General features: G+C 37.2%; 1 protein-coding gene across 3 annotated transcripts; it reads left to right on the forward strand.

Moving 5' to 3' along the window:
- Positions 1-606: 606 nt before the first annotated feature.
- On the forward strand, positions 607-119,071 carry SMURF2 (SMAD specific E3 ubiquitin protein ligase 2). 3 transcript variants are annotated; one of them, XM_082442043.1, is made up of 19 exons: positions 607-1,177; positions 70,374-70,412; positions 75,971-76,079; positions 82,245-82,378; positions 84,980-85,045; positions 86,561-86,645; positions 89,412-89,495; positions 91,570-91,772; positions 94,078-94,162; positions 97,936-98,094; positions 104,373-104,565; positions 105,625-105,728; positions 108,016-108,130; positions 110,250-110,428; positions 111,099-111,236; positions 114,463-114,583; positions 116,628-116,829; positions 118,089-118,164; positions 118,500-119,071. In XM_082442043.1, the coding sequence occupies exons 1-19, from the start codon at positions 1,126-1,128 to the stop codon at positions 118,597-118,599; spliced, it is 2,244 nt and encodes a 747-aa protein (XP_082298169.1). In that variant the 5' UTR covers positions 607-1,125; the 3' UTR covers positions 118,600-119,071. The 3 variants fall into 3 exon arrangements, with proteins under 3 accessions (XP_082298169.1, XP_082298170.1, XP_082298171.1); XM_082442044.1 differs by lacking the exon at positions 97,936-98,094; XM_082442045.1 differs by lacking the exons at positions 607-1,177; positions 70,374-70,412; positions 75,971-76,079 and adding an exon at positions 81,674-81,778.
- The last annotated feature ends 418 nt before the right edge of the window (positions 119,072-119,489 follow it).

Below are 119,489 nucleotides of genomic sequence, written 5' to 3' on the forward strand. Positions count from 1 at the left end.
TTAATTATCCTTGCAGGCATTATTATCCTCCTATCCTTGAGCTACAGCTGAAAAAAGAGCCCAAGCAGGCCGGTAACCTGATCTCGTTCACCAGGTGAGTCCTGGATGGTGGTGGCAACTACGATACCAGGAGCAAAACACCCCGGGGGATTTGCTGGAACCCTCGGTAAGGGAATAGTGTCTCTTCCCTCACCCCAGCGACGCTCAATCCGGAGCGCAGCGGATTCGGTTATAACTTTGCTCGCCCCAGCCTCTCAACCCTGCACGCTGTGGGCGTCTAATAAAAGCGGTCTGCATCGCACTGACAAAAGCTCTCCCTTAAGCGGGCTGAACACTAGGCCCTCCTGGCACCACAGACCTCGGCGCCGCCACTCTGCTGCTTTGCCCGCTCCTTCCTCAAGTTCCTGCATGGGGCAGCAGGACACACCAGCCCAGACCGCCGCGCCCAGGCCGAACCCGGGCCTGGCGCCCCAGCGCCCGGGGCACCCTGCGCGCGCCTGCCCAGGCCCCGCCCTCCGGCCCCGCCCCGCCCTGCCCTCCGGTCCCGCCCCGCCCTGCCCTCCGGTCCCGCCCCCGTCGGTCCCGCCCCCCCGTCTCCTCCCCGCCCCCGGAGCCGACGAGTGGCGGCGGCGGCGGCCTCAAGACCCGGTTCCCTCAGACAAGAGGGCGGGTGGAGGAGGAAGCGGCCGAGCCCCGAGTCCTGCTCCGGCGCCGCCGAGCACCGCCCGCCTCAACCGACCGGCCCCGTCGGCTCCTGGGCCTTGCCGTGCCGAGAGGAGGGAAAGGCGGAGGCGGCTGCGTGGAGGCAGCGGGGGCGCGGGAGCGGGCGGAGGCGGCGCGGCCGGCCGCGGCTGCCGCTTTGTTGTGCGTCCCGGGCCGAGGAAGGAGAAGTGGGAGGAGGGGGGAGCTCGGCGTCCCGCTCCCTCCGCGGCTCATGGCGACGACGCTCGGCACATCCGGGACCCTCCGGCCGTGGCGGCCGCGGCGCCGGCTGCTCGGGCCCCAGCCCCGGCCGCTGTGGTGACTGCGCCGCGCCTCGCCGTCGCCCCCGCCCCGCCCGCCGCCCGCCGGCCCCGGGCCCCGCGCCGCGGCCGCAGCCCCGCCGCCGCCCCCGCCGCCGGGGACATGTCTAACCCCGGGGGCCGGAGGAACGGGCCCGTCAAGCTGCGCCTGACAGGTGAGGGGGTTGGGCGGGCGGCGGGAGTCGGGCCGGGGCGGCCGCGGGGTGGCCGAGCCGGTGGGGGGGTGCCTGTGGCCTTGAGAAGGGCCAGGGTCGCGATCAATGGTGAGTGGAGAGTCGGGAACGTGGGAAGGCCTAGTTCAGGGAGAGTAATTGCAAACCACTCTGCCTTGTTTGGAAATTCTTACAAAAGCCAAGGGTGACTCGGGGGTCTTTTGTTGGGGGGGGTGGTCCCCCGGTTGGAATTCCTGGCGGATTTGAGGTCGAAAAGCCTGGACCGAGAAGCACGGTTCTCTCCCGGGGTGTCGGGAAGCAGCCCTTGGGCTACTGCCCAGGTGGGGTCGTTGAGGGGATGAGGAGCTCCTGTGGCGGGGATTATTGAATCCGGCTGCTGACTGCGCGCAGTAAACACTCCTTAAAGATGGAGCGCTTAACGGGAGGGGGTGTGTGTGTGTGTGTGTTTGTGTTTGTGTGTTCCCTGGTTGTTAACTTGTTCGCCCACTTGTGCCCGCGTGCAGAACCTTCCCTCTCTGCTGCCAGCCACAGCAGCCGGTGCCACACACCTGAAACGTACGGCTTTGAGAGGGAAGGAGACTGAGGTTGACTTTTCCGGTGTGTCTGCCTGATCCGACGACTCGGGCTCATTGTACCCTCTGTGTTTTGGAAGTGTTTGATTGTAGGGTAGCGTGTTTGGGGTTGTTCCTTGTAGGCCGCAGAACATGTGTCTCACTGCTAACTCTAGACCTGCTTTAAAAACACATTTTTGGGGGTCCATTTCTAAGTATGTACTCAGACAGACTTTAAGCGAAGTTTTCTCTCTCTCCCCACTCTCCTCCCCTTCCCTTTTCTAAATGGAAAAGAATGTCTGGAGGGGTTGCTAGATAGCAGGCTTTTCTTACAAAGTGTTTAAGATTCCAAGTGCATGAAATCTTTAACGTTACAGGTACGTTTTGCTTACAGTGTGCCATTTTTGATATTCTTACATGGTCGTGTTACCTCATTATAAGGAAAAATTATTTGGGGTTTGAAAAGTGTAATGGAAACCAGTGTACTTATCCTAGTTTCAGTATTCATTCTTAATTATCCACGTTGATATTCAGATGTGTGGTGAGAAAGGTGACTTTCCTTAGAGAATCTGTGTGTGTATGCGTGTGTGGGTGCGCGTGTAAGAATAAACTGTAATTATGTTTGCCTCCACTAGACTTTGAGATTTATATGGACTAATTTTGTAATTGAATGCTTGTGTGTCACATCCCAGTCCACTGGCTGAACTTGCGAGATAAAAACTTGCAGTGAATTAGGTATTTGAGAATTTAGCCTGACTGTATGTTGGCTGCAGTTTTTAAAATATATTACTTTAATGACAGTTTTACTTTCCTTAGGGAAGATTGCAAAGACTCATTAACTGAGTGGTTCTTAATGGAAAACCTGGATTGGGAGATGCCTGTCTCCCCTACTTCCCCCCATTCAGTTTCCTTATTTTCTTACCAAGCAATGGAAACCTTTATAAGGGATCTTTGTTGCTTTAGAGTTTATCTACTCTATCTGGTCCTCTCTGGAGTCAGTCCTGTGTCAGTGATGGTGGAAAGAACCTGTGATTCCAGGTGTGCAAAAAGTATCAGAAGTAGGCTGGTGGCCACTTAATTCCTTCTAGGCTGTATACACAATAAGAACATGAGGGAGAAAACAGGGATTTTGATTTTCTGCAGATAAAATGAGTTTGAGGTTTTTAGTGTGACTCAACAGATCTTAAAGTGTTTATCTGTGGTTTCCTTACTGAATATGATACATTATAAAAATTCACGAGTAAAGTTAGGAGAAAAGATTACACTTATTCCCTATCCCTCCAAAAAAATACTGGACTAAATTTGTAGAGTGATTTTGTATTTTTAGATTTTTCTGAGGAATTTTAGATACACTGTGTCCCCTTAATTGTAAAAACAGTTTGAGATACTCTCAATTTCTTAAAACCATTGGGAATTTGTGTCTGTCATATTTTAAGAGAAAACTATTCAAATATTAAAAACATCGCCGTCTCCATTTTGGTTACGTATGGTGGATTCTCTTCTGTTTTGCCAGGAAAGTTAACATGTATTTTTTCATTTTTGTTCATTTACAGATTAGATGGTATAGATTTTAACACATAGATTTCAAGAGCTGGATTCAATTAGCAGCTTTTTAGGACATAAACATTAAAGAGTTAGATGGAAAAGATTGTTTTGACTGACTGGATAAATGACAGGGCTGTGTTTGATGTGCGTCCAGGAATTGGTCTGGAGCTGGTGCCCAACTTTTCAGTCCATCTTGAGAAGCCAAATAAAATATTTAACCTAGGCCTCGTTTTGTTTAAAAAAAAAAAGTTGATTCTTTGTTAAGACCTTAAGAAATGTTTGGCATACCTTTAGACTAAGTGTTTAACAGTTCATTTAGATTCGGGTTCCATAAGAGAGGAAAATTAAAGAAAAAAAAACCAGATCCTGTAGTGATTTTTTATTTGGTTTACAATACACTTGGGCTGTAAGATGATTTAAAGTAATTGTTCTTTGCTTTAAGTTAATACCATACTAGTATTTTAAATTTATAGATGGTCTTTGATTCCCAGGTACCTTATGAATTGTAGTTACTCAATTATATCCTTAATGTAGAGTTGCCCCTTTACTGAAAGACGTAAACAACTCTTGCATGGTGTCTGTCTGTCACACACATACATACACACACACACTCTCATACACACACTCTCACACATACATACAAACTGAAGGAGAAATATTTGAACCATGAGATCTCTGCCCACAACAGATATTAAACTTTTCCACATGTTATTCCTGAGACCACAGTCAGCTAGCAAACTGTTTAGTATTTGTTGATGCAAATAAGGAAGGGCTAATTTAATCCCCAATTTGAGATTCCTCAGGTCATTGGTGGTTAAAATCTGATTTGGTCCGTCAAACTACTTCTATTTTTTATGACACATTAACACTTGATCATTAAAATGGGCTGTATGGTAAAGCTATCAATTTCAACTAGTATTTGTAGAGCAAATTGATTATAAAATGTAAAGTTTGTATACATTATACTTATGAATAGGCTTTTCTTATGATGGTTTGGATAGAAGATATTCTTTGATGGTAAAAAAAATTGGGGGTAATTTTTTATATTACTGTTTTTGAAAACCAAAGACTGGAAAAAGCAGTATAATTTCTAATATTTAAAATTCTTAGATATGGAGAAATAACAGATTACTTCTCCAGAACATTTATTGCAGAACTTTTTGTAATTTAAATGTTTTCGTACAGTGCTTCTCATGTTATTAATTTATAAAACCCTAAGCAGTAATGAGGTTAACCTTGTCTATAGCTAAAGGAAAATTACCTTTAAAAGTCTCACTTTAGATATGCTGGTATCTTAGTATTGTTTTACTGCATATTTTATTGATGCAAGCCTTTAAAAATTACAACTTGATTATACCTCGCAGTTTTCTAAGTGGGAGTGTGCCTGTATACCATAATGACTTGTTCTAGGGGTGTTAGTGATTTGAATGTCCCCAGCTCATTTTTTTTTTCTTGGTTTCTGAGGAGGAAGCCAATGTGGCTTAGCTCCTTCCTTTTCTCTTAAGTTTCTCTCTTCTAGTCTAACCTTCAGGCAGGGGGCTGAACCTGCCTAGGTGCTTCATGTAGTTTGGTTTTCATTGGTGAGTAAAGAGAGAGTGTGTGTGTGTGCTTAATCATGGATTCTACTTTTTTCCTGTTGGTTGAACTGTAACTATCACAACATACTAACATGTCATTTATTTAGCATGTAATTTAGCATATTTAGTATATAACTCAAGGTTTCAAGGTAAATGAAGATCCATGCTTTAGCCATGCAAGGTTTTAATTTTAGCTATTTTTGATGTCTTTTAAAGATTTTGAAGGCTTTTAAAGATGTAATATGCCCTACTCCTTTCAAATAGACCATACTTAACAGAACTTAATGTTTTATTTATGATTCAGTATCATTATGAATATAAGTTATTGTGCTGTTGTAATGTGTAGTACAAGGATATCATCATGGTATGTAGAGAGAACCGTTTGACTCTGGCTGTATGGTGACATGTTTAACCCTGTTCTTACTGCTTTTTCTCTCTTTGCCTTTCTTTTTGTTTACTGTTACTTTCTTTGCTCTAAGAAAGCTGAACCCTTGAAATATACTGTTGTAATCAACATTGTTAGGTGTTTCTGTATGAGGGACATGTACTGAATGCTTATTAAGTGCCAGACACTGTATTAAGTTTACATCTGTTATTACTTTTAATTATCATAATAACTTTAAGAGGTAGGAGAAACTCGGAGAGGTTAGGTACATGTCAGAACTCAAGTTGTCTGTCTAGAAAGCCTGTTACAAACTTACAGGATTTTGTGTGGAAAATAAAATAATTTCACTTATTTGGAATTACCCTTGTCCCCTGAGATACTTGCTTATCTCTTAAGGCTCAGCTCAAGGTACCCTTATCCACAGATCTTTCCTTGACCTGTGTTGACCTTTCCTCTGTGACTAAGAGGCTCTTCCTCTAGCATCAGACCTAACTCAATGAAGGGCATTTGTTGTCTATGCTGTAAGCTCCATGAAGGCAGAATCCTGTTTCAGCATGCATTAAGAGCCTTTTGGAATTTTATTTTGAACGAATGCTGGAGACATAGAAGTAATTCTGTGTAGTTTTATACGTGTTTTTTATGGCTGATGCACTGGGTGTGAGTGGCAAGAGGTGAGGCTTGTAGACAGGGACCAACCCATTTTAGGACCTTGTTATATTTTGTCAAGAAGTTTGATTTTTTTTTTTTTTTTTAAGGTAGTGGGAACCATTGAAGGATTTTAAGCTTCGATATATTTGATGTTTAGAAAGGTTAATCTTTGGGCAATAGGAAGGATGGACTGGAATGGGAACCACGAAGACTGATTTTAGGATAACCAGTTAAGAGAATGCTATACAACAACCATTGTTCATATTTTTTTCTTGTTTTAACTTTTATTTCCAAATTCTGTTATTATAGATAATTTGTAAACACCTTGGTATGGATAATTTTTTCTTTTTTAAGGGATTATTTTCTTAGGAAATTTCCATAGAGAGAGTGCTGTTGCATTAAAGGGTGTGGATCTTTTTAGGTTCTTGATTAATTTTTCGTCAGACTGTTTCCTAAAAGAATTGTGCCTGTTTAGAGCAGCATTGAATAAATGTGTCCCTCTTAATATTCTATTACAAGAATTGGCTCTTGTTTTTTAAAATGTTCGCTAACTTCATGGCATATAGTATTTAACATTTTCTTGTGAAGTTGAATATTTTCCTGTCTGTTTACTAATTATATTTCTCTTTGTTGCCTTGTTTGGTCTTGTCCTAGTTACCACTTAGGCCATTTGTGTTTTTCTTAGTGATCTGCCTGAGAATTTAAAAAGATACTAATCTTTTGTCATATTTGTTACAGACGTTTATCCCAGTCTGTTATTTGACTTTTAATTTTGATCATTTTTGGAAGAAAAATGATTTTGAATAAATTTGTTACTTTAGGAGTCAAATTTGTCCAACTTTTCCTTTGTTTTTCCTATCATTTCTATACTTAGGAAAACCCTTTTCTTCAAGAGGCTTAGTAAATATTTAAGTACATTTTATTTTAGTGTTTTTAAAAATGGTTTAGGAAGATGTTTCCCCCCAAATTGCTACTCAGTCATCACATCATTATTTATTGATCAATTTTTCCTTTCCATAGTGGTGTGATATCTTTTTAGTTATGTTAACAAATTAGTTATAACAATCAGATTATCTCTTGTTCAGTGCCATACTCTTCATTATTGTAGCTTTATAATTTAGTTTAATATTCTCATTGTGTTAGAAATATTTTTTTGCTGTTTTTACTTATTTGCTCTTACATGTGAATATTAAAATTGTTAAATTTAAAAAGAAATTTCATTGGGATTGTAATTAGAATGCATTAATTTGGGAAAAGGAGACATTTAAGCATATTTAGTTTTCCCACCTAGGAACATGTTATGTTTTTACGTTTATTTAAGCTTTTGTTCATATTGTTTAGGATAGTTTAATAGTTTTCTTCCTATGTTTTAATGTAATTCCAGCTAATTTATATTTGTGGCATATCCATTGTATTTTCTAACCTTAGTTATTGGCTTGTATTTAGGATTGCAGTCATATCTATTTTTGCTTGATTAGAGCAACTGTGCTGAACACTAAGCCTACTAATATTTCACTAATGCTAGTTTTCCAGGTATCAGTATTTGGCATTTTTTACAGTTGAATGCTGACATTAAAAATTTTTTTTCTTTTGTATTTTTCCACTAATACATAATTAATTGAACAAAGTGAAGAATTTTATGTTTGTTTTAGAATCGTATCTAAAGGCATTGACTTTTTAAAAACCGCATTTGATATGAATTAAGAAATATCAACATGTGTCTTAAGTTTGGCATTTGGTTTCTTACTAAAAATTGACAGCAGACATAAAACTTAGTTTAAAATAAATCCTGATTTTAGGTAGGAATTCCTACATAGATGATTGCACAAATGGCATTTCTTTCTTTCCCAAAAGTTTCCTCCTGCCTCTTCACAGCCAGTCTCCTCATATCCCCAGTCCTTGACAACCACTGATTTACTTTCTGTTGCAATAGTTTTACCTTTTCTAGAATTTTATGTAAATGGGATCATGCAGTATGTAGTCTTCTGAGTCAGGCTTCTTTTCACTTAGAATAGCGCTTTTGAGGTCCATCCATGTTGTGTATCAGTTGTTTGTTCCTTTTATTCCTGAGGAATATTGCATTGTACACATGTACCCCATTTTGTTTATCCATTCACAAATATCCACAGACATTAGTTTCCAGTTTTTTGCCATTATTTGTAAAGCTGCTATGAACATTTGGGTACACCTCTCTTTGTGAACAAGTTTTTATTTCTTTTGGGTAAATGTTTAGGATTGTTGGATCATATGGCAGATATGTGTTTAACTTAAAAAAAAACAACTGCTAAACTGTTTTTCAAAGTTGTACCATTTTGTATTTCTACCAGTGGTGTCTGAGAGTTCCAGTTGCTCCGAATCCTAGCCAACACTTCAGCACTTGCTGTTGTCAGTCTTTGATTTTAGCCATTCTAATTGGTGTGTAGAGATTACTTCAGTGTAGCTTTAATTTTAATTCCCTTTGACCTACAGTGTTAAGCATCTTTTAATGGACTTATTTATCATCTGTGTCTCTTTGGTGAATATCTGTTCAAATCTTTTGCTCATAGTTTTAAAATTGGGTTGTTTTCTTATTATTGAGCTTTGAGAATTCTTTTTGTATTCTGGATACAAGTCCTTTATCAGATATGTGTTTTGCAAATATTTTCTCCTAATCTGTGGCATTTTCCCCCCCTCAATAGTGTCTCAAAGAGCAGAAGTTTTGAATTTTGATTAAGCCCTGTTTATCAATTTTTTTCTTTATGGTTCATGCTTTTTATGTCCTATATAAGAAATCTTTTCCTAATCCACAGTTCTAAAAATTTTCTATGTTTTCTTCTGCAATATTTATAATATTAGCACTTACATTTTGGTGTAGGATCCTCCTAAATTTAACTTTTTAAAAATTTGCTGTGAGAAATAAGGGTCAGGTTCTTTTTGTTTTCATACGGATATCTGATTTTCCTAGCACCATTTGTTAAAATGCTTTTGTTTCCTCCGTTGAGTTGTCTTGGCACCTTGGCTAAAAATCAGTTGACAACATACATGTTCTATTTCTGGACTCTATTCTGTTCCTTTCATCTATAATTCTTTTCTTTGTAAGTTTATTATTTATAATTCACACTTTCCTATTACTGTAGTTTTAACTTAAGTCTTCTGATTTCAAACATTGATTGAACTTTTCATAAACATTTTGATAGTTTAATAAGCATAATTGAGTCTTTAATTTAGGACCCCATAATACTTTAGGATCTTGTAATGCTTTAGAGCAGCGGTCCCCAACCTTTTTGCCACCAGGGACTGGTTTCGTGGAAGACAGTTTTTCCATGGATGGGCAGGGGATGGTTGAGGCTGTAATGTGAGCGATGGGGAGTGGCAGATGAAGCTTTGCTTGCTAGCCTGCTGCTCACCTCCTGCTGTGCCGCCCAGTTCCTAACAGGCAACAGACCGTTAGCAGTCCGTGGCCTGGGGGTTGGGAACCCCTGCTTTAGAGCCTATTTCATTTGTTTAGTCAACAAATATTTATCAATTTCTTGCCATATGTCAGACATTGATTTTTTTTAATTCTATAGTACCACGAATGGAGATATAAGAAATCAGAATAAACCTAGGTTGGGCTCAATATTTTTCTTTTCAGCATTTTTATTATGAATCTTTAAAAAGTTTATTATTATTTTTGTCTCTTACTGATGAAAGCAGATTACAATAAGCATGACTTAACAAAGTTTGCTGTTTACCAGCTATCAGCCCCCTCAACTCGTTTTTGGAAAAAGATGGGATTAAAAAAAATAAACATATCTAAAATTTGGCAATAGAAAAGAAAGGATATAATTGTTTTGTCAAATGTGGGTTGGATTATGGTTTTTTTATTTTATTTTTTATTTTTTTAATTTAACTTTTTAAAAAATTAATTAATCACTTAATTTGGTTGTGCCGGGTCTTAGTTGCGGCAGGTGGGCTCCTTAGTTGTGGCTCGCTGGCTCCTTAGTTGCAGCATGTGGGCGCCTTAGTTGTGGCATGCATGAACTCTTAGTTGCAGCATACATGTGGGATCTAATTCCCTGACCAGGTATCAGACCCAGGCCCCCTGCATTGGGATGGCAGAGGCTTACCCACTGTGCCACCAGCGAAGTCCCGATGGTTCTCTTAAACTTATATTTTATATTATGAGCATTTTTTCCTGTAAGACAAAAGAAAGGAAGAAACTTAATTTTTAATTGAGGTATAGTTGATTACAATGTTGTGTTAATTTCTGCTGTACAGCAAAGTGATTCAGTTATACATATATATACATTCTTTTTTTAAATATTCTTTTCCTTTATGGTTTGTCATAGGATACAGAATATAGTTCTCTGTGCTGTACAGTAGGACCTTGTTGTTTATTCATTCCATATATAATAGCTTACATCTGCTAACTCCAACCTCCCACTCCACCCCTCCCTCAACCCCCTCCCCCTTGGCAACCACAAGTCTGTTCTCTATGTCCCTGAGTCTGTTTCTGTTTGGTAGATACGTTCATTTGTGTCACATTTAAAAAAAATTAATTAATTTATTTTTGTCTGCGTTGGGTTTTCGTTGCTGTGCGTGGGCTTTCTCTGGTTGCAGCGAGTGAGGCTGCTCTTCGTTGCAGTGCATGGGCTTCTCATAGCGGTGGCTTCTCTTGTTGTGGAGCACGGACTCTAGGCGCACGGGCTTCAGTAGTTCTGGCACTCGGGCTCAGCAGTTGTGGCTTTCGGGCTCTAGAGCGCAGGATCAGTAGTTGTGGCACACGGGCTTAGTTGCTCTGCGGCACGTGGGATCTTCCTGGACCAGGGCTCAAACCCATGTCTCCTGCCTTGGCAGGCGGATTCTTAACCACTGGGCCACCAGGGAAGTCCTGTGTCACATTTTAGATTCTATATATAAGTGACATTATATGGTATTTGTCTTTCTCTTTCTGACTTACTGATAATCTCTAGGTCCATCCATGTTGCTGCAAATGGCATTATTTCATTATTTTTTAATGGCTGAGTAGTATTCCATGGTATATATGTACCACATCTTTGTCCATTCATCTGTTGATGGATATTTAGGTTGTCTCCATGTCTTGGCTATTGTGAATAGTGCTGCTATGAACCCTGGGGTGCATGTATCTTTTTTGGATTAGAGTTTTGTCTGGGTATATGCCCAGGAGTGGAATTGCTAGATCATATGGCAACTCTATTTTTAGTTTTTTGAGGAACCTCCATACTGTTTTCCATAGTGGCTGCACCAATTTACATTTCCACTAACAGCGTAGGAGGGTTCTCTTTTCCTCCACATCCTTTCCAGCATTTGTTATTTGTAGAGTTTTTAACGATGACCATTCTGACTGATGTGAGGTGGTACCTCATTGTAGTTTTGATTTGCATTTCTCTAATAATTAGCGATGTTGAGCATCTTTTCATGTGCCTGTTGGCCATCTGTATGTGGAAAAAGCTTAATTTTATTAAAATCTAAGACGACTTTTTTATTTGACCCCACAGTGCATTCCTGGGAACTGTCACAAAGCAGACATATGTAATATAGACCTATTTACTGTTATTGTTGGAGGCAGTTGGGATGTTGTAGAAAGAGTATAGAACTTGGAGGCAGAAAATTTGGGTTCATATCCTAGTTATGCCACTGATAAGCTTTGTGCCTTTAAGCGAGTCACTTATTTTCTTGGTGCCTATGCTTTCAGTTATAAATGCATGTTTAAAATGACAGTGTTATTTATTTTAGGATCCTGCTAGATAAGAAATAATGTGTGTGAAAAATACTATTCAAGCTGTAAAGTATTATGTTAATGTATTTTGAAATTTTTGATCAAAGATTGTGTTTTATTTTTTAATTAATTTTTATTGGAGTATAGTTGATTTACAATGTTGTGTTAGTTTCTGCTGTACAGCAAAGTGAATCAGTTATACATATATCCATTCTTTTTTAGATTCTTTCCCCATATATAGGTCATTACAGAGTATTGAATAGAGTTCCCTGAGTTATACAGTAGGTTCTTATAAGTTATCTGTTTTATATGTAGTGGTGTACAAAGATTGTGGTTTTTTTTAAAACATCTTTATTGGAGTATAAATGCTTTACAATAGTGTGTTAGTTTCTGCTGTATAACAAAGTGAATCAGCTATACATATACGTATACCCCCATATCCCCTCCCTCTTGCGTCTCCCTCCCACCCTCCCTATCCCACCCCTCTAGGTGGTCACAAAGCACTGAGCTGATCTCCCTGTGCTATGAGGCTGCTTCCCACTAGCTATCTTGCATTTAGTAGTGTATATATGTCAGTGTTACTCTCTCACTTTGTCCCAGCTTACCCTTCCCCCTCCCCGTGTCCTCAAGTCCATTCTCTACGTCTGCGTCTTTATTCCTGTCCTGGCCCTAGGTTCATCAGAACCATTTTTTTTTTTAGATTCCGTATATATGTGTTAGCATATGGTATATATTTTTCTTTTTCTGACTTCACTCTGTATGACAGACTCTAGGTCCATCCACCTCACTACAAATAACTCAGTTTTGTTAAAGATTGTGTTTTAAATAAAGTAGTCATAACCGATTATATGCTGTTTTATAGGAGCAAGTGCAACATTAATAATGATTAATATAGGTATTGATTTAAATGAAATCATGTCTTATAAAATAGGCATAAATGTTTTGTACACCTTGGGGTACCAGTGTGTTGAAGGAATTCATATAGTTAAATTAGCTATTGTTATAATTTTAAAAAAATATTTAATTTATTTGGTTTTGCCGGGTCTTAGTTGCGGCACGCGGGATCTTTAGTTGAGGCATGTGGGCTCTTTAGTTGTGGCACGTAAACTCTTAGTTGTGGTGTGCACGTGAGATCTAGTTCCCTGACCAGGGATTGAGCCCGGGTCCCCTGCATTGGGAACGTGGAGTCTTACTCACTAGACCACCAGAGAAGTCCCTAAATTAGCTATTGTTATAATTTTTATCTTTAAATGATATAGCAAACATTTAGACAGTTAATTGTATTCTCCCTCAACCCCTCTATCCAGTTTTGGTAAGAAGTGGAAGAGCTTTGGAGAGTATTTGAATGGCTCAGGATTTTGGAGATGGGAGAACTGTTTGGATCCAAGTCTTCAATGACTTTTTGCTGGTACTTTCAAAAATAGCCTGTAGTTTCATCTGTTGCCAGTAGATGGAGATATTTCTGCACAGGTAGATGTCAACAGTGAGTAAAGACTTGTAAAACAGAAACCGAGAGTGTAAATAAGAGTTCTTGAAATAGAGTTGGAGAATTAGAAACTATCAAAGGTGATGCTGGCTTCTAATGCACATCCATACTTTAGGATAAACTTTCTTATATAAACTCTATGTTACATGTACAGGAGCAATACAAAAATTATTTTTGTTATATTAGAATTGCAGGGGCTTCCCTGGTGGTGCAGTGGTTGAGAGTCTGCCTGCCAATGCAGGGGACACGGGTTCGAGCCCTGGTCTGGGAAGATCCCACATGCCGCGGAGCAACTAGGCCCGTGAGCCACAATTGCTGAGCCTGTGCGTCTGGAGCCTGTGCTCCGCAACAAGAGAGGCCGCAATAGTGAGAGGCCCGCGCACTGCGATGAGGCGTGGCCCCCGCTTGCCGCAACTAGAGAAAGCCCTTGCACAGAAACTAAGACCCAACACAGCCAAAAATAAATAAGTTTAATTAAAAAAAAAAAAAAAAAAGAGGCGGTTAGGTCATTTAAAAAAAAAAAAAAAGAATTGCAAACATTGGTAGTTTATTCAACTTTTTTTTGTGTGTGATCTTATGTCGTCAGGCTTTAAATACAACTTTCTCTAGTGAAGTAGAACACTTAATTGCTTGGTCAGATTATTCAGAATCATATAAATTTAATACTATAAATAAGGTTGAAAGAGCTTTCTTAAAAAAAATTGAATTTTGTAAAGGAAGAAGAATGAAGAAAAAATATTTTTAAAGATTCTTCTGTCTTTTTAAAGTAAAATAGTATTTGACACATTCAAAATACCATGTCTAACACAGTACTTGGTACATAGTATATCTTCAGTAAATATTTGTGAATTAAAGAATGATTCATGAAATTGAAAAAAGCTTACATGGTTTAAGAGGACCTCATTTGAAACAGATAATAGAATCTCTCTTTGTGACATTATTACTGAATTAACTGATGTTTGTACCTTAGTAATTTTGACAATGTTAAGTTATAAAGATAGAGAACCAAAGTATTCATTAAAGTTAATATTTGACTTGATGGCTAGAACTCTTTTACCATACTCTGCAAAATTTACTTTTCAACAAAGTGAAGATCAGTCTGATAGTCACTGCAAAAAGATCTACTTTTGCACTGTCACCTAAGAAATTCACATATATAACTTGTCTGTCACTGTTAGGAAGAAAATTAATATTTTTTCAGAGCTCTATAGTTTTAACTTGTTCTCATTTGTTATCTAATTTAATTACTGTTGAGATCCTGACTTTACAAGTATTCTAAACCAGTGAAGGCGAAATATAATCTTTTATCTGATGAAATTTTTTTCTTGAATCTTATGAAGAGAATAGCAACTGATTTTTTTGAGGGAACAATTGGTACAATTATTCAAATTCCATAGAAATTAGGCTAGTTGTACCAGAAATCTTTTGTAATAATAAAATATGAATCCTTGTACATTTTAGTTTTCTATTTCCTAGTTGTTTTGAGTTTTTCTTATTTTACATAGGTAGGAAAACTTAGGTAGTAAACCAGTCTTTTTCTTACTTTAAAATAGGGTTGGTGATGATATTTCAAGTTTCTTCTGATTTCCAGTTTGGTTATCTCAAGTCTTTTTTCTCTAACTAGAAAGAGGACTTGGAATGGTGGTGAAATATTTACATATTCAGTGATCATTTGTTGAGAGTCTTAACATGCACCTTAGCCTGAGGTGTAAGTTCTGGGATTTCAAGAAGAGATTTGGATCCCGATCTTGCTTTCAGGGAACCTACAGTGTGAACAAGTAGAGACAAGACTTGATGGATGAAATAACTGAACAGTCAGTGCTAGAGTTAGTGATACATACAATGAGGGTGAAATAAAAGAATGAAAGCCCATGGATATTTTTAAGGGAGCTCAATTTTCAGATTCTAAAGTTGATCAGTTTTTCATATTTTCTTCCTTTCACTTTACAAAAGAAAGGCACATCTCTAGGCCGTCCCAAATAGTACATTGTCCTGGGGTAAGAGGTCTTCCAGGGCACCTAAGAGACAAATTAGAATATTGATGAGGTTATCGAGAAGGCAGTGACTCCAATGACTAACATCTTTTCACAAGTCACGTGGTTTCAACCCTTCAATTTCAACAAAATTAGGGACCCGATCAAGTTGTTAGTTGATCATTAAAAATAATTTTCATAAAAATAAGTTTTCTTAGCACTTACATTTATAAAAATGAGAAATAGGAATAAAATATTTTCAATAAACATTCATTGATAGACACATGAACGAATTGAAAATAAGATAACCTCATCCATGTCATGAAGAGATACATTTCCAATTCTTCTTTTCCTCGTCCTGTTCCCCCTTTTTGAGTTTGGTTTGTTCTAATCAGGATGCAGGAAAGGTCTACACATTGTTTTTTTTTTTTTTTTTTTTTTTTTAAGACCTTGAGCTCTTAGCGGTCTTCTCTCTCCTAGGGGCATTTGCTTTATTTTATTTTATTTTTATTTTATTTATTTATTTATTTATTTTTGGCTGTGTTGGGTCTTCGTTTCTGTGCGAGGGCTTTCTCTAGTTGCGGCGAGCGGGGGCCACTCTTCATCGCGGTGCGCGGGCCTCTCACTGTCGTGGCCTCTCTTGTTGCGGAGCACAGGCTCCAGACACGCAGGCTCAGTAGTTGTGGCTCACGGGCCTAGTTGCTCCGCGGCATGTGGGATCTTCCCAGACCAGGGCTCGAACCCATGTCCCCTGCATTTGCAGGCAGATTCTCAACCACTGCGCCACCAGGGAAGCCCCTACACATTGTATTTTGTTGGTATGTCTGAAGTTTTTTTTAAAGTATAGGCCCATTGCCCCCCCGCCCACCTTTGTTCTTTGAATTTTCTTTGAATTTACTTATTACAGAAACCGGATCTGTTAAATACCTTAATCTAAAAACTCTTTATGATTTGGTTCTAGCATTGTTTCCCATCATGCCTGTGTCCCATCATATGCCTGTTACACCACTCTGAATTCCTCACTCTTTACTATTCTTTTCACATTTTCTTTTATCTCCCAAGTTTTTGATGGTGCTGTTTACTTAGACTCTGTTACAATACTTTCTTCCTTACCTAGCCACCCTGCCCAATCTACTCGGGCTATTAAGACAGCTGAAGCATTTTCTCCTCTGAGAAGTCTTCCCAGACTTCCCCAGGCTGAGTTAAGTGCCCCTGTCTTAACAGTTAGGGTCCTGATAGAAACAGATAACATTCTCACAAAAGGTGAAAGAGAATGTCGTTAGGGGACTACTTAGAATGAATGGGCAGGGTTAAGGGAATCCAATTAGGAATGGTGTAGCACCTAGGGACTAGCAATGTTAGGAAGTTGCATCATCTTTGGGCAAGAAAGGGAAAGGGAGCGAGTAGTCATGGGAACGCAGAGAGACCCTTGCTGTTGCTTCTCATTTACTGAACCCAATTTGAGGCTGGAGGGTAAGGGAGCCCAGTTCCTGTAGTCCATTACGTCAGCCTCCTAGGACACCAAGTGCTGGTTAAAGGATGGAGAATGATCTGAAGGAGCAAATAGAAATATCCAAAACACCCTCATTTATATTCCTGCAATACGTTAGAATACTTCGTTGTATCATTTATTATATTGACTTAAAATTCATTGGTTGTATTGATGTTTTCCCCATAGCACTGTGAACTCCTCTGTAGCTATGAACTAGCTCTTACTCATATTTGCCTACCCACAGTGCTCATTAGATACTTAATTAAATGAATAAAAGTTTAAAAAAGAGATGAATGAGATACATAATTTAAAAGGGCTGTTCTACTTAGTGGTAATGTGTGGTGATTCTTAGTTCAAAAGACTAAATCTAATAATTTTTGCTTTGTTTGGCAGTTTTGATGCTTTTGCAATAATTGACTCACTCTTTTGGTTGAAGAAAGGCCAGGGATTAATTTAGGCCATAATAGATAACTTCTGTATTTAGAAGGATTATAATGCAAGACTGATTTGGCTGAGCTCAGTGGCATGGTAAATATATTTATGCACTTCCTTTTGCTATGGGTGAATCATGATGCAGGGAAAGAATCTGTAGAGGCTATAAGGCCATAAAATTAGATTGATTTCAGGAAGAGTGTGCCTTACTTACTATTATTAGACTTTCTCTGGGTTATTACATAGCTTTTTCAAATCTCTTAAATAAATGAAAGCTGGTCTTGGGACTTCCCTGGTGGTCCAGTGGCTAGAACTCCACACTCCCAATGCAGGGGCTGGGTTCAATCCCTGGTCAGGAAACTAGACCCCACATGTCGCAACTAAGAGTTCGCATGCCACAACTAAAGACCCTGCATGCCACAATGAAGATCCTGTGTGCTGCAAAGACCCAGCGCAGCCAAATAAATAAATACATAAGTAAATACTAAAAAATAAAAAAAATAAATGAAAGCTGGTCTCTATATGGAAAAATGCACCCTTATTGCTAGCCAAATTCTTCCCCTCCCCCCAATAAGTTGAACTAATGATCATATATTTGCTATAAAAGCTTGTTAGAATTGCTGTATAAAAAATTACTCCAAAACTTAAAGGCCTAAAACACAAACAATAATTTTATTATCTCTCGTGATTTCTGTGGGTTAGGAGTTTGGAAAGGGCTCTGCTGGTTTTTTAAAAAAAATTTTTTAAGTTAATTAATTTATTTTTGTCTGCATCGGGTCTTAGTTGCGGCACACGGGATCATCGTTGCGGCACGTGGGTTCTTCATTGTGGTGCACGGGCTTCTCTCTAGTTGTGGCGCCCAGGCTCCAGAGTGTGTGGGCTTTGTAGTTGCAGCACGCGGGCTTAGTAGTTGCGGTGCGTGGGCTTAGTTGCCCCACGACATGTGGGATCTTAGTTCCTGGACCAGGGATCAAACCCGTGTCCCCTGCATTGGAAGGTGGATTCTTAACGACTGGGCCACCAGGAAAGTCCCTGCTGGCTGGTTTTGGCTCAGGGTCTGTCGTGTATTTTATTCAGATGATGGCTGGAGTTGGAATAGCTGGGGGCTGGCCAGGCATTTCTCTCTCTTCAGGTCATCTGCGAGCCTCTCCATGTGATTTCACTGCAGGAGCTAGTTTATGGCAGCCCCAGGGCAGTTACACTGCTAATATGACTGGCTCAGGGTACCAGCAGGAATTGTCAGGAAACAAGGCGAAAGCTGCATCTCCTTTTCTGACTCAGCCTAGAAAGTCCTTGTTGCATTTTATTGGTTACAGGCAAGTTACTTAAAAGTTCTTCTAGATTCAAGGGGAAAGAACATAGATTGCATCTCTTGATGAAAAAAGTGGCAAAGAATTTGCAGCCATTTAAAAAACTGTCATAGGTGACGGTGGCAGCTACCACTGCTACTTCTTTTGTTTTTTTGGTTGGACTCCATGCTCTTTGGTATCCTAATCTAATGCATACTGTTTTCCAGCTTTTGTAATTGAGTTATTTTATGTTCTGCCTTTGAAGTTTCCAGGAATTTTATTACAGAGAACTTAACAAAAGAAATTTTCAACAGTTTCTAGAAGAGTTATGATAATATGTTATTAAAATCCGTAAGTTATTTTGGTAAAGGATAAAAAAGATACTCAATGGAAACAGAAGCAGACTGGTAAAAAGAAAGAAGGCAGATAAATACTATTTGAATAAAATAATTTATGCAAGTATGTGAATTAAATTCTTTAATTCTCTGGAATGAGTTTTATATTGAAAAAATATTATAATTCAGGGCTAATAATCAGCGTTTTAGTGCTCCCCCATCAGGTCTGCATTGTTTTTCTTTAACCCTTTTATAATCTGTTCCCCATGGAGCAGTTTCATAAATTGAAAATGAAAATGTAAATTGGATAATTTTACTCGCCTGCTTCAAACCCTCCAGTGGCTTTCCATTATACTTGAATGAAATAGACATTATTTGTACAAGATCCTGTACAATCTGGCCCTGTCTTTCCTTGGCTCATTTTGCTTTAGTAACTTTAATTGTGTTTTGATTTCTTGAAAAAAGGTCAATCTTTTTCCCACCTGAAGGCCCCCCCCCCTTTTGTTGCCAGGGTCTTCTTTCTCTACTTATTATTTTTTCTGTGTCAGTTTATCATTTCAAAGAGTTCCTAAATACTCTGTCTAAAGTAGCTTCTACTTTCATTATTCTCCATCATAGTGTCTTGTTAACTTCAGAGGACTTATAATTTATTTTTATATTCACTTCTTTACCTGTTTGTCTTTTAAAAAACTTTAAATTTTAGATTTACAGAGAAATTGTGCAGGGCAGAGACTGTGTGTTTCATTTACCTAGAGTAATACTAAACACTTAGGAGGTACTCTGTAAATATTTCTTAGAAAAACAACTACTAGAAAGATGTCTTAGAGTTTATAGTCTAACCTCTTCCGCACTTTATGTGAATAACATGCTGAGGGAGGTCATGTGTGTCTTCTTTAAGTCCATGGCTAGTTGGCAAGACCCAAGTCTCCAGGGTGGTACTAGAAACCACATCTTGTGATAATCCAATTTGTTGTATTTAGAGGTGAGTTTACTGTGAAACTAATGAAGCTTAACTTTCAGGATCCTACCTGAGGGCCTGGGAGGGACCCTGGCAATGAGTTCATGGTCACTTTAAGAGGGGTGGAATAAGGAGGGTGGGAGGGAGATGCAAGAGGGAGGGGGTATGCGGATATATGTATGCATATAGCTGATTCACTTTGTTATACAGCAGAAACTAACATAACACTGTAAAGCAGTTATACTCGAATAAAGATGTTAAAGAATTGTTTTATTAGTATATATTATATTTATATACAGAAAAAGTGCGAAGCTTATAAGTGTGCAGCTTAAGACTTTTCACAAACTTAACACGCCTATATAATAACCAGTGCCCAGATCAAGAAACAATATTTCCTGTACGTTGTCACATAGTTATGAAGGATTTGCAAATGTGCTATATCTTAACCACAATCAGTTAAGATTGCTGTCTCTTTTTACACTGATTTCCCTTCTCTCATACTTCTCATATTGGTGGCATTGGAATAGCTGTAGGCATTTTGGGCATCTGGCTATGGGGAAACTGACTTGGGGATACATTTAGTTGGGTTTTAGCAGGATATGTTGATGTGGTTCACAGTCTCTTCGTGTATAGTCAAGGTATTGCTAGCCGTCTGAGTACGAGGATAGTGTCTAGGAATACTGCACATTGTGTTAACTCATTTGGCGTTGTGACATAAACATGCAGTCCTAGAGATGGTATAGTGATATGAATATATCCCATGGCATCTGGCACCTGAAGTATGTAGTTAGTGGAGCAAAAACCAAGGTTTGATGCCAAAAGGCCAGTTTGTGAAAAATTCTTCCGAATCTTAAAGCTTCATATGAAAGAGACTTGTTAGTAGTTTTCCCAAGTTTGGCCACAATCCTAAAAGTTTACATAACATTACCAATAATGGCCCTGTGCTAAAAGAAACTTTTCTAAGTTTTACAGCAACAACAAAAATATGTTCAACTATGCTAGAGAAAAGACTGAATTATTTTTCTGTTATCTCTATAGAAAATGATATTATAAAACTCATGGGAAAGTATGATACTGGCATAAGGGTTGACATATGGGTCAGTGGAGTAGAATCGCGAGTGCAGAAATAAACTCATACATCTGTGGTCAATTGATTTTTTCCACAAGGGTGCCAAGGCCACTCAATGGGGAAAGGTTAGTCTTTTCAGCAAATGATGTTGGAACAATTGGATATCCACATGCTAAAGAATGAAGTTGTACTGCCACCTCACACCATATACAAAAATTAACTCAAAATGGATTAAAGACCTAAATATAACAGCGAAAACCATAAAAACTTTAGATGGAAACACAAGGCCTTGGAGTGGCAGTGATTTCTTAAATATGACACCAAAGCATAAGCAACCAAAGAAAAAACCAAATTGGACTTCATCACAATTAAAAACCTGTACCCCAAAGGACAGTATCAAGAAAGTAAAAAGAGGGAATTCCCTGGCGGTCCAGTGGTTAAGCCTCTGTGCTCCCAATGCAGGGGGCATGGGTTTGATCCCTGTTTGGAGAACTTAGATACCACATGCTGTGCGGTGCAGCCAAAAAAAAAAAAAAAAGGTAAAAAGATAACTCATAGAATGGGAGAAAATATTTGTAAATCATAATATCTGATAAGGGTCTAGTATCCAGAATATATAAAGAACTCTTACAACTTAATGACAAAAGGACAACCCAATTAAAAAATGGGCAAAGACTATGGAAAACAGTATGGAAGTTCCTCAGAAAACTAAAAATAGAATTACCAAATGATCCAACAATCCCACTGCTGGGCATATACCCGGACAAAACTATAATTCAGAAAGATACATGCACCCCTGTGTTCATAGCATTGTTCACAATAGCCAAAACATGGGAGCAGCCTGAATGTCCATCGACAGATGAATGAATAAAGAAGATGTGGGGGACTTCCCTGGTGGTCCAGTGGCTAAGACTCCATGCTTCCAATACAGGGGGCCCGGGTTCAATCCCTGGTCAGGGAGCTAGATCCCACATGTTGCAACTAAGAGTTCCCATGCCGCAACTAAAGATCCTGCGCATGTGGCAACTAAGACCCAACACGGCCAAATAAATAAGCAAATAAATTAAAAAATAAAATATTAAAAATAATAAAGATGTACATATATACAAAGGAATACTACTCAGCCACGAAAAAGAGCAACATAATGCCATTTGCAGCAACATGGATGGATCTAGAGATTATCATACTAAGTGAATTAAGTCAGAAAGAAAGAAATACCATATGACATTACTTCCATGGAATTTAAAATGTGGCACAAATGAACCTATCTACTAAACAGAAACAGACTCACAGACATAGAGATCAGACTTGTGGTTGCCAAGGGGGAGGCAGGGAGGGAGAGTGATGGACTGGGAGTTTGGGGTTGGTAGATGTAAACTATTACGTTTAGAATGGATGAATGGCAAGGTCCTACTGTGTAGCACAGGGAACTGTATCCAGTCTCCTGGGATAAGCCATAATGGAAAAGAATATTTAAAAAGAATGTATATATGTGTAAAACTGAGTCACTTTGCTGTATGGCAGAGATTGGCACAACAATGTAAATCAACTGTACTTCAGTTAAGAAAAACACACAAAAAAACAAAAAACGGGCAAAGGATTTGAGTAGACTTTTCTCCAAAGAAGATAGACCATTGGCCAGTAAGCATAATGAAGAGATGCTCAGTATCATAAGTCATTAGGGAAATGCACATCACAATGAGATACCATTTCATACCCACTAGGAGGGCTATAATAAAAAATGGGAAAATGACAAGTGTTGGCAAGGATTTTCATACATTGTTGGTGGGAATGTAAAATGGTTCAGCCACTGTGGCAAAAGTTTGGCAGTTCCTCAAAAAGTTAAACATGGGAATTACCATATGACTCAGCAGTTCTCTTCCTAGCTATATAGCTAAGAGAATTGAAAGCATATGTTCACACAAAAACTTGTACACAAATGTTCATAGTAGCATTATTCATAATAGCCAAAATAGTTGGGTGGAAACAACCCAAATGTTCATTAACTGATGAATAGGTAAATAAAATGTGGTATATCTATACAATGGAATATTACTCAGCTATAAAAGGGATCAGGAATCAATATTACTCAGCTATAAAAGAATGAAGTATTAATATTGATACATGCTACAACATGGATGAACCTCAGAAACATTATGCTGAGTGAAAGAAGCTAGACACAAAGGGTCACATATTGTATGATTCTAGTTGGAAAATCTATAAAGACATAAAGTAGATTGATGGTTGCCAGGGGACACGGGAAGGGGAGAGTTGAGAGTGACTTCTCAGGTATGGGGTTTCTTTCTGGATGATGGAAATGTTCTAGAATTAGATAGTGGTGATGGTTGTACAGCATTGGGAACATACTAAAAACCATTGAATTGCACAGTTTAAAATGGTGAGTTTTATGTTATGTGACTTCTATCTCAATAAAACAAATTGCAAAAAACCCATCACAGGGGAAGAGGTACTCAAAGAGTATGCAGCCAAGAAACTAGGAAAAAAGGTTTTATAGGGGGTGTGTCAATTAACGAAAGTATTATTTTCTGGTTTTTATAATGTTTGTGATATTTGTCAGCTTGTTAAAATTTATGATTTCTCATTCTAAATTGAATATTTGCTTTCATACCTAATTTTGTATTATTCTAAAGTGGGGCCCCCAAACTGTATAAACTCCAGGCTCTACAAAATCTGGATGCACCCTGAGATATATATTAGCATCAGATAAAAATGATTCAAGAGCTGTGCCGTCTTTTTAAGCATGAGGGATCGAACAAATGTTTATTTCTGTTCTCTCTCAAACCCCATTCAATGATAGTAAAGGGATAAAAACAGCATACACCTACAAGAGCAAAAAGAACAGAGGAGGAGACAGCAAATAAATGATGTCAGAAAGTTTCAGGAAGATGGAAGGTAGTTGGAGCACATAATTTAGCTGAGAAAGTAGAATATAAAGTATTTGCAGAGGGCGTACCAAATCCTTGCTGTATTCCAGCTAGTTCATATCACAGATCTCTAGAAAAGACTCAGGAATTGGAGGCACCAAGTATCTCTGGGGGTACAGATGAGATGTGAGGCTGAAAATGAGAAATGTTTTAAAGTCTGTGGAAGTTTCTATATGTATATATACATTATCCCAGGCAGCCTGGTGAATGTTCTTCCTCAACCCTCATAGAAAGTTAAAGACATTTTGTGAAGAAAGTTAACCAGATTGGCTCCAGGGGCAGGGATACCTGGCACTGTGGAAGGTAGGGGAGAAATGCTCACCTGAAAATGAGGGGACTGGCAACATTTTAAATAGTGAAACTCCCAGCCCGCCTGTGCTGTTCAGCTGCATGAACACTAGCACCCAATTAAGTCTTTTCTCCTTTATGAAAAAGTCTTCTCTGGAAAATATTGGACAGCTCAGAGAAAGCACTAATAAATACTGATATTTAGAGTGTCCTAATGAAACAGCTAGGTCACCCTGCTAGACACCCTACAGTGAAAGTTATCAGTTGCTAGGTGGGAGAGAGAAGGCCTCACCACTCCTTAAACTTTCACTTGCACATGAAGAATTAGAAATGACACTGACCTCTCTACAGCAGTATCAGAACTGAGAAGACAGTTGAGCAATGCCTTTGGAATTCTGAGGGAACATGACTTCTAGCCTAGAATCTAACCATTTGCTCACCAAGTATGAAGGCAGAATAAAGGCATTTTGGGGCATGCCAGATCTGAAAAAATTATTTCTACTTATCCCTTTTTAGGAAGCTACTGAAGGATATATCCATCACAATTAGGGAACATACTATAAAAAAGTAGTACATGGGTGATTGTATCCTTGTACACAAAGGGAAAGGCAGAGTCAAAGGGAAGTCAGTAAACCTAAAGCCTGGGGAAAAATACTCTCAAAGTCTATGCAACGTCTTGTGTATTTTTTCTTGGGAGAGGGTCTGTGTTGAGATTCTTGTTTATAAACGAACAAAAGCCAAGCTTGTAACACAAAACAAAACAAAACAAAACAAAAAAAACATTGCCAATCATGAACATTGTCAGTTTTTTTAGTGTTTGACAGTTTTGTAGGTAAGAGAAGAAATGGCATGTTTAAAGAATTTTGAGGGACTTCCCTGGTGGCACAGTGGTTAAGAATCTGCCTGCCAATGCAGGGGAGATGGGTTCGAGCCCTGGTCTGGGAAGATCCCACGTGCCGTGGAGCAACTAAGCCCGTGCGACACAACTGCTGAGCCTGTGCTCTAGAGCCCGTGTGCCTGGAGCCCCTGCTCCGCAACAAGAGAAGCCACGGCCATGAGAAGCCTGCGCACCGCAACAAAGAGTAGCCCCTGCTCACCACAACTAGAGAAAGCCCGCGCGCAGCAACGAAGACCCAACTCAGCCAAAAATAAATGAATAAAATATAAATAGATTTTAAAAAAATAAAGAAATTTGAGCTTGATAGTCTTTTTTTTAAAAAAAATATCTTTTTTTTTTTTTTAAAATTTTTATTATTTATTTATTATGTTTATTTTTGGCTGTGTTGGGTCTTCGTTTCTGTGTGAGGGCTTTCTCCAGTTGCGGCGAGTGGGGGCCACTCTTCATCGCAGTGCGCGGGCCTCTCACTATCGCGGCCTCTCTTGTTGAGGAGCAGAGGCTCCAGACGCTCAGGCTCAGTAGTTGTGGCTCACGGGCCCAGTTGCTCCGCGGCATGTGGGATCTTCCCAGACCAGGGCTCGAACCCGTGTCCCCTGCATTGGCAGGCAGATTCTCAACCACTGTGCCACCAGGGAAGCCCTAAAAAAAATATCTTTATTGGAGTATAATTGCTTTACAATGTTGTGTTAGTTTCTGCTGTATAACAAAGTGAATCAGCTGTACGTATACATATATCCCCATATCCCCTCCCTCTTACGTTTCCCTCCCAACCTCCCTATCCCACCCCTCTAGGTTGTCACAAGCACGGAGCTGATCTCCCTGTGCTATGCAGCTGCTTCCCACTAGCTAGCTATTTTACATTTAGTAGTATATATATGTCAATGCCACTCTCACTTTGTCCCAGCTTACCCTTCCCGTGTCCTCAAGTCGATTCTCCACGTCTGCGTCTTTATTCCTGTCCTGCCCCTAGGTTCATCAGAACCATTTTTTCTTTTTTTTAGATTCCATGTATATGTGTTAGCATACGGTATTTGTTTTTCTCTTTCTGACTTACTTCACTCTGTATGACAGACTCTGGGTCCAATCACCTCACTGAGCTTGGTAGTCTTTTATTAGTCCTATTGATCACTTTTATTGTCAGAATTTTTTCTTTTTCTTTGCTTTGTCAATTACTTATGGCTTTATTGCTAAAATACTTGCTGTTAGAAAACACTCAAGTTTTAGAGCTGGCTGAGAACCAAGCTCTAAAATTACCTTAACCTGGGATATGTAGACCTTTAAGAAGTCTGTGCATTGGCTCCAGGTGGGTACTGTGAATCCCCTGGGTTGTATATGTGGACAATCCCCCCCCGCCGCCCCCACCCGGCCTAGGGTCCAATTTCATATCACAGAAAAAGAAGCTCAGAGAGGTTAAGTGACTTACTCAACAGTGGTCTTCTGATTCCTATTTTGGTGTGCATTCTCCTGTTAAATCATGCTGTCTTCAAAGTCCTGAATTAGTTTCATTTTTGTCACATGATCAACTTTTAAATTTCTTGAACACTGTGTGTAATGATTAAGATGAATCCAGGAACTGATACGAATTTCTCTTGAGTGATAAACTATGTTAAAACACCGAGTTTATTTATTTAATTTATTTTTTATTTTGGCCGTGCCGCGTGGCTTACAGGATCTCACTTCCCCAACAGGGATTGAACCTGGGCCATGGCAGTGAAAGCACTGAATCCTAACCATTAGACCGCCAGGGAACTCCCCAAAACACAAAGTTTTAAGATATGACTAACCTCGGGGGGACAGGCAACATAGGGATAGGGGATTAAGAGGTACAAACTATTATGTATAAAATAGGATTCAAGGATATATTGAAGGGGAGTATAGCCCATATTTTATAATAGCTATAAATGGAGTTTAACCTTTAAAAATTGTGAATCACTGTATTGTACACCTGTAACTTATATATTATACAGCAACTGTACATCAATAAAAAAATGTGACTAACCTAAAATAATGAGACATTTCATATAGTCATCATTATGAAGAATAAAATTTTTGTACTTTTCTGTTTGTGAAGGAAAAAACTGAAAAAAATAAAAATTCTAGAAACATTCTTAAAGTGTTAAAGTGTGCATCTCACACACACATTTTATAGTTTTTTTGGGGGAGGAATTGTTGAAGAATGAGTATTTAGGGAGACAAGTTGGGTTGTTTGATCTGCTGTGTTGAAATTTTTTCTAGAATGTAAATCTCCTTTTCTGCCCTGGTTAGTAAGATCTTAATGGCTGTTTCGGGGTCTTGTACTCTTGTAGTTTGGAAGTCAGTTTGAATGCATCTTAACATTGAAGCCTTAAGTAATGTAGGAAATTGGATAGAACACACATTCCTAAGCTTTTAGTTAATTTTGGAAATAAAGCTTAAGGACTAGTGTACCTTTCTGTGACTTGTCTCTTGAGCAGCTGCTGAGCTTAATGCTATCTCTTGCCTCTTACTAGGCTGAAACCTCCTTGGGGGCAGGGCAGGGACTTATTTTGTGTAATTTGTATCAAGCATATAAGGAGAAATCAAAGCTTATTTATTAAATAAAATAAATTAATTTTTAAATTTATTAAATTTATTAAATAATCAGTCCTCAGTTTAAGTCCATTAGGGTGTATTGTAAAGGTTGAAATTATTGTCAGTTTGTAACATTGTTTAAGCAAAACTGATTACAAAATAATAGATACATTTTAGAAATTTAGAAAATTACTAAATTTAAAAAAATTACTAATTATTTAGAAAAGTAAGTCATTACTCAGAGTTACCTTACATTTTGGAATTACATTGAAATGTTTTCTTTTGTTAATAGTATATGGCCCAGAAATGTGTTTTAATAGGGATATTACTTTCTTTTTCTAAGTGTAAAAATAAATTTATATTGATATGCAGTCAAGGACTTTCTTTGCCTTTTTTCTCTATTAAAACTTGTAGTTTTAAACTTCGCTACACAGTGATGGGGAGAAAGATCAGAGTTGCCTTGGGGTAGTTATTTGGCTTGAACCATGAAGAACAAGACTTAGGACTTGGGAGTTCCCTGGTCGTCTAGTGGTTAGGACTCGGCGCTTTCACTGCCAGGCCTGGGTTCAATCCTTGGTCAGGCAGCTGAGATCCCGCAAGCCGTGTAGTCGCGGCCAAAATTAAAAAAAAAAAAGAGTTAGGACTTGTTCTGATATTGTGATTGATTTTGAGGTGAATTGAAACAGGTTGTTACCCAGTTTTTATATCTTTTATGCATGATTTTAAAAAGTTAAAAACATTGAATAAGCTAAATGTATATGTGTGGCAAATTGTACAGAAGATTGTACAGTGAAATGATTAATTTCTATCTGCTCCCTAAACAGTTTCTCTTTTAAATTGAGGTGTAGTTGATTTACAATGTTGTGTTAGTTTCAGGTGTACAGCAAAGTGATTGTTATACATTATTTATGTATTATTCTTTTTCAGATTCTTTTCCAATACAGGTTATTATAAGATGTTGAATATAGTTCCCTGTGCTCTACAGTAGGTTCTTGTTGGTTATCTATTTTATATGTAGTAGTGTGTATCTGATAATCCCAAACTCCTGATTTATCCCTCTCCCCTTCCCCTTTGTTAACCATAAGTTTGTTTTCTGTGTCTGTGAGTCTGTTTCTGTTTTGTTTTTGGCTGTGTCACGCGGCTTGTGGGAATCTTAGTTCCCCGACCAGGGATCAAACCCAAGCCTGGCAATGAAAGCGCTGAGTCCTAACCACTGGACCGCCAGGGAATTGCCTGTTTCTGTTTTGTAAATAAGTTCATTTGTATCATTTTTTAAGATTCCACGTGTAAGTGATATCATATGATATTTGTCTTTCTCTGACTTACTTCATTTAGTATGATCGTCTCTAGGTCCATCCATGTTGCTGCAAATGGCACTATTTCATTCTTTTTTATGGCTGAGAAGTATCCCACTGTATATATATACCACATCTTCTTTATCCATTCATCTATCAGTGGACATTTAGGTGCTTCTGTGTCTTGGCTATTGTAAATAGTGCTGCTATGAACATTGGGGTACATGTATCTTTTCAAATTAGTTTTCTTCTTTTCCGGATATATTCCCAGGAGTGGGATTGCTGGGTCATATGGTAACTCTATTTTTAGTTTTTTAAGGAACCTCCATACTGGTCTCTAAACAGTTTCTTAATGTGGCTCCCCCAGATACAATTAGTTGCCAGTTTCACCTACTTTGTAAATTGCCAACTGCTGAAGTAGAGGATTCTTACAGTTTTGCCCCATTCTCTTTGGGAACCTCCTCTGTCCCACTCTCAGTCCAAGTAATTCCAGTGGTCCAAACTGTTCTAATCTCCAGGTGGAGAGAAGCATGAGCAAAAGCAAAAGATATAGGGACTTCCCTGGGGGTCCAGTGGTTAAGACTCCATGCTTCCACTGCAGGGGGCGCGGGTTCAATCCCTGGTCCAGGAACTAAGATCCCACGTGCTGCGCGGTACGGCCAAAAAAAAAAAAAAAAAGGAGAAAAAGCAAAAGATATAAAATGTCAGGTGTACAGTAGGGTAGGGAGGAGAAGAAAGGAACACCTGAGGTCAGATTGTACAGTGACTTAAATGATAGACTAAGTCTGGATTTTATCCAGTAGGTAGTCAGGAGTTAATAAACATTTCCAAACAAGGGAGGAATTTTAGATTTATTATTAATTCCCTATTCCTTCCAACCCTAATTCTCAAACCTTACTTTTTCTTCTTTGAAGTCTCTCGACCTATCCTTCCTTTCCCATTCTTACTCATTCCACTACCATAATCCAGTCCTTATTACATCAGACTGAGATGGTTGCCATAGTTGACAAACAAATGGTTTCTCTGCTTTGAGTCCTTCGTCCTGCAGCCCATTCTGGACATCACTATCAGATTAATGTTACTTAGAGCTTCACTTTGATCAGGTCTTTCTCCTGCTCATAAACCTTTAATGTCTCCTTATTGTTGACAGGGTAAGATCCAGACTTCTTAGCCTGTCATTCAAGCCATTCCAATAATTAACCCAGTCTACCTTTTAAGCCTTATTCTTTCCCTTGGTCCTAGAGAACTTGGAATGTTCCTTTTTATCCTCTCATATATCTTGCCCCTTTCATTTTAAAATTGTGTCTTTATTTCTTCCTCCTGGGTTATCCTTTCTCTAGTCACTGGTTAAAAACCATACCCATCCTTAGAGTTCAGTTAAAGTTATACCTCGCTTGTACAGCTTCTTCAAATTATTTAGAAGCTAGTTTGAGTTCTTTCCTCTGAAATCTCAGAACTCCTTGTACTTAAGGCACTTAATGCTTTCTGCTATGCTTGTTTGTCTTAACTGCCTTGCTAGATGATGTAACTTAGTTATGGTGTTTATTTTCTACACACAGTACCTTCATATACTTGTGTGCTTGACAAATATTCTGTTAATTGCACTTTCCTATTTTGGACTGTCTTTTGTGCTGGCTGTAAATGTTTTGGTAGTTCATTTTAGCACTAATTGTTTAGCACTAATTTGATAGTAGTTGTTTTATGTTTCTTAGTCATGGCTTCTCAACTAGACTATAAAATTCTTAAGGGCAGGAAATATGTCTAATCTGTACTTCCAGAATTCTTCCATACTGTATATGTAATGTTTTTCATTTTTCAAAATAGTGCTGAGATGCTCCTGTCTGGCATGAAATACTGGACAACTGATTATTGGACTTAGAGCTTTTTTAGTAACTGAAAAAAACTTAAAACATGTTTCTCAGAACCCTAAAAACACATACATTTGTATGAAAAAGAAATAAACACAAATATGGAATTTCTATAGCTTTAGATTTAGGTTATATTTTAAGGAAACAGAGGTTCAAGTAGCCCCTCCGTTTTTGGGGTGCAAACACAATATGATACCCTTTTCTATAATTTAAATTTTCCTCTATTCAAATAATCAAAAGCTTATCTACTTGAAATAGTTTTATAGAAATTATTCTGAGATGAGTGCCTTTTTCTGTGTTTGAAATCTGAATTTGATGGGATAGTTGGTTTTATGACAACTCTGTGTGTTTACAGTTTGTCATAATGTGTCCTTTGTAGTTGCCACCTAGTGTAGTTGATTTTTTTTTTTGAGGGGAAGTGTGTATTATTTTGAGAATTATGTTTATATACTAATGGCAATTGAGTTTAATAATATTGCGTATTCTTGTCTTTGTTTTGCCTAGTAATTTTTTCCTTAAAATCACAGAAAATCACAGAAAAATCAGTACCTTCCATTTTTCAATATTATGCTAATCATCTTGGCGTATTTGAACGTTAAATACATAAATAAAATAAATGAAAACATAAACACATAAGGACCTGTGGCAAAAATATGCTTGTGTGCCTGTCCGGTTTTATAACAAATGTTAATATGGAATCAAATTGCAAGTATTGTCTGCTTTTGAAGTGGAATTTGGCAGTTTGTGTTCAATTCAGAGGCTTTCAAACAAGGCAAAGAACAAAAGGAGAAACAATTTGTTACTTATAATAATTTAGGTTAAAAATAAGTAACTCTTGGCTCTTTTATTGTTTTTAAAAACTGCAGATATATTCTCTACTTTGTAATGCAAATTTTTGAAATGTAAATTATTTAAAAATCCAGGAAGTACAATAGTGTATGTTAAACATTTTAAATTTCATTGTTTTTCAGTTACACAAGTATTGTAAGTCTTACATGCTCACTTTAAAAATTTCAAACAGTATAGAAGTATATAGAGTAAGAAGTGTAGGTTCCTCCTCGTACCTTGTCTTACTCTCTTCTCAGAAGTAACTACTGTTCATAGTTTAGTGTATGTATAAGTTTTCTAGATTTGCCCTATGCATTTGGCTTATACACACTCACATAGTATTTTTTTCCTTAATAAAACATGGATATAGAATCATACTGTACCAAGTGTTCTATCACTTTCTTTTTTCTCTTAATTTATCTTGAAGTTATTCTTTTTTAACCATAGAATAGATAATATAAAATAGTAGGCAAAAATATTGGCAGTAATTAAAAGTAGAGGGCACTTGTCGTCTATTGCTGAATATTTAGGTTGTTTCTTTTTAGCTGTTACATAGTTACCCAGTGAACATTCTTGTGTGTGCATCTTTTTTTTTTTTTTTTTTTTGTGGGCATTGCACAGCTTGTGGGATCTCAATTCCCCCACCAGGGATCGAACCCAAGCCCTCGGCAGTGAAAGCCTGGAGTCCTAACCACTGGACCGTCAGGGAATTCCCTTGTGTGTGTATCTTTTGGTTCATATTTTAGTATGTCAACAGAATATATTCCTAGAATTGCTGAGTTAGGATAATTGTATTTTAAAAAAATATTTATTTATTTATTTGGCTGCTCCAGGTCTTAGTTGCGGCGCTCAGGATCTTCGTTGTGGCATGCTGGTTCTTTAGTTGCGGCATGTGGGATCTTTAGTTGCAATATGCGGGATCTTTTTTTAGTTGTGGCATGCAAGCTCTTAGTTGCGGCATGTGGGATATAGAGTTCCCTGACCAGGGATCGAACCTGGGTCCCTGCATTGGAAGCGTGGAGTCTTAGCCACTGGACCACCAGGGAAGTCCCAGGATAATTGTATTTTGATTGTTGTCAGATACTGCAAAATTGCTTTACAAAAAGGAGGAATTAATTTACATTCATAGCCATGCACAGTAAAAAAAAAAAAAAAAAAGCCTGTTTCTTTATAATCCTGAAAATACTGAGTTTTAACAAATCTTTAAAATTTTTGCCAATTCAGTGGGGTAAAAATGTTACCATAATGTTTGTTTCAAGTTTAATCTCTTTGGTTCTTAGTGTGGTAATCATATTTTCATATTCTTATTTGCCATTTCTACTTCTGTGAATTCCATGTTTATACTGTTTTAACCAGTTTTCTATTTTGTCTGACAATTTTCTAAGTGATTTGTAGAAGCTCTTTATATGTTCTGGATATTAGTCCTCTGTTAAATTCTATATTTTTTTCTGTCATTTCTCTTTTAACTTTGTTTTATGGTAACTTTGGCCGTACAGAAGTTTTTAAATGGTTAATTTTTGTTATGAGATTCAAATTTAATATTGCATAAAGATCAGATCTGGCATTATATGGAACTGACATAATTATTATACTAGGTTTTAACTTTTTAAGAAAAGTTTGATAAATTTAACTGACCATAGTTTCATTTCATTTTCTTGCTGTTACTATAACATGGACATTTATTGATTGATTGCCATGCTGCGCGGCTTGTGGGATATTAGTTCCCCCACCAGGGACTGAACGCGGGTCCCCTGCAGTGGAAGCGAGGAGTCCTAACCACTGGACCACCAGGGAATTCCCTGACATGGACTTTTAAAAATCATCCTTCTAAGTATAAAGTTGCATACAGGCCTCCTTTTGTTCCTAATTTTAAATTATAAGGACAGTAATTTAAATAGTTGGATTATGTCAGACGATATTGAAATGATTCAACTCTTAGGGGGCAGTAATTTCTATCTGTATAGCTTTTTTTTTTAAAGTTTTTTCCACAGAGTTGATTTCATTGAGAACTTATGCCTTTTTCTGAGAAAAGAAAGCCTAGAAAACTTTTGTTTTTTGTGAAAAAACAGGAAAAAGAAAGTGAAATCTCATATCACTTTGGACCGAAAGCTCTTTCTCTTTTATTTTTTTATTGAAGTATAGTTAATTTACATTGTTTCTGGTGTACATCTTTTCTGTTTTAATATGCATATCATTATGTACTTGAACAAGAGATTCTACACATACACAAATAGAACTTGTGACTCTTCAACAATTTTGAGCATATTTTCTGTGAAGGTACTCTTGGGGGAGATTCTGTCCTTAAATGATTAGTAACTAATTCTAGTCATGTTTAACCCCTCTCAAAATATGAAATAATTGAAAGTAAAAAAATAACAAAAAATTCATCTTGACCAAGTAGATTTTTCCCAAGATTGTAAGGGTGATTTAACTATAGAAAACATGTTAAGTGATCACCACATTAACAGAATAGAAAAAGCATATGTTCATCTTAATTGATGTAGGAACAAATTTTAGTACCCATTTATGTTGAAAATTGCTTGCTAGCAAATTTAGAAGAAACTTCCTTAACTTGGTAATGGATTATCTACTAAACTCTTAAAGGAAAAATCACATTGAATGATTGAATGATAGAATTATTTGCTTTAAGATAAGGAATCAGAGCAGAAAGTCCAGTATTACCGTTTTTTATTCATCATTGAACTGGAAGTCACAGGCAGTACTTTATAAGACACGAACAAATATAAGAATTAGGAAGGAAGACATAAAATCACCTATGACATAAAAACCTAGGGTTAAGGATACTACCCTGGGATTAATGATCACATTTGAGGGTAGACCTAAAGAAGCCAATAAGAGTTAATCTAATCTCTAGATTAGCGCTAATCTAATTTTTAATGTAAAAGTGGTAAACGTATTTCTGCTAACTGTATTTGACAGTTTGAAGTTTTTCTTTTACTTTTAATAAACCATCAAAGTTGTTGGCCTCATTTTGGGAATAAAGCACCAGTGAGTCTTTTTGTGTCTAGGAGGATGGTCATTTTTAGTGTGAAACAGACCAAGCTGCAAATAGTCTCTGAGAGTTACTTTAGAGTTCGCTTTGAGAGTTAGAGTTACACTTCCTTGACAAAAAAGATTTTACATGATGATATTCACCAGTAATTGGTGAATTTGCAGTTATTTATCAGTCGATTCTGAGATAAATTATCCTCATTGCCTGTGGATATTCGTTAATTCATTCTACCACTGTTAACTCTATTCAGAGTCAAAAATAAGGTTCTGAATTTGGTATTGTGGCTATATGGATGGATGGAAGGATGAATGAGACAGTCTCTCCTCTTATGGGGAGATCAGTTGATAGCTGCAGTGATAAAAATTACGTAAAACAAATGTTTCATTCGTGTATGTTCTGTAAAGGGCTGTGTGTCAAATATATTATGGGGAAAATAGTGAAGTAATTGGGGCTATTTTTGGATTTTCTATTCTTTTCCATCAGTCTGTCTGTTAATGCACCAATACCCATGTCTATTTATGTGTTAGTGGTTTTAATTATAGGGGTTTTGTAGTTTGTTTCAGTATCTGGTAGGTCTAGGTCTCTCCTTTCCCCCGTAGCTTTTCCTCTCAATATTCTTTCATGATATATTTTTTTTTAAAAAATATTTATTTATTTATTTATGGCTGTGTTGGGTCTTCGTTTCTGTGCGAGGGCTTTCTCTAGTTGTGGCAAGTGGGGACCACTCTTCATCGCAGTGCGCGGGCCTCTCACTATCGCGGCCTCTCTTGTTGCAGAGCACAGGCTCCAGACGCGCAGGTTCAGTAATTGTGGCTCACGGGCCCAGCTGCTCCGCGGCATGTGGGATCTTCCCAGACCAGGGCTCGAACCCGTGTCCCCTGCATTGGCAGGCAGATTCTCAACCACTGCGCCACCAGGGAAGCCCTTCTTTCGTGATATTTTCATGTATACTTAGCTACCAATTTTCCCAGAAAATGATTGTTAGTATTTTTATTGGATTTTCATTAAATTCATAAGTTAACAGAGATGATACTTTGATGATATTGAGTAAAATGTTCTAATCAAGAGCAAGGGATTTAATTGTATTTCATTGATTACACTTAATTGTGACCAGAGAGTGTTTGTACTATTTTTACTTTCTGGAACTTTCTGATTTTTTTTTTTTTTGGTGGGGGCGCTCCTAATATGCATCAAGAATTAAAAAATTCTTTACCTAAATCATCTCATTTAATTTTCAAAGTAATTCTGTGAAGTAGGTGGGTACAAATATTGCTGTCATATCATCAGAAAACACTGACCTCAGAGAGGTTAATTAATTTGTCCAAGGGTACAAAGCTAGTAAGTATGGGGGAACCTGAATTCGAACACAGAGGTGTTTTACTCTCCACTCTGTGTTATACTGTCTTCTTAAATTGTTCAGATCTCTTGACAGAGAGCTCTGGAGGCCTTTGAACAGGCTTTTGTTTGTTTGTTTGTTTTTCCCCTAAGCAGTTCTTTTTTGTCCCACTTTTCCCTTCAGCTTTTAAAAAAAAAAAAAGGGAGACAGAAGCATTTGTAACTTCCTTGAGAACCAAGTTTTCGGTCAAATAGGCTGAGTGTTTTGAATTAAGAGAAGTTTGGTTTTTTCCTGCCCATCTCTCTTTTCAACAGCTGACTGAGTGTAAGTCAACTGGAGATACATTTCATTTATTTGGCAGACGTTCCCTGGGAGGGTTGATGTTAGGAGAGTGTGGGGGCCTGGTGGATTATTAACCATGTGCTGTGGATTACACAGCATACTTTGGCCATTCTGCCTTCAGACGTCTGAGCTAATGGAGAAATCGGTGATTAATGTGCCAAAACTTAATCAAGTCAAAATTTAGGGAAATTGAAAGTGTTGCCTTTTTTCCCTTTTTAAACAGAGAGGCTTAGGGTGGTTAATAGATGATGAGAGGCATATGATAGTAAAGTACAGCTTCACTGGTGATCTTCTCTAAACCTTAATTGTCTTCTGTAGAATGAGAATAATATTATTAATCCAGAGAATTTAATGAACTAATCCATATAAAGTGCTTATAAATAGTAAGTGCCTGAGAAATAGTAAGCACTCAATGAGTATTATTATTGTGTGAGTACTTTTTTACACCCAATAAACATGGTGTAAAAATGAGAAATGAGTTCAAAAGTAGAATTTAGGATCTTGTCACATTTCTTTGGTGGTTTTCTTGTTTGTTTTTGGAGCGTATTGGTTAAATGCTTTTTGTGAAAGAGTAGATCATAGGGGCTTGGGCTCCTCATCAGTCAAGGCCAGTTAATTTTCCTTTTGGGATGTGAAATTCTGCCCTCTCAAGTACCCTTTTCCACTTCTTTCAGAATTTAAATATCCACTGTACCTCTCATACTAAAAAGTCCTTCTTCAGCCCATCTCTTTTACCTCCTGTATTTCTTCTTTTCAGGTCCGACTTTGTCATCCACTCTCATTTTTATCCATGTTTCTCACCTTTCATTTATGTGCTAATCCAGTTTTCGCCCAGTGCTCTTCCAAAGCTGTTTTTGGTGAAGATAATGGTGCCCTAATTGATAAAATGAATGGAGACTTTTCTGTCTTACTTTTCTTGACTTCACTACTTTATTTAACTACTAGTTGCTTTTTAAAGACACTGTACTGGGGCTCCCTGGTGGCGCAGTGGTTGAGAATCTGCCTGCCAATGCAGGGGACACGGGTTCGAGCCCTCGTCTGGGAAGATCCCATATGCCGCGGAGCAACTAGGCCCGTGAGCCACAATTACTGAGCCTGCGCGTCTGGAGCCTGTGCTCCGCAACAAGAGAGGCCGCGATAATGAAAGGCCCATGCACCACGATGAAGAGTGGCCCCCACTTGCCACAACTAGAGAAAGCCCTTGCACAGAAATGAAGACCCAACACAGCCATAAATAATAAATAAATAAATTAAAAAAAGAAAAAAAAAATGTTAAAAAAAAAAAAAAAGACACTGTAGTTAGTTGAGTGCTGGCCTCAGGGGGTGTTTTAAGTTCTCTCCAAAAGAAACTTGTTCTTTGTCAGTTTAGCTGATGAGAGGCAAACTCCGGGTAATTCTTATAGTTTTCTAAGGACAGTTTACAAAACTGATTTGTACTAAATTTATTTCAACTCTGGATGGACTATCACCTGTTTTCTTTCCTCTGATGGTTGTCCTAGAGCCTTTTTTTTTTTTTAATAAATTTTATTTATTTAAAAAAATAAATTTATTTATTTTTGGCTGCATTGGGCCTTCATTGTGGTGCGCGGGCTTCTCATTGCAGTGGCTTCTCTTGTTGTGGAGCACAGGCTCTAGGCGCTCAGGCTTCAGTACTTGTGGCTTGCAGGCTCAGCAGCTGTGGCTCACAGGCTCTAGAGCGCAGGCTCAGTTGTGGCGCACGAGCTTCGTTACTCCATGGCATGTGGAATCTTCCCGGACCAGGGCTCGAACCCGTCTCCCCTGCAGTGGCAGGCAATCGGATTCTTAACCACTGCGCCACGAAGGCAGCCCTGTCCTAGAGCCTTTAAATAGAAATTTTTAGCTCTGACAGTATTAACAGGCACTTCTCCTGCCTTACTGCTTACACCAACCTGTTACACCTGTTTGCGTGCGGTGACAAGAACTAATTTCTTGTGTTTTGGTAGATTAGTTTTCTGCACGTTTGCAGAGTAACAGGCTTCCTTTCTTTTGTGGCATTTAATTTGAGTGATATTGTGTATTTTTAGAAATTCCCAGTTGACTGATAATCTCTCAAATGAAGTGGTGTTCTACTTGATGCAGACATGAAGACTCTCCTAAAACAAAACAAAACAAAAAACTCTTTTAGGATCTTTGCTAATCACTTAATCTGTATTAACTTTATATTCACCACCTAGGGGCAAAAGCAGGTGATTATTCCCTCCAGTCACCACAGGTGACTAGTCTTTCCTGTCATTAATTGTCTCCTTTTTTAAAACCACCTTGTTCACTGAGGTCAGATTTACAGCTAATCTTCATATTTTGAGAGCATTTCTGGGTTCAAACTGTATAGAGTTGAAAGACAAGTAGTTTCACGTCTCTCAGCTTGACACGTTTAAAGTATAAAATAGCTCCTTCCAAGTTTCTTTTGTGATTTCTCAGGTCATTCTTCTAAACCTAACTAACACTTAGGGTTAATGTCTTTTTTTTTTTTTTAAAGTAGCCCTTGAGTTGAATATTTTAATTAATTAATTAATTAATGGCTGTGTTGGGTCTTCGTTGCTGCATGCGGGCTTTCTCTAGTTGCGGGGAGCGGGGGCTACTCTTCCTTGCAGTGCGTGGGCTTCTCATTGCCGTGGCTTCTCTTGTTGCGGAGCACAGGCTCTAGGCGCACGGGCTTCAGTAGTTGTGGCACATGGGCTCAGTAGTTGTGGCTCGCAGGCTCTAGAGCGCAGGCTCAGTAGTTGTGGCGCACGGGCCTAATAGTTGCTCCGTGGCATGTAGGATCTTCCCAGACCAGGGCTTGAAGCCGTGTCCCCTGCATTGGCAGGCGGATTCTTAACCACTGCGCCACCAGGGAAGCCCGGGGGTTAATGTCTTTAAGTTTTCTTTACATCTTCTCTTAGGCCTAAGCCTTTACTTTCTCTACTAGTAGCCTAGGTTTCTGGATACGTATTTTTCTTGCAGTCAGGTCACCAAATTCATTTCCTTTAGACTTTAGGTCAAAACTCTTATCTCAAGACAGCCTTCTGTGGTGGGTGTTCTTCTAGGCTTTTCCTTGTAGGTTTCTGAATAGGCTTTCTTTGGTTAGTTTACCTATTTATTATTGTGATTGTTTTTCCTGGCTTCTGTTCTCTAAGTTCTTTTTTTGTTTGCTTTCTGTCTCTTTTTCCTATCTTGCTCTTAAAATTTTAGTAACCTGCTGTTCATCTGAGCCTCTTTTTTTTGGCTGCGCCACGTGGCTTGCGGGATGTTAGTTCCCTGACCAGGGATCGAGCCTGGGCCAGTGAAAGTGCTGAGTCTTAACCACTGGACCGCCAGGGAATTCCCTCAACCTCTTTTCTTAAAACTGACTTATCTGTCATTCTTTCCAGCCTTTCTTTCTACTGCAGTGTTACTGAAAAGTCTTCTTCAAGATACTGACCCAGAACATCAGTCCCAGTCTCCAAGATTATTTCCCAGGACATCTCTTGAAATTTCATCTCTTTAGGAACTTGGCTTACCCTGGTCTGGTTGCCCCTTTAATTCCAGTGCGATGGTAATTGCTCTAACTTGCCTGAAATACTCTTTACAATTTATAATCATGTTTTTGGGAGGGATGAAGTTGCCAGGGTAGATGAGGAGCTATTTTCTCTCTAGATTTTACCCATAAGTAAACAACAAAATGTAGTGGAAAGAGTATAGTTTTTGTTGTGAGAAAAAATTGAATTTTAAATCTTCCTTTTCCACTTTGTAGTTTTGAGGCCCTGAGTCTCAATTTCCTCATCAGTAAAATTATATCCACCTCATGCAATTGTTGTGGGATGAAACGGACAGTTTATGTAAAAGATAATATCTAGAAGATAGTGAGCATCTACATACATAGCGAAGGTTTTTTTTTTCCCCTTTAAGAAATGGGCCCCAGTTAACTAACCTTACTGGGGTAATTATTTTGCAATATATATGAGTTTCAAATCATCGCATTGGACATCTTAAACTCACACAATGTTATATGTCAGTTATATTCAGTATTTCAATAAAGCTGGAAGAAAACCCAGATCTCTCAGACCGTTAAAATAGTGATAGTCCAACATACTGAGAGCATCATTCATTCAGTACAGAAATATTTATTGAGTATTTGGTATATGTCAGGCACTGTAGTAGGAGAATAGGTGTTAAGAAGACATTATCTTTATTTCTAAGGTAGCTACAGTGTGGTATTTCAAAATATTTTGGTAAGTGCAGTGGTAGAAATAAACACAGTACTGTAAGAAGACTAAGAAAGGAAAACCAAACTTGGCCAGGTCAGTAGAGGCCTGAGTTAGGTGCTAAGGATCACTTTCTGCTGGGACATGATGATTGTGTTCAGTTTTTAAGGATTTGTAGGATTTCGGACTTCCCTGGCGGTCCAATGGTTAAGACTTCGCCTTCCAATGCAGGGCGTGCCAGTTCAGTCCCTGGTTGGGGAGCTAAGATCCCACATGCCTCGTGGCCAAAAAACCAAAACATAAAACAGAAGCAATATTGTACCAAATTAAATAAAGACTTAAAAAAAAAAATAAAAGGATTAGTAGGATTTAGCCAGATGTGTAAGTTGGGGTAGAGAAGGAGGCATTCTGTATTGAAGGAGTGTAGTGGCTGAAGGGTACGTTTGAGTGTATGAGATTAAGCTGGAGAAGATGGTGTTCAGGCCCCAAATTATAAAGTACCATGTGTACTAGGGTGTTTTGGCAAGCCACTGAAGAATTTTAAGCAAGTAAGTGATATAGTCTGAGTTCTGTTTTAGAAAGTTTACTATAGAAGGTGTATGGATGATGGATAAAGATTAATTTCTCAACTGTCTCAAAACTGTGTGGTTTGGTAATGCTGTTAAAATTGAGGGGGAAACAGCTGAATCAATTTAATAGTGGGGAGAACCCTAGAAACAGTTACTAAAGAGAACAGTGAAGACTATTCGAGACCAAAAAAGTGAGCACTGAATGAAGAAATTTTACTGCCAAGCAGGGAACCTTATCTAGCACAGAGCTTAGGTAGGCTCTGGAGGACATTGTTAGGGGAAGGAGAAATGGAGTTGGTCTTTCAAGGCCAAAAGACCACGAGATATCCTGTTCTGTATTAGGAAAGCAAAGTCTCTGAGTGTTGTTGATAGGCTGATGATATAGGTATTTGTTGGTCAGATAAGCAGTGGACTGGCCAGAAGTAGTCTGTGTATGTGTCTTGAGTATATATGTATGTGCCTGTCTTCAGATTATGGCATGTAGCTAGCTGCCAGTGCACAGGCTAACCTGTAAACGTGTGTTTTAACTGTACCAGGAACTAAACATAGTTAAGGTCAGTTTCACTGTACTAAGAGAAAACAACAATCACTTGGTATTTGAATTAAACCACCAGAAGAATACTGTAACAATTATTTTTTAAAAAGAACATATTATTCTGTGTTTTGTTCCAGTATCTTTTGCAGAAACTGTCTATATATGTAGTTAATAGCTTGATCTGTGATGCTGGGGCAAATTGTAAGTTTCTTGGAGTCATCTGCTTCTGGAGTCCTTTTAATTAGTCTCGGTTTAAGGTCACTCAGGGGCATGGAAATCCACTGGTCTGGATTAGTAGCTTGTTTTCACTGTGACACACAAACCCATGCATCAGCACCTCGAAGCTGACTGTTGTAGCTTGACAGGAGGTCCTGAAATGGTCCCTTTAGGTAAGGTCCTTTCCAGAGAGGAAAGGTAACTTAATACTTGTTGGGTGAAAGACCGGGTAAATCAGGTATTTAGTGAGATTTGCATGTAAGAGAGATTTGCATAAGCTTTTAGTGGAGTTGTATCCCGGTTTTGTTGGGCATATTGTTATGATTTCATAAAGAGAGAAAGTCTTTGTCAGCTATGAGGGAACAATTGCATGGCCATTATTGATAGTGGCAAAACTTCAGATTAGGAAAAATGAAAGTTTTCTGAAACTTTGGGGATAATTTAACAGTGGAGTTTCTGTGTTAAGAGAAGGATATTACAAAGTTTCTGTTTAACTACTCCAGTGAAATGAATTCCTTGATTATTTGATAGGAAGGTAGGGCCCCATGTTTCATTAAGCAGTGAACTTGCTTCAGTGCCTTCATGTTCGATGGTAACACCGTACCCTGCACAGGGAATACCTTTGTCATTTTTAAGATAAGTCCTTCCACAAAGAATATGAAATCAGATTTGACAAAAGGGGTTATCTGTAGGATCGGAGCTGGGCATAATTTATTTTTGAATTATTGTTAAACAGTCATGTAGTTCCCCATCTTCTGAAGAGGCGGTAGGGTTGCATGATTAGGTTTTGAACAAAGTTGAAGAGTGATACACAAATTAAAAAAAAATCAACTTCATGAGAGGTAAGATGGTTGACAGAGTGCTGGACGTTGCTTAGAAGTAACAAGAATTGTGTAACATGTCGGACCCATCAAGTGAGTGGAGAGGGTGCCACCAAATGCAGAGGGGGTATATCTCAATAAGCAATAGGCTTCTGGTGTGGACAGTGCTGTTAAATTACTTATGGATGGACCTAGAGATTATCATACTAAGTGAAGTAAGTCAGACAGAGAAAGACAAATATTGTATGATATCCCTTATACATGGAATCTAAAAAAATACAAATGAACTTATTTACAAAACAGAAATAGACTCACAGACATAGAAAACAAACTATGGTTACCAAAGCGTGGGGGGGGGGGATAAATTAGGAATTTGAGATTAACATATCCACGCTACTATATATAAAATAGGTAACCAACAAGAACCTACTGTATAGCACAGGGAACTGTACTCAGTATCTTGTAATAACCTGTATTGGAAAAGAATCTGAAAAAGAATATATATATATATGTATATAATATGTATATTATGTATAACTGAATCACTTTGCTGTACATCTGAAACTAACACAACATTGTAAATCAACTATATTTCAGTAAAAATTTAAAAAATTACTTATGGAAGGAATGGAGCATAGGGAAATGTTTGCTTAAGAGCCACTGGGAGTCTGAGGATCACAGTTCTATTGATTGCCCTGAGATCTTGAATAAATCTGTAGTCTTTTCCATTAGATTTCTGAAGGAGCAATAGGGGAGTATGACAAAAGACGCTAAGTCTTTGTTCTAGTTAATACTCAATATGAGATTTATTCCTGATAATCACTTCAGATTTAAATGGATATTGGAGTAACCTGAAGCATGGTTTTGTAAGGATCAATTTGAACTCTTTAAGAGTCAGCACCATGTATTCTGCCTGTGCCAGTAAAATCTTTAGCTCAAAGGGTACAGGCTGGTTTAGGAGAGGCCAATATGTGCAAGAAAACGAGGGTGTCTAGGGCTGCTACAATTTGGGTTTGTGTACACTTTTCATTTGGGATCTCTAAAATATATATGCCTCCTGTAGAGCATTTAATTTGATGATGCTACCTACGTAATAATCCTCAACCTAGTAAATTATCCAGAGCAAAGATTACACTGTAGGAAGGTATCTTCCTTTTCTAATAGACTAATTGAAATTGGTAAACGTTGGGAGACTGGGAAGATAATAGGGTTATTGGTGATACCCACCGCTGTTATTCTCTTAGTACTATGAGGAAGAGTAGAAAGGAATTTAAGGTAGAAATAGAAAGCCCTGTACCCAGGAATTTGCAGGCCTGTTCCTCAACAGAAAATTCATTTTGTCTAGTAGCAGCAGAGAGTATAATAGGGTATTGTTGAGATGCTCAGAGATATGTCATTACCGAGATGCTCAGAGATATGTCATTACCATGCATCTCTAACTTGGCTTGTTGAACTCCTTTCTCAGTTTTTAAGGGATAGTCACTTTTCTAGCACCTGAACTCTTTATGGATTCAACAAACCCCCTCGGACAGTTCTTTCCCTTATCTGTCATAGGAGGGAATGTTAGACTTCGAGTAAGTTGTTTAATTTGAAGGGGACTTGTGGTTTTTTTTTTTTTTTCTTTTCATTCTTTTAGAGTTTGACAATTTTCTGTTGTAATCCAGATAAAAAATCTCTTTGCTAATCCACTGACATTCTTCTCACTAATCTGGTTATTTCTGGTTTAAATCTGTTAAAAGGCTCAGGAGATCCTGTAGTGGTCTGCCTCTTGGTCTATATTAAAGTATTTCCTAAAAGTTTCTAAAATTTCTGATTATGAATAATTTTGCTTGTAATTTTGGATTTTGGTCCAATATACTTTGGTAAAAAAGGCTTCTGCGCTGGCCAGAAGCAAACACTTTCCTGTGTCTTTAGCTTTCTTTAAAGTTTGTTCTGATTTGTGGTACTCTGATCTGCATTAAGGACCCCAACCAGTTTTTTCGAACCACCTTTGACCTTCTGTTGAGTAAACTAATAGTCTGTATAAGCTTCTGAAGTTCTGGAAAGTCAGAGCGGTATAGGTATCTAAAAGTAAACTCCTCAGAAAACCTTTGGTTTTCAGTGGGCATGGGGATTCTGTCTGACCAAAGTTTGAAAGCAACAGTCTGACCTTCTTTTGAAGAGTGGGGTGGGTAACTCCATGATGGAAATTGTGATTGTCTGTCCCTTACTGTGTGGGTGCTCAGCAAGAGGGGAGGAGATAGGACCATGACACCTAAGGGAGGGAGGTATTAGGGGAAACCCATGATAATAAAGAAGTTGTGAGAGAAGCATGAGGTCTTCATCTGAAGAGTCAGTACATTAGGATTCTGGAAGATGGGATAAAGGCCAAACTTCGGAGGCGGGAAGTCAGGAACAGAGAAGAAGCTGCCTTTTCTTTAGTGTTTGCCAGGGACTCCTTCAAGGAAGTTAATTTTGAGTTTCTGAGGCATTTAGATGTCTTGGTGTATCAGTTTAAGAAGGCAAACTGTTGCCTTGGGGGCAAGCCCTTGCTGAAATCATAAGTTCCCCAAAGTTGCTGCTGCAGTTATAAACTATCCTTGGTGTAATTATGCCGTATTATTAGACGTGTATATGAACTTGGACTTTAATGAATGTACATATACTTGATTCTTTGAATTGACAGTCCTACAACAAATACCAAGAAGGAGATTGTTTTACCATTTGGTAGACAAATGTATACAGAGTAACTAGGCAGTTGAGAGAGACCCAGTAGTCTAGTATGTGCAGTCCTTGAATCTGGTCTGAACCATGAGTTTTCTGAGGAATCACTTTGACAAGACGTAGGTGGACTAACAACAGAATATATATAGACTAGATCCCCTCTGTGTCACTCAAGAAAGAGACCAAACTTCTTCTACTCATGAGAAACCAGGTAGCTCTGAGCCAGAATAAACAGAACCTTTGAGACAGGACCGAACAAACTCAGAGCTGAAATCAGCTGAGTCACCATCAGAAGGTGCCAAAAACGTGCTAAATTCTGGGCTCTGTAGGTTCTTAAGTGTCAGTGGTCTGTCAGCTTCACTGGGTATTTCAATCATATGATCTCTGTGGGACCCCCAAACTGTTAAAGAAAGCACAACAACTATAAGAGACCAAAGGTTGTGCACTAAGTGAAATAGCTTTATTGCTAAGCATGGAACCTGATCCAGCCCAGAGTCTATAAGTAGGTCCTGAGGGATGGCTTCAGGGCAGGAGAAATGGGGTAGGTCCTTTAAAGCCAAAAACCATGAATTATCTTTGTTTTGAAGTAGAAGAGCCAGATCTTTGAGTGTTGTTGATTGGCTGGTGATATCTGGATTTGTTGGTTGGTAAGCATTGGACTGGCTGGAGGTAGTCTGTAGCATACATATGGTATGGAATTATGATGTCTAACTGCCTCTATTTTCTATGTAGTATGTCCAAGTTAAGATTATGTCACTCAGCTGCTACATTGGCATCAGTAGGGGAGGTGGCCAGGTTAAGGTTTACCAGATTTAGTAGTTGTCTGGATATGAGGGTGTGGGTGTTAGGAGAGAGGTCTGGGTATGGTATAGACTTTGAAAGGTGGTCTAGTAGAGAAAAATGCCTGCTTTCATGGGTCTTAATCTGTTCTTAACTCATCTAATGGTGTTCTAATTATCTGTTGATGTTCAATAAACCACCCCAAAACTTAGTGGCTTGAAACAACAACATTTAGTTTGCTCGAGAATTTGTAATTTGTTCAGGACTTGGCAGGGTCAGCTTGTCTGTTCCACTCAGCATCAGCTGGGGTGTTTCAAGGGCTGGGGCCTACATTATCTGAAGGTTTATTCACTGATATTTCTGGCAGTTCAGCTGTCTGTCAGCTGGGATCTTAGCTGGGACTCTCAACTGAAATTCCCAGCAGTGGCCTCTCTACGTGGCCTGGGTCAGTTCCAAGGTGAGTACCCAGAGAGAGCCCGATCACCTCCCAAGGCCCCACCTCCAAATACTATCGCATTGGAGATTAGGTTTCAACATACAAATTTTGGAGGGACACAAGCATTTAGTCTATAACATACCCATTTTTCAACTATACCAAAGTTTCATACCTAAAATAACATCTTAATTTCCATAAAAGAACACCTTACTAAAAATAAAACATCGTTATCTAGGATTTTCCAAATGTGGAAGTAAAGGTTTATGAACTATAAATAATGAAACAGTATGGCTTTTCATTTTTTACAGATTTTATTACGGTGCCTGTCACATTTTAGTCACTGTAATAGATACTCTTGAGGATAATAGACCTAGTAACCCTTTGAAACAAAAATCCTAAATATTCTGACCTTGCAGGATAAATGATCTGAATATTACACTATATGTAAAAGTGCTTATGCACCTGGATTTTTCCAGTGGCCCAGAGAGCTTTCAGAGAATGAGTTTCTCCAGCTTTGTCTAGGTATGGTGGATTATATGTGTAGGTTTCAGTGGAGAACGTGCTTTTTGGAATGACTTTTCATAGAAAAGAATTTGTACCTTAGCTGTAATCTAGAGGTTGTTTGTTTTTGAAGGGAATACAGGTATGTCTTTCATGTATAATTTAGTTATTCCTAAATGTTTTTCTTTTGTGTTTAATTAAATCTAGATACAGATTTTGTCTTATTTTGTAGATATAATTTTTTTTAAGTTTTTTTTTTTTTTGATGTGGACCATTTTTAAAGTCTTTATTGAATCTGTTACAGTATTGCTTCTATTTTCTATTTTGGTTTTTTGGCTGCGAGACATGTGGGATCTTAGCTCCCCAACCAGGGATCGAACCGTACCCCCTGCATTGGAAGGTGGAGTCTTAACTACTGGATGCCAGGGAAGTCCCTGTAGATATGATTTTTTTTTTTTTTTTTTTTCATGACAAGATGAAATTGTTTTCAGGTAGGTTTCTAAAACAGATTCTTCTTTATGTTAATTAGTAATTTGAATGAAAAAGCCTGTGCTCTTTAAAAAATCAAGGTGAATGTGTGAAATAAACTTTAGGTAAAAAGTTCCAAAGTGTACTTGAAAAACATGGATATGTAAGGACCCTATGTTGCTATTTTAATGTGTTTCTTAACTTAGAATCCTTTGGAAGAGGATGTGGATGACCTTCTGAGTTTCCATAAACCCTTTAATGTATGTCTGTGTGTGTGTGTGTGTAAGTACACGTTTTCATCAGATTTTCGAAGTGTCCCTTTACCACCACCATCGCATCCCCCTAAAAGTTAAGAACACTACGCTATGGCTGTGGTTTTCAAAGTGTGGTACAGAGACCAGCAGCAGCAGCGTCACCTGGGAATTTAGTCCTGGGACCCCCACTCCCAGAGAGGAGAGTCTATATATGTTGGCCCTAATCTATAGTAACCTACATGATCTACACTGATGTTAATTTGCTGACAGGATTTTAGAACAGAGATATCTGTTGAATACAAAATTCTGTAAGCATATTCATATGTTCTTGTCTGCATGGCAGTTTTATTTAACACAAATACTGTTTTGTTGATATTTAAGATTGGAACTAATATTTGAAAACATTTTGATTTATAAAATGTTAATTACTTTTGGGTTTAACATATTTTTACTTTTGGTTAAGTGCCTTTTGCTTTGAGAGTGTTTTGGTTAGCGTTGTAGATTACCTTTATTCTAATGAAGCCAGTTTTGGTTGCAAGTAACAGGAAAACAACCCACTCAGGCTAACTTAACCCGAAAGAGACATTATTGGGAGGATACAGTTTTCGCACCGGAGGGGAATGTGCAGCCTGGCTTTAAGTGAGACAGGATCCAGGAAATGGAAAGCTTCAGGAACTTAGACAGCTGTTCCCAGTGGCCCCCTCAGGCCATTTAGAACTCTTCTGTTTCTAAGTGGTATGCTTCCTTCTTTGTAGTGGCTCTGACTCCCAATGCTAGTTTCACAGGAGAGAGGATCCGACTGGATAGATCATTGCGGACACGGTGGCTGCTCATCATCCAGTCAGCTGTGATCAGGATCACACTTTTCTTCTATGGCTCATGCTGTAGCTATAGATTACATTTTATTGAGGTAATATAATTTAATAGCATTTTGATATCCTGTTAAGGTTAAAGTAGAACTACATGACTTGCATTTTGGTTAGTAGTGAGTAGTTTTCTTTTTCTCTCCAGTAACTTTTTCTAAAAAATAAGCCATCAAAAACTATTTAGTGAATATTGTAATTATATTGTAGATATAAAGTTGTTTAGTAGGACCATTCCATTATAATCTTGACTTATTTTTGCATGTGTTTGGATAGGCTGTGGAAACATGCCTTCAAATTATAATCAAACTGTGTACACATAAGACAGTATATGTTTAGCTTATGCTTTTTCCTTTTACGTATTACAGATTTATAAAAAGATATTGGTAGGTTTCAGATGCTTTATTTTACATACATACCTACTTGGTGTTTGAGGGGGCATTTTGTGTAAACAGGTATCAGTAGATTTTTGGCACTTTCATTGTCAATTTTTCTTCTGCTGCCAGTGTTGATAAGGATTTGGCATTATGCCTTTCATTTAAACTCTACATAGAAAGTTAAAATGATCATTTGAATAGAACTTGGACGGGATAATGTAAATGACAGTATGCCATTACAGAAAGAATCTAGGAAATGCATTAGTCCTTTGCATTGGAAATTTTACTGGGGAATACTTAACAATCTTTGGGCTTGCCGTGGAATAAGAGGGAGGAGCAGTGGAAAAAGGAACCTTTTGTTTACTGTAAGACAATGCAGTGAATTAGAGAGAGTGATGTTAGAACAGGAGTCTAAACATGACAAATCTACGCAGATTCCATTGGAATGGCGAGTTATATTGTGGCTCAATCCTGAGCCCTCTTGTGGAGCTTCAGAATTTCTAAGATTTCAATATTTTTAGTAGTTATTGAATGTGTACTCTGTGCATGGTTTTCTACGCTCTGGGGATGCAGTGGAGATCAAAAAACAAGTTCTTAGCCTCCTGGAGTTTAATGTTATGGTAGGGGAAGACCTTAGGAACTGAAGGGTTAGTTAGCTTAACTAATTTTTTATATTTGAAAAATGTGGGTCTTTATTGATGTTTAAATGTGATAATCCCAGGGTTCCTTGGAGAAATGACCAATTCTAGGGCTGGGGCAGGGAACATGCAAGACGAGCCTAGAGCATTTTCTAGTGTCAGAAAGTACAGAAGTGTGCCCCTTCTCACGTCAGTCATGTGGGTATGTCAAAGGATCACAGGAACCAACTGAAAGAGCTCCTAATGGCTAAAGCTGGCACAATTTGAACAAGAAAATAAAGTAGTATTGGATTATAACCCAGCATATAAAATAAATATTTTTATGAGTCCATACTCATATATGATACATAAATAAATGGAGGAGGATAGATACATCTCCTATGCAGAATTATAAATAATTTATGTAGATATTCCACTTTTAAGGAGGGGGAGAATAACTCCCTGGTCCTTAAGTGTGGGTTGCACATAGTGATTTCCTCCAAAGAGTACAGTATGGAAAGGAGGATAAAAGAGTACCTTTACAGTGGAGAAACCTTACAAACATTACTTCAGCCAGGTCAAGGTTAATATCAACAGTGATAACTCATGCTGATAATATATACCCTTGATATGGTGTTATGAGAATGAGACCTTTATTTTTGTGGTCTTCCTCCCAACAACCCTTAAACCCAGAATAATCATGAGAAATCAGACAAATTCAGTAGAGTGGCATTCTACAAAATACCTGACCAGTATTCCTCAAAACTGTCAAGGTCATGAATAACAATAACAAAGTCTGAGAAGCTATCACATCCAAGAGGAGCCTAAGGAGACATGATGACTAAATGAAATATTATGGTACCCTCGGTGGGATCTTGGAACAGATAAAAGACATTATGTGAAAACTAAGGAAATCTGAATAAAATGTGAACTTACTTAATAATGTATCAATATTGGTTCATTAAATTGTGAGAAATATACTAATGTAAAATGTTAAGAATAGGATAAATGGGTGTGGAATGTATAAGAATACTGGACTATCTTTATAACTTTTCTGTAAATCAGTTTATTCTAAAATAAAAGTTTATTAAATTTAGTAATTCCCAGTCAACCTTGGAAATATTTCAAAAACATGAAGTTATAAGGAATTATTTTCTTATAATTACAGTGCTTTTTATAGTTGCAGTCTTCTTTCTTATTTATGCTGGTGGCCTGTGTTTACAAACGGAGCCTATTTGGGAAACTAAATATCTTTGGCACTTTACTCTGTTAAGAGTAGGTCATCAGGTACTTGAGTGACTACAGTTTTTAGAGCCTGGAAGAATGCAGAAGACCTGGGAGCTTATCCTTATTTGCACTGTTCTAAAAATAGGTTAATAAATTTGGATAATATCATGTGACAGTATACCTTTTTATTGTGTATGAGAGAGAAAGCTCAATGAGATCTGTTATTAGGAAAGGGCTCCAGTAGGTAGTTGGGCCCTCTGGTAAAACAGAGTGCTTACAATTAGTTGAGGAAGCCATCCTGACTTAAAAAGATTTCTTGAACAAAAATTAGGCTAAAGGAATCAAGGAGTGAGTTTTGTTTTATTATTTACCTTTTAGTTTGCTCATCCTTATACCTTGTCAGTGGTTTTTGGAAGATTTTCATTGATTCAGCAAGTATTTGAGTGCATATAATATAATAAACTGTAGGAGAGAGAAAAATAAGCCAAACTTTGTCTTCAAGAAATTTACAGCTTAATGGGACATAAAGGGAAGGGTTAGACATCGTGTGAGTATGTTTAATACAAGCAAAATGAGAAGGAACATACAAAACAAGTAGACTCAGTATTGGAAGTGCACAGGAAGGGAGAGATCAAAATCAGATTGTGAGAAAGAAGGAGAAATCAGAAAAGTTTTCACATGGAGTTGAAATTTGATGAATGGATAAGATTTTGAGGGTCAGTAGTTAGAATAGGGACTTCCCTGGCGTTCCAGTGGTTAAGACTCTGTGCTTCCAATGCAAGGGGCGCGGGTTCGATCCCTGGTTGGGGAACTAAGATCCTACATGTCGCATGGTACAACCAAAAAAAAAAAAAAAAAAATTCCCAGTAGTTAGAATAATAGCACTTGGGGTGGGGAGAGCATTTGGAATAAAGGCAAAGGCAGAAAAGTCCTGGGCTTATTTGAGGGGACAAAGAGGATGATATTTTCAATGTAGGGGTTAATGAGAGAGAAAGAAGGGATCATGACAGCCTCTGAGTGAGGAATCTATAGAAAATGAAGATGGAATCTGGATTCAAAATAACCTAAGCTCATTTACTAGGTGACAGGTTGGAACCGGCCACAACTTTTGAGTTGTAGTTTCCCTTTCTGTGGATTTTAGAACATAACTTCCAAACTTGTAAGGGCCGAGCCAAAGACTCTGTGCACAAATTTTGGGGGCACATTATGAAATGCTGTAGATATATTATTTAAATGTGAATATTGTAAATGGAAATAGGCAGAGAGATATATGATACCTGATATAATCTGGCAACTACTTTAGGTGTTCAGGGAGATGGAGAGATAAGAAAGACATTTGCTTTCTGGATGATTGCAAGTATGTGTTGCAGTTCACAGAACTAGGGAGGTCAAAAGGAAAAAGAGCTGGTTCAGTAGGGAAGCTGATTAATTCAATTTTGAATAAAGATAATTTCAAGTGCTGGTAAGGTATCCAAGTGGGTATGTGTGGTAGGCAGTTGAAATGTGGGCTTGGATTTTGAGAGAGGAGTGAGGCTAGACATACAGATTGAGACTCATCAATATTTACCAAAAGCTTTCTAGGTACATAAACTTTCTTATTGACTGAATATTTGTGTCTGTGTCCCCCCGTATTTCATATGTTGAAACCCTAATCTGGGAATTCCCTGGTGGTGCAGTGGTTAGGACTCTGCACTTCCACTGCTGGGGGCATGGGTTTGATCCCTGGTTGGGGAACTAAGATCCTGCAAACCAAAAAAAAAAAAAAAAAGAAACCCTAATCCCCAGTGTGATGGTATAAGAAGGTGGGGCCTTTGGGAGGTAATTGTGTCATGAAGGTGGAGCCCTCATGATTGGGATTAGTGCCCTTCAGGAGAGATGATACTTCTTTTGGCAATGTGAGGATACAGCAAGAAGGTGGCTGCAAAACAGGAAGGGGATCCTCACCAGACATTGAATTTGCCTGTACCTTCATCTTGGACTTGCCAGCCTCAGAACTGTGAAAAATGAATGTTGTTTAAGCCACCCAGTCTATGGTATTTATTACAGCAGCCTGAACTAAGACAGGCTTCTCACCAGGTTGTGAGAAGATCCCTTTCTTGCTGTTTAAGGTGCTTGCAACCTGATGGATTAATTTTATTTGAAATTTTAGAGTAGAAAGAATAATAATAGCTAATATTTATTGAGCACTTGCTGTATACCAGGTACTGTTCCAGGTGTTTTATGTGTTTCAATTTATTTAATCTTTAAAACAACACTATGAGGTGGCTCCTAGTATTCCTCATCGTAACAGATGAGATATCTGAGGTAAAGAGGCCTTAAGTAGTTGTTCAGGGTCACAAGTTAATAAGTGACAGCACCTGGTTCAAACACAGGCATTCTGACTCTAAGTGTTTAACTTTATATAGTGCTTATAGCTTAACACTATAGTATGCTGTCTCTGTGAATGTCTCTAGAAAAAGAGGGTAAAGGAGAGAAACCTGGGAGTGGCCAGAAAGTGATGTAACTTTTCCCCTAGGTGTAGAATAGTGTTAAGGCTTCATTGCAACTATATTCTTGAATTTTATACTAAGATTTCCTTCTCTTGGTGTTTTGATGAAGAAAGTAAATTATTGTATGGTTTAGATATACTAAATCAATCTCTTGAGCAGCCACCAGTTAGGAAATGAGTGTTTGAATGAAGGTGTCCAGTGAGGAAGGGGCAGTGGCTGTCTCCAGTAGCACTAGCCTGATAACGTTCAGTCTGCAAACTGCATTGGAGGTCCTTAAGTCATAGTGAATTTACCATCCTTATGAATGAAGGGTAGTACTTTTATGTATTTTCATCCTCAAATTGGAGAAATGAATTCAAGGAAATTTTGATTTAAGATAGCAGAAATGCTTTTAGATAGTTGCTTACAATAACAGCTTCTATAGTTTGCCTGCTACATGCTAAGTACCTAGACTACATGCTTTACATTTATTTCATGCTGAATATGTTGCTTGGCTTTAGCGGAACCTTTTTTTTTTAAAAAAACATGTGAACTTACGGCAGAACTTGATTATTATGTTTATAAGAGAAGCTTTATTTTAAAATTACCTCTGATCACTATAAGGTAAATATTTACAGTTGTGGAAGAAATAATATCTGCCCTTATTATGTCAAAGTAGATCATTGTTTTTGTGTTGAAAAAGTTTGCACTTAATTTTTTTAAAACTTATTTGTACACCCTAATCTTGTTTCAGTTTTATTCAGTTAAAAAGTATACTTGTTAGGGAAATTTTTTTGAGTAAAATCTTCATATGTTTGAAAATTTTTTAAAAAAGTAGTTACATGCATATATATGGAATCTAAAAAAAAAAAATGGTTCTGATGAACCTAGGGGCAGGACGGGAATAAAGACGCAGACGTAGAGAATGGACCTGAGGACATGGGGAGGGGGAAGGGTAAGCTGGGACGAAGTAAGAGAGTGGCATGGACATGTATACACTACCAAATGTAAAATAGCTAGTGGGAAGCAGCTGCATCGCATAGGGAGATCAGCTGGGTGCTTTGTGACCACCTAGAGAGGTGGGATAGGGAGGGTGGGAGGGAGACACAAGAGGGAGGGGATATGGGGATATATATACACATATAGCTGATTCACTTTGTTATACAGCAGAAACTAACACAACATTGTAAAACAATTATACTGCAATAAAGATGTTAAAAAAAGTAGTTACATTTCATGAAATGTAAATTTTCATGAAGTATTTGGTTAGAATCAGTTTGTCTGTGTTTGCCCTTGTTTTGAAAGTAGATATATATATATCTATGAATATGTGTATATATATATTTTATGGATATTGTATGAGTTGGCTGCATGCTCACCTGCCATAGTAAATAAGAACTTGCAAGGTGAAAAAAAAAGTAGTTACTTAAAAGTTGTTTGATATGAGTGAACTGGAAGGGTCATTTTCAGTTGGTTAACTTGAGAAACAGTTTTGCCTTTGATGAAATATTTAAATGGTGACTTTTTTTTTTTTGGTAAGAGTATTTACCTCATTTTGGTAGAACCTGTATCTTTTAATACATCATCTATATACTAATTATTAATAAATTAACTACCTGCCAGATACTAAATACATGAAGCTAAACTTAGAGGCCAGTTTGTTTTGTAACATGCATGAAACGGATTGCCTAAAATTTCTTGATTAAATGGCACTGTAACAAGATATTTAGTTAAAAGCAGGTTTAATATGATTGTAGAGGTAAACTATAATCTGTTGAAAGAGAGAAATTGCTCATCTTTTGGAGGAGGTCCTTGTGCAACCTGGGTTTCTATTAGCTGTTTTTGTGAACCTGTTTCACCAGTAATTGCTTTAGCATGTTAAGTTCCTTTAAAAAGGAGGAGCTAACCTGACAGACTACGTTCAATTCTGTATATGGTGGTGAAGAGTTTGGATTCTGTGGTTAGACTATTTGAATTGGTGTCTCCACTTTAGCACTTACAGTGTAATCTTTGGCAAGTCTTTTATGCCTGAACCTCAATTTCTTTATCTCTAAAATGTAGGTAGGGACTTCCCTGGTGGTTCAGTGGTTAAGACTCCTCACTTCCACTGCAGGGGGCACGGGTTCAATCCCTGGTTGGGGAACTAAGATCCCACATGCTGCGTGGCCAAAAAAAAAAAAAAAGTAAAATATAGGTAATGCTACTACTTAACTTTACAGAGTGGTTGGTATACACTTGCACATAGTAAATATTCAATAAATGTTATCCAGTCTTTTTATATTCCTTACTAAAATTCCTTTTTATTTAATGTACTATTTAATAAATGGACTTTTACTCTTAACAGCATATTAAGAAATATTTTCTTATCAATAAATATTTACATAATTTTAATGGCTGTGTAATATTTGCGCATGCTATTTGTCATCCTTAACTATTTCATTATTGTGTAAATAAGGTTGTATCTGATATTTCTGCTAAGTACAGCATTTTGTAGTAATGCTTTTTTGGGGTAATAACGCTCTTGAATATGAATCTTTGTGTAGTGCTCCTGTTTCAAGCAACAATAACTGAAACATATGTAAGAATTATATTGTGTACACGTTTTCAGTAGAACTTAAATTTTGTGTTTAGGAGTTGAGGTAGAGGTTGTTTCTTGGAACAGAAAGATCTAAATTGTTGTCATGTGCCCGTGATCAGGAAGGGTGTATATTGTAGACATTTTTAAAGCACTAGGCCATCCTGTTGGAATTTGTTTAGGAATGCTGTCCTCAACTTCAGTTTTATTTTACAATGTTAATATAAGTTCAGAGAAAATACAGAGTAATCTACTCTGTTGAAAAATAGTCTGTACAACTTTCAGGAACAGTACTATATTATAAAGTCTGTTTTTGTGGGGTGAAGGAAAATGGGATGTCTGAGTGTTTTTTTTCTTTCAAGCAGCCTCATTCCGATCAGCAGTGTAATTGGAATGCAACTCCAGTCTGGAGGAGGAAAGGGAATTTTTGGCAAGAAGATACTGAGCAGTTGGGAGTTTTATTCAGATTTAGCATAGGCAGCCATTCATTATGAGTACAACTCAGTAAGAGCAGCAATAGCATTCTATTTCTGCAGCTGGGATTTATACTCTGATATTATTAGATGGTGTGTTGCATATAGATAGCTCTTTTCCAACCAGAAAAAGAAATTATCAGCTTAAATGAAATGATAATATTTATTGCATCTGCACTTCTGCAAGTAGTTTCTTCCAATCACTGCCTCAAATAAAATATACTAAAGGACATTTTTATGAAATTTAAAAATATTTCTTGAGAAAACAACAAAAAGCACTTACGGCATGATATTATACCTGACCTGCAAGCTCTGAGGGCAAAGGACTGTGTCTTATTTATCTTTGTATCTGCAGAATCTATCATTGCACTTGGCACAAAGTGGGTGTTCAGGAAATGTTCATGAAAGAGTGAATGAAGGAGTGCTCCCTTCTCGTTAAGCATCTCAAGGTGGTCACGTCTGGGGACTTCCCTGGTGGGTGCAGTGGTTAAGAATCTGCCTGCCAATGCAGGGGACACAGGTTTGAGCCCTGGTGTGGGAGGATCCCACATGCAGCAGAGCAACGAAGCCTGTGTGCCACAACTACTGAGCCTACGCTTTAGAGCCCAGAGCCACAACTGCTGAAGGCTGCGAACCACAACTACTGAAGCCCGCGCACCTAGAGCCTGTGCTGCACAACAAGAGAAGCCACCGCAATGAGAAGCCCACGCACTGCAATGAAGAGTGGTCCCTGCTCGCCGCAACTAGAGGAAGCCTCTGCTCAGGATTGAAGACCCAGCACAGCCAAGAATGAGTGAATGAATGAATGAATGAATAAATAAATAAATTTATTTAAAAAAAGATGGTCACATAAATAAATAAGTACATAAATTATTAAAAAAAAAAAAAAAGATGGTCACATCTCCTTGTGTGTGAAATAGAGAGGAAGTTACCAGTATACCAGCAAGGCTGATCTTGCCTTATTTTGATTATCTCCTCTATCTATTTCAAACCCATCTATCTGCTGAAGAGTAGAATAGCTAGAACAGGTTTTAGGTTTTGGGAGTGTAGACATAAGAATGAGAAATGCTTTGAAGGAATTTGAGAGGGGTAGTAACATGATCAAATTAGTCTAGTAAAATTAATCTAGTGCAGATCTACAGGCTGTGTGAGACATGGTCCCTAATGGAATTTGAAGTAATGGTACTGTGCTGGTATAATGCCACATTTGTAGTTATCAGTGATGATAATATCTGGAGTCCAGTATAATGTTTTGTTTTAGTACAGAAATTAGTGGAAGTTCATTGAATTATATTCTTAAGAATTCTGCACCTTTCTTTTTTTTTTTAAAGAAATTCACGGTCTTTTATTTATTTATTTATTTATTTATGACTGTGTTGAGTCTTCGTTTCTGTGCGAGGGCGTTCTCTAGTTGCGGCAAGTGGGGACCACTCTTCATCGCGGTGCGTGGGCCTCTCACCATCGCGGCCTCTCTTGTTGCGGAGCACAGGCTCCAGACGCGCAGGCTCAATAATTGTGGCTCACGGGCCCAGTTGCTCCGTGGCATGTGGGATCTTCCCAGACCAGGGCTCGAACCCGTGTCCCCTGCATTGGCAGGCAGATTCTCAACCACTGCGCCACCAGGGAAGCCCTGCACCTTTCTTTATAAATTATTTCAATAGAAAACTTACTAAACATTAAAAAATTTGAAATATTGATAGCTGTCTAAGTGAAAGTGTACACTCCTTAGCCTTTGTTCTGGCCCCACCCCGCTTACAGGGTTTCTCTCCTGCTAGTCCCTTCCAGTAATTTAGTTTAGTGTTTCTCAACATTATTTTTTACCTCTCTCCTGTAATAATCATTTAGAAAATAAAAATGAAAGTTCTTCTGCACCGCTACCCTTCCCAAGCACCACGATTCCCAATCTTGGCTCAACTTTCTATAGTTTCTGTTACAAAAAATGATAGATTTACAAATATAAATTCATGCAAATATAAATGTAAAATTATACTACAAATATAAAAATCACATTATAATATTATACATACATTCCTCAGGAGATTCTGATATATACCTCCTTAGCTGAGAATTTGTTATGGTGACAAATAGGAGTTTGTTCTAGTGAAATTCATCAATTCATTGAGCATTTACTGAGCTCTTATAATTGGTACTGAGGACAGAAAGAGCAGTGGGGTGTGGTTCTAGTACCCAGAGTACATTCCCAAGAAAAAGAACAGTAAAGACTCCAAGGGGTGAAAATTTATTTATGTAAACAAATTACCAAAATCTCAAATGGTGCTTGACAATTTCCTTTTAAAATTTACAAGTACGAGTTTCTGTTTCTAGGGTATAAATAATTAAAAAACTGTCTGGAGCTTTTGAGATCTAGTGTTAAAGTTAGCAGTCTGACCAATCTTGATATTTCTTTGTTTTAAATTAGTCTTGTTTCTCTGTGTTATCTTCCTTAGTCTCAGGGTTGCTAAAATTTCTCTTTATAAACTTTGAACCCGACTTTAAAGTTCATTCTTCTCTCGATTTTTTCAATTATCCCTTTAAAACTTAGTCATATATTAGCAACATCTTATTTGTGATTAAAAGAAAATTTGTGAAACATGACCTGATGAGTATGTTTTAAATAGAGGGAAATGATAACAATGAGATTTCATTAAGTCAAAATTATGATTACTTGCAGATTGGTAATCTGTCTGTCACATAGTATAAAAAGTCGCCCTTTCAGTGAAATTGTTTTAGATTATTTTAGAGTTTGTTTTATTCATTTAGCATTTTACTGAGTGCCCATTAAACTCCTGGAGCAGTGTTTGCTTGGTGCGGGAGATATAAAGAAATGATGCAGACATGATTTATGCTGGGTAGAGTTTACCACCTTTGTAGTTATAAGCAACATTCTAAACTTAAAAACTTATAATAAAGTGTAACGAGTGCCGGTGATAAGCATGGGCTTCTGTGAAAATACAAGTGGACAGAAGGTTGAGAGAAACACGTTCGAAAAAGCTTTCTTCCCTTTTGAGACCTAAAAGATGAGTAGGTGAAGAAGCCTGGGAAAAATGTTTCAGGCGGAGGGAATGGCACATGAAGGCTGTGGGTGAGAGATGGAATGTATTTGAGAAAGTGAAGGTTTACTGTGGCTGGATCTTGGACTTGGATTCTTGGAGGGGAGGGGTGGTGATGGAAGATGAGGTCAGAAAGGTAAGCAGGAGCCAGGGCCTGATGGGTTTGTAAACCAAATAGGTTTTGGGCAAGACCTTGGCAATGTTCTGAGGATGGAGGTCAGTAGAGGAGACGAGAGACAAGTTTCCTGAGAAAGTGGTAGGTTGGATATGCGATCCAGAGCACAGGTGGAAAGATTGTTTTGAGGAATGTTTTAAGCATGTTTTGGAATGTTATTAGGAGGGGAAATGGAAGGAATTAAATTATATTTTTAGAAAGATCACTTTAGGTCCAGTGTGGAGAGCTGATTGGAGGCAGTTGAGGCTTAAGGCAGGGGACTGATGGGGAGGCTGTTGTAATGACCTAAACAGTAGTTGATGGTGGCCTGGACTAGGGTGATGGCACTGGTAATAGGGAGAAGTGGACAGACGAAGGATATTTCAGAGGCAGAGTTGATTAGAATTGGCCAGGAGGTGGGGAGGGGGAGGAGTAGTGAAGGTTGCTATGGAAGTTTCTGACTAGGGCAATGGAGTGGAAAGCAAGGATATTTATTGAAAGAAAGTAAACTGGAGTAGGAGTTTGAGGGAAGCAGGGGGATGGTGATTTTAATTTGAGGGCATATTTAGTGTGCCTGTGTGGACCTGGAGTTCAACAAAGAGCTAAGGGTTGGGTTTATAGATTGAGGTTTCATCAAAATGGTAAAGACCAGGGAGAATGTATGGGAAAGTGGCTCTTCAAATTTATCTTTCAAGACGGGAGGAGGAGCTTTGTCAAACTGTTAAACTATGAACTTTCTCCCCAGAAAAGTTCACGTGCATATAACAGTTTTTGTTTTTATTTTGTTTTTCTTTCCCACTATGGTTTATTACAGGATACTGAATATAGTCCCCTGTGCTATACAGTAGGACCTTGTTGTTTATCTGTTTTATATATAGTAGTTTGTATCTGCTAATCCCAAACTCCTAATTTATCCCTCCCCACCGCCTTTCCCTTTTGGTAACCATAAGTTTGTTTTCTATGTCTGTGAGTCTGTTTCTGTTTTATAAATAAGTTCATTTGTATTATATTTTATTTTAAAAAAAATATTTATTTCTTTATTTGGTTGTGCTGGGTCTTAGTTGCAGCAGGCTCCTTAGTTGCGGCTCTCCAGCTCCTTAGTCGTGGCTTGCGAACTCTTAATTGCGGCATGCATGTGGGATCTAGTTCCTTGACCAGGGATCGAACCCGGGTCTCCTGCGTTGGGAGTGCAGAGTCTTAACCACTGTGCCACCAAGGAGGTCCCTGTATCATATTTTAGATTCCACATGTAAGTGATAGCGTATGGTATTTGTCTTTCTGATTTACTTCACTTAGTATGATAATCTCTAGGTCCATCCATGTAGTTGCAAATGGCCTTATTTCATTCTTTTTTATGGCCGAGTAGTATTCCAGAGTGTGTGTGTGTGTGTGTGTGTGTGTGTGTGTGTGTGTGTGTGTGTGTGTGTGTGTGTGTATCACATCTTTTTTCTTTGCTTTTTAAATTAATTAATTAAATTTATTTTTTATTAAAAGAATTTTTTATTTTTATATTTTTATTTTTAAAATTTCTTATTTATTTTTATACAGAAGGTTCTTATTAGTTATCCATTTTGTACATATTAGTGTATATATGTCAATCCCAATCTCCCAATTCATCCCATCACCACCCTACCCACCCCCGCCCGCCACTTTCCCCCCTTGGTGTCCGTATGTTTGTTCTCTACATCTGTGTCTCAATTTCTGCCCTGCAAACCGGTTCATCTGTACCATTTTTCTAGGTTCCACATATATGCGTTAATATATGATATTTGTTTTTCTCTTTCTGACTTAATTTACTCTGTATGACAGTCTCTAGATCCATCCATGTCTCAACAAATGACCCAATTTCGTTCCTTTTTATGGCTGAGTAATACTCCATTGTATATATGTACCACATCTTCTTTATCCATTCATCTGTCGATGGGCATTTAGGTTGCTTCCATGACCTGGCTATTGTAAATAGTGCTGCAATGAACATTGGGGTGCACTTGTCTTTTTGAATTATGGTTTTCTCTGGGTATATACCCAGTAGTGGAGTTACTGGATCAAAAGGTAATTCTATTTTTAGTTTTTTAAGGAACCTCCATACTGTTCTCCATAGTGGCTGTATCAATTTACATTCCCACCAACGGTGCAAGAGGGTTCCCTTTTCTCCATACCCTCTCCAGCATTTGTTGTTTGTAGATTTTCTGATGATGCCCATTCTAACTGGCGTGAGGTGATACCTGATTGTAGTTTTGATTTGCATTTCTCTAATAATTAGTGATGTTGAGCAGCTTTTCAAGTGCTTCTTGGCCATCTGTATGTCTTCTTTGGAGAAATGTCTATTTAGGTCTTCTGCCCATTTTTGGATCGGGTTGTTTGTTTTTTTAATATTGAGCTGCATGAGCTGTTTATATATTTTGGAGATTAATCCTTTGTCCGTTGATTCGTTTGCAAATATTTTCTCCTATTTATGAGGGTTGTCTTTTTGTCTTGTTTATGGTTTCCTTTGCTGTGCAAAAGCTTTGAAGTTTCATTAGGTCCCATTTGTTTATTTTTGTTTTTATTTCCATTACTCTAGGAGGTGGATCAAAAAAGATCTTGCTGTGATTTATGTCAAAGAGTGTTCTTCCTATGTTTTCCTCTAAGAGTTTTATAGTGTCCAGTCTTACATTTAGGTCTTGAATCCATTTTGAGTTTATTTTTGTGTGTGGTGTTAGGGAGTGTTCTAATGTCATTCTTTTACGTGTAGCTGTTCAGTTTTCCCAGCACCAGTTGTTGAAGGGACTGTCTTTTCTCCATTGTATATCCTTGCCTCCTTTGTCATAGATTAGTTGACCATAGGTGCATGGGTTTATCTCTGGGCTTTCTATCCTGTTCCATTGATCTGTATTTCTGTTTCTGTGCCAGTACCATATTGTCTTGATTACTGTAGCCTTGTAGCGTAGCTGAAGTCAGGGAGTCTGATTCCTCCAGCTCTGTTTTTTTTCCTTCAAGACTGATTGGCTATTCGGGGTCTTTTGTGTCTCCATACAGATTTTAAGATTTTTTTGTTCTAGTTCTGTAAACAATGCCATTGGTAATTTGATAGGGATTGCATTGAATCTGTAGATTGCTTTGGGTAGTATAGTCATTTTCACAATATTGATTCTTCCAATCCAAGAACATGGTATATCTCTCCATCTGTTTGTATCATCTTTAATTTCTTTCATCAGTATCATATAGTTTTCTGCATACAGGTCTTTTGTCTCCCTAGGTAGGTTTATTCCTAGGTATTTTATTCTTTTTGTTGCAGTGGTAAATGGGAGTGTTTCCTTAATTTCTCTTTCAGATTTTTCACCATTAGTGTATAGGAATGCAAGAGATTTCTGTGCATTGATTTTGTATCCTGCAACTTTGTCAAATTCATTGATTAGCTCTAGTAGTTTTCTGGTGGCATCTTTAGGATTCTCTATGTATAGTATCATGTCATCTGCAAACAGTGACAGTTTTACTTCTTCTTTTCCGATTTGGATTCCTTTTATGTCTTTTTCTTCTCTGATTGCTGTGGCTAGGACTTCCAAAATTATGTTGAATAATAGTGGCGAGAGTGGACATCCTTGTCTTATTCCTGATCTTTGAGGAAATGCTTTCAGGTTTTCACCATTGAGAATGATGTTTGCTGTGGGTTTGTCATATATAGCCTTTATTATGTTGAGGTAGGTTCCCTCTATGCCCACTTTCTGGAGAGTTTTTATCATAAATGGGTGTTGAATTTTGTCAAAAGCTTTTTCTACATCTACTGAGATGACCATATGGTTTTTATTCTTCAGTTTGTTAATATGGTGTATCACGTTGATTGATATGCGTACATTGAAGAATCCTTGCATCCCTGGGATAAATCCCACTTGATCATGGTGTATGATCCTTTTAATGTGTTGTTGGATTCTTTTTTTTAAAATTTTATTTATTTATTTTATTTATCTTTGGCTTCATTGGGTCTTCATTGCTGTGCGCGGGCTTTCTCTAGTTGCGGCGGGTGGGGGCTACTCTTCATTGCAGTGTGCGGGCTTCTCATTGTGGTGGCTTCTCATTGTGGAGCACGGGCTCTAGGTGCACGGGCTTCGGTAGGTGTGCCACGCAGGCTCAGTAGTTGTGGCTTGCAGGCTGTAGAGCGCAGGCTCAGTAGTGGCGCCTGGGCTTAGTTGCTCCGCGGCATGTGGGATCTTCCTGGACCAGGGCTCGAACCCGTATCCCCTGCATTGGCAGGCGAGTTCTTAACCACTGTGCCACCAGGGAGGCCCGTGTTGTTGGATTCTGATTGCAAGTATTTTGTTGAGGATTTTTGCATCTATATTCATCAGTAATATTGGTCTGTAATTTTCTTTTTTTTGTAGTATCTTTGTCTGGTTTTGGTATCAGGGTGATGGTGGCCTCATAGAATGAGTTTGGGAGTGTTCCTTCCTCTGCAATTTTTTGGAAGAGTTTGAGAAGGATGGGTGTTAGCTCTTCTCTAAATGTTTGATAGAATTCACCTGTGAAGCCATCTGGTCCTGGACTTTTGTTTGTTGGAAGATTTTAAATCACAGTTTCAATTTCCTTACTTGTGATTGGTCTGTTCATATTTTCTGTTTCTTCCTGGTTCAGACTTGGAAGTTTATACCTTTCTAAGAATTTGTCCATTTCTTCCAGGTTGTCCATTTTATTGGCATAAAGTTGCTTGTAGTAGTCTCTTAGGATGCTTTGTATTTCTGCGGTGCCTCTTGTAACTTCTCTGTTTTCATTTCTAATTTTATTGATATGTGTCCTCTCCCTCTTTTTCTTGATGAGTCTGGCTAATGGTTTATCAATTTTGTTTATCTTCTCAAAGAACCAGCTCTTAGCTTTATTGATCTTTGCTATTGTTTTCTTTGTTTCTATTTCATTTATTTCTGCTCTGATCTTTATGATTTCTTTCCTTCTACTAACTTTGGGTTTTGTTTGTTTTCTTTAGTTCCTTTAGGTATAAGATTAGATTGTTTATTTGAGATTTTTCTTGTTTCTTGAGGTAGCCTTGTATTGCTATAAACTTCCCTCTTAGAACTGCTTTTGCTGCATCCCATAGGTTTTGGATCGTCGTGTTTTCGTTGTAATTTGTCTCTATTTTTTGATTTCCTCTTTGATTTCTTCAGTGATCTCTTGGTTATTTAGTAATGTATTGTTTAGCCTCCATGTGTTTGTGTTTTGTACATTGTTTTCCCTGTGATTGATTTCTAATCTCATAGTGTTGTGGTCAGAAAAGATGCTTGATGTGATTTCAATTTTCTTAAATTTACTGAGGCTTGATTTGTGACCCAAGATGTGATCTATCCTGGAGAATGTTCCATGTGCACTTGAGAAGAAAGTGTAATCTGCTGTTTTTGGATGGAATGTCCTATAAATATCAATTAAATCTATCTAGTCTGTTGTGTCATTTAAAGCTTGTGTTTCCTTATTAATTTTCAGTCTGGATGATCTGTCCATTGGTGTAAGTGAGGTGTTAAAGTCCCCCGCTATTATTGTGTTACTGTCGATTTCCTCTTTTACAGCTGTTAGCAGTTGCCTTATGTATTGAGGTGCTCCTATGTTGGGTGCATATATATTTATAATTGTTATGTCTTCTTCTTGGATTGATCCTTGATCATTATGTAGTGTCCTTCCTTGTCTCTTGTAACATTCTTTATTTTAAAGTCTATTTTATCTGATATGGGTATTGCTACTCCAGCTTTCTTTTGATTTCCATTTGCATGGAATATCTTTTTCCATCCCCTCACTTTGTCTGTATGTGTCCCTAGGTCTGAAGTGGGTCTCTTGTAGACAGCATATATATGGGTCTTGTTTTTGTATCCATTCAGCAAGCCTGTGTCTTTTGGTTGGAGCATTTAATCCATTCACATTTAAGGTAATTATCGATATGTATGTTCCTATTATCATTTTCTTAATTGTTATGGGTTTGTTTTTGTAGGTCCTTTTCTTCTCTTGTGTTTCCCACTTAGAGAAGTTCCTTTAGCATTTGTTGTAGAGCTGGTTTGGTGGTGCTGAATTCTCTTAGCTTTTGCTTGTCTGTAAAGCTTTTGATTTTTCCGTCGAATATGAATGAGATCCTTGCTGGATAGAGTAATCTTGGTTGTAGGTTCTTCCCTTTCATCACTTTAAATATATCATGCCACTCCCTTCTGGCTTGTAGAGTTTCTGCTGAGAAATCAGCTGTTAACCTTATGGGAGTTCCCTTGTATGTTATTTGTAATTTTTCCCTTGTTGCTTTCAGTAATTTTTCTTTGTCTTTAAATATTGTCAGTTTGATTACTATGTGTCTCGGCGTGTTCCTCCTTGGGTTTATCCTGCCTGGGACTCTTTGCACTTCCTGGACTTGGGGGGCAATTTCCTTTCCCATGTTAGGGAAGTTTTCGACTATAATCTCTTCAGATATTTTCTCAGGTTCTTCCTCTCTCTCTTCTCCTTCTGGGACCCCTATAATGTGAATGTTGTTGCGTTTAATGTTGTCCCAGAGGTCTCTTAGTCTGTCTTCTTTTCTTTTCATTCTTTTTTCTTTATTCTGTTCTGCAGCAGTGAATTCCATCATTCTGTCTTCCAGGTCAATTATCCGTTCTTCTGCCTCAGTTATTCTGCTATTGATTCCTTCTAGTGTATTTTTCATTTCAGTTATTGTATTGTTCATCTCTTTGTTCGCTAATTCTTCTAGGTGTTTGTTCTTTAGTTCTTCTAAGGTCTTTGTTAAACATTTCTTGCATCTTCTCGATCTTTGCCTCCATTCTTTTTCCAAGGTCCTGGATCATCTTCACTGTCATTATTCTGAATTCTTTTTCTGGAAGGTTGCCTATCTCCACTTTGTTTAGTTGTTTTTCTGGGATTTTATCTTGTTCCTTCATCTGGTACATAGTCCTCTGCCTTTTCATTTTGTATATCTTTCTGTGAATGTGGTTTTCATTCCACAGGCTGCAGGATTGTAGTTCTTCTTGCTTGTGCTCTATCACTTCTTTTTTATCCATTTATCTGTTGATGGACATTTAGGTTGCTTCCATGTCTTGGCTGTTGTAAATAGTGCTATGAACATTGGGGTACATGTATCTTTTCTCATTAGAGTTTTCTCCAGATATATGCCCAGGAGTGGGATTGCTGAATCATACGGCAGATAATAAGTTTTTTGAGGAACCTCTGTACTGTTTCCCATAGTACCTGCACCAACTTACATTCCCACCAATAGTGTAGGAGGGTTCCCTTTTCTCCACACCCTCTCCAGCATTTGTTATTTGTAGACTTTTTAACGATGGCCATTTTGACCAGTGTGATGTGATACCTCATTGTAGTTTTGATTTTCATTTCTCTAATAATTAATGATGTTGAGCATCTTTCCATATACCTGTTGGCCATCTGTATGTCTTCTTTGGAGAAATGTCTATTTAGATTTCTGCCCATTTTTTGATTGGGTTGTTTGATTTTTTGTTATTGAGTTGTATGAGCTGTTTGTATATTTTGGAAATTAAGCCCTTGTCAGTTGCATTGTTAGCAAATATTTTCTCCTATTCCGTAGATTGTCTTTTTGTTTTGTTTATGATTTCCTTTGCTGTGTAAAAGCTTATAAATTTGATTAGGTCCCATTTGTTTATTTTTGCTTTTATTTCTGTTGTCTTGGAGACGGACCTAAGAAAACATTGGTATGATTTATGTCAGAGAATGGTTTGCCTGTGTTCTCCTCTAGCAGTTTTATGGTGTTGTGTCTTATATTTAAATCTTTAAGCCATTTTAAGTTTATTTTTGTGTATGGTGTGAGGGAGTGTTCTAACTTCATTGATTTACATTTGGCTGTCCAGTTTTCCCAACACCGCTTGCTGATGTTTTCTCCATTGTACATTCTTGCCTTCTTTGTTGATGAGTAATTGAACACAGGTTTGTGGGTTTATTTCTGGGCTCTCTATTCTGTTCCATTGATCCATATGTCTGTTTTTGGGCCAATACTGCACTGTTTTGATTACTATAGCTTTGTAGTATTGTCTGAAGTCTGGGAGGGTTATGCCTTAGGATTGCTTTGGCAATTCTGGGTCTTTCACGGTTCTATATAAATTTTAGGATTATTTGTTCTAGTTCTGTGAAAAATGTTATGGGTAATTTGATAGGGATCACATTAAATCGTAGATTGCCTTGAGTAGTATGGCCATTTTAACAGTGTTAGTTCTTCCAATCCAAGACTATGGGATATCTTTCCATTTCTTTGAATCATCTTCAGTTTCCTTTATCAGTGTTTTATAGTTCTCAGCATATAAGTCTTTCACCTCCTTGGTCAGGTTTATTACTAAGGTTTTTTTTTGATGCAATTTTAAAGGGAATTTTTTTTTTTACTTGCCCTTTCTGATATTTCTTTGTTAGTATAAAGAAATGCAACAGATTTCTGTATGTTAATCTTGCATCCTGCTACCTTGCTGAGTTCGTTTATCAGTTCTAGTGGTTTTTGTGTGAGTCTTAAGAGTTTTCTATATCTAGTATCATGTCATCTGCACCAATGCTCTGTTGAATAGAAGTGGTGAGAGTGGGCATCCTTGTCTTGTTCCAGATTTTAGCAGGAAGTCTTTCAGCTTTTCACCATTGAGTATTATGTTGGCTGTGGTTTTGTCATAAATAGCTTTTATGATGTTGAGATATGTTCCCTCTGTAGTTTTTATCATGAATGGATGTTGAATTTTATCAAATGTTTTTTCTGCACCTATTGAGATGATCATGTGGTTTTTTTGTCTTTTGATGATGTAGTGTATCACATTGATTTTCATATGTTGAACCATCCTTGTGATCCTGGGATGAATCCAACTTGATCATGTGGTTTCAGTTTGCTAATATTTTGTTGAGCATATTAACAGTTTACATATAATTCCGAGGTTTACAGGATGGATATCTGTGCTCCTCGGTTTATAGAGTAAAAGAGGACCTAAAGTAAAGCCCTGAAGAACCTCAAGTTTCATGGGTGGAGCAAAGGAAAAAGATCTGGCAGAAAAGACTTTGAATTTTATGCTTGGTGTAAAACCAGGTGAATGTGATGTTAAACAGAAACCAAAAGAAGAGAGGGGTTTTAGAAGAGGGAGTAGTCAGTAGTGGCAAATACCCCTCAGGGGTCAAGTGTGATAAAGAATGAAAAGTATCCATTGGATGGATTTATTAATTAGGTCCCCAGAGCTTTGGAGAAGCAGTATAGGGGCAATGGTGAGAGTAGAAGCCAAATTGCAGTGGATTGAGGCATTAGTGGATATAAAGAAGTGAAGTCACAAAGTGTAGACAGTGTTTTAAAGTAGTTTCATTATGAAGGAAAAGAGGTAGGATGGTGGCTGGAGTGGGGAGGCATGGGCAAGACTTGAGTATGTTTAAATACTGACGAGGCAATCGGTAGAGGAAGTGGAGGGACAGGTTCTTGAGAAAGTGGTGGGTTGGGTATGAGATCCAGAGTACAGGCAGAAGGATGGTGTTAGGAGAGTAGACATTGTAAGTGGAAGGAAGAAAAAAAGAATGAGTGTTGAAACAGTACGTCTGTAGGTTTAGTGACAAGAAGTTGGAGGACTTCCCATATATTTTCTGTTTCTCTTAAGTAGGGTGTGCATTTATTTTACATCTTGAATCTTAGGATGGTGGTTAAATATTATGAATGTCTCGTCAATACTGGAGATTATAATTTGGATTTATGTATGTGTTGTTTATGTATTGATCATGAGTATTCTGTTCAGTTTATATGATGATAATAAAAGTTTAGAGAGGAGTTCTTCTTTTTTTTTTAAAAGAACGTTTAATCAGATCCAATTCCAGGTTCTATATGACAACAGCACCCACCCTCTTGGTTTTCTCTCTTTCTTTTTTTTTTTGGCCACACCGTGCAGCATGTGGGATCTTAGTTCCCCAACCAGGGATTGAACCTGTGTCCCCTGCAGTGGAAGCACAAAGTCTTAACTACTGGACCACCAGGGAAGTCCCTAGGGAGGAGTTCTTCTAAATCAAGTTTCTGATTTGGTACTCCGAGTTATGGCCTTAGCTTTCATGATTGAGTTTTTATGTTTTTAAACCATGACAGGGCCTAAGAGACTCTGACTAGTAAATTAGTATCTTGTGCTTACTTAATAATTTTATTCATTTACTGATGGCATCTGTGCTCAAAATTATTTTTATTTGAACTTTTAAAGTGATTAATTATATTTAGACTTGTTCCCAAGGTTTATGTTAAATGAATTTTTATACACTAAACTTCCAATAAGTGTAACTAATTGAACAGACCATTTAAACTGTGAGTAGAAGTGGGTAGAAGTTAACCCAACATTACTTTCATAGATATTTTATAAATTAAAATATGAATATATGGAAATTGGTGGTTTCCCTTCACTTGTAACAAGTTTGGATTAAAGAAGTTAATGACTGTATAAACAGTGATTTTTAAATTGACATGCAGTTCACATACTGTAAAATTCATCCCTCTAAAGCATGCAATTCAATGGTTTTAATATATTCACAAGGTTGTGCAGCCATCACTGTGTAAGTGATAATTTAATGCAAGGTAATCCAGAGAATGTGGATTTGGGATAGCTATCTCAATATATTAACTTAATTTTTGAAGGTATAGTAGATCTCTCTTGTCATTGAGCCGATGTTTCTGTGGAGTTTAGATGGAGAATAAATAACAGAACGTCATTTTTAAAAATAATGTCACCAGTATCAATTAAGCTTTGTTTTCTTATGATCCTCTTCAGTATAAAATTATTTTACCCTTTAAAAAAAATATATATATATATAACCCTCAATTTACATATTTCCTCCTTAGAACTATGTTTTTCCCTTGCCACCAAGCTACTCTGAGACTAGATCTTGATGGAAGACAGGAAGTGGTTCTTTATTAGAATACCAGATTTATAAACTTTCTTGCCCTCAGCTGTTACTGGTGATCATTGCTGAAGTTGCCACCACTGGTTCAGCTGTCTTTTGCTACTCTTTAATCAAAGATTGTGATCATATTTCATACCTTGCTATAGTTAGTGTTTAATTATTATTCACTGGTATTTTCAGTGTTTCAAAATGAAACTTTGACAATGCAGCCTCACCATTTTAATTCTTCCCATGTATTTTTTGTTTCCTTTACAGTACTCTGTGCAAAAAACTTGGTGAAAAAGGATTTTTTCCGTAAGTAAATTAACTTTAAATCTTGTATGTTGTGTGTAGCTTCTTTGGAAAGCATTTTCAGAATTGTCTGGTTTAGGGATTTCTCTATTCAGAAATATACTCAGTGTTGTTTTATGAATTCTTTGATTCAGAGGCTTTTGACATCACATGTTTTAAAGAGGATTTTGTGCTCCTTAGCCCCTTTCCCTTTATCCACTGCCCCCCCCATATTTGTGTGAAACGTGTGTAGGTGTGTATATGCAGATGAATGTAATGTATGTTGAAGGTGTGCATACTACTGGATTTCTAGAAAAGGTTTGAGATTATTTCGTAAATACTTTTTCCCCTAACATTTTATAGGAAATCTTACGCATGCATTCAGGAGTCATTGGAAGGCAGAGAAGTTATTTAGCCTGCTTGGAATTTCCAGAGTATAGGAAAGAAATCTCTGCCACGTTTGATCGTAGAACCTCTTATGTCTCAGACTCCAAAACAGACATTTAGTTCCCATCTTTGCAGTCTCTTTGCCAATCTGTTGTGAAAATTTTTGTGGCTTTATTTAGGATTAAGTTTTGCGAGGGAAGATTGGGAAGTGTGTGTGTGTGTTTACCCTATAATATTATACTTCACATTCACTTTAAATTATTTTGTAAAAATGATATAATTTTTGGACTTCCCTGGTGGCTCAGTGGTTAAGAATCCGCCTGCCAATGTGGGGGTCACGGGTTTGATCCCTGGCCTGGGAAGATCCCACATTCAGTGGAGCAACTAAGCGCATGTGCCACAACTACTGAGCCTGTGCTCTAGAGCCCCTGCGAGCCACAACTACTGAGCCGGTGTGCCACAACTACTGAAGCCCATGCGCCTAGAGTCTGTGCTCCGCAACAAGAGAAGCCACCGCAATGAGAAGCTGGTGCACCACAACAAAGAGTAGACCCTGCTCGCCGCAACTAGAGAAAGCCCGCGTGCAACAACGAAGACCCAACGCAGCCATAAATAAATAAATAAATATATTAAAAAAAGATATGATTTTCAGTAAAAAAAGAAAAAAAAAAAAAGAGTCCAAGCCAGCAAAATTTTTTTTGAATTTTATTTATTTTTTTATACAGCAGGTTCTTATTAGTTATCTATTTTATACATATTAGTGTATATATGTCAATCCCAATCTCCTAGTTCATCACACCACCACCACCCCGCCCCACCAGTTTACCCCCTTGATGTCCATACGTTTTAAGCCAGCAAAATTTGATAAATAAAAATGTTTGAAGTTAGATATAGAGAAGTTCATTAGATTTTTAAATTCAGGTCCTATCAGCCAGCAAAAACTGGCTATGTATGCTGTCTAATTTAATATATGACTTAGTTAATTTTCAAGTGTTTGATTAAAAGAAGTGATAAGCTCTTGATATATTTTTAAATCATACTTAATTCATTCCATTTGAAATTTTATTACTTCCAGTCTTCCTAGAGTAGAACCTAAATTAAAATTTATAAAATAGCATAGACTATGTAATTGAAAAATTATGCTTATATGGGAAAGCAATTAAATAGGATAATCTGGGACATAATTAAGCAGTTTCCAGTTTATGTACCATGTGCCTTCTACCCTATAGCATGTCGCAGGAGGAGAGGCCAGTGACCTCTCTCCTTGCTGCCACCAATTAATGTTATCTTCACAGGCTGCTGCTGAACTACCCACCTCATCTCTGTTGCTAATAACCTAATAACCGATGTGTACTCCTTTACCCTCCTTAAGGTTGATCCCAAGGTAGGGTTTATCCTAGTGGGACTGCAAAGTGGCCAGTGGGATTGGATAGGCAGGTGACAAGGAGAAGAGTGAGGGAAGTGAGTAGTGCACACTCTTAGAGCTTCTTCTATACCCCCCAGGACAACTGGTCTGGTTTTAAAGACAAACTCTTCAGTTTTGTCTCCTAGCCTTCCTTCCCAAATTCTTTTCCTTCCCCTGGAGTCCCAAGACACACCTTCTCCAATAAAATATCAGATATCCTTGTCTCAGTTTTCCTAGGAAATCTAGAGGAATCTTACTCTAATTCTCTGTAAGCCCCTGAGAGCCGATTATTATCAATTATATGATCTTTATCTGTCCTTAAGTTGTGAAAAAAAGAAGGAAAGAAGGAAATCTTCCCCTTTTTTATTGTTGTAAGCAGTAAAAATTGATACAAATTCTTGAGTTGTGAGCTTGCTTCAGGGATAAGAAAACTAGGGGAAACTGTGTGATTATCTTTAAAACCCAGAATGGAAAAAACACTTGATGACCCTGGAAAGGAAAACAGGAAAGCCAATTCTGAGGCCTTCAGAAGGGACTCAGCCAAGGATGGAACATCCCGCAGGTTCACAGTGGCGGAGGTCCTCCTGCTGTGATAGATTTATATATTTTTTTGATCTGTTTATAAGTTGAGGGTTGCCCACATTAATTTTAAAGAAAGAGTTAAATAATAGTTCCTAAATCTCTTAATTAAATTTGAGTGAGAGTGTGCGTTTATTGATCAGAATGCAGTTATTGATACTGTAATATAGTTGTTTTTGCTTGTAAATCAGTTTAAATCGTGTTGAATGGGAAATGTAAATTTTAATATGAAGCATGACTATAGGCTGACTATATATATATATGTGTATATATAAATATATTTAACTCTAGAAAAAAATGCAGTGCCATGTGTTGTCTTTTGGAATTTGTATAATTTGAGATAATACTATTTATTCCAGGGTATCTACCTTTGCTGAGAAAAGTTTTGCTAACTCATTTTTTGGAACTATTTTCAAACTTACTGGCTTTTAAAAATAAAAGTACAGTACATCCCCCTTCCCCCAAAATTTTGGCAGGAAGAATTTCAGACACATAGGACATATAAGGAATTTTACAGTGAATACCCATCATCTAGATTCTGCCATTAACTTTATCACATATCTATCCATTTATCCGTTATCTGTGTTTTTAAAAGAATGTTTTTATTGGTATCAAATTCTTTCTGTCTTTTATGCCACGTTTAAGTAAAAGCTTTGTGTGTAAGGTACTTTGTTAAGGTTTGTGTAGGGGCCAGATTGAAGTCAGTGAGCTGCAACATGGTTGGTTGAATATATTTTTTCTTCCCCAATCAAAAATAAAGCTTTATTTTCTCTGGTAAGTAACTCTTTACGTTGAAATTTTTGTTTCATTATTTGCAGCTCATTAAGTGCGTTAGCGTAGTGAGGAGGTTCCTGAGCTTTAGCTATTTTATATGACTCAGAAATGATGGGGAGAATTGAGAAATTTTTAAAAATACAGAAAATACTTTAGCTACTTCATATTTACCGCTAGAGGTCTCACTAACTTCTGAAAACTTGATATTTTTGACTACACTGGAAGAACTTGGCTCTCAAGTTAAATTCTTGTAGAATAATATAATCAGGTAAGTTGAAACCTAGGTATTTATTTTGTTAGGGAATAGAGCTTGTATTTTGTATTATTTAACAGAAGGGAAACATAGGAGGATGGGACTTAGACTTTCATACTTAAATAAGGATCTGGAAGCCACACCTAGTGACTTCTGTGTGGAAAATGTTGTTTTTCTCAGTCCTAATTCTTTAACTAGTTAAGCACCATCTAAAGGGAAAGCTAGAAATGTGATTTTTGTTTGTTTTTGCTTGCAGACATACATTTATCTGTTTATTTGTTTAGATGGTAGAATCAAAAGAACAAGATAAAACGGATTCCTCCCAGGAAAAAAATACTTAATGTTATTGAAGGTAGAGGGGAAAGTATTCTTCCATTAGACACATCTACAAATGGTTAGGTATTATTGAAATACTAATATGAATAGTGCTAAACTTAATTAAACAATATAGTTAAATAGATTGCTACCCTAACTTGCCAGGTTTTTTCTTGAATACTTAATACTCTTAAATATTAGTCTTTTCTTACTTATTTGAAGTTGACAGATCATGGAATCGTAGAATTGGAAAACTGGCTAGGTGATTTCTGTCTGGCCTTAAATCTTGGCAGATTAGTATCTTGACTTAAAAAAAATTAGCATAGATATATCAAGGTACAAAATTTCTGCAATTATCAACACTTACCAACATTTCGTTTTAGTGTCTTCAGCTGTCCCTAGGAAATTTACAGTATCTCAGTATGTCTCACATCTAAACTGTTGTTGTGGTCTCTAACATTTTATTTAGTTTCACCTTCGTCCCCTGACTTTTAAAATTCTACTCATCCAAAAAAAAAAAAAAAATTCTACTCATCCTACTGTTCTTCATCCTACTGTATGAAGCTTACAACAGCTTCTCTGTACCTTTAATCTTTCCTTCTCTGAATACCACTAGTAGACAAATATGACAGTGTATTTACAGCCATGCTCAAGAATCTAAAGTGGCTCCCTGTTCTCTACCTCAGTCATTCCAAACCTTTATTTTCTGACTTTTAAGCCTCTCTTACTGGATCTGTCTTATCTCTCCAACAGTATTTACTTTTACACCTTAGCACAAATGCTTTGATTAAACCCCTCAAAGTCCTTCAGATATTGTTATACCCTCCTTGGAACGCCTCCTGTTTGTCCTTTAAAGCCCAGATGAGTCCCATCCCCTCAAAAAGGGGCGGGGTGGGTGGGGGGGAGAAAGCCTTTTTCTATTGTTCACACTCAACTTGTTCTGCTTTTCTGAGCTCTTGTACTCACTGTTGAACTACATAGTAAATGAGAGGTGTGATACAGCATAGTGGTTAAGTGCATGAAATCAAGAACCAGACTGTGTGTGCATGGATTTAGAATCTAAACTTTAGACCCTGCCTCTGCCACTTACTACTGGGTGACCTCAGGCTAGTTAATTAACCCCTTTGTGCCTCAGTTTCCTCATCACTAAAATAGAATAGTAGTATTTACCCCATGGGGTAATTTTGAAGATTAAGAGATTTAACATATGTAAAGCGTTTAGAATAGAGCCTGACATAGTATTATAAGTGCTTTCTTTATAATCAGTACGGTCAAAAACTTGTTTATTCTCAGGAGTTTTTTTTGGTTTTTTGTTTTTAATGTATAGTGTTTTAATTTTCCCAATTAGATAGTACGGTCTTTTAAGGCAGGGTATTAAATTTTTTGTTTCAGTTTCTCATCACTCATGATAGTTAATCATTAAAACTTTTTGGCTAATTTGATATCTCTGTAGCCTGTGTTACTGTGTGAAAACTTTAATACGCTCTTTCTTTAAATGAGCTACTAAGGGAGACCATGGGAAAGCTCTAAGAGAGCCAGGGATGTTTTAAGCATTCACCTTTCTGGGGTTAAAGGGCTGGGAAAGATCTATGATAACTTGTACATTATAAAGTAATCTCTAGACTTTGGTAGTTTAAGCTGAGCATGTTTTGAGATAGCAAGAAAAAATGTAGTTTTTGATATTTAATGTAGAATTAACTTTAATCTTAGTTTTAAAATGGACCACTTTTCATTAATAGCTTATCGTTAAACTTTTTATGAAGGATGGAATAATCTTTTGTTTTGTAGCAAATATTAATCTTTATGTAATTAATCTCCATGTCAAAATATTCTTTAATTAAAAAAGAACCCTCCCTTTTTTCCCCACAGGGCTTCCTGATCCATTTGCTAAGGTGGTGGTTGATGGATCTGGGCAGTGCCATTCTACAGATACTGTGAAGAATACACTTGATCCAAAATGGAATCAGCATTATGACCTGTAGGTTTAAACGATTTATTTGAAATGAAACATGGAATCACTGTAATTTAATATAGCCTTTGAAAAGAATCACTGAATATGATCTGAGTTTGATCTGTGGTGTAATTTGGTCCTCACAGAGGGATGCAAAACCTAGTGTGAAAGTACTTTGACTTATTGATAGCTGGTTTTGGAAGGTGAGCTATGCTTAATAAGCCCATGAAGAACAAAATGGATACACAGTATAGAGCAACCCCCCCCACCACCTTTTTTTCAATCAAATAAAGGTATTAATTCACTTTAGGTCAGTTATAAGTATAAATCAGAAATCATAATTGGAGTACACTCATAGGCATTCTTTTTGTTTCTTATATAGATGGTTTCTTTCTTCTAAATTTTATTTTAATCATAGTAGCATATGTACTGTTTTTAAAAAAGCAGATGATACTGTAGGTCTTTTAATGGGAAAATGCAGTTCACTGTCCCATTCTTATTCCTGATTCCAATTCTCAGGGTAACTGTTTTCAATAACTTCGGCTGTTTGTTCTAGAATTTTCTTCTGCTTCTAGATATCATGCTTATTTATAGCATTTAATATAAATATATATTTATTTCGTGTTAGGTATTATTTTTACATTTTCTACCATAGAAAATGATTTAGCTTTTATAGCTGATACCTCTCATCCCATTCCTACAACATCCACATGACCCTTTCCTTCTCCCAGTCCTCCTGTATAGTTATTTGAACCTTTTCGGTTACATCATTGTTCTGTTGTTTATGCTATTATGATCATGTAAATATTCATAACTGAGTCACGTGGTGTGCAGTGATTACATTTTCTTTCTTGACAACTTCTGTTTTTATGAAGTTAATAACTGTCTCACTTTGCCATTTGTTTAGTTTTCCATCTCATTAAGAAATTCACAAACTCTCTTACAGTACTGAACGTCTCCTCTGCTTATTTATGTTCACCACATGAGATAGTCTATTGGCTTTGTTTTCTTCTTGGAGCTAGCCCTCCTAGAGCTTCTATCCTTTACTTGTCTGGACTGGTAGTTCTCTAAGACCTTCTGCACAGTTGTCCTGGAACTTGCCTTTATCATTATGTTGGGAATTTCCTTTCTCTCTTCTAAGTCCAATGACTTCCTATTTTTCTGTTTACTTCCCTGTTTTGGTGAAGTATGTCTTCCATTGTTATCTTGAGGAAGAGTATAAAGATGGGGAAAATTTCTTTGAGATTTTGTCTGAAGATATATTTTGTCTTCTTACTTGGTTGATAATTTGTCTGAGTATAGACTTCTAGGTGAGACATCACTTTCCCTTCAAATTTTGAATACATTACTCCACTGTCTTCTAGGTCTAGATCAGCACTGCTGAATAGAAATACAATGTAAGCCACAAATGGGAGCTTATCTGTAATTTTAAATTTTCTAGTAGCCACATTAAAAAAAGTAAAAAGAAACAGATGAAATTAAACTTAATTATATGTTTTATTTATCTAAAATATCTTTATTTCAACATGATATCAAAATAAAATAATCGAGTTGTTTGTTTTTTTGTTTATTTTATACAAAGTCTTTGAGGGACTTCCCTGGAGGTCCAGTGGTTAAGGCTCCGCGCTTCCACTTCAGGGGCACGGGTTCAATCCCTTGTCGGGGAACTATCTCGCATGCTGCGTGGTGTGGCCTTTAAAAACAAAAACAAAAAACAACGAAGTCTTTGAAATCAGGAGTTTGTTTTGCATTAACAGAGTGCCTCAATTTGGGCTAGCTATATTTCAGGTACTCAGTAGCCACATGTGCCTTGTGGCTACCATTTTGGACAGTGCAAGTTTAGAGTATTGCTGATTGGCATCCTGATTTTGGTCCTTCGTGATTGTTGTTTTCCACTGGAAGATTTCAGGGTATGCTGTTTATGCCTGATGTTAAATTTTTTAACTATGGACTAGGTATATCTGAAATATAGTACTAGATACTTACTGTGACTTTAATCTGGATACTTAAACTCCTTAGTTATGAGAAACTTTTCTATTTATTTAATCATCTATAGATGATTTCCTCTTCTCCATTGTATTTCTTTCTCTCTTTTTCTTTTTTGAGAACTCCTGTTATTTGGATGTTATCCCTCCTGAATTGATCATCATTTAGTTGTCCTGTCTTTTTTCTCTCATATTTTATCTTAGTTAAAAAAAAAAAAGTTATAATAAAAAATTTTTGTTCTAGTAAAAAATTAAAAACTACCATGAAATATTTGGGCTGTTTTCCCAACTTTGTTTTCCAGCATTCCTATTTATTGTAATTTCTGCTCTCAAATTTTAAATTTCCAATATCATTTTGCTTTCTGACTGTTCCTTTTTCATAACTTACTCTTATTCCTAGACGCAATATCTTCTCTGATGAGAGGAGTAGCATAATTGTAGTTTTTTTCTGTTGTATTGCCTCTCTTTTCTCAGCTTTCCTTTTTTTTCTGTTAGTTTGGTTTGGATTTCTGTCTTTTTATATTTAAGGGGAGGCACTTAAATGTTGATTGGAAACTCTCTACCCATGGGTAGAGCTGATCAGCTTCGTAGGGTAATCAGGAGTAACTGTGACACTTTGTGCACAGAATTCTCCCTCTCCTTCCTGGGGGCTGTATTCTTGGATGCTTGTGTTCATGGATCTGGACGGCATAGGGATGCTAGGAGGTCTCTCCATTCACTAGATTAACCTCTTCTTAATACCCTGTTTGTATTGCAGAAGTTCACCTCCTCCCTCAGCTGTGCCTAGTGTCCCTGAGTGCTGCCAGGTTTTGAGAATGAATTAGGTTGGGGAAAGGATTCAGGAGGTCTTTCCATTCCTTTTATTTATTTTATTTTTTTATTTTTTAAATTGAGGTGTAGTTGATTTACACTTTCCATTCCTTTTAAATACTTTGACTTATCATTCTGTTTCAGCCTCATTATCACCATTGGAGTATATTGGGCTTACAGTTTGGGAATATTTCGGGGCTTGGTGGCAGCAATAATCTTGTTTCAGGGAGTCTTGCTCCTTGCAGGCTTAGGTTTCAGTTTTCTACAGGTTGCTAATTCAGTTATCATATACTCTCTAAACTTCTCCCGTTTTGTGAATATCTCCCAGGTTATAAACATGTTAAATGTCCTGATATCCTGACTTTCCAAGTTTTTAGCCTTTTAAGCTTCACAGTCATTCTGTTTCATGCTTCATCAACATCAGCTTTTCTTCCAAATGTTCCACTTGTCTTTACCTACTATCTATGTAGCTAAGCTTTTGAGTTCTTAATCAGATTCTTTCTTTTCTTTTCTTTTTTTGGCCGTGCTGCGGAGCTTGCGGGATGTTAGTTCCCTTACCAGGGATCGAACCTGTGCCCCCTGCAGTGGTAGCACAGAGTCCTAACCACTGGACCACCAGGGAATTCCCTTGATCAGATTCTTTAAAGCCATTTCTTTTAGCTTCAATCAGATCTAAATTCAGCCAGGGACCCAGCTACAACAGTGAACAAGGCATAGTCCTCCAAGCTTACAGCCACGTGGTATATAAAGACAAGAAATAGGAAAGTATAAACAGTGTGTTGAGAATATGTATAGGGTGCTGTGGAAATATATAGAACTTCTTGACACAGATTTAGGAGCTGGGGAGAGCTTCCTAGAAAAAGTGGCATTTAGGCTTAGACCTTAAATACGAGTTAACTTGAGGACGGAGAAGGTGAGAAGGCTGTAAGCAAAAGCTGTCTGTGTGAAGACCCAGAGGTGAAAGACAATGTGATTCTGAAAACAGTTCAGAGAGGCAGCATTGGTAAGTTCACATGTAAGGTAAGGGGAGTGTGGTAAAAGACAAGCAGTGAGAGGCAAGCGGGAGCCAGCTCATGAAGGTCCTTGAAAACCTATTAATAAGTTTGAATACTCTCTTAAAAGCAATAGGGAGCAATGAAAGTGTTTTAAGTGGGGAAATGCTATTATCAGATTTATATCCAAGAGTGGACACTTTGGCTGTAATGTGAAGAATGGCTTAGAGGGAGCCAAGAATGGCAAAGAAACTAGTTCCAAGATTATGAAGGAAGCCGTCAAATAGAAAATAACTTTATGTTAGAAAAGTGATAATGTGAATGGAGAGATAAAGACATTTTAAGTATTTTTAATATGGCCTTCAAACTTAAAAAAATTTTTTTCCTTGGGGAAAAAAAGTGAAATTGTACTAAACCCTGTGCTTTTCTGGATTTGGCTCACAGGCTGTGGTTTTCCTGTGGACCCCCTCCTTAGAGTCCTTGCTTTTCTAGCTTTGCTGCTGCTACAGTCTTTCTCAACACAGCAGCTAGAATGATCCTGTCAAAACGTATATCAAATCTGGTTACTCTCCTGTTCCACATCCCCCATTGGCTTCCTGTCTTACTTAGAGTAAAAGCCAGAGTTCATACTACGGCTGACAAGGCCCTTTATGATTTGTCCCTTGTGTTGGTTAGATATAATAGACTGATATAATAGACAACCCCACATTTTCAGTGGTTTAATACAGTAGAAGTATATTTTGTATATAAGGTCCATTTGGCAGGGAAGCAAGACACTGTCACACAGTCATTCAAGGATACAGGCTGACAGAAGCTCCCTTGTCTTCAATGTATGTTCCCAAGGTCTCTCTGGGCTTTGACATCCAGCCTCCCAAAAGGATGCTTAAGCCAGTGGTGGGTGGGCTGCTCTAAGGCCTCAGGGAACCAATATTTTAGCATACCTGTATATCAGGCTTATCAGTTGAGAAACTGATTTAGTGTGTTGTTTTTTTTTTTTTGATGTTTGGTTTGGGGCAGTTTAGCTGGTTAATACTTGATTCTGATTCTAGAATTTTTACATATCATGCAGGTACATACTTGCCAAGTTAAGTCTGTTTAGGTCTATTTGAAAATTGATACATGCATACTGAATGTTATTTTAGTCCAGATTTTTTCATTTGCAAGCAACAGAAATGAAATTCAAATTGGCTTAATTTTTGAAAGGTATTAGCTTGTATAATTAAACATATACACACTACTATATATAAAATAATCAACAAGGACCTACTGTGTAGCATAGGGAACTCTACTCAATATTCTGTAATAACCTATATGGGAAAAGAATCTGAAAAAGAATAGATATATGTATAGGTATAACTGAATCACTTTGCTGTACACCTGAAACTAACACAACATTGTAAATCAACTACAATATAAAATAAAAATTAAATAAAAAAAAAAAGTATTAGCTTGCATAATTAAACGTCTAGAAGGGTAGGCATGCTTTAACACAGCTGGATCCAGGGCCTCAAGTGTGCCTTTCATGTTACTCATTTAAAAGTTTTAGCCCTTACTTAAGTGGTCTAGGCTTTTTTATATACCAGGTGAATTTTTCTGATATTACTGCTTTATTGAATGACACTTTAAGGTCAAGGTTGCTGGACCAAAAATTTGACCTCTTAGAGTCATTGAAATTTAGGGTTCTACTGATATAATTGTTATTTTATTATATTTTCGCATGGGATGACACCATGTTAACAATTGGCTGTGGTAGAGCTTCTCCATACTTACAGGTATATGCACAGACAAGTATAGTAACGCTTTTCCCTGCTCTGCTTGTCTGCAGGCAGTGAAGTGAAATCTGCAAGAGTCCTGCTCGCTCAAGGCCTGCATACAGGAGAGAAGCAGGGGAAAAGCGTTACAATCAGCTTTTGTTCTACAGCATTTTAAAACATAACAGGTATGTCAGATTTTTGGTCTGTCAGCCTTGACAATGCCTCTTGAAAATGAACTGAGTATTCGCTGAGGTACTAGGTCATGTCATTGAAGTGTATTTAAAATGTGACTGTGATAAAAGTTTTTCTAAGATTTTTGTTTTTGGAAAGAAATAATCATAAACTTCCATAGGGTTATTTGACACTAGCTACTAAAATAGTTTTTTTTTTTTTTTACTAACAAAAATTGTTACTCAGACTGAGAGTGGCAGGTGTGATAAAGAATATATTAAAAATTCTTTTTAGATTTTACTTTAGAATTAAAAAAAAAATTTAAATTCAGTCCTGTGGATAGACTGAATTCAAACATATTTTGCATTATCTAGCCATACTCAAACATTTGTGACTTTAGACTACAAAAACAAAAGAAAAATTTTATACTAACTACTCATGATTGCCAGGTTACTCATGCAGTCATTTTGTTTTATGTAGGTATATTGGAAAGTCTGATTCCGTTACGATCAGTGTATGGAATCACAAGAAGATCCATAAAAAACAAGGTGCTGGATTTCTTGGTTGTGTTCGTCTTCTTTCCAATGCCATCAACCGCCTCAAAGACACTGGTTGTGAGTAGATACTAGTGCTTTTAAAAATTTAAATATACATATTTAAATATATATACGTATGTGTATTTTTTGATGGGGGAGGCAGGGGTCCAAAAACTTAATTTCCTGTGTGTGTTTGAAACATTGATAAAAATTCCTGGTCTAAATTTACTTTGTTGACTTTTTAAAAAGAATGAAACATTTTAAATATGTGAAACCTAGAAATGAATCAGAGCTGATACTTAGTATCCAGTGAATTTATAAGTGCTAAGAAATGACTGATATCCAGAAGAATAAAAAGAGGGAATTCCCTGGCGGTCCAGTGGTTTAGGAGTCTGTGGTCTCACTGCCTCGGGTGCGGGTTCAATTCCTGGTCAGGGAACTAAGATTCCACAAGCCATGCAGTGTGACACGGCCAAAAAAAAAAAGTAAAAAGGTGTCAAAGTATTAAATGTCTTTTTTATTTCTTAGCACTCATCTCTGGTTTAGGTGGATTTGTGAGATAACGGGAGTTTTATTTAGGTCATTGGAGTGTTTAATATAACAGTTAAAGGGGAATTATTAGTGAATAAAAATGACATATAAAACTGTTCTGAAAAATTAAAAGTTATAAAGGTAAGACATTATTTTGAGTGTAAGACAGCTGTATTAACTGCTTAACTGTAGCTTAATTTTTCACCAAACTGGTCATTTACAGGATTAGACCAAGATCAAGACATTAGAAGCATTTCTATATTGGATTGACAAGTTGACTTGTTAGTGTATGTGTAATTCATGTAACCAGATGACAGAGCATCTTTTTGGGGGTATTTCCATTGGGACATAGATGGAAATATCTTTTTCAACAGAAAATTTTTTTCTTTTTCTACAGAATTCTTTTTTATATAATATAAAAAATATTGCTAGCTGTTGTCATGGGATTGTAGTCCAGATGCCTATTCTAAGCAAAAATTCACATAGACTCCAGCTACGGAAATTAATAAATAAAAATAGTTTGAATTTAGCTTTGAATGTTAGATATATAATATTAAGAGATGATCCCTTTTAATGTAGTGTGATACCACAACCCAGTTATAAAAATATTACTGTTAAAAATTAAAAAGGAGAAAATTGAGCTAAAAGTTCTGAGGGCAATTTAAAGGCACCTGAGAATTTCTTATATTTCTGGGTTGACAGGGTGACCAACAGGAGGTAGAAGATGTCGGGATTGGAAAAGGTCTAGCATATAAAAAACGAACCATTTTTGGGACTTCCCCAGTGGTCTAGTGGTTAGGACTCTGCCTTCCAATGCAGGGGGCATGGGTTTAATCCCTGGTCGGGGAACTAAGATCCCACATGCTGTACAGTGCAGCCAAAAAAACCCAAAAAACAAACAAACAAAATGAACCATGTTATTCTAACCCAATGCAGCAGGCAAACTGAAGACTTATAGGTCACATGTATGACCTTATTTCTGGTTCAATTTAGCCAACATTTATTGAACCTTTAAAGTGTCAGGTACTGTTTGAAACCCCAGTGATAGAAAGGTGAAAAACAGCATTAATCCTGTCCTCTGAGAAGCAAGGGCAAAGGCCTGCTGGCAGAGGGAGCAGGACACGTTAGAAGGACTGAACAGAAGCGGCATTGCTCTGCACAAGTCCACTGTATAGCTGTCTTATTAGTGTCCATTTATTTTGCAAAGGGAAAAGTAAGCCAGGTGGGGCACAGATTTTCTTTCTGCTGCTTGTGAATGTTTCATTGCAGTAATTTATATGATCTTTTTGATGTGTAGCAATATTTAATTTATTAAGCACCTGATGTAGTTCCACTCTGTCAGGTTGGAGTGGAGAATATAAAAACTTAAGATATGGTCTCCTCCTTTTATCAATTCGTGATTTACTTAAGTAGACAGATGACATACAGCTATAAAGAGAATTCAGTTATAAGTGCTGTAATCAAAGTAAAACCAACATGCAGTGGGTGACATTGTTCCTTACTGTAACTAGCCAGGCCAGTGTTATATCTGTTTTATAGATGAGGCATGAGAGAAGAAGTGAGCTGCTTCTAAATGAGTTAGTACCAGAACTCAAACCCTTATGTTAGTTTATACTTGGCTTCTTATTAATACTTACTTTGTGTGTGGGGGAGTTATGTGAAATGGTTAGATAAAAAATAACAATGACAACAACTAACATTTATTGGACACTTATGTGCCGGGTACTGTGCTAAGAGTTTTACATAACCATCTGATTTAATCCTTAATAGGAGGTAAGTACTACAATTATACACGAGAAAATCAAGACTTGGGGATAAATTGCTTAAGAACAAAACTATTAAGTGGCAAGCGAAAACTTAGACTGAAGTGTTCTGAAATCTTTGGAGAGAAAATACTGCATGTTGGCACCAGTGTCTTATGGTTTTTGAAATCTGAATTTGTCAAAACTTTTGTCGAGACATTTATACTAATATTATGTACGCAGTTAGAGAATTTTAAACATTTGTCTCATCATTAAAACTTGATTAATTCTTTAAATGATTGGTCTGATTTCCAGTGGATTGTAGAAATTTACTATCACTCTGTAGATGTGAGAATCTCTGATACCAACTTATTTTTTGCCTTTTGCTGTTGTTGATTTGAAATAGATCAGAGGCTGGATCTATGCAAACTTGGGCCAAATGACAATGATACAGTTAGAGGACAGATAGTAGGTAAGTGTGGAATTGAAAGTTATGTGAATTTTGGCTTTATTTAAGCTGACCTAAACTCTAAATACCTTTAAAATCAAAGTACAGTAACTGTAGCTTCATTGTATTGGCATGAATTAAATGAGTCATGTAAAATTATTCAAATAGTGGATGCAGAATCTAGGACAACTTAATTTTTTAAAAAAGCAAAAAAATACAAATAATGTAAAAAATAGGCTCCTAATGTGAAGAACTATTGATCCTTTAGGAAGGAATTCTTTAAAAGCATACAAATACAGTAGAACACTGAGATAGACTTTATAGATGATACTAAGGTTTTCTGAAAGTAATTCTCAAACTGGTTTTTGAGTAAGAAAAACCAGTTTAATGCTTTGCAGTTTTAATCTTTACTAATTGAAAAAAATAGAATGGTAGTATAGCACTAATTGGAGAAAGGGAAAAATTGTTACCTTACTCATAAGGCACTTAGTGGGCTAGTGGGGTTATCTTGAATTGGCCCCTTTATATAAAATTTCCTGAGACTTATCTTAAGAATTGATAGATTGAGATTTGATCAAGATACCTAGAATGGTAGGGCACTGAGGTGGGCTCCTTTGAAGCTTCTTAAAGAAGTAACAGGCAATTGGAATCTTACCATTGCCTTATAGAGCAGAATTTAGAATAACATGATTGCATTATATGAACCTATCAAGAGAGGTTTTAGTTACAGAAAGGACTTGAAGGACTTAATTTTACAAGGCAGTGAATTAGGTTCATAGAGAGTTGCCAAAGTAGCATCATAACAAAAGCCCTATTCTGGTTATTGCAGGGAAATATCTACACTACAGCGTTATTCATAATTCCTGTCATTCTTAGATTGAGAGGGAAGTTAAAAACTCAAAAATGTGGAATACACAAATATACCTTTCATGTGTTACGCCTCTTTTTAAGTGCACTAGTGGCCTTGCGTTGCCCCATTAGGATGGGAAAAAAGGAGTTAGACTCGCCTCCATGAACATGACAAAGTGTAGAAAACCTTAAAGAGAAAAATCTCATGGACAAAGAAATCGCAGGGGCTTCCCTGGTGGCGCAGTGGTTAAGAATCCGCCTGCCAGTGCGGGGGACACAGGTTCGAGCCCTGGTCCGGGAAGATTGCACATGCTGTAGAGCAGCTGTGCCCGTGCGCCACAGCTACTGAGCCTGCGCTCTAGAGCCCGCGAGCCACAACTACTGAAGCCTGTGCGCCTAGAGCCTGTGCTGCGCAACAAGAGAAGCCGCCGCAGTGAGAAGCCCAGTCACTGCAATGAAGAGTAGCCACTGCTCGCTGCAACTAGAGAAAGCCCGCGTGCAGCAACGAAGACCCAACACAGCCAAAAAAAATAAATTAAAAAAAAAATTGCAGAATTTAGTAGAAACTAAAGAGTTCATTCTTAAGTCTTAAAATGAGCTAAGCCAGGTGTCTTTCAAAGAGAAATATTTTAAATTGCAATAATTCTTTCTAGTTCTGTGACTCTTAGTAATGTTTTTGTTGTTTAATAGTAAGTCTTCAGTCCAGAGACCGAATAGGCACAGGAGGACAAGTTGTGGACTGCAGTCGTTTGTTTGATAATGATTTACCAGATGGGTAAGCAAAAATCATTAGATAATATCCCTAAAATAATGAGAAATAAGTTGGTGTTTATATTTAAGTTTAGAAATTTGCTGATCAATTCCAAAATCTAGGTTTTCCTTGTACTTAGAAAATTAGTGAGGGATCTTATCACAACAAATTCGTAAAATAAGCCATGAATTAGATATGTTACATTTGTTTTTTAAGAGTTTTGACTAGGAGACAAATCAAATTTCTTGACAAATTTAAATCTCTTGTAAATATTATATATTCAAAAGGAAAACTTTTTTGATTGATTAAATTATTCAAAACAAGGCATGTAGGTGCTGAATCTGAGGCATTGCTCTATTTAGAGGGATGGGATACAGAATTTGTGTAATAGTAATTACAATAACATAGTAACATGTATTGAGCCTGCAAGTGTCAAATAGTGTTATAAGCACTTTATATCATTTATCATTACATATATATCGTTACATGATATACATTAGATCATTTAATTCTCATAATGTGATTCTGGAATTAGACCATTTGGGTTCCAATCCTTACTCTTCTGTTTACTAGCTTTATGAGTTTAATCAATTTATTTGACTTTTGTAAGCTTTGGTTTATGTTTATTTATCAAAGAGGATAATGATAATAGTATGTACGCCATCAATACTTGTGAGGATTAAATGAAGTCATTCATGTAAAGCATGTAGCACAATGTCTTGCATAGAGTAAGTGCTTAATAAATAATTAGCTATTATTATTACTACTGTTACTACTATTATTACCCTCATGCGTTTTACAGACTTAGGAAACTGAGACTCAGAGAGGTTAAGTATTTTGCCAAAGACCACATAGAAATGGCAGAACTGGAGCACAGATTTAAGCCTTGATTCCAAAGCTTATGCTTTTTATCATTGCTCTCTATCTTTGTTTTATACTAGTTCTGAAACCTTACCGATTTTATTTTTAATTTTCAAAGTATTTTTAATTAACTTCAATGAGGTATAGTTTACATACAATAAACTATATCCATTTTAAGTGTATAATTGGTTGAGTTTTAAGTTATTTTTGACATGAAATTTCAAATCCAAGCTATGGTATTTGCTCATTTTGTGTAAGCTGTTAAAAATTGCTATAATTTAAGTCTGTTTATAGATCATTTTAGCTTCTTGATATATCTGTTAATTTTTATGGATTTGAGGTGGATTATGGTACTTTTGAAGGGGAAGTTTAGGATGAAATAACTAGTCAGTATTGAGAGATTACAGCAGTTGTACGGCTTATTCTAAATTTGTTCTACATTATTGTACTATAATTGTAATCACAGGGGAAAAAACCTGTTTAGCATCTTTTTATTTTCCATTGTTTAAGGCCTCCAAACCGCTGCCAGTGGTTTGGTGGAATATTAACATAACTATAGTCACTCGCCTAATTTTTTTGTTATATGAATTAATAAGATATTGAGGAAGAAGTGGCATTATTGCTTTTTAAAAAATTAGTTTGAGAAATAGCCCATGTTGGTGAGGTTGTGGAGAAAAAGGAGCGCCTGTACAGTGTAGGTGGGAATATAATCAGTACAGCCACTGTGGAAAATGGTAGGGAGGTTCTTCAGAAAGTTAAAAACGGAATTACCATATGATCCAGCTATCCCACTTCTGGGTATGTATCCTAAGAAAATGAAAACATGAATTCAAAGAGGTATATGCACCCCTTTGTTCATTGCAGGATTATTTACAATAGATAAGATATGGAAGATAGGTAAGATATGGAAGCAGCCTAAGGGTCCATTAATAGATGAATGGATAAAGAAGATGTGTTACACACACACACATACACACACACACACACACTGGAATATTGGTCAGCCATAAAAAAAAAGAATGAGATCTTGTCATTTGCAACAACATGGATGGATCTAGAGAGTATAATGCTAAATGAAATAAGTCAAACAGATACCATATGATTTCACTTATATGTGGAATCTAAAAAACAAAGCAAACAAACAAACAAAACAGAAACAGGCTCATAGATACAAAGAACAAACTCTGTATTGGTTTGCCAGAGGGGAGGGAGAGGAGGGGAAATTGATGAAATAGGTGAAGGGGATTAAGAGGTACAAACTTTAAGTCATAAAATAAGTAAGTCACGGGGCTGTGATGTACAGCATAGGGAATATAGTCCATATTGTAATAACTTTGTATGGTGACCGATGTTTACTAGACTTATCTTGGTGATCATTTTGTAGTGTATAGATGTCAAACTACTATGTTGTATACCTGAAACTAATATAATATTGTATGTCAACTATACTTAAAAAAATTTATACCTTTTAGTAGAAAATGTGTAAGAGAAAATAAAAATATGAAGATTAAAAAAATTAGTTTGGATAGGCTAAATGCTTTAAGAAGCTTTTATATACTTTTCTAGTTAAATTTAATTTTTTAAAATTATGTATAATTTTTATTTTTAGTATGGCCTTTTTTCCCCCCACTAAATTCTGGAGAAATTAGTATAATTTAATTGAGCATTGTTGACATCATTGAAAAATTCTCAGTTTGGCTGATGGAAAATATTAGTCACACCTCAGTATAAATATTTCAAAAGCTTCAGAATTCTAGAAGACATATTGTACAGTTCTAAAATAAGTTGAAACAATTCCTATATTCTGCGTATTGCTTTTTCAATTTGTCATTCCTGATTCATAACAGCAAATGTCTTCCTGGCTTGTTCCAAAAACATTCCATGTCCGGCTTCCTATTACTGCTTTACCTCTCAATATTTTTATTTAAGCTGGGAAGAAAGGCGAACTGCCTCTGGAAGAATCCAGTACCTAAACCACATAACAAGAACTACGCAATGGGAACGCCCAACACGGTAAGAACATACAAGTATCTTCCCAAGGTCTATGCTGTTTGCCCTCCTGAAGTCCCCTATCTGTTTATCTGTCAGCTTTACCAGATTTCCTTTCTTGGTTTAAACTGCTCTAGATCAGTAGATCTTATAGCAAATGCCATTATTATTTTTAATAAAGATTGCTTAGCAGGTCATCCTGTTATTGTAGCTCCATGGCCTGTGATGGTGTTCAATAAATATTTATTAGATGAGTTAAATGAATACATTGAGAAGTCATCTTATTTCTAGGACTCTTAAAAATTTTTTTTGAGTCCATTATTGAACGGCTGTAACAAAATATATATACAGGATCTCCATTTATTCAATAATGTTGGGGGATGATTATATTGTGTCCAGTAAGGTCTTTGACCAAGATAAGAACCAGATGCTCTGAGGCAATATGGAGGGGCACCTGACTTAGAGTTGGGGGCAAGATGGTAGAACTTGCTAAGGAAAACTCTGAAGGAGGAGAGTCTCTGAACTAAATCCTGAAGAATATGAGGATTTAGCCAGGTAAGGGGAAGGTGATAAAAAGTGTTCAGGGTAGTGGTAACAGCTATCATTCAGTTCACCAAATTGTTATATGCCAGGCACTGTGCTCAGCATTTGGGCTATAACCATGAATAAGGCAGAAAGGCCTTCCTGGAGCTTAATGTGTAAAGACATGGGGATGCAAGATAAGTTTTGAAAGCTTCAAGGAAAGCTCTTAAAGTAACTGAAAATGAATAGGATAAGTGGCTGGATTTCCTTTTTTTTCAGAATAAGAAAAAAGTTTATTTGCCACCTCTACTCAGTGTTTGTTTTGCTCCTTCTACTATTTTTTTTTTCCCTGAGCAGGACAGGCACCAGACATAGAACATCAAATGCTTCTCATTAGCTATACTTTTATTTATTGGGGATTAATTGCTTAACTCATTGAACCGCAAAGTTTTCTCTATTATACTGTGATTCTCAGATGAAAGCTTATCTTATGTTGCCATTTTAAAAAGTGCTTATTTGAGAGTTGATTTCTAGTATTAAACTGCCAAGGATTATATGGAAGTCAAAGAACCTACTTTTATCATATCTGAGTGTAAATAAATGTGTACTTGTGTCAGTGCTTTAGTGAAGTCTTAGTTCCTTCTCATTTAACTGATAAAATTGACTTTAATTTCCACATGTGTAAAGTCAATTGTGTTGTAAATGTTAGTTTAAAAATTAACTCTTGATTATCCTCTTAGTTTGGATGACCTACAAGAGACTGGAAGCTCTTTGAAGAGACAGACTATCTTTCCTTTATTCACTCAATATTTATTGAACTACTACTCTTAAATATATGCTAAGCACTACTCTAGGTGCAGGGAATATATATGGTGGGGAAAAAACTAGGCAGACTTTCTTCTCTCAATAAATATTCTAGTGGGGGAAGACAGACGAAAACAAGGATGCAAATGAGAAAAATATCAAAAGTAACTGCCATGCTGAGGAAGTAAGGTGAGGTACTGTCAAATGCCTGGGTGACTACTTTAGATCTGAAGGTCAGGAACGACCTCTTAGAGGCAACATTTAAGCTTAAGCTAAGATTTGAATGACAAAAAGGAGCCTGGCCTAGGGAAAATAGGAGAAAAAATCACTCTAGGTAGAAGGAAGGGCTGCTCTCCAGCACTAAAGGTAGAATGACCATGGCAAGCTTAAGGAGGAGGAAGAATGTCAGTGTGGCAGAGGCAGAGTGGGAGAATGGTGGGGACGCAGGTCTGAGGTCGCCTGTGGCTAAGCCAACTAAGGCTTTGTGAGCTCATACTCACATCTATAAATATATGCGGATTTCATATGAAATGTAATTAAAATCAATATAAAGTGATTTGAATATGTAATTGATAATCTGCTTATCACCTGGGTTTCTTTGGTGCTTTGAGGCTTTGGGTTTGCTTTTATTGAGAGTTCTTGAGTCATTATATTTGTATTAATCATTCCATTTTCTTAAAAGTGATTGTTACTGCTGTACATACCTTGTCTATAAAATTCTGCTTTTGGTATCTGAGTTGAGTAACTTTTTTTCCTTGTTACTTTTTGATAGACCAGCATCTGAATATTCTAGTCCTGGCAGACCTCTTAGCTGTTTTGTTGATGAGAACACTCCAATTAGTGGAACAAACGGTGCAACATCTGGACAGTCTTCAGATCCCAGACTGGCAGAGAGGAGAGTCAGGTCACAACGACATAGAAATTACATGAGCAGGACACATTTACACACTCCTCCAGACCTACCAGAAGGCTATGGTATGACAACTAGCAGAGGAAAAATAAAGTGTGTTTTACTGATTTCAGCTTGCTAAGAAGCCAGAAAATCAACTTTTAAAGAAGTTATTAATCTGGGTTTAGGAATTCTGCATGAAAATCAAAGTAAATGTAAAACTCCCCAACTTTGAAAAGTCTTTGAAGTGGTAGAAGACTAACAACACTTTGACTTTGGGCTAGTCATTTAACCTTAACCTTTTTGCCCAGTTACAATGAAATGAGATGAATGATACCTCTCCTTTTCACAAAGGTATTGTGAGAGGCATATGAAACAATGTGAGACTGCTTTGTAAACAGGCACTGTAAAAAGTGAGATGGTGTTTTTCTTGATAATGGCAATCTGAAGTCAGACTTGTAATTTTCTAGACGTGCATATTTAGAAATAATTTAAAAAGCATATTTCTGATGGTATTTATATATTTATATATATATGTATTTGTATTGTCTATAATTTTGTGTTATCTGAGTGATTGGGTTATTGTAAATGATTTAGTCACTTCTGTGTTTGTGTAAAAGTACTATAATCTTATATATTTCCTAAATTTTAGAATTCCATGTGAAAGATGACATGAATTTTCTCATAGTTGAATACAGAACTTCCTAAATTAATTGCAACTTGTGAACTCTTGTAGTATGACCTCAGCTGTTCTCTCCTCTCTTGCTAAAAGCTTAACCAAGTTACTTAACATCCTTGCCCTTTCCACAGCCTCTAGATGAACAGTTCTGGGCTGATGATGACACCTAGTGACCAACGTTGGGAACTGCCTGATCTAACTTGTATTTTATTTTTACTCCAGAATGTTTTTTGAACTTACACAAATGCATCATTCTTACTTTATTTTTTAAGTATTTTAACTATTTAATTTAAAAAAAACCCCAATTTTTCCATTAATTGAGCTAGGCTACACAGGTTAACTTAAAGCACAGTGGTTAGAGCATGGGCTTGGGAAACAGAGCTGGGTTCATATCCTGGCTTTGCTATATATTAGTTGTGTGATGCTGGGCACATTATTTAACCTGTTTGAGCCTCAGCTTTATCCTCTATATTATAAAGTGGGGAAAATATTATTACCAACCATGTAGATTTGTTGCAAGAAATAAATGAAATTTCATGAGAAGTTAAAATTTAGCTGTTATTATTAATGTCCAGACCTTAGAATCAAGTATCTCCTGGCATTCTTTTTAATTGAGATTATAAGGCAAGTGGTTTGGAGTGGGGGTAGTTACACTTTTACAATATTTGTGCGATTTGGATTAAAAAAAATTTTTTTGTACAACCAAAACAGGAGTAAAGTGGGTACCAAGGCTGAAATTATTGCAGCTGTCATCTAGAACCAGGTTTAAACATTTTTACATTTATAATTTTAAAAGTTTAAATTGATTTTTATTACAGGTTTATAAACAAATTTATACTAATAAATATTGGCAATAGTTTTATTGTTTCGTATATTGGAGTTTTTCATTAGATTTTGTTTTTAAAAAAAAAAAGGTAGTTCTGTTGCTTGAAAACATAAATAAAGACTAAAAACCACCATTGAAGAAACCCTTTCACAGATTCCTTCTCTTTGCCCTGGCCTCCTCACTCTCTTCCCAAGGGCTTTGACTTAATTTTACCTGCGGCTTTTTTTCCCCATTAGGCATATGTGCTCTTTAGTCTTCCTCCTCCTAACTTGATTATTTTTCCATCATTGCTTCTTTTAGATTATAGGGTGTCTCTTCTATATTCCATCTTTTTTGCTTCTAAGTCCAAATGTAGTCTTGAGAATACACCTCTCTCAAGGAAAGAAAAAACATAAGTTTTGATATAAAATTAGGCATAATTTAAAAAGCATTACCAGCCTGCAAACTCTTTGAAAGTTTTTGCAAATCCCTGAGAATCTCCGCAGAGTTGGTTAGCCTCTTCCTCTGAGCCCTTCTGTTTCCCTTAGGCTCCACATTTAAGACAAATAAAAGATAATTTCTTCATGTTTGTTTAATTATTGGTACTGTGACAGTATTGTTTTCTATTTTCCATTGCAACATGTTTAATATTTGAGCCACATTATAAGTGTAGTTGGCTTTTAAATAGCTGGGCTGTGACCCTCACCACCATTTATAAGACTGTTTCCAAGAGAAAATGTGTTCTGAGTTCAGAACAAGTGATTTGTAAAGCAGTTCTTTTGTAATAAAATAGATTGGTAATTTGGAGAGTTTACCTATTAATATAATATCATCCTAGTGTTTATAGCTGTTTTTGATTTGGACATTCTGAATATGTTTTTATTATTAGTGTTTCTTAATTTTACAGAACAGAGGACAACACAACAAGGTCAGGTGTATTTCTTACATACTCAGACTGGTGTGAGCACATGGCATGATCCAAGAGTGCCTAGGTAAGAACCATATTCTAAATACCCTTCATACCATTGAATATCCATTTCACCTAGGATTTATTTGATTATTTAATCTTTAACTTCTTAAAATAGATGATGTAAAAGTTTGGCTCTTTCTCATCATATTTTCAGTTTGACATTTAGTAGAAAGTCCTACTTACTTCTCTGCAACCCTACCCCAGTGCCATACCCCCCAACCAGTCTCCAGTTCCTCTCCCCCTGCCCCTTAAAAAAATCGAGGCAAAAATGTGGGTCTTTTAGGAATTTGAAAATTGACCTGGGGAAGACATACATACCCTTACAAAAACATACATACCCTTTTTTTTTAAGGGTAGTAAATTGATATTTTTATTTCTGGTTAGGCTTTTTAAAAAATGGTTTGTTTATTTTAACTTTATATAAGTGTATTCAATCTTCAAGTTTCATTTTAATGTAGAAAAGGAATAACCCAATTAACATAAATTAATTTTAAATGCCAAAACTTGTATGTTTGAATTGCAGGCCTTGTTGAATGCATTTACTAACCAAAATGTCAACTATCTTTTAACTTTAAGAAGATGGAATGACACAAAATCAATTTAGTAGTTTAACACAGTTTCTGGTACATTTTAGTATCAAATAATACATTTTAAACCACTAGCTATTTTGAATTATTTTCTACTGAACAGATGGAGAGTGCCAAGTAGTCCAGTTGAAGCTGCAAAAAAAGGTTGAGTTCTAAGTGAAATTCTAAATCAGCTTTGTAAGCTATACTTATACCTTTGTTGGATGAGGATATTTTATATATTAAGTGCAACATTGCTCTCTTCAAAAAAAAAAAGTCCTATGGAGGGTCAAGAGATCTTTTTCTGCCTAAAGTTTGTACTCAGAGCTCTACTTGTCTAGAATCATGTTTTTGAATTAAAAACAGATGTGACTAGCTGATTTTGGATTGCTTTGATACTCTATTTATAAATAAAGCTATTATAATGAAAATGTTTTCTTTTTTTTTTTTTTTTTGGTCGCGCTTTGCGGCTTGTGGGATCTTAGTTCCCTGACCAGGGATTGAACCTGGGCCCCGGCAGTGAAAGCACCGAGTCCTAACCACTGGACCGCCAGGGAATTCCCAAAATGTTTTACTTTGTGATAGAGCTTAATCAGAATCTTTTGAGGGTGGCAGCCAAGGAAATGTGTTATCATTAATTATTGTATCAAGGTTGCCATTTCTGTGTCTTCATAATATAAGCTGTTGATTTAAAAAAAAAATAGTGGGGAGGAAATTTTTGTTTTATTAATAAGCTCACTGAAAAAAATCTAAGTGCCTAACTTTTAGAAATAAGAGTTTTGATATGTAAATTATGAAAAGAAGTGTTTGGGGTTCTGTTTATCAGGTTGAAGGTCAGTAATGAACTTTTCTATAACATAATTTAAAATCATTGGAAGGAAATGTTTAGAAGAAAAATGATTTTTTAAAAAAACTGAATGATTTACAACAGTGTGAAAGCTGATCTTGAGCTGCCTTTTGAAAGAGTGGTGTGTAAGCTGGCGTCGGAAGTTGAAACAGAGAGATTTTGGCACCACAGTGGGCAGTGTTCTTATTCCTAAGGAAACAATGTTGGTTTTTCATTAATGAATAAGGGGTTTCTATAAAGATTTAAGAATATTTCTTATTGAGTATTGAATAATGACTTTATGAAATAACGCTTTGGATTATATTTCTTTTCTTTAGTCTCTATGCTCCAAATAGTTATCTTAAAATATATATCTTTTGTTTTGGGCGATCCTTTAGTGAATATGTCTTTTGTATGGAGGATCTTTTATCAAAGCAGACTATAAATATTTAGATTCTATTAAAATATCATCACTATTCAATCAAAGACATTTATAAAATAGTGTCACTCAGACACTTTAAAACTAACTTTATGTAAAGATATCCAGTAAACTTAGATTTATCTGAGAAGTACCATTTCAGAATGTTCTGTATTTCTCTTTAAAATAATGATTAATGCTTTGTTATTCACTATATTGCATACTGACTATGTAGTCTTAAAATACAAATCTGTATTACTTTTTATGGCTGTATAACATACCATTTTCCTTTAATCATTTCCCAGTTCCACATAAAGAGTGTTTCCAGTTTTCTGCTTCTCATCAATTCTTTAGAGCCCTCCCATGTATGACTATAAATTTATAAAATTCTAAATAAAATGATATAAAGTGAAATTCTGCATTACATCAAAAGCATTATTCATTCTTTGATTACAAAGAATGATAATTGTTTTTCATTTCTAAAAGTTCCATTTAAAAAAATCTATCTGTTCATTCTTAATAATCTCTCAGTGATAGTTTGTCTTTGTAATTGTTCCCTTTTATTATTTGTTTTAAACATTGCATATCATAGCTATTCTTTTTGATCTCTGACAGTACTTGGGGATCTAATTCCGTGGTTTTGTTTCTACTGACTCAGTCATCATGAATTCCTTTCTGAAGTGTTTGGTGATCTTTGATTGTGAGTTTGATTTTAATTGGTTGGAGTTCTGTGGACCTAAAGTGAGAATTTAGGAATTTTTCCTGGAATCACTTCATCTTTCCTTTGAGTTCTCAGTGGGGAAGTTCCAGATTTCCTTTTCCAACCTTGCTGCTGGCCTGAGGCTGAGTTTCCCAATTAACCACTACCCTCTGGCAGCCCCCCACTCTGCCTGTCTGCCACTCAGGTACCAGCTCCAGTTTAATTCACTTAAAAAAAATTTGAGGAGGATTCTTGGAACTTTTTCCTTTGCCTCTTTTGAGACTAGCAGTGTCTCAGAATAGTGTGTTCTTTCCAATCTTTAGTTCTGTAGCAGAAGAATCTCTGGGGCACCTATAAGCACAAGTTAAAAATCATTGTTCCAACAAATCTCTGGGTGCCCATCATTACGTTTTCACTATGACCAAGAAGAGGTTATTTCAGGAAAACTTTTTTTCTAGTTTAACTTTGAAAACATAATTTTTATGAGATTTGTCATTGTAATTATTGGTTACAGTTTAAATTTATATTAGACATGCTGCTTTTATTTCATTCTTTAAAGTTCTATAAATCTTTGTCATATATAATAGTATTTTAAGAATGCATGATATAATAACAGTGGTCTTTGCTCCAAAAAGCAAAAAGTCTTTTTGCTTTTTTTATTGTAGCAGTAAACCTTAGAACATTCTTCCTAAGGTGTCTTAAACAGGTTCTTCATTCACTAGCTTTATATCTTTCAGAATTCAAAATGGAGTAGTTATCCTTTAAAATATATACTGTGGTTATTTTCAGGATCACAATTTCAATAACATTTCCAGTTCTGCTTTGTTGAAGAGCTTAAAATTAATCATGGAATGAACATTTACACAAATTTTATGGTGTAGTAAAGAAATAAATAATTGAAGGGAAATTTTAGAAAACATTTAACTCCTTATATCACTGACATTTGGAAAACAATATTTTGTCAGACAAGTATTGAAGTACAGTTTATGTTGGCAAATGTTGTGATTGCTTTTATATTAATTTAAAACCTGAATTACATTAAAGCCCAGGAATGAACTCACTAAAAATGTAGGCCGTGTGATAAGTTTCTGAGCCATCTGTGGATTGGGCTTTGAATATGCAAGTTTGTTAAACCATTGGGAATTAAAGATTCCAGCTGAACGTCTCAAGTTTCTGAAACAATACATTTTCTCAGACTTCATGGAATTGTTCTGTGTCATTTACACTTGCTTGGCTCAGCAGGCCCAGCAGTGAGGTATTTTTTATTTTATATTTGTTTTTGCAGGGATCTTAGCAACATCAATTGTGAAGAGCTTGGTCCGTTGCCTCCTGGATGGGAGATCAGGAATACAGCAACAGGCAGAGTTTATTTCGTTGACCATAACAACAGAACAACACAGTTTACAGATCCTCGGCTCTCTGCTAACTTGCATTTAGTTTTAAAGTAAGTTTTTGAAACAATACATGTTCAAATACGAGTCTGAACAAGAGAAGACTGATAGATGCTTTTTGTAATAAATGTGATAGAATGTCTGCTCTCTTCAATTATACATCACTTTTGATGAACATAATTTTATATAAGAATATGACAAATTTTACTCTCATGTTTGGGTATTTTAATCCCACTGTGCTTAAGTAGGAACCTGTCCTGAAATGTTAGGAGAAGGGTATGTATCAGAGGTGCACCGTAGCACACCTGCAGAGACAGGCTACCTTATGGGGTGGATGGATTTTTTTCCTTGAGTGCATCAGAAATAGCTCTAGGACAGCTGAATCTATCCCAGAGGATTTTCTGATGTGTCAGTTTTGTGCTTCAGCTTTAACGCATCTTTCCCATTTGCAGGACTTAGACAGTCATTCTTACAAGTCTTTGTGAATGGGCTTGATGTACCCTGGGGTTTTTTTAAATTATTAAAATACAGTTGATTTACAATACTGTGTCAGTTTCAGATATATAGCAAAGTGATTCAGTTTGCTATATACATATGTAATATATATATATTTCAGATTATTTTACATTATAGTTTATTACAAGATATTGAATATAGTTCCCTGTGTTCTATAGTAAATCCTTGTTACTTATCTATTTTATGTATAGTAGTTTGTATCTGTTAATCCCATACTATTAATTTATCCCTCCCCACCCTCCCTTTCCCCTTTGGTAACCGTAAGTTTGTTTCCTATGTCTGTGAGTCTGTTTCTGTTTTGTACATAGATTCATTTGTATTATTTTTTAGATTCCACATATAAGTGATATCATATAATATTTGTCTTTCTCTCTCTGGCTTACTACACTTAGTATGATAATCTCTAGGTCCATCCATGTTGCTGTAAATGGCAATATTTCATTCTTTTTTTATGGCTGAGTGATATTTTAGAGTGTGTGTGTGTGTGTATACTTGGGTTGCTTCCATGTCTTGGCTGTTATAAATAGTGCTGCTATGAACATTGGGGTGCATGTATCTTTTTAAATTAGAGTTTTCATATTTTCCAGATATATGCCCAGGAGTGGGATTGTTAGATCATATGATAGCTCCATTTTTCGTTTTTTTCAGGACCCTCCATACTGTTTTCCATAGTGGCTACACCAATTTACATTCCCACGAACAGTATAGGAGGGTTCCCTTTTCTTCACACTCTCTCCAGTATTTATTAATGTAGACTTTTTGATGAACTGTGGGTTTAAAAAAAAAAATTCAGCTTTATTAAAATTTAATTGACACACAATAAATTGTACATATTTAAGTTTTGACATATTATATACCTGTGAAACCATCACCATAATGGGGATAGTGAACATATCCATCACCCCCGAAAGTCTCCTCCTGCCTCTTTGTAGCCTGTTGGTAGTCCCTCCTCCCATCCCTTCCCTAGTTTCCTAAGGCTGCCGTAACAAGATAGCACACACTGGGTGGTTTATAACAATAGAAATTTATTCTCTTAAAGTTCTGGAGGCTAGAATTCAGAATCAAGTTGTCAGAAGTGTTGGTTCCTTCCCGTGGCTCCAAAGGAAAATCTGTTCCATGCCTCTCTCCTAGCTTCTGGTGGTTGCCAGATACTTTACTGTTCCTTGACTTGTGGACACATTATCCCAGTCTTTACCTTTGTCTTCATGTGGCCTTCTATGATCTATTTTATCCACAAACTTCTGCCACCAAGTGTGTGGGTTTTTTCCTCAAATATTCCAATTCTCCACGTCTGCGGACACCAGCGAGGCGTACAGCGCCTGAATTCAGTCTAATACCACCTGCAGTTAGTATCAGGCCTCACAGGCTAAGGGCTCAGTCTCACAAGACTGTTCTCACTTCTGATGCCATTTATAAGTCCCAAGCCTCCCGTATTTCTTGCCAACTGGCTATAAATCGAGTTCTCATGACTCTCTCCTTGGGTTCAGTAATTTTCTAGAATGGCTCACAGAACTCAGGGAAATTATTTCTTTACTATTACCAGTTTATTATAAAGGATGCAACTCAGAAACAGCCACATGGAAGAGAGGCACAGGGCAAGGTATGGGGCAGGGGCTGCACAGAGCGTCCACGCCCTCTCCAGGTGCTTCGTCCTCCGAGCGCCCTCAGCGTGCTCACCATCCAGAAGCTTTCTGAACACTGTCGTTTAGGCGTTTTTATGGAGTTGTTATCACACAGGAGTGATCGATTATTAACTCAATCTCCAGTTCCTCTCCCCTTCCCCAGAGGTTGGGGGATGTGCCTGAAAGTTCTAGGCTTCTAATCAAGCCTTGGTCTTTCTGGCGTCCAGCCTCCATCCTGAAATTATATAGGGGCCTAGCAAGTCACCTCATTGAAACGAAAAATGCTCTGATACCCAGGAAATTCAAAGGGATTTAGGAGCTTCTGTGTCTTGTACTGGGGACAAAGACCAAATATTAGAACAGAATACACTCCTGTCACCTGTGTCACTCAGGAAATTTCAAGCATTTTAGGAGTTCTGTGTCAAGAACTGGGGACAAAGACCAAAGTATATTTCTTATTATGCCACACTTTCTTTCCTGTATGTCTGGGTCGAAATTTACCTCTTCTTATAAGGATACCAATTTATTGGATTTAGGGCCACCCTAATCCAGTGTGACCTCATTTAACTTGATTACATCTGCAAAGACCCTATTTCCAAATAAGGTCACATTCACAGGTGCCGAGGCTTAGGACTTAAACATATTTTTTTGGACACAGTTCAATCCACACCCCATCTTCAGCCAACCATTGATTTGCTTTTTCTGTCACTATACATTTGCAATTTTTAGAGTTTTAGATGAGTGGATTCATACAGTATGTACTCTTTGCTTGGTTTCTTTTACCCAGCCTAATTATTTGAGATTCATCTCTGTTGTTGTATGTATAGTTCATTTCTTTTCATTGCCGGGTGGTATTCCATTGTATGGATAGACCTCAATTTATTTGTTTACCTGTTGATGAACATTTGGAATTTTTCAGTTTGGGCCACGACTAAACTGTTATGAACATTCGTGGGTTTTTTAATTTTTGACCACGCTGTGTGGCATGTGGGATCTTAGTTCCCCGACCAGGGATCGAACCCATGCCCCCTACATTGGAAGTGTGGAGTCTTAACCACTGGATCGCCAGGGAAGTCCCTGAACATTTATGTTTAAGTCTTTGTGTGGACATATGCTCTCACCTCTCTTTGATAAATAAATACCCAGGCTGCATAATATCATAGATTTATGTTTAACTTTTTAAACTGCCAGATTTCTTTCCGAAGTGATTGTACCATTTGACTTTCCCACTAGCAGTGTATGAGAGTTGTAGTTGCTCTTGCTAACACTTGGTATGGTTAATCTTAATTTTGAACATTCTAATAGATGTGTAGTGTTACCTCATTATTGTTTTTTGGGGTGGGGGGGGTTCTGTGTTGGGTCCTTGTTGACAGGCTTTCTCTGGTTGCGGCGAGCAGGAGCTACTCTTCGTTGTGGTGCGTGGGCTTCATTGCGGTGGCTTCTCTTGTTGTGGAGCATGGGCTCTAGGCAGGCAGGCTTCAGTAGTTGCGGCACGTGGGCCCTAGGGCGTGTGGGCTTCAGTAGTTGATGCACACGGGCTCAGTAGTTGTGGCTCACGGGCTCTAGAGCGCAGGCTCAGTAGTTGTGGCGCACGGGCTTAGTTGCTCCGTGGCACGTGGGATCTTCCCAGACCAGGGATCGAACCTGTGTCCCCTGCATTGGCAGGTGGATTCTTAACCACTGCGCCACCAAGGAAGTCCCTCATTATTGTTTTAATTTGCATTTCTCTAATGACTAGTGATGCTGAGCATCTTTTCATGTGCTTATTTCCATCTGTATATCTTCTTTGGTGAAATTTTTTGCCTCCTTTTTTAAAAAAACTGAGTTGTTTTTTTTTTGACTTTTGAGTTTTGAGAATTCTTTAGATATTTGAAATACAAGTTTTATGCCAGCTGTATGCTTTAGAAAGATTTTCTCCTAGACCATGACTTGTCTTTTCATTTTCTTAACAGTGTCTTTTGAAGAGCATAAGGTTTCTTTGACATTTCAATGAAGTTCATTTTATCCATTTGTTCTTTTATGAATTGTGCTTTGGGGATCATATTTAAGAAATTTTTGCGTAACACGAGTAATAAAAATTTTTTAGTGTTTCAGAAGTTTTATGGCTTTAGGTTTTACATTGAGGTCTCTGATCCACTTTGAATTAAAGTTTTGTATCTTTAAGTTGGTATACACAAGTTTTTTTTGTTTGTTTTTTGTTTTTGGATAGGATTAATACAGTTGTTTAGAGAGTATTTTTAATATATTCTGTTTTGACTTATATATGTGTGTGTGTATTAAAAAAACACCTTTTTGGCTTCCCTGGTGGCGCAGTGGTTGAGAATCTGCCTGCCAACGCAGGGGACACGGGTTCAAGCCTTGGTCTGGGAAGATCCCACATGCCGCAGAGCAGCTGGGCCCGTGAGCCACAATTACTGAGCCTGCGCGTCTGGAGCCTGTGCTCCGCAACAAGAGAGGCCGCGATAGTGAGAGGCCCGCGCACTGCGATGAAGAGTGGCCCCCGCTTGCTACAACTAGAGAAAGCCCTCACACAGAAACGAAGACCCAACACAGCCATAAATAAATTAATTAATTAATTTAAAAAAAAATCTAGGTTTAAAAAAAAAAACACCTCTATTACAATGTTTTATGAGAGTAGTAAATGGCGATTTGTAATTTTCATCAAAGCTGCATTTTCTTTGGATAGTTACACATTCTAGGTATAAAATTTGGCCTGGTACATAAGAATCACTGTATGTAAAGTAAGTTTGGGTGATTTGTTAGAGAACTGAAAGTTACTTTTGTTTATTTTCTCATAGCTACCATTGCCCTTTACCTTTAGGTTAGGAGATTGTACTCTTGTCTGTTGTGTGTAAAATTAAATTCCAGGGACTTCCCTGGTGGCACAGTGGTTGAGGGTCCACCTGCCAATGCAGGGACACGGGTTCGATCCCTGGTCCAGGAGGACCCCACATGCCATGAAGTAACTAAGCCCGTGCGCCACAACTACTGAGCCTGCGCTCTGGAGCCCACATGCCACAACTACTGAAGCCTGCGCACCTATAGCCTGTGCTCCACAACAAGAGAAGCCACCGCAATGAGAAGACTGCGTGCGGCAGCGAAGAGCAGTCCCTGCTCGCCACAACTAGAGAAAGCCTGCGTGCAGCAACGGAGACCCAACGCAGCCCCCCCCCCCCAAAAAAAATTAAATTCCAACTGAATCACTCAATGTTTGCATAGATATCAATAGTGAATTATCTGACTTTTTATTTCCTGACGGTTTATTGGAATTAACTAATTCATTATATCATAAGATTCTTTTAAAAAATTCTTAGATGCAACTTATATTATTTTTGCCAGGAGAATAAAAATATCTCTAGGCAATGTGCCTTTAAAAATTATTATTATATTTCTGCTGTACTTGGGAGATTATTTTAGTGTATTTGTGGTAAACCATATATGTGCAGTTAGAAGTCACTTTAGCACAACAGACAATGTGATTGTACTGAATGCCACTGACTATAATACTTAAAAATGGTTAAAATGGTAAATTTTATGTTACGTATATTTTACCACAATAAAAAGAAAAGTAGGAACTTCCCTGGTGGTCCAGTGGTTAAGACTCCACACTTCCCATTGCACGGGGCACGGCTTCGATCCCTGGTCAGGGAACTAAGATCCTGCATGCCGTGCAGCGAGGCTGAAAAAAAAGAAAGAAAAGTAGGCACTTTATAAAGTGTTTAGACTTGTTTGTAAAGTGCTCATTTCTCTGTGCCAGTAACTTGCTGTGACCTCCCACATTCCTGTGGTCTAGACTGTAGCGTGCATAGGAGAAGGGGTCCCTGCCAAGCTGCCAGTTCAAACTGTCTCTTCCAGAGAGACAGACTCTAGATAACAGGCACAGGGTTTGGCCTATGCCTGAATTTTAAAGGGAGAGATGGTAAACTACGCAGAAGAAATGGAAACGGTATTTGAGAAAGTTGTTCTCAGCAGCTGTATAAAAGTTTTTTGAATTAAACTCTGTTATCCACTTCTGTAAGTTCCAAGAAATAAACTTTGGAGCTAGTTTATTGTTGTCAAAAATGTCAAGCTAAGAATATAATAAGGTCTAGAAATGCTATAGGTAGACTTGGTTTAGCGTAGGATGCTATTTTAAATGTGTAATTGCAATCTCTCTTGTTTAAAATACTTCAGTAATATTTGTTTACTTTTAGTCGGCAGAACCAATTGAAAGACCAGCAACAGCAGGTGGTATCATTGTGCCCTGATGACACAGAGTGTCTGACAGTCCCACGATACAAACGAGACCTGGTTCAGAAACTAAAAATTTTGCGGCAAGAACTTTCCCAGCAACAGCCTCAGGCTGGCCATTGCCGCATTGAGGTTTCCAGGGAAGAGATTTTTGAGGTAAACTTGCAAGTCTTGTTTTAAAGTAGAGAAAAATTAATTCAGTGATGTACTCTGTTTTCCAAGTATATTTTGGGGGACTCATATCTCTTCAGAATGGGAGAATTTTCGTTAATGTCTTTTTTACTTGTGGGAATAAAGGCAATAATATTGGAGAGATTTAATACATAAGATAAACATTTAAATAGGATGAAGTGTGAGATGTTCTGATTGGGGCAGCTTGGTCCTTGCAGTTGCAGATACTTATTTGTTAATGAATTTTAAAAGACCACAGATATTATCCATCCCTTATTTTCTAATTCTTCCAAGAGGTTAGGGACTCTTAAATCAAAAAATCATTACTGTTGGACTACTTCCTTAATTTATTGAAAATCTTCCTTTCTAGTATATCCTTTTATCTTTGGATTTATAGCTTTAATAGCAACTTCAAAGTTCTTACATAATAAATGGCAGAGGTCCAAGGCAGGGGTTTCCCTCTTATTAGAGTGTTCTGGGACAAAAGATGTTTGGGAACTTTATAATCCTTCTCCCAAAGGATGAACTTTTTTCTCTCAGGACCATTCTGACCTTGTTTGTAGTCAGTCATTTGTATTTTTAAAATAATAGAAAGTTGTCTGTTTAGTGAAGATCACATTAATGATTTTTCTATGTTCTTTGAAACTTTCTTTTTCTTACCTTTACTTTCTATTGGTGTCTGTGACCTAGAATTAGATCAGCTAACTTAAAAAAAAGTGGTACTTCTATCAGATTCTGTTTTTTAATGTGAGTGGAATCATTGCTGTGGTTCATAGGACTTAAATATGGAGCTTTGCATTTAGTAGGCTTTTAATATAATATTTATCAAAAGAATTGGTTTCAGTAGTACAGTATTAAGCTATATCCATTTTGTTTTTAGAAGTTCCATGAGGTTTCAAACACTTGGAGTTTATCCATTGATTTGATTGTTGAACAAATTCTACCTTATTTAAATAAACATGTTTTGTAGGTGGAACGGAGGGAGAGTTTAAATAACAGGTTAAAAGCACCTAGTAATAATAGTATATTAAACATTTTTTTCAGGAATCATATCGACAAGTCATGAAAATGAGACCGAAAGATCTCTGGAAGCGATTAATGATAAAATTTCGTGGAGAAGAAGGGCTTGACTACGGAGGGGTTGCCAGGTAAAGCCTTGCTCGTCAGTAAATGCCATATGGATCGTTATATTTACAAATTTAAGATACTCCCTGTGGTGTGACTTTCTCATTGATATTTATTTTCTAGCATAATATTCCCTCATGTTTGCAATACAGAGGGTACCCTAGTAGATACATTCATAATTAGGTTAGGATAGTACTGCTACCAGAAGAGTGTTTGTGAACTCCCGAATGGATCATGTAGTCCAATGAGACTTTCTCTGTAAACTAGCTGCAACCCTATATGGACTGTTGGTAGGGTCTGCAGGCCCGATATTTTCTCCATTTCTCTCCTTCAGTACATGTTATTCCCTCTGCTTTACATTGTCAGTAACAATCTTGAGATTTTAATGACGTATTCTAAACTGAATACTGTTTCCCTTTGCTTACACTGCCATGCTTTTTAACCTTGTTAAAGGAATGTTTGTGTCTGTAAGTATGTATGTATGTCATAAGTGGTCCTTAGAATGTTTCAATACAGAAGCTGTAATGTTTCTGCTACATTCAAACATCAAGTATTTTTTTTTCCAGGTGTGAGAATTCACTTTATGTAAATGTAGCAGAAACATTATAGCTTCTGTATTAAAACATTTTAAGGACCGTCATGATAATTCTGCTTCCCCTAATCTAAATCCAGCCTAAATTAAATTTGTGTTTCCACCAAGTCCCATAATCATTATTTGGCATTACTTGTTTTCACCTGTAGACATACTTTCATTCTGTGACCTTTTTACCTGCAAATGGATAGTTTCTTTAGTTTGGATTTTTAGCATTTATCACTTGTACATCATACTTAAGGCTTGATAGTTTCTGTGGAATGCGTATGATTTACTCATAAGTAGATTTTGAATGCTTGTTGGGAAAACTTGTTAATTATCTGCTGATGGAATCTAAATGCTATAATTATATGTATAGGCCAAATAAGTAGTTAGTTTTTTGTTGTTTATTTCTTAACCTCACTACTTTCGGGGTTTGGGCGGACTAAATGGCATGTGGCAGTGAACTGCTTTTTCTGATCTTTATCCCATAGTAGAACCCAAAAGAAGAGTTTTGCTTTTATGCATGTTCTAAATACTTAGTAAAACAAAACAAAAGTTGGACTTTCTTTTAAAAAACACATACATGCATAAAAAACATACAAGACGTATTAGGTGGGAAGGTTGCTTATGTGGAGACCTCACTTTTTCTTTTTAATCTCTAGAGTTTTCAAGTACTGTGTTGGCCAAAAAGTTCGTTCGAACGAACTTTTTTGGCCAACCCAATATTAAGTGTAGTGATTTGATTTAGACTCCGTCAAATGATAGGACTTTGAAATATTTTCCTTTAACTACTTTAATAGTGTTTCACTGCATTTCCTAAAAATATATTATTCCATCTGTTTGATCCATAATATCAGAATATATCATTTATGTGCCTTTCCTAGCTGAGGAATGACAGGAGTTGAGACTAGAATGACATCTCCTTAAAGCCTAGACTAGTCATTTTATTTCAGTTTCACCAAGATGAATAACAAGTTGTCTTTCATACTTTGGAAAATATAAATGATTTAATAAGCTTAAGTTGATAGTACTGTTTATTATGAGGTTTTAAAAACACTGTTGTATGCTTGAAACCAAGAAGTGGTATGGAACATACCCAGAAAATGCAGGCTTGCCCTTGGTTCCCACCTATACCAAATGCCTTGCAGTTTCTCACCACTTACATTTTTATCATGGTGTATTTTAGGGTTTACACAAAAAAGATAATGGAGATGGATAATGAAATTTTCTTACTAAAACAATATCAACAATAAAACATACCCTTGTCTAAAAGTAAGAGTAAATTAATGTTATATATCTGTATAAACTAGTATAAATCTGCCATGATTGGAGAGGACCAGGGTGGTATAGATGGACCACATGGATGTTTTGAAATAATACCATATTCTTCCCTTCATTTTATACTTATTATGAATTACAAATTTGTTTAGCAATTAAAAGTAACAGACCACTGGGCTGCAGCATCTAACGAGTAGTTGGTACTTCTGGATATTATCCTTAGATTCTCTGATGTAAAAATGTCATAAAATTACCCAAAATTGAGTGAGAAGTGACTTCAATAAATCAAGAGTTTTCATGTACTTTTGGGGCATGGTAGACGTTTCTAATGTGATTTTATATAACTAGTTAGTCCTTTATTTTGTTTTATTAAAAACATTGCTAACATGATTAATAGCATATCTTAGTCAAGATGTATTCATTAACAAAAAATTCCTTTGGCATATCTTGTTTTTTAGGGAGTGGTTATATCTCTTGTCACATGAAATGTTGAATCCTTATTATGGCCTCTTCCAGTATTCAAGAGATGATATCTATACATTGCAGATCAATCCTGATTCTGCAGTTAATCCGGTATGATTGGTGGTTATAATGATACAAATTAATGTATGACCTACAATGTTTTTTGTCTTTAAATGTCAGTGTAGTTTGTGACATAGGATTACTGTCTTTGTCCAAGTCACATCCTTGGACTTGGCAAGTCCTCTTCTAGAAAATGTTCTCAAGTAAATGATCATGGATATGTGCAACAGGTTGGGCACAGGGAGGTTTACTGCATCACTGTTTATAGTAGCCCCAAGTGGAAACAACATTGCTGTCCATTAAGAGGGGGTTGATTAAATTATGACATGAAGCAGAATGACATGGTTAAGAGCATAGACTCTGGAATTAGAAAGACATGAGTTCATATCCTGGTCCCATTACTAACTAGCTTTGTGACCTTCATTGACTTAAGCCTCAATTTTATCATTGCTAATAATAATAAATATAGTTTGGACCCGAGAGAAGGGTTGTGACAGTTAAATGAGACCCTGCACATTAAGTATTTAGCACAGTGCTATACATTATTAACCCTATTACATATAATTAAGCACTCAACAAGAGTTAGCAGCTGTTATTAATTTGTTGTTTTTATATTATTTCTGTTACCTTTCCATACAAGGTTATATTATACAGCCACTAAAATGATGTTGTGGGATAATAGTTAAAAATATGTAAAGATGGTATTTGTAATATATTAAGTGAAAAGAAGATTACAGAATAATAGTATGAAACAAATTTTGGTAAACATGTATATGTGTAAACATTGAAAGGCTCTACAATACTGGTAGTGGCTCTGGGTGTTAGACTATAGGCATTTTTTTTTCTTGTCTGTATTTTGTAAATATTTTGTAGTGAACAGGTATTGCTTTTTAAAAAGAAAAAAACTATTTTTAAGATAAAAGGGAGGCTTAAAGATGAGCTTAAAGATTATTAAATAGAGAAGTAAAAGAAGTTGAAAATACAAACATCCAACTAATAAAACAGTATATCCTGAAATACCAAATCTGTCTAAACATGGTAGGCATGTTAGATTCATTGCAGGGTATTCTTTTTTTTTTCTTTAAACTTTGGGTTTATTTATTTATTTATTTATTTATGGCTGTGTTGGGTCTTCGTTTCTCTGCGAGGGCTTTCTCTAATTGTGGCAAGTGGGGGCCACTGTTCATCGCGGTGCGTGGGCCTCTCATTATTGCGGCCTCTCTTGTTGCAGAGCACAGGCTCCAGACGCGCAGGCTCAGTAATTGTGGCTCACGGACCTAGTTGCTCCACGGCATGTGGGATCTTCCCAGACCAGGGCTCGAATCCGTGTCCCCTGCATTGGCAGGCAGATTCTCAACCACTGTGCCACCAGGGAAGCCCTTTTGCAGGGTATTCTTTATAAAGGGAAGATTTTTAGGTGAAGGTTCTGCTTGGAGAGCTCATTACTGCCACTGTAGTAATGATAGCTCACGTTTGTTGAGCATTTACCATATGCTAGGTCCAGTGCCTTGGGCTTCATCACCTCATTTTACTACTCACAGAGACCCTTTTTAGATACTATTATTACCGTCATTTTTCCAGGTATGGAAGATTAGTTCCACAGGGGCTAAGTAATTTGCCCAAGTATACATAGTTAGTAAGTGGCAGAATCAAGACTCTCGTCCAAGTTAGACATGAAATCTGTCCTCTTAAATCTATGATGTTTTGAAGTTCAGTTTCTGGTTAGGTCAAAGGAAGAGGGAGGTATAGAATTGAAAGCTTTTTTCCCATGACAGAGCCAGGATTATAAGGGGCTTAGCAGGAGACGGGAGGAGAGGAAGAGAACAGGATCTGCAGGTGATTCAATGAAGCTGCAGAGGGACTGTAGTTTGGACTTAATTTCTGAGGATAAACTTTACAGAGTGACTACCCTTTGAGAGGGGCATTGGCTCTGCTGTAATATTTTATAGCAAAGTATAGTATCTTAAGCATGCCCTATAGAGACTCTCCCTAATGATTGTTGGGCTTTGATAGGATAACCTATTCCATTTAAATAGTTATAAATTGGAGTATAAGTTGATACTTACTGTTTATTTAAAAAAGTACCATTGCTTAAATATTTAATTTTTATTAAAAAATTCCCTGGATAGTATCTACCTTGAGTATTTATGTAAACTCTTTTCAATTTCAGGAACATTTATCATACTTCCACTTTGTTGGACGAATAATGGGAATGGCTGTGTTTCATGGACATTATATTGATGGTGGTTTCACATTGCCTTTTTATAAACAGTTGCTTGGGAAGTCCATTACCTTGGATGACATGGAGTTAGTTGATCCAGATCTTCATAACAGTTTAGTGTGGATACTGTATGTATTGAGTCTTGTTCGTTATAGTTAGAATCTGAACTTTTTAAAAAGATACATGTTTCAAAATGGATGTACTTTTTTTGAAATATAAAAAATGATTTTTAAAAGTACTTATACATAATGATTTCCTCAACACGATGCAAGGTGTTTCCATCTTGCATGTGTTAGAATAAGATATTCCTGCTTAAGTGGTGGTTGTTGAAAACATACTTTAAAAAGGGTATTTGTAAGAATCAGTTCTGTTTTTGGGGGGGGGGTCATTTGTTTGTGAAGATACACTGGCCATGGTTATTTTTGCCAAGTACACGAGTAGCTTTCTCAGTGGGGCTACTCAGGTGTTTAGTCACTTGGGTTACCCAGACTCAAGTAGGACTTCTTACCTGAAAGCCAAACATAACTGAGTTTTCCCTGTGTAAACCCCAGCTTTCCAGGGCTTTCTCCTTACTCAGGAAGGAAAATGTTCCTGGTGTTTATGAAGGTTAAAGCTCTTTGACTTTTCTGCCCCAAATCTAGGAGGTATGATGGCATAAGAACTAGTAAAAGGAATCTAACCCTATGTTTGCATGTCATAAAACTACCTCAGTTTTATTTGTCTCACCAATTAATACATCTACAATATCTGTATTTTAGATTTTCCAATGAAGTGTCTTTCCCTGTCTTCCCTTCCTAGTGAGAATGATATCACAGGTGTTTTGGACCATACCTTCTGCGTCGAACATAATGCCTATGGTGAAATTATTCAGCATGAACTTAAACCAAATGGCAAGAGTATCCCTGTTACTGAAGAAAATAAAAAAGAATATGTCAGGTAAACACTTCTGTGTTCTTAAGCCGGAGCCTTGTTTTAATGTTCTAGAATGGCGGTACAGAAAAACATTTATGTGTTTAGGTAGTGTTACTTATTGCTACAAAATAGGCTTCTGCAGAATTTAGTGGCTTAAAAACAACCACCATTTTATTATTTCTCACAATCCCGTGGGTCAGTAATTTAGATCGAGGACAACAGGGACAGCACACTTCTCCTCCATGTGGTGTCAGCTGGGATGGAAGTGTTAAGAAGGCCTCTTCACTCACATATCTGGTGCCTCACTGAGGGTGGCTCGAGTGGCTGGGGGCTGGCTGGAATGGACACTGGGTCACCATCTGGGGCTTAGTTCTCGCTGTCGGCTGAGCTCTTTGGTTATCCCCATGTGGTATCAGAGGCCCCTCACTCTCACCATGGCCTCTCTGTCTAGCACAATAGCCAGACTTCTTATGGCGTGGCTGGTTTCCCAGAGCACAAAAGCAGTTGTTGGATCCTTTTAAGGCCTAAGCCTGGAACTGGCCAACATCACCTCTGCTGTATTCTTTTGGTTAAAGGGAGTCACATGCCAGCCCAGGTTTGGTGTGGAGGAGGGGCTGTCCAAAGGCACACATACCAGGACACACGGCTCGTGGGGTCATGTGTAGCGTAGCTACCACAGCTAGCTGTACAGAAGCACTTTTGTGCTGTATTACTAGGACTTATCCTATTTATAAATAAGTACATTGTGGATTTATATAAGAAATATATATATATTTCTTATAAAAGAAATACAAGAAAATGTTCTTTAAGTTTTATGAAATCACCTGTTGATTGAGGAATTTAGAAGTGTTGAGTTAGAGCATTTGGTTCATGGTATCTAAAGTTCTTCTAAACATTAAACTATGATAATCAAATTTAGGAGTTTGAACTTCACCATATATACACAAAAACATTCATGCTATACTTTTTTGTACAGATATGTCCCCAGGTCTTATTGGCTAAAATTTTCTAGTTTATAGATGAGGCCCATCAGTCTCATAGATTGTGAATATTGGTGTAGCTTTTTTGGAAAACAATTTGATAACAGCCACCAAAATGAAAACACATATGCAGCTCCATTTTTAGGAATCTATTCTTTGGAAACACATATGTGATTAAAGAAATATGAATAGGGATGTTTAAATACTACTTGTAAAAAATTGAAAACTGCTAAAATGTTTTTAGAAAGAGAATGATTAAATACATTAAACAGAATATTATGTGGATATTTAAAGAAAGATAGACTCTGCATAAGCTGTCATTTAAAAGGCAAGTCTTAGAAGGAACAAAGTCTGCATTGTTTTATACTCAGAAGATGTTCAGGAAGGCCACTTACCAAATAAAATGTTTGCCCAGGGTGAAGGAGTAGAGGTGATGGGCCTGGAAGTAGAGAGGGAAAAGAGGATAAAAGAGTGGACTTACAGGTTTTACTCTGTCTCCACATTTAATGTTTTTTGGGTTTTTTTTTAAGGCCGCACTGTGCGGCATGCGGGATCTTAGTTCCCTGACCAGGGATTGAACCCGTGTCCCCTGCAGTGGGAGCGTGGAGTCTTAACCACTGGACCACCAGGGAAGCCCCGTTAATATTTGATTTTTTAAAATATAATTTTTCTTTTAATAACAAACATGTATTACATTTCTAATTAAAAAAAGAAGAATGAGGGACTTCCCTGGTGGTCCAGTGGTTGGGACTCTGCAGTTCCACTGCAGGGGCGCAGGTTTGGGGTTCGATCCCTGGTCGGGGAACTAAGATTCCCCCATGTTGTGCGACACAGCCAAAAAAAATAAAAATAAAAAAATAAAGAAGAATGAATGGGAATTTCCTGAATTTCAGTAGTGTCTCACTTCCAGGACCTAGTGTGGGCTGCTCACTTTCTAGGATTCAGTCATGTTTATAGCACACAGTAATTTTCCCTTACCAAATACAGTTTTGAGGGACTTTCCTGGTTGCGCAGTGGTTAAGAATCTGCCTGCCAATGCAGGGGACATGGGTTCGAGCCCTGGTCCAGGAAGATCCCACATGCCAACGGAGCAACTAAGCCCACGCGCCACAACTACTGAGCCTGCGCTCTAGAGCTCATGAGCCACAACTACTGAACCCGCGTGCTGCAACTACTGAAGCCCGCGTGCCTAGAGCCCGTGCTGTGCAACAAGAGAAGCCACTGCAATAAGAAGCCTGTGCACTGCAATGAAGAGTAGCCTCTGCTCGCCACAGCTAGAGAAAGCCCGCGCACAGCAACGAAGACCCAACACAGCCAAAAATGAATAAATAAATAAAGAGTTAAAAAAAATAGTTTTGAAATTTTAAAAATGACAAAGAAAAACTTTTTACAGGTGTGCAGTTTTGCTGTCCCCTTAAACAAACAAACAAAAAATGAGGTCCCCCAAAGGATATCATTAATATTAAGTAACTTATTTCTTAAGGTAGAGAACTATTTCTCCAAGTTTGGAAAAGGAAATACTGGCAAATTGGGAGTATGAGTAATTCTGAGATTTGTGAGGTGGAGAGGTTTTCCTGGGAAGATAGATTAAAAAAAAAAATTCATGTATAAATTATAAGTCCAAATCAAAGGCGTAAGTAGAGCTACACAAGAGATGTAGTTTAGTGTACTTTTTGTTGCTAAAATTACATCTTCCAGGGCTTTTAAAGCTTATAGGGAAAAATGAGTATTTAGTCAAAAAGTGCTTGCTATTGGCTTTTACTGTTTCTTCTCATTTTGGATATGGGGATTCTCTTTACCTCTTCTTCCCCCATATACAACCCACAAAATATAAAGAAAACACCCAACACATTCAGATTATATTTTCAAGTGAAACCAGGAAAATAGTCAGTTTTGGTTGAATGGGCTTTTTTTTCTGGTTATTGGCATGCATGCTAGAAGTTGAGAAAGACATTTCATTCTGATTTTAACTTCAGACCCATCTACTCTCTAGCCAACTTCCAGTTTAATAGGACTTTTTCTGATGTGAAGAGTTGCTGTATTGATGCTGCTTTTGTTAGTGGAAGGTTACCGCTTTTTATTTTATGGTCAACTGCCTCACAGCTCAGGATCCATCTACCTTCAGTAATCTGAGATTCTTTTAGATTTTAGACTAAATTCTTAATGCTAGATGCTTGTAAAGTGCAATGTTGCTAAAGTACTAGAGATTCATAATAATTACCAAACCTGAATATATTTGATCATATGAAACCCCTGTCCGATGTTTCCAGACTCTATGTGAACTGGAGATTTTTACGAGGAATTGAGGCACAATTCCTGGCCCTGCAGAAAGGATTTAATGAAGTAATTCCACAGCATCTGCTGAAGACATTTGATGAGAAGGAGTTAGAGGTCAGTGTATTGATGTCATGACATCATCTAGTATAACAAAGAAAGTTTGGGAATTTTCTGTTACTTAGTTTTAGAGGAAAGTTGTATTTCTGGTGCTTTTGAAGTTTTATGATGTGATGCTGTGAGAATTCTAATTCACAGGAAAAGTCTTTCCTGCTTTTGGAAAAGCCTTTCATGTTTTGGAAATTCTACAAGTAACTAGTCTCTCTTATATTGTGACTATTCTTAATTTATTTTTCCATATTTTCCGTTCATGCGTTTAATAGATTTCGTGTCTTCTGTGTACATTCTTCCAGTGTTGTTTTCTATCCCCTAGTTAAGTGGGTATTGATTTAGTTAAATAAAACTTTATTAATTGGTCTCCACCATATTGACATTTATTTGGAATAAAAGCCTAGGCTTAATTGGATTTACATTAAGCTTTGTAAGAAAGCAGTTGATAGACAAAAACGTAGAGGAAATAATTAAAACACTTATGTTAAACTCTGTCTCAACATCCTCAGTCTCCTTGGAAACATTTGTTACTAATAGTAACTATAATAAACAGTTAACCATTTTTTATTCTAAAACTAGTCTTTAAAGCACCATAAGGTTGGTGTTATAATTAAGACCTTTAACAAATACATCTCAATTTCTACTGAACTACTTTGAAAAAACAATGAGGTTTTATTCTACCTGAGGTTCCAAATTTAATTAGTGGCTAGGGATAGCATAAATATTTGAAGTTGATACATAATTTAAAACATGATTTTATTCATTAACTTCAACATCCTTTCTAACTAAATCTGTTAACAGACCTGTTAGCAAACAAGTCTAAAAAGATTGGTTTGACTCACTACCATCCCCATTCCTTTTTTGATTGGACTATTCTGTAGTGAAATGACCAGAAGGAAGTAGTAAGAAGGAGGAAGAAAACATGGCAGGAATGGCAGTAAAGTTGAAATACGATGCATTTTTATCTGTTCGTACAATGAATAAGGAATTTGGCTTTAAAATTACCACTCCTCTAAAGAAAAGAATTTAGGGAGGTATCGTCTGTGGTCATGGGTACTTCTGTAACCCTGCTTGGACACCTACTACCTGTTAGTGTGGCAGTGGCCAGTCATTTTTTCAGACGCTACAGAAGCTTTGTTGCAGGTTTTATTCAGTAACGTTAGGGTTTATTATATACTTTGTACTGCTAATGAAGTTAGGCTTTTTACAAAAATATATGTATATAATTTATTTTAGTGTTAGACTAGGTTAATATAATTATGAAATATAGGATTTGCAGGTTACATTATGTTTTACACTAAACACGATCATAATTCAGTGTTACAAACACATCAGTAGGATGAGTCAGTCTTGGACCCTAGGGAGGTGTGAGTATTAATAATATCAAAGTGATTTTGATATACCTCATCTATACTGAGCCTGCATCAGGATGCCAAGCAGAGCACTATTATCAGTGCATTCATGTATTTCATACTTTGGTTCAACTTTAAGCAGATTGTATCACTTATTCAACACAACTTCTTGAGTTCCTGTGCACTGTTGGTTGCTTTCGCAGGATGTAACGAAACAGATGTTACTGCCATATTACAGCAGAGAAGACTGTGGCCAAGGGAAGTGACTGAACTGCCCAGAATCCCAAAGCTAATAAGTGTTGAAACCCGAATAATAGATGCAGGTCATAAGGCAGGCACATATAAACTGTATTTACTCTGAGTCTAGTTTCAATTCTGTGAAGTTATGGAACTTTTCATCTTATGTCCATCACAGTGGTGGTTCTCAGATCCTGGGTAGGGAACCTGCAGTGAGTAGGTACTCATGGAACTTTTAAAAAAATACGGATCCTAATTCACCCCAGAGTCACAGAATTAAAATCTCTGAGCATAGGACCTAGTGTGTATATTTTGAAAAACTTTCCAGATGGTTCTGATGTCTACCCTCGATTAAGAACACCATATGAAAGCCAACACTGCAAATCTAAAGTTCTGTTTTAAGGAATTTTTGGCTTAGGTTGGGTTTCCATTGGCTCATTATTTGTGCAATATTTTAACAGCTCATTATTTGTGGACTTGGAAAGATAGATGTTAATGACTGGAAGGTAAACACCCGGTTAAAACACTGTACACCAGACAGCAACGTTGTCAAGTGGTTTTGGAAGGCCGTGGAGTTTTTTGATGAAGAACGACGAGCGCGGTTACTTCAGTTTGTGACGGGCTCGTCCCGAGTGCCTCTGCAGGGCTTCAAAGCTTTACAAGGTAAGAGAGCCAGAGGGACAGATGATGGGGCATCTGATAATTGGGGGCAGAGGGTCAGTATTTGGTGTACATAGGTGGTGTACAAACGTGCTTACATACAGATTCTCTTTTCACTCTAGTTCTTATCTGTAACTCTCATGTCTTGATACCTTCTTCTCCTTCCTTTCCTTTGTTCCCTCCCAAGAGCCTTTTCTGCTGGGTTCTCTGTGATTGTAGTGAGTGCCGCATGTTAGAGACCGTATGTGTTGATGCTCTGCCTTTTCTTTTCCGGTCACCTTGCTTTTAAATTCTGTTGCACATTCCTGTAGGGGGAGTCTGTCTGCTTCCATGTTCACATCTCAACCTGGCAAACATTTACCCACTTGGGATGCCTCTCCCCTCTACTTTTATTCTTTTAATAGAAAGAGGCAGCATGAGTCGTGGAAGTCATTTGTTTGGTCAGAGCACTTTAATTAATGCATGGCATCAGACCATTTTACAGCCATATTCCATTTTTAAGAATTGTTGTCCATGGAATAGCTGTTTAATTTGGGGATGAGTTGGTATATTGCTAATGATCGTGGTGCCTCACTGGGTGGCAGTTGCTTCCTTTACCTCTGAAGCTCTTTATTTTCAAAACTGCTGCTGCTGGTGATGACTGAGGGTATACGAAGCAAGACTGGTACGTAATTCAACAGTGTTGCCCACAGTCCACATATCAGAAACCCACTGGGAAGGCACACTGTAGTCACGCTTGCATTCCCCATTTGGAGAACGCATCCTTATCGGACTACCCAGATGAATAAAGTGAAGTTGTATTTCTACAAACGTCTGTATGGGGTGCCTTATGTTACCTGAAATTTATTCTATAGACTGCTAATCTTTTGCTCTCAGTGAAGTTTGAGTTGTGAAACTTAAATTTGCATTAGGTTGTCATCTTTTTGAATGTGTATATATATGTATTGGGTCTTGTATTTGCCCATTTACTTCTTTTTTGGGACACTGATTTTCTGTAGAAGATAGAAGTTGGCAAAGGATTTCAGTCCTGAACTTTTTCTCAAATTGAAATGCTAGCAGATTAAGGAATCCAGCCTTATCCAAGGTCAATTCCAGCTTTTAAAACCCAGACTGTTTTCCTGCTGCCCTTTGGCAGCTTATATGGAGTCACCAGTACCCTCCTATCCCTCGACCCTGTGATTTATGTACCAGTTTTATCCTGAGATTCTGGAGACTAATACGTGCACCCACAGTGGTCTGACCCACATTTGCTTCCTTTGCAGGTGCTGCAGGCCCACGACTCTTTACCATACACCAGATTGATGCCTGCACTAACAACCTGCCAAAAGCCCACACTTGGTAAGTTATTTCTGTAGCTTTTTTCCCTCATTCCATGTATGTAGCTGTTAGTTCCAAACAGATTTGACATTTCGTTTGTTGTTCTTATTACTAAATGGACCCTTAAAAGAGTTGCTTATCATTCCTTTTAAGTGAATTAAGATTATCCAGAAATTGGTAGGAAAACCCCAAAGCAATAATCTCTACTTGAGAGAAATATAAACTTTTTCTTGTCGTTTTCTATGTGACACAAAGAGTAATGTGGCTGTATTAGGGTAAACTAATTAGTATACACTTACCAGGCCAGTTGACCTGTTTTGAATGAACTGTGTAAAATCTGATTTGCTTATTTACAGCTTCAATCGAATAGACATTCCGCCCTATGAAAGCTATGAAAAGTTATATGAAAAGCTGCTAACAGCCATTGAAGAAACATGTGGATTTGCTGTGGAATGACAACTTCAAGGATTTACCCAGGACTCTATTTATACCCCTGACTGACAGCCTCCTTTCAGCAGAGTTTCAAGGAACGCTGACATACAGGAAAGTGCACCCCCCTTTTTAAAAAAATTTTAGGATACTGTGAGGGGAAAGGACAATTCTGAAATTCCTTTTCAAGGAAAAAAAGGTCTTTATGCTTTGCCATGAGGCCACATTCAGCTGCTATTTAAAATTAATATCTTGAACCTAAAGAATGCTGACTTTTCCTACATTTCCAGAGTTAGGCAGTATTCTACACTTAAAGACTACTACTATTTTTATAAAAGGTAATCTATTCAAATCGCTTCACAGATTTCAACTCTTATCAAACATCAAGACAACATCAGCAGTCGGTACAAGTCACATTTCATTTTGGTTGAATACATGATTTTGAACAGCTCCTGTACTTGCTCTTTGTAAAAAAAAATAAAATTACTTTGAATTATTCTACCTTTGTAAACAATTGGCTATAAAAGAATCTTTAAAAAATTAAGCCATTTACATGTTTAATTACATTTTTCTATAGCAAAGCATTATATTTTAAAAGCATTATATGTTTCAACCTAGCCTAAGTGAGTCTTTTTTTATATTTTTCAAGCATGAATTCTGTGGAATACAGCTATATAATTTTGGTTGTCAAATTCTTAATGCAACCATTTAGTCTGAACTTAGTAGCTTATTTGCTACAATAAGATGCCTTCAGGGGCTCCCTGTTTTTAAGAGACTTTAAAAAAAATCTTAATTTTTTATCTTGAATGAATATGATCGGGTATTTTGGATTTACTTTGCATCTTAAATGGAAATACTGCATTTTTATAGCTACTCAGATCATGTGGATGGGATGGGATTTTCATTCTTTTATTGGG

This window comes from Balaenoptera physalus (assembly GCF_965194825.1).
Source record: "Balaenoptera physalus genome assembly, chromosome: 20".
Classification (NCBI taxonomy): Eukaryota; Metazoa; Chordata; class Mammalia; order Artiodactyla; family Balaenopteridae; genus Balaenoptera; species Balaenoptera physalus.

Excerpts from the sequence above, each read along its gene's own strand:
- SMURF2 (XM_082442043.1), top strand. The coding sequence starts at position 1,126 with ATGTCTAACCCCGGGGGCCGGAGGAACGGGCCCGTCAAGCTGCGCCTG. Across the intron at positions 91,773-94,077 it reads AGACCTACCAGAAGGCTATG|AACAGAGGACAACACAACAA; the intron begins GTATGACAACTA and ends TTAATTTTACAG. Across the intron at positions 108,131-110,249 it reads CTGATTCTGCAGTTAATCCG|GAACATTTATCATACTTCCA; the intron begins GTATGATTGGTG and ends TTTCAATTTCAG.